General features: G+C 39.0%; 4 protein-coding genes and 1 long non-coding RNA gene across 13 annotated transcripts in view; 2 read left to right on the forward strand and 3 right to left on the reverse strand.

Annotated features, from left to right (window-relative positions):
• Window positions 1-18,779: 18,779 nt before the first annotated feature.
• Window positions 18,780-29,536, reverse strand: LOC121312822 (ATP-binding cassette sub-family F member 2-like). The gene is made up of 15 exons (XM_041244621.1): window positions 29,439-29,536; window positions 27,851-28,032; window positions 27,384-27,596; window positions 27,052-27,234; window positions 26,542-26,713; window positions 26,042-26,137; window positions 25,687-25,789; window positions 24,867-24,962; window positions 24,282-24,401; window positions 21,986-22,076; window positions 21,328-21,437; window positions 21,110-21,172; window positions 20,161-20,289; window positions 19,607-19,810; window positions 18,780-19,186 (listed from the first exon to the last, which is right to left on the reverse strand). The coding sequence occupies exons 2-15, from the start codon at window positions 27,987-27,989 to the stop codon at window positions 19,079-19,081; spliced, it is 1,827 nt and encodes a 608-aa protein (XP_041100555.1). The 5' UTR covers window positions 27,990-28,032; window positions 29,439-29,536; the 3' UTR covers window positions 18,780-19,078.
• A 5,442-nt stretch (window positions 29,537-34,978) lies between these two features.
• Window positions 34,979-43,269, forward strand: LOC121312823 (chondroitin sulfate glucuronyltransferase-like). The gene is made up of 4 exons (XM_041244622.1): window positions 34,979-36,873; window positions 37,675-38,239; window positions 39,649-39,831; window positions 41,209-43,269. Exons 1-4 carry the CDS (start codon window positions 36,596-36,598, stop codon window positions 42,478-42,480), a joined length of 2,298 nt encoding a protein of 765 aa, XP_041100556.1. The 5' UTR covers window positions 34,979-36,595; the 3' UTR covers window positions 42,481-43,269.
• Window positions 43,270-49,229: 5,960 nt separating this feature from the next.
• LOC121312824 (SWI/SNF-related matrix-associated actin-dependent regulator of chromatin subfamily D member 3-like) lies at window positions 49,230-116,860 on the reverse strand. 7 transcript variants are annotated; one of them, XM_041244623.1, is made up of 15 exons: window positions 114,383-114,696; window positions 72,412-72,602; window positions 71,641-71,683; window positions 71,356-71,394; window positions 69,407-69,470; window positions 69,053-69,175; window positions 66,294-66,416; window positions 65,149-65,244; window positions 57,403-57,504; window positions 56,385-56,546; window positions 55,815-55,912; window positions 55,101-55,236; window positions 54,441-54,563; window positions 54,164-54,265; window positions 49,230-51,528 (listed from the first exon to the last, which is right to left on the reverse strand). In XM_041244623.1, exons 1-15 carry the CDS (start codon window positions 114,463-114,465, stop codon window positions 51,475-51,477), a joined length of 1,539 nt encoding a protein of 512 aa, XP_041100557.1. In that variant the 5' UTR covers window positions 114,466-114,696; the 3' UTR covers window positions 49,230-51,474. The 7 variants fall into 7 exon arrangements, with proteins under 7 accessions (XP_041100557.1, XP_041100559.1, XP_041100562.1 ...); XM_041244625.1 differs by lacking the exon at window positions 114,383-114,696 and adding an exon at window positions 80,341-80,429; XM_041244628.1 differs by lacking the exon at window positions 69,407-69,470 and having other exon boundaries at window positions 49,231-51,528; window positions 114,383-114,450.
• Window positions 98,026-101,560, forward strand: LOC121312826. Its single transcript, XR_005949910.1, has 3 exons — window positions 98,026-98,107; window positions 99,868-99,946; window positions 101,521-101,560. It is a non-coding gene; the product is annotated as an uncharacterized LOC121312826 (long non-coding RNA).
• A 22,353-nt stretch (window positions 116,861-139,213) lies between the features above and the next one.
• LOC121312827 (transmembrane and ubiquitin-like domain-containing protein 1) overlaps window positions 139,214-144,179 on the reverse strand; it is an 11,911-nt gene continuing 6,945 nt past the window's right edge. For all 3 annotated transcript variants that reach the window (XM_041244632.1, XM_041244631.1, XM_041244633.1), the window contains 2 exons: window positions 142,647-143,166; window positions 139,214-139,993 (listed from right to left, as the gene is read on the reverse strand). In XM_041244632.1, the coding sequence (XP_041100566.1) occupies window positions 139,642-139,993; window positions 142,647-143,125 (831 nt within the window). In that variant the 5' untranslated portion in view covers window positions 143,126-143,166 and the 3' untranslated portion in view covers window positions 139,214-139,641. The remainder of the gene's footprint in view (window positions 139,994-142,646; window positions 143,167-144,179) is intronic.

Genomic DNA, 144,179 nt, shown 5'->3' on the forward strand with positions numbered 1-144,179 from the left:
GACTTTATGAAGCAAAATTTTTATAAGGTAATGCTAAACTTTTGGCAATAGCTGTACAATGCTGGATCTGAAAAGTGGGCTGAGTATTTTACAACACCGAAAAGTTGCAGTTTGACAGTTCGTTTACTGTCATGTTTGTGTTAGAGATCAGGGTTATCAGGAATGCAGCTCTCTGTATAATATTGACACAGTGGTTTTGTGACACCTGAACACTGAGTTAAGTAGGCTGGGAGTGCAAGGGACCTCTTCACAAATTAATTTTGGATCTGTAAAATGAGGGACTATATAGCAAAACAATCTATCTGAGAATATACAGTTAAAAATAGTTGACAGATTGAATTCTCGGTAAAGCAAAGTGCGTCTTTCATTCCTCCATTACAAAGTGATTTATAGTAGTCTGCAACACAGAAAAGTTTCAAAATATGTATTTATTTATTTATTTTTACTGCATATTTACTTTCTATAATATTCTATATACAAGTTAAAACTCTGTAGTTTTCTTCAGTGCACATTTACTCCATGTAATGCATCCTGTTTTGAAAAGAAAATGTACCACAGTGATTAAATAAAGGGTACAACTAACTGTATACAGGCACACCTTGCTGGCACAAAGGAGTTCACTAGTGGCTGGTTCTTGACACATTACAATGAATAGCCCTTGTGTTCTGCATAGACACTCCAATCCTGGGGGTGTTACTGCTTTGATATTACAGCATATTACTGGTTTCTAGTTAAAATCTTCCAGCCTGCATCACAGTGCTATCTAGTGCACTAGAGGAAGATTACACACTTAATGAGAATGTACTGCAGTCAATAAAACTTCATCCGTTTGGTTTTGTTTTATAGTTATTGTTGTTTTGGTTGGATTTTAGATAGCTTTAGATTTATTTTTAACATGTGAATAAAAAGGAATTGTAACCCTCACTCTGCTTTATATAAATAATGGCACTTCAGAAGAAACATCCCCAGTATATAAAAAGCTGGGTTTCCAGGAGATACTTTGGTCAATCTTAAAGTGTTCACTAGGGGAAAATCAATATCAGTGTTACAGAATTAGAATCCAACAACATTAAATGTACTTGTGTTCTTATCATCATGTTTTTACTGTTTCTGCTTGGTCACTATTTACCAGCTATCGCAGCAGAAATTTATTTTTTCAACCACTTCCTAAAGAATTAGAATTTCTCATTTTTCAAACTGCTTCACCGCTTCAGAAATTCGGCTTTTAGAAGTGATTGTAAAAGGGCATTTCTGATAAGGCAGTTTTTAAGTCTGGTAAATAATCATGCAAGCAGAAACAACAATGAAGAATCATAGAGGACTCAAATAGACAGACCTTGAATTATATTGTGTTTGGTTCCTGTTTTGCAAAATTAACATTTTTCTCCTCCCTTAATAATACAGAATGTAATCAATCTGCCTTACTCTACAGTAACAAGATATAGTGGAAGGATAAGAAAATATTAAATAAAAGATAAAATGGGTCACGAAAGGACTCCCTTTGCTCCAGAGTTTCAAACCTCTTTGAGAGCGGCAGGTTTGATTATGCACAGGGGCGATGGGAGAGGGGGGGCTGGTGTGTAACCATGACTGATTTTCACACGGGTGCTGGTGGGATGCAGAGAAGGAAGGGCTGGGGTTCACTCTCGACTCCCGAAGAGCTGCAACAGGAAGAAGAAGATGTAGATGATGTCCATGTAAAGACAGAGAGCTCCAAACACATGCTCCTCCGGGCTCAGGGAGTAGCGCTGGCTCCCCATCAGCAGCTGCACAGTCATATACAACTATGGTGCATTGATTATTACCATTATTATTATTAGTATACATTTATTTATATGAGATGTAACATACAGCAACATTATTAGCACTTTTTAGAAAAGGACTGCATTATCGATAATTTTCAAGTTCTCGCCTGAAAATACAAACACAATCTATGTTTTTCTATCACACCTTTTTCAAATATTACTCATTTGCAAGTATATTCTTATTATCACTTTTTATTATTGTTCATTACTGTTTTGGCACTCATGGATATTTGGCCTTTACCTTAGGGACAGTCCGGTCAAGCCTGAGCACAGAGAGATTCCTGTAATTAGGCCAGTATAAAACTGTTCTCAAAGGGTGCTTCTTGGGAAATTACTCAGGAGTTTGCTCAACATTGAAAATTAAATATAAGAACATCTCAAATGGTTTCAGATGAGATATTAGAACAACAACGTCTTTGTTGTCTTTTCCCCGCAGTCAGTCACGTTGCTATTTGTGTACTCTGGCAGTCACGTCTTTTGTTGGTGATTTTAATACACACATCACTATACTACACTCGAATTTAAGAAGCAGGCTATTTCTGAGAAGCAAAAAATTGTTCAAAAAGTGCCTCTTAAAGTCGAAGGAATACAGCAAGCTCTACTCATTGGTTCACTTAATGATTTACTACTTTTAAACTTAACATTTCTTGTTCAAATTATGTCATATGTTATATGCGTAGGGTGACATCAGAAATGTACTGGATTTTTAAAAGGTTGCTTTCTCATACAGGTGAATTGTATTTTTATTTGCATGACCCCTGTAGCTGCAGCAGTGGTGGTAAATAACGGCATAACACTATCTACAGTATTGGACGGATATTCCCAGTGGACAATAACGTTATATTGAATCTACGAAACACAGCCTTGTAACTCTGCATAAATATTGGATTTCTGGCCCCCTAGGGCAGCCAGGATAGTACTGATTCAATGTCTGCAAGGTGTTTCAATTGATATGGAGAGATGTGACGAAACTGCCTAATTTACATTCCAAATAAATCAATCATGTGTGGGACAAAAGTCTGTGTTTCTAATTGCATTGGGGGTGGGTCTATTTGCACATCCGCTTACCTTGGTTTGAAAGCAGAAAAGGGTGACAGCCAGGCACACCATGGCAGTAATTCCAATGCACAGCATCACCACTTTTGTGTTTCTGTAACTGCAAAATAAAAAGCCAGTTCAAGTCACTACTAGTCTGACCATCTTCCTCATGTTTCAGAAGCCAACATATTAGCACTGCAGTACAACACATCTAATTACTTACCTCGCAAGCAATCCTGCCATGGACGACATGGCCAGTGTCTGAATAAATAAAGCACAGAGATATGATACAGTCTAAGGCAGTGGTTTTCAAACTGTCTGCACCATAAATCCTGACACCACCATTTCCTTTGGCAAAGAAATAGAGCCACACTTTGCTGATTGTAAACACAAAAAGGGTCAAGCGGCTGCAATAGAACTGTTTCTCTGATGACTTACGATAGTGTTATATTATATTGATACATTTAAGCTATCTATAGATTGCTCCCCCACTGTTATGATTTACTGTATTATAGGATGTGGAACCAAGCAACACTGGTTAGTGCAGCTGTTAGGGAAGTATTTAATAGCCAGACTGTACTTGTGAAACTTTCTGGCACACTACTGCTTCAGCTACTACCCCTTAACATTTTGAGGCCGTACAATTACTAAATTTACTTATGAAAATACCCAGGAGAATAAGGTTGGTGGGATATCAGCATCTGAAAAGACAATAAAACAAGCCGATATTGTAAACCATCATTTCCATGGCAACAAACGTCTCCATCACAGATGTGACGGCAACACTTTTTTCAGGTCCCTGTCCAATTCTAAATCCATTAGGTTGCCACCGTTTCTACAAAACACTGTGTCCACTTCAAGGAAAGAAGAATAAGCTAAAAGAGTGGCAATTTGATCAAAATAAGCAGTTTATGGTATTAAGTGACGATTACAGGGATCATTAATTATTTTTTTGATTACAATAAGCTGATATTTATGTTAACCTCCAATTCTTGTAAACACCCTTACATTTGTTATATGTGATATGTGTAGGACTTCTGATTTTTGGTGTTTTCTGCCAACTTTTCTGCTCTAAAAATCCAACTGATACCTGTTAAGCTTTTCATGTATCTCAAATAACAACTGAGAATCATGTTACTAGTCAAATTGATTTAATGTATGGGGTTTTTCTATGAAACAACTAAATAGGCATTTAAATCATAAGTCTTTTAATTTCAAAGCAGAAGCGACTCCTCTTTATTAATGTAAATACAGTCACGCAGAACGATTGTAATAAAGTGTGTCCAGCATAAAATACTTTCTTTTTCATTACAGCTTTAATAAAGATTAGTGGCTTATTAACATGTTACAATCTTGTTTGTATGTTCTGCTTGTTAATCAAAAATTAAACCTTGGCCAATTTAAAACCAATTTAGTTGTTTCACAGAATAATTATAGATATATATATATATATATATATATATATATATATATATATATATATATATATATAATATTATATATATAGTAAATCAATATATAACAAGTTTCTCAGTTGTGATTGAGATACACGAATGGCTTAACAGGTATCAACTGAATTCTTAAAGGAGAGTCTGGGTAAAACCCAGGAAATCAGAAACCCTAGATATGTGTCACTAATATATACTGTTTAAGTTTAAAGGGATACTACATGTCACCTACATTTTCCAAATACAATACTAATTTCTTAAGTGTTAAATATCATATCATGTGAGTAGGGTATGATTTTCTTTTTTTCCAAGATCATTTTTGCCAAACAAAAAATGCTTCTGAAAAGAAGTAAAACATATTAGTGTTGCTCTAAAGTCTATAGGTGAAGCATTATGCCCTGAAGCAGGTGCAACAATGAAAACTTCACTGAATCACTGAACCAAAACCAGCCCTGAGGAGCCTTTTCAGAAGCAACGGAATAATAATAATAATAATAATAATAATAATAATAATAATAATAATAATAATAATGGCAAACTATGATGGAAGCAGAAACACCATTGTTTCTTGTTCAGTTTGTTTTTCTCTGAATCTGCTCTGGATACAGAGATCAAACACATGTTTTACTTACTAGGAGGTGAGGTACAGGATCCTGTTGTGCTGCACAAACAGCCTGGCCGGCTCACTGCAACATTAAAAAAGGACGAAAGACAGACACATGCAGTTCAGTATCTGCACTGAGGGTGGGGGGATTGTGAAGTAGCTGTGTAACATGTAATGAGAAATATTGAAAGATTTTTTTGTTATGTACAGCATGATTTTTATATATATATATATATATATATATATATATATATATATATATATATATATATATATATATATATATATATATATTTTGTAGATGGAATCAAAACTTTTGGTTTGCGAAAGGCTATCTGTCACATTGTGATGTATTTCAGCAATGTGGTTTCAGTGCACAAGCTGCCAGCCAGGCTAGATGGACAACTATCAACCCTGAGTAAAGTTCAAAAAAGAAAAAAAACACCTGTGTTGGTACCTGCTGTAGTAAATTGGCAAGCTTTCTGACTGTTTTCTAGAGCTATGTCACTATTAAATACTTGTACAGTAATCCATTTTAAATACAGTTATACACAGCTGTAACAATTGCTATATTCACAGAATTATTGTTGAGATTCAGCTTTTATTAGGGAGCTCCCCTAAATCCCTTGTTTAGAAAGATACAGGTTATTAATGGTTGTGACAGAGAGCCGTCTGCCGTGTGGGTGCTGCATTTGCTGCTGAGGGACAGGCAGGAGATCGAGACGGAGTTTGAAGATGATAGGCCCCGCAGGCAAACAGTATTTATTTATATATCAACACACTGAATAGCTCAAGTGACACTACCAGCAATGATGTGGCACAGAGCACATACAACACAGTGTACAAAAACTTTGGTAGGATCTACAATCTCTGAACTAATCTTCTCTGTTCAATAATAAACTAATGTTACTGAAGAGCTTGATCATGGCGGGTAAACTGTTAGGGCAGATATGTGATGAGCGGATACGCGACAGATTACTGTATGTTATACTGTATCATATTTGATTTATTACAGTATTTATTAATCAAACCAGCAGCAGATCTAAATAAATTGAATAGACCCTGCTCTTTTTTCTGTAAAAGTTGCTTGACCTTATTCCAACCCAGATGTAAACTCCCACAGTAATATCTAGAATGCAGCCACCCAATACATAATGCAGACCTCTGGTACAGTACTGTTAAGGTTCTTCAAATTCATAAAAATCAAATATTTGCATTTGTTTTGCACGCAGGTTATTCACAATATGAAAGCGATGGATTTGAATGGAAAACATATTTCAAACTTAACCTTTGCATATTTTTCTTATGTTATATAACACATGTAGAGTATATATATCGAAAAAAACCTTCAGTATTACGAATAAAATACTGTTTTAATTTCCTTCATTGTTCCTCTTGATTGGCACAATCTTCCAATAAGGACCTAGGGGGCTTCTTATATGTCTTTCTCATCTGTTCACCCGTAACTATTAAACACTCAACATAGCTCAATTTAGAAACACTAGAAAAAAATAGAATTCAACGTGTTATACATGATCGACATCCAGCTGGCCCACTTATCGCCTTAAACGTCTCTGCCACACTAATCAGAAACGAAAAGTAAATGTAACATTATTACATGCAGCAGCAAAGCCTCTGCAGTTACCTGAGAATACTGTGCACCTCATAGATCACACACATTGAGTATTATTGACTGAAAATTACAATACACAAGAACAGTAGGGAAAGAGAAAAGCACGCATCAGAATGGTAACAGAGCCACAATTCCAAAAGTCACCATCAGCTGGATCATCAAAATGGAGAAAACCTGAGGAAATAATAACGCTAACATCAAACTGATTGTGGCAAGGATTCTTCTGCTCCCTTTGATTCTCTAGTGTTGTTTCAGCTTGTTTACCATTCTTACTCACTGTCCCAGAACAAAGTTTCCATTTTGATGGTGTCTCAAAGGCAGAAATTACAGTTACACACCCCTAGTGGTAATTTCAACCCAACTCACTCCAGAAATTCAGCTTTTAGGAGACTTTATAAAAACAGATCCAGTGGTTGAAAAAGGACATATTAACTGTAATAATTAGTAAGCATGGAAAGTAGTGGTTTAATCAGAAACAACAACACAGGATAGGGAGCAAGCGTAACAGGATATGGAACAGGTACTAAATTAAAAGGAAAATGCAGATTTTATAAAGCATTCCCTTCAGTTAAATTAAAAAAAAAAAAACATTTTAGGCACATTTGTTTTCAACTGACAACCCAGCAGGGATGAAATACAAGGAACCTGTCAGTGACTTAGCTGAGGCTTGAAGCTGCCAGTCTTCCAACAAATGCATACCCGAGTTAATGCAGTCACTGTGCATGCTTCAATGTGCCACAACAAACCAAAGAGCTTCAACTATACGCACTCTACTTTGTTAACAGCGCAGTGCAGTGTGGGACAGTGAGTGTGTGACACCACTGGTGAAATCAGAAACACTCACAGCAATGCCTACTCTGTGCAGAATGGAGACGGGACAGGCAGGTAAGAGAAGGTGTGTTCAATTATTTTATTGTTTTAAATGTCATTTTAGTTTATCAGGATTATAACAAACGCCATCAAATGGTCACGGGAATGTATACTAACTAAAAAATTGTAATAAACTGTAAACATTTTAACCACCCCTAGATAAGGGTCGTGCTGTATGAAAACAAATGCATTTTAAGAGTGAAAGGTAACAGGGCCTTGCTTAGTTTACCTGGGGGGGAAAAAAGGGAAACTGACCACTTTACTCAAAACCTGACTGGATGAGACAAGCTCAGAGGTTTATTATAAAGGACATGCTAAAGGGCAGGTGGTTTGATTCAGATTTATTCCCAGTAGAAGGAATGAACTAAAATCACAGTGTAACTGGCAAAGTCAATTCAAGTGGTGGGGACCCACAGGGTCCAGCTTTGGGCTTTGCCTTCCTGTGGGGGTTTTGCAGGAAAACTGTCAGGGGATAGTTTGCTTCAGTGCGCTTCAGCAACCCGACTCGTGAAGAGCCGTTTGTACTGTGTGTTTTGTGCAGCTGACCCTGAAGCAAGCCGTGAAACTACAACTCGGCAAGATACCAGTCTGACCCCGGGCCAACCAGGGTCAACACATTCCATATAATCAACCAGGGTTCGGAACTAGAACGTTTTTGTATTGACTGTTTTCATTATTTATTACTTTTGAAATGTGTGCTGTTTTACTGGTATTGAACTAGAAAGAATAAGAAATATAAAGGCTACATACATGAAAATAGCTGTGGGAAAGATACATTCCTTTTTGCATATTTGTTTTTCTGTGTTTAGTTTTGCACGAAAAGTTTATGAATTGATATTATTTTTCTATTTTCTATTTTTTTTTATTATGTATTATTTAAGATCTGTGTCTGATTTGAAATGTATTTTGAGACTGATTTGTGTTTCATTTGATTTGTTTTAGAGAGACGGCAAACTCCCATCACCCTTTTTCTCTCACTTAAGTTCCATGAATTATGTACAACGCTGGAAGTGTCTTTTTCATGAGCGAGATTTGTGAACTGTGACTTAGCAACTACACTCACTTTCTTGGATACTTATGAAATAAACTGAGAATTATTTTCGATTATCGTCTTGGCCTTCTACATATGGCCCTTACACACCAATGTGGCAGGAGCGCTAGTTTACTGGTGTTAATCAGACAGGGTTTCAACAGCTTCTTTCTCATCTTCTGCTCCACATGAATTCGATTAATCATGCATTCCTTTAATATATAAAATCAGAAAGATGAAGCGCAACACCAACAATGACCAGTTTTTAAGACACTACATCTAAACAGTTTGACAGGATTATAATAGGTTCTATTAACAATTTTAAATGGAATTGATCTTAATTTAGCATTGGTAGATGAACTTTTAACGCTTTTGCCTATGCTTCCTGACACTAATATGTAATAAACAAGAGACTATTCATTAAAATTGTTATGTATTCTATGGAATTTATGCTATAACTTTTCAAAGAGGCTATCTTTTTTGGTATTATATGATGTTGCAATCTGTTCAGTACTCTATTTTAAGATATGTAATGTTTATGTTTTTAAAATAAAATAAAATCTTAATCAGAAAAGATGAAGAGCATACAAAACTGAATCAATTACAGAAAAGTTAGGACAGTGTTGTAACTTATTTTCTGTCAGGATATGTAGATGTGAAAGAATGGCATTCACAGTTGTCCTGAATATTGAGACAGCTCCTTTTTGTTTTCATTTAATAATAATAATTTAGACAGTCCACAAAAGCATAAACTAAGGAACGAGTGGATCAGTCATTCAGGACTAAAATAAAAGGTTAGTTAAGTACCGGTTTGATTTGTTCTGCTGATTTTGTAGCAAGACCAGCTCTAAGAAATACAGTACAGTTTAATGGAAGGTTTGGATGTGATTTCTGCCTGCATCCAGGAGAGCATCTTCCCAAGGGAAGAGGATTTGCTAGAGTGTATCCAACATTACAAAATGATCCCCCAACGAGAACACATGAGCAGCATAAATCAAATGCAATTTCTGCTGCTGAGAGTGGAACCCGGTATTGGAATGGTATTAATGGTATTAAAGGGATGTCCCTGTAGTTATATTTACCTGTGTTTAACATTTGAAGATCTTTCGTACCTGAATATATGCATTCTGTTCTTCTCTTTGTTGTAAGATTGTTTGTATCACTCTGGTTGGAAAGTGAACATTTTGGTTCTCCGTGGTATCTAGGTAGAAGGCTCCCTGAAATTGATACAAGACTTTTGCAAATTGTTAGAGTAATGTCTCCTGAAATAGGATAGGAAGAATCCTGTCGATAGGTCTTTATTTAAAAAAATAAAAAAATAAAAAGTTATAAAAAGATGAATCAGTGTTATTTTATGACTACATTTGCTCATCTTTTTGTATTTGTCTGTATAATCAGCATGCAATTAATTAAAATATAAATAATCAACTCTGTAGGCCTGTCCACTTTACTGTCTATATATTTAGCTTTCATATACAAACATAATGTAGCGTACACATAATCATAAAATAAAATAGCCTCCTATTCAATCCCTCAAACACACTTTTATTTTAGAATATGGATACAAATATGTCCCATATTAGTATACATCACAGTCCTATCATGTAGAGAAGAAAGTGTTAATAGGATAAGATATCACCCCCCCCCCCCCCCCCCCCCCCGTCCCAGAAGATGGTTCCCCTTTTATTTCAGTCATTATTGTAGATGACGATTTCTGTGGCCGAAGAGTCACTATCTGAGTCGACAGAGTCTTTCTGTGAGATTTTATGTAAAATGCAACCGGCTGCTATGATTTTGCAGCTCATTTGTGGATCATACTGAAGAGATCCATTCGACTTATCAAGACAGCGAAAGCGCATCTTCAGTAATCCAATTGTTCGCTCAATGAGAGTTCTTGATGCTACATGTGCTGCATTCAATCTCCTCTGCTGCTCCACTTGGATGGCTCACTGGAGTGATCTAATAGGATTTCAAGGGATAGCCGCTGTCTCCTATAAAATAATTACATTCATATTTAAAGTCCTGTTTCTTCTTATTATTATTACTTCCGTTTAGCAGATGATCGCAATGCCAGTTCCACACAACAGTGAACATTATAATGTGCAGATGAAATAGACAATAAATAATAATACATTACAATTACCCAGTAAGAAGCCATGAGGACAATTATCACCTTCAAAATAGGCACACAGTGCACTTTGATCCCAGATGAAGGCATCATGTGTAGATCCCGGAAAGCTGGTGAACACAATAGTAATTAAATAGTCGTGTCGACACACTATCTGCGTGTTAATAGAATGCCAACCCTTTCTATTAATGAATACATTACCATTATTGGATGGTGCCCTTATGGCTATATGCGAGCAATTGATTGTGCCTAAAACATCAGGCATGCAATATCGTAGAATCCCTGCTTTATAGAATTGTGTTCTCTTGCAATAAGTGGGAAGGAGATATAAGTAGATATTCTAGATAGTAATGCATTGGTAACTTGTTTCACAATCCTACTCATTGTGGGCTGACAGAATCCAAATGCATCACTGTTGTTTCTTTGGAATGAAATTTCTTTGGAATGGCCGTGACCAGTCATAATAGCGGTGATGTACTGTCCCTTTCATGAATGACACTCAACAAATTGACAATCGGAAAAAGACATGTTTAGTCTCTGTGGTGGATTTCATAGAAGTTATTTATCGGTCATATGACAGTAGTTAATTAGGGTAAGTTTAATTAATGAATCGCTCAGAACTGTCAGCAGTGGGCATGTCAATTAATTATAATAGGTAATTTTGCGGTTTTTTTGCGGTAATTAAAGATCCACGTTGGTACACTAACACGTTCCAAATTAGCCAACAATGAATCGTTTTCAATCGTTAAGGTTCTAATGCGTATTGTGACACTAGCGTTATCTGTGAAAATGCAGTAATGAATAGAGCCCTTAGTTTGGAAAATTGACTCCCTACTCTACTCATTATTTCATTACTTAAATTTGATTTATCAATCAATGTAAACAAACCACCACATTAAGATGTATTCTGAAACAATCCTGCTCACAACAGACTGTGAATACTTTGAATTATTCAAGCAACAAATCTGCTATTCAAATTGAAATTCCACAAAGGGGATCAATGCAAGTATGTACATGAATACTCAATTTGGATTCCAATTCCCCTCAATTCATATTTCCAAGTAGTTGGTTCTCCTGATATATATATATATATATATATATATATATATATATATATATATATATATATATAAGCATATGATATTACTTATTAATTTGATGGAGATTTTTCAGTCCCATGTAAATTTTTGTGTGTAGCATGCCATCTTCCCATTTATCTCCTTGTCCTATTCCATGGAACATTCAGAGGCTAGTATTGTTGGCTCAGGAGAAAACATTTGAATGCACTGTAAAACATGCCTTTTCTAGGAAGTGAAATAATTCACCTGAAGATAATATACTTTTGTAATGTGAATACACTATTTACATTTATTGCAAATGTAGAAACAAAAAAACTATTGCGAATCAGTGTAGCAAATTCAAACTATCAAACCAATTTTTCTCAAAATCTTAATTTAAATTAATTTTCTTAAGATATGTTTGAATCCTTTTATATTGTATACTGAGGTGTTTAGGGTAGTATAGGTAGTATACAAGTATGTGTATTATCATAGGCAATTGCTTTACAGGGGCTTCTCAGTCATGTGTGTTATGCATGCACAGTGCATGTAATTTTGCAAAAAAGAAAAGAATGTACATTATAGTGCAATACATGTATTGTTTGTATTATTTTTTTTCTAGCTGAGAACAACCTATAAATACTGAGAAATACAATTGACTATGTCTTGAGAACATCAGTTAAGTGGTGTTTATTCCAACAGGATGCCATGACAAGATAAAAAAAAAAAAAAACCTACATGTTTATATTTTTTTCAAGTAACTGGAATACAGCATTTAGCTAAATATTTAACTAAATCTTAAATCTTGTTAAGAAATTTAAGATTTATCTAAATATTTAGCTACATGTTAAATCTTTTTTTTTTTTAAGAGATTTAAGATTTAGTTACATATTAAAATTCTCAAAATCCAGATTTATTTTCAAACAGTGAAATCTTGATTCTCAGCATAAATATTTAATTAAAAAATATAGAATGCAAGATTTAAGTTAAATGGCACCCCATAGGGTTATGACACCGACAATGATCAATTAACGATACAATACAGACTTATGAATCTGACGAATAATATGCTAATGAGAACATTGGTCTCTAAGGGCACGTTATTCTAACGTTATGATGAGTGAAGTTTTTGACTGTAAACGGCGTTTATGCATCAGCCGATGAAATACTGTCATGTTAAACACTATTACTGTCACGATAAAGGACACGCAAAGTTTTATGAGTATGGGCCTACATCTTTAAATATGCACTACGCCCAGAATCTGGTATAGTCAATAGCTTGACATAGTCAATAACATATAAGGTTAACACCACGTTTCTTGACATGTAGGATTGCCCAGATATTAGAAAAAAGACATGACATACATATCTCTCATAAATTTGCCTGTTCAATTAATGCAGCTCCTGGTTTTGTGTTAACTTGAAGCAGGGTTGGAATTGTGACTTGGTGTGTTGCGATACACAGTACAGTAGTTTCATGTAACTGTAACTGCAATATCTGGTTTTATTTGCTTAATTTCATGTTAAACTGGTCATAGTATTAAATCAGCTCCCCCCCCCCCCCCCCCCCAAAAAAAAAAAACTTAACTGCCATAGGCTGGGAATAACATCTCCACCTGACAATGTTTCCATATTTACCCACATATTTGTCCTAGCCCAGTAGGTATTCACTTGAGCCATATATGACTGAATCAAGACAACACAAGGAGGAAGAAATGCTGTGTTATAAACCCATAACTAAATCACCTTATATCAGTAAGATTGAACTAAACACCTGTAAGTAGTCTTAACATTTTGACTGTAATATGAGCACCCCAGTTTGATGCAGGTTGAAGGTCAAGGTTTACTTAAAACCTCAGATGCAGCTTGGAACCAGTTTTTCCTAATGTAAATTTATTTTGCACATCCTTCAAATGAAAATGTAAAATTTTGTGTTTCTCATTATGTAATGCGCTATACTTGCTATATTTAGCCATAGGCTATATGGTTGAATTGCAATATTATAATTATTTGAAAGGTTTACATATTTCATATGCCCTAGCATACAAATAAATTTTAAAGATGCTTAAAAAGCAATTTAAAAGAAACTATTGAAACTTGGTGAACATTCCAAGGAACCTCTACATTCAGTCCCGCCTCAATGTTTTTTCCATATTGGCTTCCTCCCCCATTATAAAAATCTGCCACAGTAAACCTTCATGTGGTTATACTACAGATACCATAGTTTACCATACCTCTATGGGCTTTACATTTAAGAGTGTTAACAAATATAATAATAATGAAGACATACAAAAATGGTTCCTTTTAACACACATACTCCCTATATATAGTATTTTTTCATAACAACAAAAGTAGAACTCACCGTCTTCGACTAATAAATGCATGATATAATATTATCTATATATATATCTATATGGAATATAATATATATATATATTTCCTATATATATATTATATATATACTATATAAACTCGATCAGAAAGCGTCTTTCGTGAAAAGCAGCTCTCATGAGCTCACAGTCAAATCCCCTCCTCTTTAATTATCGTTAAATTACAATTAAACACTTCCACCATGTATTTACAATATTTGCCAGTAGATCCAGCATGTATGTGAGAAAGGCAATTATTTTAAGTTTTATGGTAATAATTGTTTTCAACAATGATAAGACTGTTGCCAAGTGCCTATATTTGTGCATCACTCTAAACACTCACATTTTAAATGCAAAGTTTGCATCTGAAAGGAAAAACAAAAACTATTTTACGTTATACAAATAGTTTCGCATATGAATGTTCAAACATTCTTACATTCTGATATATTCAACTGCCTGTAAAAATGATATGAAAAAACTTGGTGGATTAGATACATATGTATTTTTGGTGTACTATTGTACATTAATTGTGCTTGATACTACTGGCAAACATGAACATTATATAATTCCAGAAAGTACAGTAAGTATTTATAAAAGAGAAATGTATGTAGCACAAAGAACCCATATCAATTCCACCTACTTCCATAGATTGTTGAATGATATGCAGGAAACATAACAAGTACACTTTGTATATGCAGAGACGGGAATTGCTTTAAATCCTGTCACTGCTCCAGGGTGTCCTCTCTTGTGAATACAGGGGTTGCTATTTCTGAAGTTAATAACATATAATTATTCTATTTGAGGTAAGTGCTCTACGTCAGTTCCTTGGGTATCTCTGACAATACTACTGCTGTAGTTACGCTAAACTATAAGAAATAAGACAAACTTCTGAGTTGCCTTCATTATCCTCTGCTCTGCAGCTTTCTTAACAATCACCCTTGGCAGCTACAAAAGCCTCTTTAAGTGCTATAGCCATTTTTGGGTCCCAGTGTCCCTTTATTGGAACAGTGACAGCTCCTCTTAAGGACCCTAAAAACATCACACAATAAAAACAACAAAAAGCAGAGGCGGTATAACTAAGGGCAATCAAGGTAAAAAAAAAAAAAAAAAACAGTTTCTACTCCTAAAATTCCTGTTTTTGGTGTGAATTTGGTTAGGCTTATTAAAACAGGAGGATGGTGACAAAGATCAAAAGACATGCGTCACAATAAAGGGACCAGATATGCATGTTAGCAACACTTATTTAAAATGGAGGATGGACTGACCTTATAGTCATACCAGGAATGTATAATAGGGAGGGATCCAATATTGATATTAATGTTATGTTCATTATTTTACACAGAATACATACTTTTTTTTTGTAAATACACATTTTCCTTTTATAAATACACAGTAATTGCTAGCATTACTAGTGACAGAAAAAAATAACATTAGTTTAGTTGAATTACTTTGTGCCTGCAGTGTCAACACAGGTACAAAGAGAGACCTAAGTAGACCATACTCTGGACAATACAACAATAAAATAATTCCAAACAATTTCTATACATCACCAAATTACATATACACTGACAAAATTATTTTGGCAGTTAAAAAAAATTTGAAAAAAACACTGTGATTTCTTGCAACTTGCAAACTTATTTTTGCCCATTGTTCAACTCATACAGCTTTGACTTCTGCAATCAACTTTGGATTCATTTTTTTTTTTCAAATTCCTTTGTAGATTTCGTAGAACGCTTAGGGTCATTATCCTGCTGGAATACAAACTTCTGTCCAATAAGCCTGACAGCGCTGGGTAACAAATAAGCGTGCAAAATGTCTTTACTCATTGATCCTTCTACAATACAAAAGTCGCCAGTACCTGAGGAAGAAAAACAAGCCCATACCATCACAAAACCTCCACCATATTTAACACTGGGCATGATGAACTCTTCTTGAGATTATTCTTCTTTCTTCCTCCAGACATACTTTTGCTTTCTTGGTGAAAATTTGGTCAAAGAAGTTATCAGGCATCTTCAAATATTGAATGGAAAACTCCAATCGTTTTCTTTTGTGCATTGTTTTTAACAAAGGTTTGCATCTTGGTTTTCGCTTGGTTTTTCACTGGTGAATTTGACCATCTTCTGTCAATTCTTTTTTTTTTTTAATTTAATTTAGTTGTTGCCAATTATTTGTGTTATTTTCTCTCCGTTTGAAATGCCCAATTATTATTTAGGCTCAGCTCACCGCTACCACCCCTGCGCTGACTCAGGAGTGGTGAAGACGAACACACGCTGTCCTCTGAAGCGTGTACCATCAGCCGATCACTTCTTTACACACTGCGGATTCACCATGCAGCCACCCAGGAGCTACAGCGTCGGAGGACAACGCAGCTACCGGCCAGCTAACAGGCAAGCCCACAGGCGTCCGGCCAGACTACAGGGGTCGCTGGTGTATGGTGTGCCAAGGACACCCTGGCCGACTTAGGCCCTCCCAGCGACTCTCGGCCAATTGGGTGCCGCCCCCTGGGAACTCCCGTCGACGGTCGGCTTTGGAATAACCCAAACTTGAATCGGCGACATCTAGGCTATAGGGTGCATCCTGCACTCACAGAGCGCCTTTACTGAACGAGTCACTCGGGAGCCCCCTTCTCTCAATTCTTGAGTCAATGTTTTGCAGTAATCCAAGGATTTATACTATAATTATCAGGTGTTGGTTTTCAATCATAATTGTCAATAATTAGCAACAAATTGGTTTCCTACAAAATAATTTAATACTTTTGTCTGTCTGAAATTAGTTTCTACATGTTATGTAATAACTTGTTTTATTTCAAAGCTGAATCTGTACTTTGATTTATAGCTTTGAACAGAACAATTAGAAATCACAGTTTTTTCTGCCAAAATATATTTTTATCTGCAACTGTACATACAGAAGGTATCCAATCATAAATACTCCTGAATTTTACTAATTTAAAAAAAAGTCCTTTCTGAAAAACGTAGGACATTTAGTCCATCCAGAACACATGAAAAATGTAAGTTAGTTCTACTATATTAATTGTTGCATGTAATAACTGCAATTTCAGTCTCCAAAGTTTTTGTTTTGCAAGTGTATTTATTTCAACTTCCTTTGTTCACTGCATGTTTTAGTACACATGGCTTTTTCGATTGCAGTTGTCATTATAGCTCTCAGAACAGGATTTGTCCTGAAATCAAGAGCTGGAATATGTGGTAAATGCTTGTGGACATTCTTTATTTTGTCATCTACAGCTACCCTGAAAGAATGTGGTTAGACACCAAACCTTTTACGATTTCACCCTTGCGATCGGACTGAGGTAGTGTTTTGTTTTATATTATAGCGCCACCTATGGTGCAAAAAAAAAAAAAAAAGTGCTTGGCATTGTGAAACAGTTCCATGCATCCCAGGATACTCTACACTGGAATAGCTTTGATCTGTTTTCATGAATTTGGTGGTTGGAGAATTTAATTTCCTAACAGTTTAAAAACAAAACTGATTTAAACTAACGCATTGTAATGCTTGTAACCAATCTGAACTTACTGCAACAATGTGTTTTCAAACTGAAATGTGTATTACATTTAAATAAGCATTTGGAATTTAAAAAAGAAAAAGAAAGGGGGGGGGGGGGGGGGGGAATAATAGTGAACAAGAACACAGAATCCCCAGGCGTATAACCTAAAGGGTTTGGCATATCAGATTCAGTAAGATGCAACATGGAAATGTTAAAGGTATTTGCATCACTGATGAGGTTAAAAACAATGTAGAAATGCAAAGGTAACATCTATTGAACACTGATAATAAAATGCAACTTTATAAACTAGGAAGACCCTAAGCATGTGTCCGTACCAGTGACAGGGCCATAGGTTACATCAATTCAGCAGTAAAGGGCTTTTTTTCTTAATATAAATCACTGGAAATAGAACTGAAAAGGAGGAAACCAAAGAATACAGGTATATAACGCAAAGTGTTGGGTCTCTGCAGCTGTAACAATGTCACATGGCCTCAATATGACTGCCATCTTACATCACAGGTCAATATAACCAGTAACACACAAGCATACAGGCTTTATATATCCTGACAATAGGAAGCTACTAGTGCATCTTGGATGGTTTGTGAGACATTCACGATCAATTTGGAAACAGTACAGAAATGTCACAAACCCAATATTGCAGCCAAGTAAAAGATACTGTTAATTTTCCTGAGAATTCCATGACGAAATTGCTCGCCTAAATGGTTTGAAGCATTAGCACGTAGGCCTGCAGACTCAACCCTTCAGGAATGCTTCATTGTTTTGCAGTGTACAATAACATCTGTAAATACTGAGGGTTTGTTTCCACCAATTTGCACTAATCTTAAACTATCCAAAGCTAAACTGGGTAAAGTAGTCCACAATTAGTGCCAAGTAAGGTCCATGAAAACAATATGCATATTTGACAGCAGTTAAAGTTAGGTAAAAATCTAAATAAGCCATTACCTTACTTGCACTACATAAACCATGCACAATGTGTTAAGAACATGTCATTTAATTTCACATTACAACAGTAATGTGCATAGTGTACAAGTTGCTTTGAAGCACAGAATCCCTCCCTTTAGTAAACCACTGCCATTTACTACAGACGTTGCATGCCAATTTGTGTACAAAGGGAGGCAATAGATTCCAGGACATTGTCACCCCATTCCCAACACAAATTACTAGTTAAACAGTTGTACATCTGTACTTAATTCTTGTTTCAGATAAACCTTTATTGCAGATACATTGTTAAATAATAAATTGACCAAACAGTTCATGGAGGCTGTTTTTAAAAAAAAAAAAAAAAATGAAGTGCACATATATCACTAGCCTGAGGCTGTCCAAATGTTCGAAGGCTGTTTATTCCGACAGAACGAAGTTATATAGATGACAGGTTTTGATGTTTCAGGTTACCACTTTGAATGCAGTGCTAAGTTGGGCTGTTTCAACATGCTTTTTAAAATTTTTTTTAAAAAAATTTAAAAAAAAAAAAAAAAAAGGGGGGGGGGGGGGGGGGGGGGGGGGCATCCTGAAACAGAGAGATGTCTTTTCCACTACGAATTACGAATCTGGGCAGTCAAGTCAGGAAGATGTTCAGGGATCACGTATCATTTTGGATTTCAAGTGCTCCTTGTACGCCAAGATGTCTCTGTTCCATTTGGTGATGGTCTGTTTCTCACAAACCCAGATCTCCTGTGCCACCTAATGGAAATAAGCACACAAGTCAAATCAAATTAATGTAACTTGACCCTGCAGAATCAAGTCTGGGTGCCGATTTGAAGTATTACGTAAAATTTCAAGTGGAGAAAGGGTACGACTTGGATGCAACTTAATAACTGAAATTCAAGTCACAACAACTGGACCAGAAGGTACCACAAAAACAAAGATTCACATAAAGATGACAAATTATACATTTAAAGTTTGCACTTACTCATGGGTGGCAACAATTTTAGAAGGATTATGTAGAGGGTGCCAGGAGAAATGGATACAGCAACAGCAGAAGTCTTAGTTCACACAAGTTCAATAACTAGGTATACTTGTCCTGAACCTCCAAAAGCACAAGGCCAGTCAGTGTCAGCCTTCAACCCTAACATCCACCTCTACCAGCTGTGTCTCCCTTACCTGCTGAATAAGCCTGAAGTCATGGCTGACCAGCATCATTCCTCCTTCAAACTCATTGATGGCATCAGCCAGTGCATCAATGGTCTCAATATCCAGGTGATTTGTAGGTTCGTCCAAGAACAGCATGTGAGGGTTCTGCCAGGCCAGCCAAGCAAAGCACACCCGGCATTTCTGACCGTCAGACAGGTTTCGGATAGGGCTCACCTGGGAGGAAATATGACAACTCAATTTTGGTATTGCTATTTGTACATAGACCTTTACACTTCAATGTCTGTAGGTAACATCATTTTTAAAACACATTCATTTTAATGTGCATTATCTTAACTCAATATTTTGTCCTACATTTCTGTAACATTTATTGTTAAGCCAAACTTTCTGAACCAGGTTTTAGCTACAGCCCTCCTCGCACAGGAAAAAAGGGGGGGGATAGGTAGATCCATTTTGCTATATTTGCCAATAGAACTGTGGCTCATCCAAGGCTTAATACAATCGCAGAAATGGACACATACACAGATGGCTGGAAGAAGCATAACTGAAGGTAACTGTGCCGATACCTGCTGTTTACCAGTGAGTCCGTATCGACCAACGATTTTCCTCATGTCCTCCCTCTCTTTGATCTCTGGGTAGCATTTCATCATGTAGTCTAGAGGAGACAGATCCAACTCCAATTGCTCTGTTAAATGCTAAGAACAAGATGGTTCAATTAAACAACACTTAAACTTAAACACACATCCCAAATCACAAGGTTACAATATTGCTAGAACAGTTAGACTAGGGGAGAGTGCCAAGTACCCGATAAATTAGCGATGGGACAAATTGTATTTATGTTTATATATTCGTTCAAAATTGACAAGTATTTGTATATTTGTTAATTTGCTAAATATAAATCAAAGCCATTATATGCAACACTGTACAGCAGTACGAAAATATCCCATAAGAATGGGTTGTGAAGGCCTTGCATAACCAAATACAGTACATGTAGACATTGCGTTTTTTTACACCCCCATCATGGTTTCTTTGCATGAAACAAAGTGGCAAAGGACACATTCATAGCATTACTGAGGTTTACTTATGCCTTTTTAGATGAACAAGCAAGAGAAAACTCAAATATAACCACTTAAATGTGGAAAAATGGGTGCTGTACATTTAAAATACCATTTTGGTTCTTGTTTTTCATTCTACATAGGATCACAACATAAAACTAAATGCTGATCACTACACATAGCCTTTGTTTTGCAAGTGGGGTCAGATTTGGAAAGTGCGAGGCATTTGAGTGACGTACCTGCACCAGTATCCCCTAAAGCATCTGGAAGAGAGCACTGTTTGGCAGCTTGAGCTGTGTGTGCACTCCAATTTGGCTGCTGTCAAACATCTACATAATCATACACACAGCTGTTCCCCCACCCCACTACTTGCCATTTTAGAAACTGTCATGCAAATTCTGTGCAGGTGGTAAAAATTGGTGCAAGGAACATGTTGCAATAAAATTTTCTACAAAGTTACCTGATGGTATCTGCCAATCTTAACATGAGAATGTTTCCTGATCATGCCATCTGATGGCAGCACCTAGCAAAAGAAAAAAAAAATGCAGCTTTAGTTTGGTGTGCACAGGAACCCCTAAAATTATTAAAATATGTAAAACTTTAATAAAATATTTAGGATGCACTGATGTTTCATTGTTTATAAAGTTTCATATTTCTTGCAAATATATAAATCCTTACCTCTCCTGCAAGCAGCTTGAGCAATGTAGACTTTCCAGCTCCATTGGGACCAACCAGAGCCACCCTTGTGTCTAAATCAATACCAAACTCAAGGTATATATATATATATATATATATATATATATATATATATATATATATATAAAAATATATATATATATATATATATATATATATATATATATATACACACACACACACAATAAAACACAGCTTCTATTTTCAGCAGGTCTATCACAGGACAAAGCTTTTACAATAGTTAGTCCTAATCTTTGGGAATGCTTAGGGACACTAACAGTGGATCAGAAAAACGCTTCGGTCCATTTTTGTCACTGCACCACAGCACTGAGAACATACTGCATGGCGGTGGCACTATCATTCGGCCTTTTGTTACATCATACTCCAGCAGTGCCCAACACATAGCTGAATCCCAGGAACTAGTTTCTGAACTATAAAATGAATACCATAAATATTTAAGAAATGAATTGCACTCATCAGCGAACTTAAACCTATTCGCACTACCTCAATAGTGTGTTGAAATGTGACTTAAGAGAATTAATGCATTTATTTTAAGATATGTTGATTGTGCATTTAGGTTTGTGACTAACTGAACCAAAAAAAAAAAAAAAGTTAGTTTTAAAATATTTTAGGAAACTTACCCCGTCATCTGAATATCTAAAGCTGACATTCTGAACCATGATAACTGGAGGAGGAATCTTCCCACAGGGATGAAAATGAAATGACAGAGTCTGCAAGGTAAAAATGCAACAGATTAGCAGGCATTGAATGGAACCCTAGCACCCACTTTAATGGTTCCCTTTAGGACTAACAATTATGATCGAATTGGGCTTCAGTCACGGGTAATAAATAAATGTTCCATCAGCAGCATCTCTCATGCACAATTTCATTTGTTTAGGGATGTGATTTTGGTACATTTTTCTGAATGTTTAAATGCTATGCAATTGTCAGTGTTTAAACCATATCTTGTATATAAACACTTTTTATATTACATTCTGATGTATACCAACAACCCTGGTTAGTATTTTCCACGCAAAGACTGAACTACAGTAAAATAAAAAAAAACACACAAAGTATATTGAAATTAGTGCAGTCACTCGATTCAAATTTTTGATCATTAGTTGGCATTAGTTGATTAACTTGTAGGGTAAAAATCGGTAGATTCATCTGTGCACGTTTTTAATAAAGGTAATGATCTTATAACAGCTGTGCTGCATGCAATTCTAAAAAAATAGAATAAAATAAATGGGAATTTGGTCTTTTTTTAAAAACAATTAAATAAAACACACTTAGCAAAACTGAGACAATTAAGCTAAATCGATTCAAATGTCTGACTTCACGCACCAGGCCAAGATACTGAAATACTGCACAGCTAATAAAAGGTATCTTAGGTTTCGATTTCCGTATGTGCGATGATTTTAAAACTCAGCATTACGAAAGAGCAGACTAAATTGCTTTCCATAACCAAGAATACTTCCAGAAGAAGATGTCGAGTTGACAGACCTATCTAATGGTGAACTACTTCAAATTGTTTGACGGGTGCGTGATGTGATGTGAAATGAAAACCAGACAGGGTATTTATACAATTCTTTCTGATCCTACTTCCTGACTGTTGTGGCTACCACTGATACTTTTACAGTTTTTAGGTAGGAAAGCACTAACATTACACTTATGGAGACATTTCTGAAGAAATGAATTTGAGTACATTAACCATTCAGACTAGGAAATCGTAGGGTATATTTCAGTGCAAAAACGTTGTTCTCTTAATCTTCATAGTCAACTGTTTAGTACGGTATAACATGGTATACCTTCGTGGATATTTGACCTGATACACAAGCCGAAAGACACATTATGTCAGTCAGACCTCAAACAGGTAGAATGTTCAGAGCAGAAGCATTACAGGATTGGTTTCTGAGAAACATTACCCAGAAGAATGGAGACGACGCTTGTTTTATACGTTCTGGTTTCCTATATGGCCATTAGATAAACAAATTATTTTGTTTTGTGGGCGTTGCGCTGTCGGTCTCACAGCACAAATCTGCATTAAAAATAATGAAGTCAATCTACAGCTTTACAAACCTCCTGCTAACCACTCGATTAAGTAGCTTTTTAAATAAATTGCTGAAATGTTACACAAAATAGTTAAGGTTTTTGTAATTTATTACGTTAAATATTCTTCCAAGAGCTGGTGGACAAACTTTATGGGCTCCTACTGTAGACAAAGGCAATGTAATAACAATGTGTTACTGTGTGTGACCGAGGGTTTGTGAATTAAAAGGATGTGTCTTGCCCTCTGTATATATTTTTTCTTTGAGGTTTAGTTATGCTTTTATTTGAATTTGTATGCGCGAGACTTTTCTGCAGTTTAGAGTTTAAGACCTTGTGACACCCTATGAATCTACGGGAGTTTTTCTAGCAATAAGAAAATAAAAAAAGTATTTGTCCCGGGTGTCGGGTGATATGAATTGTGTACCCCTTGGCATAGTTAATATTTTTGCTTAGTTTCATTCTGCTTAATCAGGAATCCATAAAATTATTATGCATTATTAAGCATTTGTACTAGTCAGTTATTCCCCAATTAACACCTCGGGTCTGGGGATATTGGCCCTTTTTTATATGGTAGACACCGCGAGGAAGATCAGAAAAAAAAAAAAAAAACTTCAGTCCATTGGTCACTGTACCATTGCACTTAACATAATGCACAGAGTTGCTACAATTCTGCCTTTTGTTATATCGCATCACAACAGTTCCCCATACTGAACACAAAACCAAAGAATAATGATTTCCTTATTGAGTATATAATTACTACAACCAATGACTTTTCTTGAAGAAAAAAAATGTAAAGAGTAATAGTTTGAAGTTCAAACAAATGACATCATGAAAAACTGAGCCACCTTGTGGTATCTGAGGGCTCTACAGTCACACCAACACCTTACCTTGTCATTTACCACTCGCTCAGTCAGACCTGATGCCACCATTTTCTGTAAGGTTTTCTCTTTACTTTGGGCCTGTCTGGCTAGCTTAGCAGAGCCATGACCAAACCGTGCAATATAGTTCTGGGGGGGGAAAAAAAATACAATTATCTATCCGGTTCTACAAAGATCGGTATCTATATTGCTTTTCACATTTAGAAAGACAGCTCAAAAAGTTGGTTATATTAAAACACAGTGAAGGGTTAGGGTGATTTGAGTACATTTACCAGCTTATTGGCGTATAAACGTATTTAATTTTAAATCAATGTCCTGTTTTGACCCTTGAATAATTATGAGCAATTAGCAAATCACTTTCATATCCAAACTGTTTTATGCAAGTTAACAAGCTTTGCAAATACACCCCCTCCCACCAATCCAACTTACAGTATTTTAACAACTAAACAATCACTTCATTGTTATGAATTATACAAATATCCTATCAGGATGACATCCTTAGTGTATTGTTACTCTCTTGTAGGTTCAACTACCCTATGTGTGTAGGTGCAGCAAGAGTAATTCTGTTAAGATCCACAAGGTGGCAGGTTTTACCTTCATGTGTGAAATCTGGTCCTGCTCCCAGTTGTAACGTTTCATCTGATTCTCTTCCAGTTCCTCCCTGGTCTTAATGTACTGATCATAGTTACCCTTGTTTTTGAAAAAAAAAAAAAAAAAAAAAAACATCTGTTAATACCTTTTAGCAGGAGAGGGGTGAATATTGGCTTTCTTCAATTACATGTTTTTAAAAATGATTGGTAGTAATCATCCACCACAGCTGTAAATTAGAACTATTATAATGGAAAATTAGTACTACCAAGATTATGGCACTAGATAAATTAAAAATAATAATAAACACTCAAAAGAGGGACAGCACTGATGGTTCAGAAAAACGCTTCGGTCCATTTTTGTCACAGCACCACTGCATTGAGAACATACTGCACAGCAGCAGTGCTACAATTCGGCCTTTTGTTTGCATCATAACACAGCACTGCCGTCCCGTCCCCCTCCACAATCTTACGGAATGGAACATTAATTTTGTAACACTGATGAGGGGGGAAATAAGATTCCTATTGCATAGCAGTTTCACCCATTCCAGGTTTAAATATGTGCTTGATTATGTGTAGGTAGAAAGCCCTGGTGTGTTTAATTAAACCAGGAATGGATCAAACTGCTATGCAATGGGACTTATTTCCATCCCTGCCAATGTACCTAAAGCCATTTCCACTATCTCCAAGCACGCATGTCAAAGTCAACATACTCTCATGCCTTCAAAAAGAAATGAGGAACCTACAATAAGGCTTTGAACTTCAACAAAACCCATCAGCTCTAAATAAAGGTTGGTTTCCAAACTTAAAAAAAACAATTAACTTACTGTATAATACTTGAGTTTTCTATTCTGCAGGTGCATAATGTTGGTACAAACACCATTAAGGAAGTCCTGCGAATGGGAGATCAGTACTAGAATTCTCTTAAAACTAAACAGAAGAAAAAAAAAAGAAGTTTAGATTGAGATATATAGATACACACTCACACACTGAACTTTACCTGTGTGGATAGTTGTACACCAAGCAGAATGTAAACCACCAAACATTTTGTTTACAGTTTCACCGACATTAAAACATATTGCTACTTTAGAAGCACCTTTTAACTTTAGCTGGGAAGCTAAGCAGGGACAATCTAGGCTGCATGTAAAAATGGTATGGCAAGACATGCAATTTAACACTTACGAACGCAACTCCTCCTCTAGCCACACACAGGCATCCAGATCCAGATGGTTTGTGGGTTCATCTAGCAACAGCATGAAAGGCTTTATGAACAGAGCCCTAGAAAGAACAGTTTTAGAAACATTAGCACAGTAAACCTCTCATGAACTCCACGCCTTTTATTATGTCACAGCTATGCCTTGCCCCACACTGAATACAAAACCAGAAATAGGGGGGGAAGATTGCTTCTAAACCCAAACACACAAGGGGCTTATTTTTCTGCATCTTTACATATGCAACAGGAAATCACCATGAAAATTAAATCAAATAAAGGCAGTAAGACCAAAAGTTATTCAGATCATAGCCAAGCCTCAGTATATACTGCATCATACAATTAAAATAAACTACACTGTATACAGCCACACATTTCAGGGGCATTGGTCAGCAACACAACTTAAGGATTTATAATGTATAATATACTGCAAGTGCATCTTAAGTGTACATCTATGGAAACCCTTCCTCACCTGGCAAGGGCAACTCTCATTCTCCAGCCACCACTGAAGTCTTTCATTTTCTTTCTCTGCATTGCTGCAGTAAAGCCCAGACCGTGAAGGATGCGCGAGGCTCTCACTTCTGCCTTGTCTGCATCCAGCTCCTCCAGACGCTCATACAATTCCATCAGCTTTTCACACTCCGCTACAAAGCAGCCACGGATTAACACACCAGAAAAGTATTCTCCTTAATTATGCATCTCCAGTACCGATGTCTAGCAATTTCAGAGTACTGTTTAGCCAGTTGTTAGTTTGAATGGAGACCTTACATAGTAGGCCATTTTGCAGTATGGGGTCCCATCCACTATGCTTTAGTGTAGCCTCACACAAATCACCCCCTAGTTTGCTAAGTCCCTAGTACAGTATTGCACAAAACCAGGTCTGAGCTATGGTTGAGTACAAGGACTTGCCCAAGGTCAAAGTCATTGAATGTAGAATCTGAAGCCTACCCTTCCAAGTCTTCAGCTGTACTATTTTACTCACCATCTTCATGTGCAAGCCTTTCTGCTTCTTTCTCCAGTACAATTCTCTCCTGGTCCACCTCCATCACACACTCAAGGGCAGTCTTTTCACTGGGAGGCATCTCACGAGTGAGATGGTAGATATCAATGTGATCAGGGATTGGTACTTCGCGGTGACCAATGGCAGACAGTAACATGGATTTACCTGTCAGGTTTATAAGAGTTATTATTATGCAAGACATGTATCTACTACACACAGGTTTAAGTTTAAGCTTGATTTCAAATAGTTGCTAAAACACAAAACAGTCTGCATCTCATTCTGATATGGTTTTACTGCACATATGAATCCAATACCTGTGCCGTTAAGCCCTATGAGTCCGTAGCGTCTTCCAGAGTTCAACTCCAGACTGGTGTCAGTGAGCAGCTCCTGTCCATGGAAAGTTAGAGAGAGATTGATGATATGCACATCTGTGCTGTTGGGATGCGAGGCCAAAACGCCAGTAACAGCTCGTGCTTCAGTCTTCTTAAGTTCAAATTCATCTATTTCCTTGGTCAGACTTGCCATGTCTGTAATTGTATAATGAAAGTAAAGTCAAACAGTTTGTTTCATAACCAGCTATTTAGATCCCAAATTAAGGTAAGTGGCTTGTTAAATTGTTATTAACACTTACATTACTGTAATAGTCTTGATAAATCAAGACCTAAATATCTATTTAAAAATAAAGCTGCAGTAAGGACCCCCATGTGCATCTGTGCAAAATAAACAAATCACTTGTAAAAACACACCACTCCATGTTATTTAATATTGTTCAGTTTCTCACCATCGTCTTTAACCCCGTTCTCCTGGCTTTCTTGCTGCTCCACCTCGCCATTCTCTTCCTCACCCTTCTTCTGCCGCTGGCGAGCCTTGGCTGCTTCCTTCTTCTTGGCTGCCTTCTTCTTTGCCAAATCAGAGGGCATGTTTGCTGATCAAGATGATGATATTCCAATTGAAGAAAGCAACCTAGGTGCACAACACTCCAGTTTTAAAATGAACAAATACTTATGAAGCAGCATTGTGGTGGCTCAAGCAAGACCATCTACACATTCTCATGCTTGGGGGGAAGAGGCAGTGGGTATTGTGGTTAAATAAAATAAAAAAATAAAATTTAAAAAGCTGAATTATACACATTTCAAGGACACATGCAGTCGTCACCCTAGTTGTGATTTCATGTGCTTGAACTGAACTTGCAATTCCACATAATGTACATGTTTCATGATAAAATAACTGGAATATGTTTCACGGGATTAATCCTTAAATCATAAGCCAAGATAAAGCTTTCCTGATAAATTGTGTAAAATGTACAAGCCTTGCTTTAATGGCTGAGCTCTTACGCAACAGCCTTGATTTGTAAATGAGCCTCTGACTCGGTACTGTATCGCCAGCATCCCCCGCACAAAGACGATGGCCTAGCATTGGTGTTTGTACCACGAGAATGGGGCTGAAGTTTGAGGATGCGACAGTAGCACAAAAGGTGTAAAACGGCATAAACAGTTATTTCATCAAGATGCTACGTATTTTCTTTCCTTATTATTAGAAAATGAGTGATTTTATTACAAATGTATGACGGAAGTAGTTCCCCGGTCGGGTTTCTCCCCGACCGCATTTGCCATACATTACTAACTTTAGGCCTTCCTTAGTTGCCCCACTCTTACATTGTGCCCTTGTTTATTAAACCATAACCCCGTACAGGCAGCACGCTCGCTCAACGCTTGTGTTAACTGTGTTTTTATAAAAACAAATGGCATCACTGCCAAAACTCGCCATGCTGCTCAAAAGGAACCGGATTTTGCGCGCACCACAGTCTCTACTATTTCTAGTAGTAGTGTCCGAGATTAGAAGCCGGTAGGCCCGAATGGCATTTAATTGAAAACGACGTACGCAGAACTTCTTGAGGATATAACTAAAGACGAGATAAATTAATAATATTATAATTTATATATATTATATATATATATATATATATATATATATATATATATATATCGGGTATGGCCCATACCAAAAACGACATGTATTTTAATGTACTTAATTCATAATTGGACGTAACCTGCACTGCAAAAGGAAGTAAGCCTCTCATTCGGTGACCAACTGCATTGTGCGCCATGACACCTCGTTTCCCGCAAAATGCTTGTTTTACAACAAATGTTCACAAGTGGGGGGGAAATTTTATATATATATATATATATATATATATATATATATATATATATATATATAGCTCCTATATAACGTAATGGCTCTTAGCATACAAACACATGTTCTCACCCTTCCAACTGCTCCCTAATATTCGGCTACTTTATTTTATTTAATTTTTTAAAGGTAACATTATCTCCCAAATACATAAACTGCACATTTGACAATCTTACCTTTACTCCCTAACGCCACGCCGCTGTGACAGAAACACACAATCTCGCGTGTACCAAAACCGGCACACCGACCAATGAGACACCAGACCTTATTTGGACAAAGGCATTGAGCGGCAGGGCCATGCCTTTGACACAGCAGGCTGGGAGTTGTAGTTTGTTATCCTATTGGGCAAGTCCCACATCGGCTCCTCCCTTCAACCTTGTGCGCAATCTGTTACAAAAAAACGAGAATGCTGCCTAACCTGCTGATAATGCTGTGCAGTATACTTTGTTGTATGTAGTTCTAGGTAGCAGTGGTAATTATGACATCACAAGCAACCATAACCTAAAATGTTTTTGTCAGTTTCACCACAGGTAGAGTGCGTGGTTGATTAGTTTTCATCGGCAGGTATGTAGCCCATATAAAAGTTCACATGCCTATATACTGACTTTTCCAATCCAATCGAGAAAATAAATAAATAAATAAATAAACAGTGTGACGTCTTTCTAAATTGTGTCTATAACGCTAATCACTTCACACAGATTATCTAAAATCGAAATGCATGAAGTTGTTGTGTTTTGCCTTGTCTTCAAAACAGGTATCAATATAATGGAATGGTTTTTCTCAGTAGGTGTCGCGCTACCTATGCCTACCTACCGTTACTATGGCATTAAACCGTATTAGTTGCCTTTAGACAGGTGTTGTAAAGTGCTAAATACGATTCTCTTTCAATTCCAAAATAGGGCTCGGTTGAATTTTACGACCGCCTTTACCTCTCATGCCCCTTAAGAACTCGGCTGAGTCGCTTGTTCGCGTGTTCTCGCTCTTTTCGGCTTGCTGAATCTTTGAGTCTGTCAGGCTTACTATTAATATTTATAACTGAGAGCTTATTATTATTACCTGTATATTTTATTATTTGTACTAACATTTGTTTTTCTTTCTTTCAGAGAGAAACACGAGGTGTGTGTGTGTTGGCCGTGGGCCAGAGGGAACACTACAGCAGCGATCTTTTTAGATCACAGCCTGCTAGACACTCAGCAGCGGTCTTTATTAGACCATAGCCTGCTCCAGACACTAGCTGCACACAGAGTTTTTTTCCCTGTGTGTCAGTTTAGATCAACCAATCTAAATTTTAATCAGGTTTTCTGAGGGATTATTCCCCAAGTGCGTCTCACCACACCCTCACAGTGACACGCCCTCCCGTGCACACCCGTATATATATGGCACATCCGTGCTCCGCGCACACCCGTGCCCGTGCACACTTACCCTTGCACATCCGTGCCTGTGCACCCTGTGCATATAAGGCACATCCGTGCCATGCACACCCATGCATACAGTGCACATCTGTGCCCGTGCATACCCGTGCATCTCCATGTAGCCGCGCACTTCCGTACCCGTGCACCCCCTGCACACCTGTGCCCCGTGCTCAACCGTACCCGTACACATCCGTGCCAGTACATCTATCCGTGCACCTGTGGCTTGTGCGCTTTCCGTGCACATCGGTGCCGGTTTGCACACGGATTCAAGCACCCTGTGCACTCATCAGTGTACATCTGTTCTGTGCCCGTGCACTTATCGTGCACCCCGAGCGCATACCCGCTCCTGTGCCCTGTGCACACTTGTACCCACCGTGCAATCTGGGCAAGTGGTGTGCGCTATGTCGGGTTTCCATGAATGCGGGTCTTGCAGCCGAAAAATGCCCCCAGAGGACCCGCATGAATTGTTTCATGCCTGGGTCCAGAACATGCTGCTTTGGCTCTGTCCGACACAGCATTCTGTGCTATCTGCGGGAAGTTCCAGAGGCGGGTCCTAAAGGCTAGAGTCAACAGTGGGGCTGGGCTGTCCTTCTAGCAGGGGATCTCATTGTGAGTGTTCCCCCATCAGGTGGTACAGCATCATCTCCTGCCCGCCTGCAACTACACAGGTCACCCTCCCCGTCTCTCAGGCGACACTCTTACTCACTTAACAGGAGCGTGGGGCAGCTTCGGTGCTCCCCTCCTAAGGAGCGTTCACCTCCCGCACGGAAGCGTGCGCGCCCCAGGTCCCCTAGGGACAAACAGCCTAGCGGGATCTCGACCCTCACGGACCAGATTGGTCATATGCGGGGAGTGATAGTAACTGCAGTGAAGGACCCACTCCAACATGCGGCTCTCAACACAGAAATCCTGGCGCTTCTCTTAAAGCGTGCCATTCGTGAAGTAGATCCCTCCTCTTGCAGGGAGGGATTCTATTTAAAGTACTTCCTAGTGCCCAAGAAGGACGGCGGGTTCTGCCCTATCTTGGATCTAAACAAACACCTTTGGGTGTTACGTTTCAAGATGCTCACGCACCGCTATGTTGTCCAGGCCATTCGGCTTGGCGATTGGTTTACCACCGTGGACCTGAATGATGCATACTTTCACATACCCATCAGACCCATGCATTGGAAATACCTTTGCTTCGCGTTTCAGGGCAGGTTCTACGAGTACTGCATACTCCACTTCGGCCTGTCCCTTGTTCCTCGCACCTTTTCCAAGTGTATGGACGCCATTCTAGCCCCCCTGCGGGTTCAGGGCGCTCAACTGATGAATTATCTAGACGACTGGCTCGTCTGCGCTCAGTCACAGGAGCAAGCCCTGGCACATACAATGTTGATTACTGCAATACAGTCTTGCCTCTCCCTGTTCAGGTTGAGAGAGACAGTAAGCACGGTGCTGTGTCAGCGCATGCTGGGGTTGGTGGCTGCTGCCTCGCAGGCCCTTCCTTTGGGCCTTCTCCAACAAAGGCCTTTCCAGGCCTGGTTCAACTCGTTTGCGCTTCACCCGCAACGAGACAGACATCGCAGGCTGGTGATATCCAAGTCATGCTGGAGAACCCTGCGCTGGTGGAGGATCCCCTCCAACCACTGCTGGAGCGCAGTCTGGAACAGTGTGGGGACTCAGGCCTCAGCCCACATCAACGTCCTGGAACTCAGGGCAGTAGATTTCATGCTACAGCACTTTCTTCCAGTGGTCCGGAACAAACACGTGCTGGTATGGTCAGACAACACCACGGTCGTGGCACATATCAACCGCCAAGGCGGCAGTTCAGCTGTTACTGTGGTCGCAGCCCCGGCTGGCTTCTCTTTGAGCAGTCCACTTACTGGGCCGACTCAACCATGCCGTGGATCTCCTGTCCAGAGGAGGTCCTCTAGCCTCGGAATGGTGTCTCCACCCCAGGGTGGTGGAACACATCTGGGAGTGGTTCGGCAGAGCAGACGTAGATCTCTTCACCTCGCGGGAGTCTATGCACTACCCTTTTTGGTTCTCGATGAGACCTCGACAGTCCCTTAGGAGTCGACGTCTGCCTGTTAGCTCTAGGGCTGTCATCGGTAGTTATTGCCACTATTCAGAGCACGAGAGCTCCCTCTACCAGGTCACAATACGCGTATAAGTGGTGGATGTGGTGCTGGAAGCCCTTACAAAAGGCCCATTTGAGCCACTCCACACTGTGGATCTGAAGCTCATGTCCTTAAAGACTGTGTTTTTGCTGGCTATTGCTTCAGCAAAACGGGTGAGTGAGCTGCATGCACTTTCAGTGCACCCTTCTTTCATTTGCTTCGCTGGAGATGGGTCTAGAGTCTCCAGGTGACCAAACTCAGCATTTTTGCCAAAAGTAATATCCCCATTCCACGTGAACCAATCTGTGGAGTTGATGGCATTGATGGCTGGAGGACCAACGGGTTGCACATGCTCTGCCTGGTGCGGGCATTCAGGTGCTATATTGACCATACAAGGAGTGTCAGACACACTGAACAGTTGTTTGTGTGCTATGGTTCTAGGACGCTGGGTCAGGCATTGTCTAAACAGCGCCTGTCCCACAGGATAGTGGATGCCATTGCTCTAGCTTATGAATCTGCTGCTTACTTTAGCGTCCACACTACGCAGCGTTTAATACCGTACTCGAGACCACCTAAACGTAGTGTCAATCCGGTTCTAAATTTGATCGAATCAGGTAGTGCGGTTTATCACATGTGTGGACGCTGTAATAACAAACTACATTTTGTGGGTATCCTCCAATATCACAACATGTTTTGTGATATATTCGACTAAATACGCAGAACAAGCGCCTGATGGACTTGCTATATCAGTGGGTAACAAAAATCTGTCGGGACATCTCTGCTAAACTAGTTTAAAAAATGGCAAAAGCACAACGTTAAAGTAGGCGACTGTAAAAATGAAATGCAAGGTAAGAGTGGGATCGTGATTAACAATTCACGTAATTTATCAACTCTGTTTGAAATAAAATTATGGGGACAACAGTTCGGCTCAAGCAAGATATGAAGGCAAAAGCAAATATTGTTTTGTAATTAACAGCTTTTCTGAGGTTAATTATGAAACAGAATCAGCTCAATTTGGTTAAAGGGACGTCATCTGATTAAAAATAAAACCTGAAAACTTCAAGCCCTACTTGTGTGTGTGTGTATTCGCATTTAGTTTTTTTTCCCAAAATACTTATTTGTATTTCTTTTTAGCAATATGGACCTATGTTAATATGTGACATAACACATTATTTTAAAATAAAATACAGTGCATGGTCTGATACTATCGTATTAATTTCCACTGTTCATTGCGTTGCTAGGTACGTAACGATTGTTTGTATGCATTAAGCCCGACCAAACATGCAACGGCTGTTCAGTGTGGACGCTTTGTTGAGCAGTTCTAATTATATAATGGTTTTGATTACTGTTCTCGAGGTCGGTTATGTTAACATTGTTGTTGGAAAGATTCTGTGCTAGGCACCTGACGAGGAAAAACCCTTGCTTAAATATTTATCAATTCAAATAAACATTATGAAGTTGTGGTTGGTTTGAGGTAGAGGATGAGCGGCACAATCGGATTCTCATGAAGCTGTTTTATGTCACTACCCATTTCTCTGATGATGTTGCATATACCAGATACCAGGCTTCGTAAAATCAGCCAAATGTTCCGTTTTACCCGTCCCGCTAACCACCTGCTTTTAAACTTACATAGCCTACTGAACAGTAGCCTATTCCCAAATGTGCTGGGTGCATAAAAAGCAATTATCCTAAAGACTAAAGTAAATCACAGTCAGTATAATAAGAACCTTATCTTATGAGTGTTGGTCTGATTTGTAAATTCAAATACACATATACAAATTTAAATTTCCTATTGTGTCCAAGTTACGCAGGCAGCAATCTGTTCACTGCCTGTCGCACTTATAAGACCTGTCCGTTATCCCCACTGATTTACAACCGTAACCTACACATAAAAGTATAGGTAGATTTAAATATAACAGTGTCATCTTACAGTATGCTTAAAAAAAAAAGTCTGATGATTACCATAGAAAGAGACGTGCCAGCTATACTGTTAGTATTCTTCAGCTATGGTGTTAAACCGATGGTTACTGTCATTTAGCTGTGTTTTTAGTAGTATTTAAAATTTCCAGTAACATATTCAGTTAATGTACAAATGTAGAGTAACGGATTTTGAATAAGTGATGATTTACATCCTGGAACCGTGTTCGCTTCTTTTGTTTCCTCCCGGGGGTTTCATTACATCAACAGGAACATGTAGAGGAAGCAGAAAGGGGACTATTTTATTAAACTGTCATCTGTTGAAAAAGGGAGGGCGCAAAAAGAAAAAAAAAAATACAGGCAGGTTCTGTCTGTGAGCTGGCAGACGGAGTAACTGTCAGAAAATCACTCTGGCTCGGTGATTCTACAGTTGGAGAAAGAAGTACACAAGTCTGACTGGAATACATTAACCTACACTGAGTAAGGAAGCCGGACGTGGAGGTATAAGAGACTGGCTGTGTTCTGGGGCAATTTCCATTAAAAAAGGGAACAACAACAACAACAAAAGTTTTTTTTTCTTAGAATGATTTTTCAACACTGTGAACGTCATCGCCGTGCTTCCCGTTAGCTACAGAGGACCATTTCCTTATTGATCGGTGTAGTCGAATTGATGGTGTATGTCCAAGTTAAATAAACTGGCTAAATAAATTAACGCGTTATTTTGGCATAAAAAGACACAGCACAACGTTGCGTCTAATTGCCGTTTTAAAAGTGTTCTGTGGATTTAGGCCACCACTGGATACTGAACGAAGAAGTGACATTTGCAGCAGTAGCGGAGTTGTTTAGAGTGGTTTTTTTTGTGTGTGTGTGTGGTAAATTGAGGTAGTTGGGTTAGGAGACGACTGACTGAATGTTTTTTTTTTTTTTTTTTTTTGTCGTTGTGGAAACAAACGCTTCATTATATTGCTTAAACTGATATTTGAAACGGGTATCTACTAAGAGTAACGGGAGTAGATTTTTGTTTACAAAGGATTGATACTACTGGTTAAGTATAAATAGATATTTAATGTGTGTCACATTTTGTGAATTACGTTTGGCTGTTATAAATGTGTTGTGTGCTGCCTTTTAATTGATCGGCATTTGTGAAAAAAACAAAACAAAACAAACAAACGACAAATGTGATTTAAGCTGTCAGGAGGTCTTGCAATCAGAAGACCATTTACAATTACAGGTTAAGAGAAAGCTTTCAACAGCTGTTTCTTATAGTCCTCTTGGGTGTTAAAAACGTCTAACTATTGTTTATGCACAGTATGATGATTATATCAGTAGTGCAAGGATTCCAACAATTCACGTTCATCTGCAGCATATAGTTATTCACAGTAAGAATATAGAGAGTATGTTTACTGGCATGCCTAAAAACTTTCTAATGAAAGTCTGAAAGTCAGATTTGCTTGCTTTAAAACTAGCCATAGTTCCAGACGTATGCCTTAAGTTGTTTTTATAATTATTAGGTGGTTATCCTATTTAACAGATTCGTGGTTACGGTTTTTCCTGGTGTCAAGATATTCCTCCAAAAAAAAAAAAAAGGTGTGAAGGCATTTTCTAAAGAAGTGGTTCTAAACAGTGTCCAGCTTTTTTTTTCTTTATCGCACAAAGTGTTGTATTTACTACAGTGACTACACCTGTCAAGTCTAAAAATAAATGCCTTGCATTGCCAGTCATTTCCAAATTAAATCAATGTATCCTTAAATGAAATGACATTTGTAAAACTTTAAAAATTCTTAGGAAAAAAGTAGTCCATGTATAAATACCTATTCTCTTTCTCTCTATATATTTCGTAAAGTACACTATATACTTTATATAGTAAGAAATTCTGCTGTCATAGCAAGCACAGTGTATGCCATGCGTCTGTCCTCCCTCCTGGCCTTATTCAGGCCTGCACTTCCTTTAATCCTGGGGCTTTCCTTGGGGTGCAGCCTCAGTCTGCTGACCGTGTCTTGGACACAGGGGGACACAGATGAACCCTGTGGGGATGGACTGGTAAACGGAGGGCTGTTTGCTGGAAACCAGGGACACAACACTAAAGGTGGCAATGGAGCAGGCGGAGAGAATGAAGATTTCCAGCCACACATTGTTCCTTACTACAGGGACCCCAACAAACTGCACAAAAAGGTCTTTAGGTGAGTAAACACCACCAACAAGGCTGGAAATAAGATTCCCATTGAATAGCAGATTGAGACATGCCTGGTTTTACTGTGACCTAGCCGGGGGGAGGTTAACTACGAGCTTGATTAGGCACGGTCTGTATGTAACAAGCTCTGGTGTGTCTTATTAAACTCATAGTAAAACCAGGAATGGATCAAACGTCTATGCAATGGGATTCTTATTTCCATCCCTGGCTGTAAAACTCTGTGTCTGTATTCAATTAAATCATGCCTATGCTAACACAATAAGGTTGTATTGAGTTGTTAATGCAGAAAGGTGTGCTTTCTCCTGTCTGGAAGTTTGATTCAACAGTCATAGAATTTGAGTCACAAGTAGCCTTATGTGTTTTTTTTTATTGAAACAATTCACAGTGTGATATATTAATTGTAGGTACTGGAGGAGTGTGAAAGGCTTGTTTTAATGACAGTTTGCCTGGCCAGAAAGTGCAGTGGGATTTTTAATGTCCACCATTTAAACAGGAGGCCACTGGGTACTTAACCTTCAACAACGAAGAGTATGATTCTTTATGAAAGTATAAAACACTGGAGAAAGTTGTGATAATGTAAGCATTGCAGAAAGTTTTGGTAAGATTCTGTAACAATTGGTTCCAGGATAATATTTGCACCATTTAAAAAAAAAAAAAAAAAAAAAAAAAAAAAAAAGGTAATCTTCCAAACAAAATCCCTCATATACAGAGTATACACAATGGTGTACAAGAAACTGCTGCAAGCTTTGTACTGGACTAAATGCTTTTTTGTTTGGTCCCCCTTTCACAGGACGCGGTACATCCACACAGAGCTGGGTATACGAGAGCGCCTTCTAGTGGGCATCCTGACATCACGGGCCTCGCTGACCACGCTGGCAGTGGCGGTAAACCGCACGGTGGCGCACTACTTCCACAAGACCTTCTTTTTTACAGGAGTTCGTAGCCCCAAGCTACCCCATGGCATGCAGGTGGTGGCTCACGGGGACGATCGGCCTGTCTGGCTGATGTACGAGACGGTGCGCTACCTCCACCAGCACTTTGGGGGAGACTATGACTGGTTCTACCTGGCACAAGATGACACTTACACGCAGGCAGAGCGGCTGAGCCAGCTGGTGAGCCACCTGAGCGCCGGGCAGGACCTGTACCTGGGACGCGCTGAGGAGTTCATTGGTGGAGACGAGCATGCCCGTTACTGCCACGGAGGCTACGGCTACCTGCTGTCCCGCAGCCTACTGGCCCGCCTGCAGCCGCACCTGGACACCTGCCGTAACGACATCCTGAGCGTGCGGCCCGATGAGTGGCTCGGCCGCTGCATCATCGACTCCCTGGGGCTGAGCTGTGTGGAGGTGCACCAGGTGAGAAGCAGAATGTGTTCTGTAGCAGTAATCCGTGCTTGTTTGGAATAACAGTGCTTCATATTGGTAATGCTGTTATACATCTGACTGTGAGTCTGCTGCACCACGTGGGGTTGGAGGCGCTGAAGAACTACATGTGTTTTTGTACGTAAGAATAGCACAAGAAGTGCAGCACAAAGGGTGCTGAAGCAAATTAAGAGTAGGAGCAATAGATGCATCACACTGCAATAAAGAGACTACAGCTGATGACATGCAGGCAGGACCAAATATAATGCAGCATTGTTTTGTTTTGTTGTGAGTGATGTTAAATTAAGTCACAATAAAGTTAGCTATACTGTTTAAATATTCTTAACTATATTATAAAAAAAAATATTGTACAGGGCGCTATGCAAGATGCCAGCTGATTTTCAACCATTCAATGTCAAAGTGGCTAGAAGCTCTTGTGGATATTAGCTTGTATCATACTCTATACTATATTCAGTATATAACGTTGTATAATCTATTCCCTAATTGATTTTTAAAATATATATATTTTTTAATTAACTTGCCAAAACATTTATGGAAATAAAAAAACTTAACATGGAAATAATAATAATAATAATCTTTATTTTTATATAGCGCCTTTTTATAGTGGACCACTATCACAAAGCGCTTTACAGGATATGAGACTAGGGTGTGTGAACTATGCATCAGCTGCAGAGTCACTTAAAAGAACGTTTCACCCGAAAGACGGAGCACAAGGAGGTTATGTGACTTGCTTGGGGTCACACATTGAGTCAGTGGCTGGGCTGGGCTGGAATTTGAATCGGGTACCTCCTGGTTACAAGCCTGTTTCTTTAACCACTGGACCACACAGCCTCCTACAGCTTCATACATGCATTGTCCGACTGGGATAAAAATATATAGTTATGCAATTATGACCATGGTTCATAGCAAGGACCAATCTAGGATCCCAGATATTTGTTACAGTCATACTCTTAATTGCATAATTGAACCAATTAAACCACTGTTCAGTTATTAATATGTTAATTATTTACTTTATAACCTCTAAAACCTGTGGAATGGCCCTCGAAGATCAGAGTTGTGCACCCATGCTGTTGCATTTTTAAAAAAAAATTGTCGTGGCTAATTATAACAAGACCCAGAGCTTGATATAAATGAATGCAAACCACAGATATGACCTCAACCTCCAACTGGTTATTAGCACTGAAAAAATCTTGGATTGTAAAAATAAATACTTGCCACTGCATGTTTTAGACAAAGAATAAAATAAATAAATAAATTGAAGTGGTGCTAGCTTTTAGTAAAATGAGGAAGCTCAGAAGTCCTGCCCAGGAACTACTCCTGCTGGATTAGCAGGGCAGGTGCAACATTTTCTGCTGTTTAATTGCTCTGGTTTTCCTCAATAGGAGATGCAGTATCTGTATTTTGAGCTTGGGAAGAACGCTGACCCTGAACGTGAGGACAGTGCTGCATTTAAAAATGCCTTCACAGTCCATCCCGTCTCCGACCCCACGCTGATGTATCGGCTGCACAAGCGCTTCAGTCAGATCGAGCTTGAGAGGACCAACCTTCAGATCCAGCAACTACAGGCAAGTCCTAAGCTTTCCCATGACAAGACAAAAAAAACTTTATGTGAAATATATATAGTTAATAGTTGTATGATTATACGTACAAATTAGTGCCATCAGTATGATTTTATTTATCGTCAAATCTAGGCAATAAAAAGAAAAGTATATAGAGATGTCTTACTTTTCCAAATTACTATGACTCCAATTGCAAATGGTCTGGATAAAGATGCAAGCTGTGTATTATTATTATTATTTTTTTTTTTTAGCATCCAGGAAAAGCCATAATCATGCAAACATTGCTTTGCAATGGGAGCCCTCATTTAGGCCATATAGAAACTATGTTCAGTAACTTTTAAAGAAAACAAATAAATGTGTGTTTCCTACCCTCCGTACTGTTCATATTTCTGAGGTTATGGTGAGATTATATTCTGTGCTAAACGAGGTTGGGCTTTGGCAGTAAAGTAGATGTGGAAAGTTTTAGTCTTGAGTTACTTAATAAGATTTAAGAAAATGAATGGAGCACAATGCTTTTTTTTCTCATCTTTTTATTTCTCATATGCACACTGTATGTTTCAGTCTATATTAATAAATAATATACAAAGTTTACAGTAAATCAGTGGTTAGTGTAAAAGGAACTTGCTTTTCAAAGTCTAATATTAAGATTGAGTCCATATAGGAGGCTATGTGGTCCAGTGGTTAAAGAAAAGGGCTTGTAAACAGGAGGTCCCCCGTTCAAATCCCGTCTCAATCACTGGCTCACTCTGTGATCTTGAGCAAGTCGCTTGACCTCCGTGTGCTCTGTCTTCCAGGTGAGATGTTGTTGTACGTGACTGTGCAGCTGATGCATAGTTCACACACCCTTGTCTCTAAGTCGCTTTGGATAAAGGCGTCTGCTAATAATAATAATAATAATAATAATAATAAAGATGTGGTTTAATGGGAGGGAATGTGGTTTGTGGTGGAAGCAAAGAACTGTAAGGCAGATCCTGGGTTTAAATGTCAGCTTAGCTCTTGGCACAGTCACAGACAGCTTTAAAACTGAGCTGGGCAGTCCTGTGAAATAAAAATGTCATCTGTTGGTAGGGAATTAAGTGTTGCACAGAATACTTTCATTTTATAATAAATACGTAATAATAATTTTAATCATTGCAAATGACATTTGTATACCGGTATACGTTAAACATCTTTAGCTGATCCTAACTTGATTCCAAATTCCCTTTTTATACACATTTAGCTTTTGTTAATCAAACCATGAAATAGATCAAATAGAACAGAATAATATAGTCCATGTCAATTGCATGAATTAATGTGAATTCAGACTTAATACATTTTATAAAAAAAGGACATTTTTTTTATTTTTTATATTAATGTTATGAATCCTTCTTTACTGTTTTATAGGTCCAGATCAGTAACCTCAGCTCACTGACACCAGAGGGGAAGGGAGGGGCCACCTGGCCCATTGGCATCAACTCTCCCTTCCAGCCCAAAACCCGCTTTGAGGTGATTAACTGGGAGTACTTCACAGAGGAGCACATCTACTCCTGCATCGACGGGGCCCCCAAGTGCGAACTGCGGGGGGCAGACCGGGCAGATGTAAGCAATGTGGTGGAGATTGCTGTGGAGAGGCTGAACGAGCGCTACCAGCCCGTCCTGCGCTTTCGCAAGCAGCGTCTGCTGAATGGCTACCGGCGCTTCGACCCCACACGGGGCATGGAGTACACCCTGGACTTGGCCCTGGAGGCCTTCACGCAGAAGGGACACAGCCAGGTGATAGCCAAACGGGTGGGCCTCTTGCGGCCACTTAGCTCCATCGAGATCATTCCCATGCCCTACGTGACAGAGGCCACCAGGGTGCAGGTCATCCTTCCCGTCACGGCCCAAGAGCAAGACTACGTGGGTAACTTCCTGGACATGTACGTGATGAATGCTCTGGACACCCATGACAACGTGCTCCTGACCTTCCTCTTCATCTACGAACCCTTCGATGCCCAGAGGGTCAGCCAGAATGATGTCTTTGCTGGGATCAAGTCCATGATTGGCGAGGTGGAGAAACGATATGCCGATGTCAAGATCCTCTGGATCAGCGTCAAGACTGAGGTCCCCTCCCAGGTCAAACTGATGGACATCATCTCCAAGAAGCATCCCGTTGACACTCTGTTCTTTCTGGCCAGCGTCTGGACAGAAGTTAACACCGACTTCCTCAACAGGTGCCGGATGAATGCAATCAGCAACTGGCAGGTCTTCTTCCCTATCCACTTCCAGGAGTACAGCCCAGCCATCGTGTACCGTGACCAACAGCCCTCTGTTGCTTCCTCCTCGGCTGCCGAGTCGCTAAAGGATGGCCATTTTGACCGCCACGTCTTTGAAGAGGCCTGCTTCTACAATGCAGACTACATGGCTGCACGCACCAAGATGGCGGCCGATATCCTGGACAACGATGAGATGCTGGAGAGCATGGATGTCTATGAGATCTTCGTTCGCTACTCCAGTCTGCACGTCTTCCGCGCTGTCGAGCCTGCTCTGGTGCAGAAGTATGTCCGCAGAACGTGCAATCCTCGCTTCAGTGAGGACATCTACCACCGTTGTGTGCTGAGTAACCTGGAGGGGCTGGCCTCCCGATCACACTTGGCTATGGCCCTGTTTGAACAGGAGCAGGCCAACAGCACTTAAAGCGACTGCGTATGGGCACTACGCCACACATTTGCAACTCCAGCATACTAAATTCAATAACTGAACATTTTTGAAACTGGATGGATATTTTACTAATAAGATCAGGAAAACCTGGTCTTATTGCTCAATCTTGGTCTAAACTGGAAAGCAAAAGAAAAATACACTCCACTTTCCTTATCCTTCTTGTATCTGGCTGTGTTGTTTATTTAAGTGGGCTTCCATCAAAAGGCTACTATAAAACAATATTAAAGACAATGTTGTTGTCTTCATAACATTGTTTAGGCATGGGTGCCCAGTGTTTATTAAGAATGCAAGCGCATGAACTATGTCTACAGGCACCTTTAACAGTTGTTAGTAAGCTGCATTAGATCAGTTAAGTCCTGTTCATTGTCATTTCAATGCTAGCAAAGTCTCCCAATTTTACATCATTGGCTGATTGCCCATGGCTATTGGCAAACAAGGAATTCCCTGCAGCTGTCTTGTTTTTTTCATTCCAATTCTAAACCATTTTGCTTGTTACTCAGCCATTTTCAGATGCCAGATGTCCAGTCCGGTGCCTGTTGCTTGTGACTCTCTGTTTTAAAATATTTGCCTTTTTTGTTATTGTTAATAAATTATGTAAATGAATGATCAAGCCTGGAATGCTCAGTGTACATTTTGATTAGTATTTTAAGGTCCAGAGACTCATTTCAAACTGCTGGCATACACCCATGTACATGGGTTGTGTAAGTTAACAAAAACAGCCTGTCAGTACTCTTGTATTACATTCTGAAAATAAACCAACAAATGTGAATATTGATCACTTTTTTCGGTTTCTGTCTCTGCAGAACAATGAATATGGGCCTGTACCCCCCCCCCCCCATATTACCTTGGCAAAACTTCTGTGTTGGAATATCACTTCACCGATACTAGCTGAAATGACCCCTAACAGTATAAAAACACTTCTTAACCCCATAGTCCTCATGAGAACCACTTTACAGAAAAAATAATGTAATCAATATTTGTTTTAAAAAGCGGCACTCGCATTGTCTAATGAGACTTTAAATAATCTGCAGGGATAACCATGCATCTGTGTGTAAAGTACCAGCTTACAATTAACATGCAGTAGAGGGAGGAGAGGTTGCAGCAGCAGCTATCAGCAATCTATAAAATATATCATGCCAAGGAAAGCAATGCATAAGCAAGGGCGGCAGTACTGTGCAGAAGAGTGATTCTTTAATAGGCCATTTGATTACCTGGTTTATTTTACTCCCCAGAGATGTATCTTTCACTGTACTATGTTACAAATATACTTTTGTCAGCCTTTACTCTAACATGGCTTGACTGCCAACTAATATATGTTTGCTCTCACAATCATAAATAACAGACTTGGTAAAAATGCATGCTTTTTTATGGATCTTGAGAAAGAGAAATGTTTATTTTCCTCCACCAGGCCTGAACAGTTAACATGCTATGTAAGAGATTCCATTGAGGCGCATTGTGAGGTATGTATGAGGATATATTGCAGTTAGCCATTGCCTCTTTATCCTGGATGAAATAACTTATTCTGAGGGAGATATATTTATACCATAAGTGTTTTTTATTTTATTTTTTTTGTCTGCTTCAATGGAAAGTCTTGCCACCCACTTCCCAGAAGAGTCTTAAGTAAAATGCTGGTCTCCAATGAGATGAGTCTGCAGTTGAATTGCCTTCAATGCTGAGTATGAAAAAGGCACACAGCACACAGAGTTTTGTGTGACAAGCTCTGTTGAAAGTTTTTTTTTTTTGGGGGGGGGGACGTCCAAATGATTTTCAGGCAACATTCTTAATGTCTAATGTTTTGTTTAATTCTGTTACATTTTTGACTGTAGATTGTGCAATAAGTTGGCTACTGTCCCTGGTTGTGTGGTGGGGTCAGAAACGAATGTTTGTGGCATATCATGGAACTTTCTGTCCAGACTCACTGTCTGATTCACATGCATGCCTACTTGCTATGAAGACATGCTCTGTCTGCATGCTGGGGGTGGCATGAAAAATCATACCACGCAGCAGAAGAACAACACACATGCTGGAGCGCTTATAGTACACCCACTTGACACACTATGAAGACACTCCTCCTTCCATTTGCGTATTTTTCATATGTGAAAGAATTGGCTATGCCATGCCTGTAGTGGTGTCTCTGTTACCTGCAGCATAATTTCCATATCTGCAGTGTATAAGTAACTGAGTATTGAAAATGGTTTTAATCCTGTTCAGCTAAACTGTTCCTTACCCGTATCTTGCTATATATGGAGTGAATCAGAAGGGACACACCATTGGGACATATAATACAATTCATCATTCTTTAGTGTGCCTGTAAAAACATAGGACCTACCAGTGGAGTTACTGGAAAAACTAAACCGTAATGAATCTGGCTGATAACCTAATATCAAGAAAAGTGCAAATACACAAAAACAATCTATTTGGTTACGTCCTTGCGATGCGTCAGTTATGATACACTTCTCATGACCCGATGTAGAACAAATATCACTTGCAACTTATGCAATATTGACACAGCCCATTACACTGAAATGGCTGTCTAAGCGTGATGTTGAGACTTTTAAGGCCATTCTGTAGTTGTATACCTAGTCAGAATACTCTCTTGACTCACTGGGCAATATTGTGTAAGCGTTTACTTCAGTCTTAAATTAACTCCTACTTTTTGAAAGGGGTCAAATGTCTGTTAATTTTACAAAACTAGAACCAAACAACTAAGTAATATAATCCAAGCTCTCTTCAGTACTCTCCAGGTGTTTGTTTCTTAGTTTGTAACATTGGCATGATTTTTTCACCTGTCAAAAAATAGGAGTTAATTACAGACTGGAGGTAACGCTTTGAAAGCATGGCCCACTTAGGCATGAAATCTCTCAAGAGCATTGTTTTGTCTACTATTAAAAAGCAGAAACTGCAGAGCAGGATTTTTTGTGTTTGCTACAGCTGTCCTGAATACGCCCGTCCACATTATATTATATTATAGAAAATATAACTAGTAGTAGTCGACTGGGCAGGACGTGAATCTATCGTGTTGTGGCAGGATACATTAATTTTAAAAAGACTGAATGTGAAAATAAAATCTGTAAAACTGAATGATTTACAGAAAAATATTTATATGTATGTACATTTTCATAAGCAATCGATCACAGCACACGGAGAAATGTATGTCTAGAAACTTTTTAGTTTTGCAGTCAGCAGCAAGTGATTTGTTGTGGACCACCAATACATTTCATATAGAAGAGGAAACTCTTCTGAACCTCAGAGGAAATCTGTTTAGTAGTAGTTGTAGTAGTTTTTTTTTAAATTTGATTTTATTTTGTTATTAGTAATCGCGAACCTTAATAACAGGACATTTGTAGGGCTGAGTAGCCTAGAGCTCAGAGGTTCCAGTTTGAGATCCCAATTCAACCACTGGTCTGCTGACTGAACCACCTTGTACCTCAGATACAAGCGGCACAAGATGATACGCTCAAAAGGAGGTTCACTTAGCTGCACTGTTCAAAAGGGAATTAGAAATCTGGCACTCAACATCAGGACCACCAAGCTCCGAATGAACTTCATATGGCCAAGGCCCTCCCTCCATCCCTTGGAGAGGAGAAAGGTCACAACTTCCAGGACCATTGCATGCACCTCTTTTTACCCAGGCTTTCTTTTTTATTATCTATAATTACATAGTCTCTTAATTATGTCTTTCTTCATGGGATCCTGCTTGGGAGGAACATGGTGTCTTGAGGCTGATCAGTACAAAACTAGACTGATTTCATGATTAGTGACCCAAGGCACTGAACAGAAGTAGTCTCAGTACATCAAGTGATTAGAAATGGACCAGTGCCCATCTATTGTGAAACACCCCCATTTCTTTGTAGCGAGTCCCATCTTGCAGTCCAGGGAGCCTTGAACACACCTGTAATGTAGGCCCTAATACACAGCAGAACGGTTTACAAAGCACTGTTTACCATCTTGTGGTTTGCAAAGCAATAAGATGGCTAAGAATAAAGTCTAACCTTTTAACTTGTGTTAAAACATTTTTAACATATATGCGATGGGCTAGATTCTCAAAGCTGTTTACTTCACATACCCAAAATAAGTCACCAACCCAGAAATAAAAAACATAAACATCAGGCATTTTCTTTAAAGTTATAATTGGCATTTTTTTAATCTTTTCAAATTGCCCAAATGACAATTTGGAGTAAATAACTTTAAGAATCTACTCTTTTAAGTACAGGACATTTAAAGAACAATTTCCCAAAATAAATCTGGCCCATTCCTCTGAACTGCTTGTGTTGCCTGAGGCCGACATATTACTCCTTTTCTAAAAAAAAAAATGTTGAAAAAACATGTAGATGCGGCATGCTTAATCTCAATTTACCAGCTTTGGGTTTGTCTTTAGAAGTTTAGTTTCATAGACAATCTAAGTTTCAAACACAATTTCACATTCTACTGTACATGGATACCTTTTATATGAAAGCAATGTAAACACATGCGCACAAGAAACAGACTACAGTTAGATCAGGCACCAGCAGCAATCTAGGCACCTCCCTCTTACACATTAGCGCGGTAAGGCTAGCCTCAATAAAAAGGGCAAAGATTTAGTTAATTATATGTAGTAGAATTCCAATTAGCAGTTTCACTACACTGACTTGTCGATTCAGTATGTAACAACATGAAGTCTATATTCTATAGATAAGACCAAAAAGCCCTACTCACACTCATCCGTTCTTATGTTAGAATTACTCCCAGCTTTCTTTCTTTAACAAGTACTTTAATACAGTAAACTAAAGTTTTTTTGTTTAGTTTTTGTTTTCATTTTGACACTGAACAATGTCTCTGCTCAAATACTGAAAAATGGTAAGCTCTCTAGTAGCCTGCCATGTCCCATGAGTGATGGCTCCAGGTGGGTGGAGAATTCTCATGTAAATGATAAAATCCCATCAGGGGCACATCATGGAGAAGCAGACTTTTCTACGTGGCAGTGCTGCTATGCATTGACTGACCCACCCCACCACTGACTGCGGCTCCTGCAGAGTTGCAGTGTGGTTAGTCCTGTGAGTAGAACAACAGCCTGAAAACCAGGAGACTCTACATTCCAGTCTCAACTCAGCCACCGGACCTCTTTCCAGACCTGCCCCAAATAGGTGTTTCATTTTGGTTAAATGTGTATGAATCACCAGGACTTTAAAGGATTTTCCTGCCTCCCAGTAACAAAACCTTTGCTTTCATGCTAATCTGTTTTTCACATCTATTTTTCATGTATCCTCTCAGATTAAGCCCATATACTTTAAGCAAACCCAACTAGTTTTCCTTTACACAGCATAGAATACCTGGGGTCCTGTTACCTGTAACACAGACTCAGGCTTCACCAGTCAAAGTGAAACTAAAGTCTGCAAATCAAAAAGATAACAAGGAAGGTAAAGGGAAGTCAAAGGAACTAACAATGCCTCAGTAAATGAGGGGTTTATTTCCTTTGTCATCCATAACTATAATAACTGTAAAACACTCAATAGTGGTACATTTAGAAATAGTAAAAGAAACATTTGAACTTCAAGACTCTATGTCTTCAATGTTTTGGGGTGGGGGGGGGGGTGCAGACCACATCACCAAGTGATATGAGAATGTAAACTAAAACTAATTTAAACATTGAAGATATTGAGAAAGATGTTGAAAAATGTGTAATTAAATTTGCTAAGTTTCTTTTTATATTTCTAAATGTAATTCCTGTGTGTAGGGCTATTCATGTCTATAAAGCAGGGTACACCCAGGCTAATTCTGCAACAATACAGGGCCATCGTTGCCGATCACATCAGCTTCTGCAGCTGTGCCCCTCTCCATATTCATAATACAACATTCTACCAAACTACATTGGAATGACTGTTTTTTGGTTTGCATAGATGTACATGTGAACCAAGCCATCTTTTCTGGAATGACTGGCTTCAGGAAAAGCTTTCATTAACCCTCAACATAAAATCTCTGTCCCTTTCCAAGAAGCATAACTGATATCAAGCTTTCTTTACATCACCCAGCATTGAGACTAACATTAAAAATACATAAACAAGTGACTCACAACAATAATGCAACAATAATCACCCCCCCCAAAAAAAAAATAAAAAAAATAAAGCCTAAAGCATATTAGTAACAAACTAATAGTTTCTTTAAATGTCGAATTACTTTGGAAATCTAGTGACAGCAGCCAGGTTATTGCCATCACTCTTCTGTGTCCCTCATATACAGGGATTCATGTTGTATATGTTTACAGTGCAAAACAATAGCCTGTCGCGCTAATGTAATCAATGTTATTTTCTCCTCAGTTCAAGCATACGAACCCCTTATACAATCAACAGTCTTTTAGTAACGTTAACTGAAAATCACAGGTGTCCCAAGTACATTTCAAATGAGAGCTGTAAATCCGGTTTCATTACTATACTCCAGGAGCGTGCACCTGGAATAAAGTGGTTAGAAGGATGTCTTATGAAATCATCTACATTTTCCTAATATTTAATTTCTTACCTGTGGTTTCTGCTCAGATCTAGGCATATTAACTATTTCCCGCTTATATATATATATATATATATATATATATATATATATATATATATATATATATATATATATAATTTATTTTTTTTTTTATTTGGGGAAGCGAGATCAGTGCTGCACAGGATTCAGTGCACAATGCTTCACCTGTGGGCTTTACTGCACAACCCCAACCCTCCCTCCCAACAACCAATAATTAAGCAGAAACTGTGATGCTCAAATGGCCCATTGAGTCCTCACTTTGGCAGCCATCCACCACACAATAGTGTTTTGTCTGTAGTGATTCTTTGTGGCTTTGTGAATTAGCCTTGAGACAGCACTGTTATCTTGTTGCCCTTGTAATACTGTGAAGTGATTTTATTAAGAAGTTTTTTTATGACAGGAAGATACTGCTGTAACATGTTTCTACCCTTATACAAGTTTGCAGTGGTAAATTGAACAACACAATTTTGCCTGAAAAATCTGTTTAGCACTCATCTCTAGTTTTTTAGTCCCTGTTAGTCTATAAAACTCACTTAATAATCATACATTTTACTTGTCACTTTATTAATGCTTAGTAACCCTGGACTCTTATTCAGAACTTCACTATTAAAGTATCCTGTTCAGGAAAAAACACCAGCTTGTAAGATGATCTGCCCTTTAAAGATACAGTATCTGGGAAAACAGACAAAGCCTCTCATCAAGGATATCATCTGGCCCTATTCCCTAAAATATGCACCCTCATGACGTTTTAAAATACTTTTACAGACAGAAATAAACTAAAAAGAATAAGATACAGTTGGATGTTTGATTTTCATAACATTGGGGTCAATGATGGTATTAAGATGCACTGCCATTAAGAACCATTGAATAGACTATACAGTCTTTAATAAACAATGAGCTAATGCATTTGGAAAAGGCCCCAGCACATCTTCAGTTATGTAAAATGGAGGCTCATGAACCAGCATGTAGGTAGCTCCACCCTGTGGCCAAGAAGTGCTACACAAGCAGGATTTCTGCAAAACTATTGGAATTCACATTACCTGTATAAGGTTGTGTATATAACTTTGTTTCTATTGTATCTTGGAATTCCTCAGTAAACAGTGTCTAAAGGCCACTACACACCAGACGCGATGTAACAAGCGAATATGTGCAGTGATGTGACAAAATGAATAGAACCTACCTATACTTTTGAGAAGTATCCTTCACACCCCAGGCGACCTGTCAGGTGACGTGGGGGCAGCACTGGAGCGATGTGAACTAAACAGGATTGAACCCTCATTTCTGTGATTTATTTGTGCGACAACTGGGGAATGGAGCAATCACAGAACTGCTTCAATGCACGGTGTCTATCAGGGTGAAGCAGTATTCATAAAGAGTAATAAATAGTATTTGCCCTGGAAAAATGCCCAGAGCTTTATGACAAAGGTCATCGCAATTATTAAGATACAGAGATGAAAGACATGTTGAAATATTCCTGTCAATAGTAATTTCTAATAGTAATATTTGTTTTGGAGTGAAACTGAGCCCATATAAAAATATGTATTTAAAAATATATATATATACATAGGCTATGAATCTGTGGCATCACGTCTGTGTCGCTCAGATGTGCATGGGCATGGTCATGCAAAAGTATCCTGTCACCCGATGAATAATCACATCGCGTCTGGTGTTTGTAGTGACCTTCGGTGAGTCTGAAATTGTCAGATGGGGCAATAATTTTAATTAAGCCATGAATCACAAGACAAGGAAACAGTGCAAATTACACTGTGGACAAATCCAAAGTGGATCAAAGTGATACCTATGTTGTGTGTGTGTGTGTGTGTATATATATATAATTCAGTACAAATATATCCACACACTCACTCCGCTAATGTGAGGCATTAGCAGGACCTAACCACACAGGCTTCACAGGTCCCTCAAGTTGGCTCTAGCTGCACTTGACAGGTGAAAAAAACGGACTTGCAACAATTTGGTGAGATCTACAGCTATACATGATGCCTGATTTCTGCAAGAACTAAACACATGCTCCATCATGCAGTAATGGAGTGGCTTGGTCAACTACAGGACCTTTTGAGTCAGTATCTGTGGGATGTGGGATTATTTATTGAGAAGTCACTGCAGGCATTCCAGGAGGAGTTGGGAATGGGGCCAGTATTAAGGGGTCCTTTTCTTAGACCTGCACACATGGTTCCATGCGTTAAAATCAGTGAGTGTATCATACAGTATGTATTCTTTTTCTCCATACGACTAGCTGTTTTTAAAAAGGAAAGTACATGCTAACTGTGTGGTCAAGCAATGACACTGAAGAAGATCCCAGTGATATCCAGAACAGCAGTGCCCACTCCAAGGACACAGAACATAGGGTTACCATGACGACAAACAAGAAAAGTCACAACACTGTGAGAAGACGATGGCAAGCGGGGGGTGCTGCTGCAACACTGGAGTTCTGCTGTTTCCGTGTGGAAGGGTTTAGGTGTTGCGCACGGCCAGTGCTTGTTCCAACTCCTGTCTGCGCTGCTGAATCTGGAGGAGAACGGAGGAGGGTGGGGGGGTATAAAGATGCTAGAAATCCCATTTTGAAAAGTTTTGAAGACTATAGCACTGAGGCGGTTAGTGTCCGAGATCAGAGTCCCTCTAGCAACAATGCTGTGGCGCTAATTGAAATGAATGGATTTTTGCGGGAAAACAAGCATTGTTGCTGCAGGGAGTGTGCAATCAGAGCTAATTGGCCTCTAGTACGTAACTTACATTATATATCACATATCAGAAATCAACCAATCACAATGGAATGTTTACCAACATTCCAGTACAGCTTACCCTGTGTACAGATGTCATCCCGTGCATAGAATACCACACCTAATTACAAAGTTCAAAAATAAAAACAAGACAAACAAAACACACATACTTGGTACCTTTCTTAAAATGTTTATGAACTTGACACTAGCTTCGCCAAAGAATATATTAACAAAACTGCAAATAAAAAAAAATAAAAAAAAATTTTATTTTTAATAAATAGTCTCACCCACGACACTACACACATTATTCAGGGACTGTTAAGTCTGTTAGAAAAATAAACATACTTTTTATTTTAACGCTATTCTTGAGTGCAATCATTATGTGTACTGTATCTCTTATTGCAGAAGATACGTCGTTTTTGCAGCTTCGCAGTCCAAACTGCACAAGACGACATCTCTTACACAAGACGAGACCCCCTATACATGACTTGGAGTAGTATGGATGCTGAAAGGGGAAGGGGAGGTGGTTTCCCCTTCTGTAGAAGTACAGTCACAGACAAAAGTATTGGCACCTTACACTTACTGTAAGGGAATTCAAGAGAACATGTTAAATACAAGCATTTAGTGAACAGTAGCCACTAATTTATCTGACAAAGACCAAAATACACAATGTCTGGTAGTTTAACAAACAATCTTTATAAAAAAAGCAAAAGCATTTAAGCAATTTCAAATATTTGTTCAAGACAAAGGTATTGGAACCTTTACATTAGAAGTCTGTACAAATGTAAAATAACTAATTAAAAATAAATAGTAATTGATTGAAATCCATCATTACACAGTAATTAAAGAGTAAGTAGCTGGGTTCCAAAAAATATAGCGTTATTTGTCCCCACGTGTTGCTATAACTGTTTAAATAATCTACCTGTAATATCTTGTTTTATTGTTAACATCCTGATAACTTCTTACACTTCTAACTTTAAAGTCTGTCTCAAAGCTATTTTTTAAAATGGCCGCTCTACTGCACTGGAGTTTGAGACCTATCCTCTGTTTTCAACTCCGGTCCTGAGGATCGTTAACAATAACATTTTATATGTAACCTGAACTCTGCAACTGTTTAAGAGCTGAACACCATTAAAAAGGTCTAATTATTACAATATCTTACAAAAGTGAAATTCGACTGCAGTAGCAATTAAACACTCTGAACAAATTCACTAATTTATGACAGCATTACAAGAAAACCTTCCAAAAACCCAAGCGAAACTGAACCACCAAGGAAAATAATTTGATCAAACAATGCTGATGTAGCGAGGAAGCATGTAACATTTTGATTCTGCAGGCAGAAGAACGCTTCGACAAAGTAATTCACTTGATGTAATTTGACCTTACTGATTCAGAATGCTTCCATCAGTTTAATGTGGATTTTCCCAATGAACATCTGCACATGGCATTGAAGTGTTACCCAATGCTATGCAAAGAAAAACTTCAAAGTGAGCTAACGGTTTTGTAAAGCAATACAGAATTCAAAAGTGTAAAAAGAGTGTCAGCATTGCTTAAAGTGCTGGAGGAGAACAACCTTCAGGACACTTTTTCAGAAACCTTTCAACTGATGCAGATCGCCCTTACTTCCCCAGTAACAACAGCGGAATCAGAGAGATGTTTAAAGTACACTGAAATGTATAAAGACTTTCCTGCGCCATACAATCACCCAACACAGACTTAACGCACTTGGTGTACTGTCGATCAAAAAGGAGCTTATCTGCAGTATTCCTGACTTTAACCATCAGGTCATAGAATGCTTCTCAAAAGACCAGTTCCTCTACAAATAAGGCAGGCTTTCATTTAACATGCTTATGATGTTATTATGTACAACATGTCTTCTAACCAAGCACAATATTAGTAACTTCTGAAAAGAAATGTTGGTTTTAATAGCCCAACCCCTCTAGTTTCTTAGGCTAACAGCCACCACTGCTTTGGACTGATCTGAAAAACGATGTAGCCAAGCACTGTGTATCCAATCTGTTTGAGCTGAAGGAAATATGCAAGACAGAATAGGCCCACGTTTCACCAACAAGATGTAACATACTGGCCATAAACGTCTGAAAGCCATAATAAAAGTAAAAGGAGGACATATACGGAATATTATACTATACAATACTAAAGCGGGGGGGGGGGGTACTTTTATACTTTTGTCATGAACGAACACATTAAATGAAATAAGTTGGTTTGTTTTTTGATGAAGAATATTTGTTACATTAATAGAAATTGTGTATTTTGCTTTTTTGTTTTATTAAAAAGGGTTACATTTTTACAAAAGTCTTGCTTTAATCTGTTACCCTGAATTATGGTATTATAAGCATAGGGTGCCAATACTTTTGTCTGAGACTGTGGTGTGTTAGGGGAGAGATGCAGGGGAGAAGGGTCACCTTGCAGTAGAAGTATCGGTTGACTGCCTCCTGGGACCAGGGCTGCTGGTAGAACTCTGCCCTCCTCTCCTCTTCTGGGTTCCCCACTACATCTGTCATCACCTGTCGTCAACCAGAGAACAGCAGACAGATCAACACAGAGTTAACCCTGTGACACTGACAGTCTCTCTTTCTATACATGTGAATGTACAGTATAGCTCAATGTGTATGCTGCAGTTTGTCCCCCCCTTGCCCCCTGTAATCATAGCTCCTGGTTTGACTGGATGCACATGCTCACCTTGAGGTCCCGGCTCTGGGATTTGAGCCAGTCCTGGATGTAACCCTTGGGGTCCTTGGAGAAACTCAGCATGAAGTCTCTCTGAATCTTCAGCTGGTTGATGGACTCGATTGTCTCGTGAATCTGACAGACGTGCAACAGGGGAGGGTAATATTAAAGAGTAGTTTCAAATGACATTGTGTTTTTTTTTGCTTTTTTTATTGCCCTTAATCCTTTTTGGATGTTTGTAAGCAATCATCCTGGGGTTTCTTATTATGATTACTCAAATACGATGTTAAAAATATACGCACAAGCACTTTACTAAGTAGCATCATTTTATATTTGTTTCTATTGGGGTTTGCTATGATTCTAAGTGGTTCTATGCAATCACTTCAGTATTGTGTTTTTTATACACTGATAAGTCTAGGGTGCTTTGCCTATGAGTTTCAGAGCTGTTTTCGTACAGTATATCACAATTATTAATCTAATAAACAAGATCAAATCTTCAAATCTATTATCACTATTACCTTGATTACCCTCTTTCAACATACCTTACACGGAATGCATCGCTTGTCTGGATTAACATTCTAAGGTCTTACTCTATGTGAAAAATAGAATCTGATGGTAATAAATGATTATTAGTAGGGCCATTTCAGGAGTGAAGGTTCCCCAGTTGGTTACCTTGTTGTCCAGTGATGCAATCTCCTGCTGATTGGCTGTGGAGAGCAGGAAGCTGTTCATCTGGCCTTTCAGAGGGTCCTCCACCTCCACATCGATGTCATAGCAAGCCGTCTTTTTCTGGTCGTTCGGGTCCACGCTGCCAGGTTTGTAACAAATTGTTATTTTCTTATTTGCTGCATTTGAGAAAAAGAAGCTTCTTCCAGGGCCGGGTATGTTGTCATTAATATTTTAGATGCAGCAAATGTATGAGGCCATTGACTGGGGCTGGATGATAAATTGTCAATTATAGATTATCACGATGATCTAAAATCAAGTTTTAACTCCCATAAATTGCAACTTTCTCCCTAGTAGTTCTTTCTCTCTCACACTCTTTGTTGTTTTTAATCAGCTTCCTTTTCGCCTGTTGGCTTTTTAAAATAAAGACATACCACTGTACTCTCCCACAGAAGGACGGGGCCTGGATTCAAGTAGTTTTATTATGTCCAGTTTACTAACATGACACTGCCTCCTCCACAGCATCTTTCTATGGAGAAATCTGTTGTCTACTGGAACAGAAAGGAACAGAACAACTCGCTAGCAGCGACGCTGATCCTTTTTCAGAAACACCATTAAATAGGTAATCATTTTTCAGTATAATAAATAATGAAGCTAAACTGATCAGCTTGTCTCCCTGGAAAGAAGATCTTTCCACCGCCCCCCTCCATTCTATCTTACCTGATGACATGATTGATGACGATGGGGTCAGGGGGCAGCAGCAGGTTAGTGAGCCGCTGGGGGATCTCAGAGAACTTCAGCCTTGGGCAATCGAAGATCTATATGGAGGAGAAACAGGAAACAGTAGCATACATATCAAAGACAACATGGTTCAAACTTCTCACCTCAGTTATTTTCTTGTTGCTATTAGAGCAGCAGTAACTCTGTGTTTCATTCTTCCAACTTAGTAAGGAAGTGACCACCTGATAATTCTGCTAGTGCTTCTTCAGCACTTCCCTTGATTTTACTGGTTGACAAAAATCGACAAATTAATAAATAAATAAATAAATAAGCAGGTCAGCATATTCCCTCGACCAACAACCACCGTATGCACATGTAAAAATGTATGGCAGATGGACAGGTGCATCTGTCTCAGTAACTTGTGCTAAAGCATGTCCTGTCAGAATTTCATCAGAATATGTGGTTCTTCAAGTATATGTAAAAAAGAAAGTGTGGTGTACAACAGACAGACAGCCTCTATATCGGAGATAGTAACTGCAGAGGTGGAGTTAAGGCGGCAAGGGGCTATACCTGCTGGAAGTACTTGTCACAGTTGATGTACTCCTTTTCGTGGGAGTCCTGCAGCTTGTTGGTCTTGACGTACTGCCACAGTGCCTGGATGATGGCGGAGCGTGTCTGGGTGTGGATCCCCAGTAACCGGGCCAGCCTTGGGTCAAGCTTGAACTGGGGGGGCTGGCAATGATACACAGGGACAAAGGAGTTAGGACCAACCCCAATGATGCCAGGGTTCATTTCATTACCACTTTTTTTAAAGAGATACTTGGACATTAAGACTCGCAGAGCTTAGGTTAAGTATACTATGAAGAACCACTCTTCATATTTTTCAGAAATTGGTTACAACCAAGTTAAGAGAGAACACTTCTAAATTAATAGAGTATGCACACAGGCAGAACTATTGTGATTTAATTTTTAAACCAAAAGGATCATTTTGTAAGAAGTTGCATTTAACAAACTACGATTTGATTCAAAATTGATTATTTTTGCAATTGTTTTTAAAAATGGATTAATTTGTATTATAGTTGCCTTATTTTGTATCCATGGGACAATGCGACAGCAAATGTTAAAGAGCCAGCATCAAATCCAAGTTATAACAATACCTGTAAGATGCATGGGAGGGACCATGCTGTACTGTTTCCTACATTCCTGGATCCCTTAAACTTACTTACAGTACTTTATTAACAACACTATCATAGCTGTTGCTTTGTAGACTAGGGGTTGTCTTTTATATTTTTTTCTCAACTGTGGTTAGGACCACAGGTCTTAAAAATGAATCTTTTAATAAATAATTTGCACATGTTTAGAACAGACACGATTCTAAGAACGTATCACTATGGAACTTATAGAACAGGATGATGATCAAACTATGATTTGCAGAATTTATTTTCTGGTTAGAATGCTTAAAGAATGTAAAAAAAAAAAAAAAAATCCCTTTGACATCTATTGGGAATACTGCTTCAGTACAGCAAAATAACCTGCAACAAATGCTTTTCAAATGCTTTCCAAGGTATTGGCGTTTCTCTCCCCTCACCTGGTAGTCCAGCATCAGCAGCAGAGTGCAGCGCACGCTGACATCACCGGGCCGCTTCACCTGGAAGCCGTCAGTCTCCTGGGTGGTTGGGGTTCTGTGCCACTGCAGGAACAAAACACAAACACTAGAACTTATACCCTGCTGTTCCCCTGCCGGCCTATGGGTGGAGCTGTGGCTCAGCCAAGCGCTCAATCTAGGTTCGCTGTGGGACTGCATGTATTTTATGCATGTAAATACACAGAAAATCAGAATGTAACAACTGTCATGCAGTGTATAAAGTATAATTGTGTAATTCAATATTGGGGATCTGAAGGGGTAATGAAAAAATGAATTTTAATTAACATAAAGTCTGAATGAGCAGGTCACTATAAACTATTTTTCCCTGTGTTGCTGTTCTCAGAAGCATTCTTGTTGAGCACAGTGCTTGAGATCCTATCATGAAAAGTAATGGTTCTGAACAATTGTGTCTGCTTACGATCAATGGCAGCTCATTCATGGCGTTTGTACAGCTGGTAAGAGCAAGTGACCTCTTACTAAAGACCCTTTTCCTTATGGTTACTTTTGGATATGCATGACATTTATGACTGTACTTTAGAAGTGGGCATGATGTTCGTTTTGCACATTTTGTTTTGACTGATTTTGTAAGTTTTCTTGGCTAGATCAGTGTCTTTACAGAAGAGACACTACCACCAAGTGAACAGGTATTATAAGGATCATGTTTCATATGTCAATAGCAGGCAACAAAAAAACCAGAGTAGCTCCTGAATTCAGGTCACCTTAAAAAGTAAAAATAAAATCCAAAACAACATTTAAGTAATTTTAATAAGAACTTCTCAAAATGACTGCAAAAACCACATAAACAGGGACAGTAAAACATCTTTGAAACTTTATTTGAACAGAACCAACAGTAATTTAAAATAGATTTTGTGAATTTTAAACTTTCTTATACCCACTAAAACAGACTTTTAAAAAATGTATTAAATAATAAGTCAAAACTTTGTGATTACAGTCAGCTATCTAATCAGATATTCAGAATATCTACAGCAGAAAATCCTTTCTATGAAACTAGTTATAGTAGCTAGTTAACAGATACAACTACAGTGGTGTATGTTTAATCAAATCTAATTATCACACACAATGACACTCACCTACAAACTAAAAAGACATTCGACAACAAAAAAAAAAAAAATATATATATATATATATATATATATATATATATATATATATATATATATATATATATATATATATATATATATAACAACAAATAATTAAAAACAAAATGAGGTCCTTAATAAGCTTTAATGAAGGGAACATCTTTTTAAACAGGTTTGGCAATGGCAGGGGCTCTCAAAACAGCAGACAGTTCATTCAGAGTGCGTGAGGGGCTTGAGAGGCAAAAGTTTTGTGGCCAGAGTTCGTTGGCAGCCAAAAGAAAGTTAGATAAATGAAAGCCCCTGCAATCCAATGGGACAGTCTAACATTCACTTTGTGGTTAGATGATGATGCTGATGATTACATATATGCAGTGTCTATAGAAAGTTTACACCCCCTTGAACTTTTTTCACATTTTGTTGTGTCAGTGCCTCAGAGTTTCATGCATTTAAATGAGGATTTTTTTTCCCACTTATCTACACATCATACTCCACACTGTTAAGGGGAAAAAAGTTTTTATTGAAAAAAAAGATTATATATTAAAAATACAAAACTGAAGGATCATAATTGGATAAGTCTCCACCCACCTGAGTTAATACTTGGTGGAAGCATCTTTTGCAGCAATTACAGCTGTGTCTGTTGGGATAGGTCTCTACCAACTTTGCACACCTTTACACTTTGCACACTCGGACATCCAGTTTGAAGGGACAGCCTGATCTCGACAAGGTCTTGGTAGTGCCATACACCTTCCACTTCTTAATAATCGTCTGGACCGTGCTCCAAGGGATATTCAAGGCCCTTAATATTTTTTTATACCCATCCCCTGATCTGCGCCTTTCAACAACTTTGTCCCAGAATTCTTTTGAAAGCGCATTGATGCTCATGGTTGAGTCTTTATTTCGAAATGTACTATCCAGCAGAGGGAACCTACAGGAACTGCTGAATTTATCCTAAAATCATGTGAATCACTACAATTTAACACAGCTGGAGGCCACCTAACTTGGTGTGTGATTTTGAAGGTGATTGGTTACACCTGAGCCAATTTGGGATTGTTATTACAAGGGGGTGGACACTTATCCAACCAAGCTATTTCAGTTTTTATTTTTAATTAATTTTCTACAAATTTCTAGAATATTTTTTTCACTTTGTGGTTGTGGATGTGTATGTAAAGATAAAAAAAAAAAAACTATTTTATTGCATTTTAATTCCAGGCTATAAGGCAACAAAAGGCGAAAATTTTGAAAGGTGGTGTAGACTTTATATAGGCACTGTAGGCATATATATATATATATATATATATATATATATATATATATATATATTATATAGATATATATATAATCCAAAGCCTCATGCAGTCTATTATTCAAATGTTTCCTTACTTTAAATCCATGTCCATTAGCTTTAGTCACATAGTCACTGCTCTTGCTGTCCTTTTCATTTTAAAGAGTGCTAACCAGGGTTTTAAAATCAAATTTCTTTCCTGTATCTCGCACGAGCAGTACGATCACTGTTGTATCTAACACGAGCAGTACGATCACTGTTGTATCTAACACGAGCAGCAGGATCACTGGCAGTGTCATTTGTGTCTGTTTACTACAATACAGTCTTCTTTAATTTAACCTTCTGTGTGTTTTACTTTCCAGAAGGCAGACCAGTTAGTTTACATATTTATTTATTTACTAATTTTTTTATTCCACTAAATGTAGTTGTTGGGATAGAACTTACACACTTAGGGTGGAAAAATGAGAAAAAAACTCCCAACTAAAAAATACATGTCAAACTCTTTCAATTCGGTTTCTTGCTGTTGTGGGTGGGTCTCTGGCCCTGAGATTGAACCAATCAAGGCACGTGTGACAATGATGGTTATGGAGATCACAATTTAAAACAAACCTTGCCATACTGTTACAAAGAACATCCAACATGACCAGCAGGAAATCAGCAACAGTCCGGTATAAACCGTCAACGCAATCAAGAGTGAGAGAAAGGGAAAGTGTGATTAGGGTCAATCTAGTCTGGTAGTTAAAACATTTTAAGTTTCTATACAGGTTTTCCTTATATTGCTTTAGCTGCAATGGCACAGACAAAGGGGACAAGTGGTCTGCCACTTTGGATCAAGTGCTTTTGTTTTACTGGTAATACACTGCTGTGCAAATGGCGCTTACTAACATAAAGACAGTTTGTCTGGTTAAACCTACAATACATATGTCTATTGCATTCAACTAGATTGGAGGTCATAGTCAAAGTACCGACAAAGAATAAAAAAAAAAAACACAATTGGAGTCGTTGCAATAAGAACCACGCAGAATGATTGGAAAGATCTTAAAAAGGTAAGAGGCGGTCAAACAATCAAGGGAAAAAAAAATAGCCATTTATTATTCTGAGTTTAATATCTAATTAATAACAACAACAGCAGATAAACTATTCAATCATAGCTGTTCGAAAAATTCCATTATAGCTTGCAAAAAGCTTGTCCTTTGATTGGCTGTTCACTACACGCTCAAAAGCGGTCGAGTAGAGCTTGATACGAAGTACACCCTCTCAACACAAACCAAACAGTCAATGGGCAAACTTGAACAATTTCCTCTTCCTTCAAGTATTTGTCATTTTTGAATGAATAACTTTACCCTGTTTTAATATTAACTTGATAACTTTGACTGACTGTTGAAGGAGGCAATGACAGCAGGGTAATGCTGTCTACTAATTCATAGTCTGAAGCCGCAGAGTTCAAAGTTCCCCACAGGTACTGTACAGTCCTGTGTCTGACCAGAAGCTGAAGGCAGTTAAATAGAATAATTTTAATTTCCACACTGGATATAAAAACACCAAAAACTTAACTTATGTTACAAAGTAAAGGGGTAATATAACCACACAACACTACCCCTTCGATAGTCCATCTACTCTTTTTGTCATGAGTATTACGGTTCAGGAATAGGTTCTAATGTGATATTAAACTCTAATATGTTTGTAATTCATTCTTGTAAAAAGTGGATTATTAAAAATAATATTACAGCAATCTTTTTAGCTAATTCTTAGCTGTAACCTGCTTTTTATATACTGAAAATGGCCAGTCAAATATACATTTTATTTTAGCTACCTATGACCTACAACACCGATCCTAACTTGTTCTTGAAAAGACAAAAAGCAACATCCCAAATCAAAATTCACATTTGACAAATACCTGTTTTGACGATATTAAAGTGTAAGTAGCAGGGTACCGAAAAATATAGCGGTAAACGTCTCCATGTGTTGATACGACTGTTCAGGGGAAAGCTCTCCAACCCCAGTGCATTAGAGCAGCCATAGCGTTGACAGACTTTAAAGTTAGAAGTGTAAAAAGTTGTCAGGATGTTAACAATGAAAAGAAAAATTGCAGGTATGTTATTTATTTATTTATCTATACCCTGTTTTTCTCCCAATTTCAAATCCCAATTGTTTTTAGGCTCAGCCCACCACTACCACCCCTGCGCTGACTTGGGAGCGGTGAAGATGAACACACGCTGTCCTCTGAAGCGTGTGCTGTCAGCCGACCGCTTCTTTTCACTCAGCAGGCCCACCATTCAGCCAACCCAGAGCTACAGCGTCGGAGGACAAAGCAGCTCTGGGCAGCTTACAGGCAAGCCCGCAGATGGCTGGCAAGTCTACACGGGTCACTGGTGCGTGGTGAGCCGAGGACACTCCTGCCGACCTAAGCCCTCCCCCCTGGGCGGCACTTGGCCTATCGTACGCTGCGCCCTGGGAGCTCCCGTCCACGGTCGGCAGTAGAATAGCCTGGACACGAACCAGCGACATCCAGGCTATAGGGCGCATCCTGCACTCCACACGGAGTGCCTTTACTAGATGCACCACTCGGGAGTCCTTACAGGTACGTAATTCAAACAGTTGTAGCAACACGTGGGGACGTGTAGTGCTACATTTTCCTGGAACCCTGCTACTTACTCTTTAAGAGAGGCATGCAAGACCAAAAAAGTATTTATGAGAACAGGCTGCAGTTATGAATTATGAACTAAAACAACTGACCCCTGCTTTCCTTTTAAGTACAGTAAGTCAAAAAATTACTTTGTCAGCATAATCTTTTTTATTTGTGACATACAATGTAATGGATTAAAATGGTTTGATACAATTGTTTTTTTTAGCCAGTCAAAATCTTTTCTTTTTTAAACTAACTGTACTTCACCTCCACATGCATATAATCAAATGTCAGTGGTGACTGCAGATGCAGACACCGTCGTGCAGGTACCATATATGCGATACCAGAAGCAAATGGAAGAGGGCTGTGCAGGAACGATTCCGTACCACTGGGAAAGAACAGCTCAGTGCCACACTACGATGCGCATAGAGGCCGTTACCAATGGAAACGATAATCAGTATGTTTCTGCTGGATGAGAATCTCTGGATTGGTACTTCCAGCTAATCCCTTATAAAAGTGTACCACAGTAAAAGCATAGTAAAGTGTAATAAAGCACTGAAAGTAGTGTAAAGCATAGGCAAGCATTGTAAAGAACAGCGAGGTATGGTAAAGCATACTAATAAACATGGCAAACCAGAGCAAATTACGGTAAATGCATATTATGACCATGGGGAAAGCATGGGAAAAAAGTGTGGTAAACTTTTATAAGGGCTATTTACTGTCTTGTTTCAGCTCAAGATTCAGACAAAATGTGCCCACTTTTCTTTGTTTCAATATCAGTGAATGACATAGACCATGAATATGCAGATACCTGTTTTAATCAGCGTCTTAAGCAGAAACTGCTAGATAATTCAGGTTTCACTGGGAAAAAAAAACAACTGATCTGCAGTAGATTTCACAAATAAGCCAGCGTGAACGTATCTAGTTTTAGCATCCTGAATGTTCCTGGGTAGGAAGTTCTAGTTTGAAAGTGTGTAACTAAAAAAGAAGCAGGACATACTGCATATGACACACAGTAGACAGATGCACTGTGTATACACATGGCAACAAAGGAGAGAAATTCAGGATGATTAAGAAATATATTTTCTTGTACTAATAATAATAATAATAATAATAATAATAATAATAATAATGATGTATTGATTTTATAAAGTGTCTTTCGGGGATCACAAGAACAGACACAGAACTAAAAACAACTTAAAAAGCCATAGTAAAAAGATTTTAAAAGAGATTTCAAACTATCAGCAACATTTCTGTTTCATAGTATGTTTATTTGTTTCTACAAAAGATTGCACCTCTATTACTTGTGATTGGCTGGTTGGATTGATTTGATTTTAATTTGTATATGCCTTCCTATTGTTGAATTGCACATTGTTATAACAAAGCATTACACCAAAAGCATAAGTCCAGCAGGATTTCTCATAATAGGCAAGACTCCCTTCTAGTTTTAAATAGGATTCTGTGGCAGATTTTATATTCTTCTTTGCCTTTTCTTAGTTGATGCTGTGCAAGGATAGAATATATTCATTTTCTGCCTTCTGCCTTAAGCTTAGGTATTATGAGCATTGGTTTCAAAAATTGTATAGAAAAAGGCCACCAAACTCATAAGCACTCAACAGTTGTTATCTGTGCGAGAGCATATATTAATTAGGGTTAAAGACACAGTATATTATCATCTTAACATGTTTAATTCGTTCTTTTGTAAACCCAGACCATATAATATAAAAGACATAAAGGGGATACACCAGTTTGAAAATGTATATTGACCTATTTTGCTGATTAATAATTCTGCTTCCAGGATCTTTTTTTTATCAAACACACCCATATTGTGCCAGGCTATAGCCTATGCTTGTGAGTGTCTGCATCCAATACACAAGCAATCATTTTGCCTACTAGCATAATAAAATAAAGCAACATCTTTTTAGGAGTTTGATATTTCTAAAGCTGCATTGCAGTTGGTGATTTCAAAATAAATAAATACTAATATACAGATTTCAGTAATTCAGCCGGTACCTTTAATACCCAGGGATGACTTTCTGATAAATACAGTGCTTTAGTAGAAACGATCACGCTGCTTAACTGTGTTTTGCTCCCATAATATACACAGACGATTTAAAGTATTTAAGTTATGGACTCTTACTGTAACATATGTAAATGGAGACTGAAACTTTTTATAACTGGCTGACTGGTCTTTGGTGCTATGTGCTACTTATCTGTGTACCCTCGGGTATTGACTTACATGATAAAAATTGCTCCTGAACTAAATAAAACTGCAAGTGACGAGGATAGCTAAGATCTTAACACAGCAAGGTCTATTTTAATGGTCGAGAATGCAATAGCAAGTACAGCCACTCGCATTAGCATCACTGAATACAAAACAGATACCGTGGAGAGAGGCCAGCAGCAGAGAGCTAACGGTGTCCGGGTGGTGGTATTAAGATGTGCATCTTTTTAGATTATTAAAATAGACTCAAATCCAGTGTAAAATACATAATAACTACCTGCTCCCTTTCTTCACACTTACAACAATAAAATATCTGAATCTTTAAAGTAGTCTTCAAAAAAACTATTCTTGATGCATAAACAAATGAAACCATGTTTGTTCCACAGGGTAGTGGATGTACCTGTTAAGAGGAAGACAGACAGACAGACAGACTGTGTCCCAGATCTTGTCTCACCTCCACCAGGTGGTTGTCAGGCCCGTACAAGTCCTTGTCCAATTCAATCACCAGGCTCTTGAAGAATGAGGAGAACTTCCTCTTCAGTTTGCTAGGCTGCAGGGTCACAGGCACAAACAAAGCCCGGTTAACAGAGCATACCACACTGTATTATGGCAGCTGGGTACTGTGAATTCCAGCTGAATTCTGCACTTTGTCAATGTGTTGTGTCACTGAGAAATTTTCATTTCATAAGAAATTTTGAGAGATCAATGAAGAGCAGCCAATGCAAGTGCACAATACAAAACTGCTTCATTTTTGCTGTCCCAAATTGTAATTATGTATTAATACTAAAAATAAACTTCTTTGACAAACGTTTGGACTAGACCTTTAACTTAATGTCTTTAATGAATACTTCTTGCCAAAACGTGCACTTCTTATCACTGAGTTTTTGATAGTTATGGATGAACTACCTAACTTATAATTGTTGGCGATATCTGCCCATGGTACACTGAGACCAGCCAAACTCATATTATATGACAATTCATATCACATGATGTCACTGAACAGGTGTGTGTTCTAACACCATTCTCCACCCTCTCAGTGACAGGTAGTGAACTAACTGACAGTTAGCTAACTGGCTGCCAACAGTAATGTGGTTGCATCAAAACTGACTGAAGGCATTTCCTTTCTCATAGAAACAAAAGTTTGTGGTCTACACTGTACACTGTGAAGCACTCAAGCCTAAACTGTGAGTGGTGAGAGCCCCAGGTGCATGTACGCTGCACAGGGAGCTGCCTGGTGTGCCCAGCTGAGCTGGTGGACGGAGATAAAGACATTAGTAGCAAAAACATTGCTACTAACAACCAAACGAGCAAGATGGGCCGAATGGCCTCCTCTCGTTTGTAAACATTCTTATGTTCTTATTATCAAAAGAGTTGTGTATTTCGGTTTAGCCCAGGAACACATCAATTGAAGCCAAAAATGCTAATATGAGTGTTTTGGGTTTTTCAAAGTCTTGTAAGTGAGCGAGCAACAATAAACAGCAGGGATAGGACTGAAGTGGGACTTATCAAGTACATGGACTGGTGGCTTAGATTGATAGACAGTTAGACAGATAGATAGATAGACAGATAGATAGATAGATAGATAGATAGCAAACTCACATCATCCAGTAGTTTCCCCTCCACTCGCAGTTCCCAGGAAGCAATGCTGCCATCAGAGTCGTCAGCGTCTGGTTTTGCAGGGTTAAAAGTATTGGAGATGTACAGCCTCAGCTTACGCTTTTGCTGAAACATTAAACAACATGGTAATTATTTAGTCAGTCCGATAAAGAGAGATTTTTTTATATATTTTTTTCTACAGTATTTTTGAACTACAGGAATGTGAGTGACCAGCTGCTTTATTATTATATCAGGGTCGGACAGTGGCTGGGATTATGCTTTATTTACTGTCTATAAACGTTTGGGTGGTTATCCTTATTTCTGAAGTATATCGTGGCCGACGTGCATTTTGCGCTTGACTGATCAGTTTAATTTCACATACTTGTGTAACGTGCACCCCTTGTAAAACACACACCCCTCGCGTAATGTGCATTCCTTGTAAAACACACACCCCTTGTGTAATGTGTATTCCTTGTAAAACACACACCCCTTGTGTAATGTGCATTCCTTGCCGGCTAAGAGGTAAAGCAAAGAATAATACTTAGCAGTATCAAAACTGTGTTCATTGAGAGGAACCCAAAAAAATCCCAGGGAATTCCCAGGGAGTTTTATCCATGCAATGTATATTGCAGGACAGACGATTTTTAATGACAATTAACTTGTTTTGTCAACATGGAAATACACAAGGGAAACGCTGATTGTTAACACTATGCCTCAATTAGTATAAATATATATTATTTCTGTGAATAAAACTGAACATTTGACGTTGTAAACGTCGTGCAAATATATATATATATTATATATATAGATATATATATATATATATATATATATATATTTATTTTTTTTTTTTATAAATATAAAAAAAAAGGTCTTTTTCCAGACTGCACGCAACCCTAAAAACTACTTTGATATTGCAAGTCAAACGTTCACACAACACATTGACTGTCACGGTGTCGTAATCAACTCCGTTTCGTCATAAAACATACTATTTCAGTCGGTTGACTCTTAAGAGACCTGAAGTAGTCAGTAGGAGTAGTAGTAGTAGGTAGTAGTCTAGACTCTAAGAGTTTCCTGTCAGTGTAACGCTCACTGTGGTCCCTACTGGCGCAATTAAGTATGGTTCCTCTCAATACTGGGTGATGAGAGTAACGCTATTTGTGGTCTCCACAAATACGAAAAACGAAAAGGAACGTACGTTTTTCTGAGAATTAGCTATCTGAAGGCTAGCCTATATATTTGGTTAAATTAATAAATATTGAAATAAATGAATACATAAATCAATAACTAGACATTTATTTTTTTCTTTATCTATCCTGATATTTATTTATTTTTCACTGTCATATAAACACTGTCATTTAATACGCATGAAATGAAAATAAATACTCAATAATTATTGTTCAACTGTATACCTGTGAAGATTTTTGTACATAAAGGTCATCAAAAAATATACTGTAATGACCCGGACAATTGCTTTGTTGCAGGACTTGTTGTCTGTTCAGTTTGTTGTCTGTCTTTTATATGTTACATGTATTGTAAGGGGACGTGTCACTCTGGGAAGGGGGAGTGAGTGAATGAGTGGGGAGAATGTGTGTTGTTGTTTTCGGGGGTTGTAGAGCATGGATGTGACTGGCTGATGAGCTGTACAGCGGTAGGAAACAATAAGAGGTTATATACGGGGGTGCATTGGTGCTTGGGGACTGGAGACAGTCCAGCGCTGAACTTGAATGAGAAACTGTGGGTGTGACTGAGCGAGCGTGTGAGCTGTGACCGAAGAGAATATGCAGTGAAAGTGCCAAGACTAAAACGCAGGGTTATTATTTTGGTGCCATGAATTCTGGCCCGACAGGAATTCTCTGTAGTTTCAAATAAAATAAACATTTTCAGAATTCAACACCATCTCCCTGAGTACTACTTCCTAAACATGAAAATATACTAAATGAACGGATTAAGCTTATTAAGATAGTTTGCAAAATCAGATGAAGGCTTTCAATACAATCGGGATAATACATAACCGTTATTCACAAAATCTTGTTTGCCTTATCACTTGTTAAAAACTGTAACTTTACTGCTATATGCTATACTACCTGCAAATATTGTAAAATGGAAGGACAATCTTTGTGTTGTGAAAACTAGGGCATCTGTATTGCAAGCTGCATTGGAAGCATGTCTGGGTTTGATTCCCACACAGGGTTTATATTGCAAACTTAAAAAAAAAAAAGAATGTATTTTATTTATGTGTAACAAACAAGCAAATAGGCATGACTGTAAAAGTGGTAGGGGTCAAGGTTGCCCCAATTGTTTCTTGAAACTATTTCCACTTTAAATGGCTGGGCACTTTTTCAGTGGTCTTTTTTTTTATACCGTTTAAAAAGTGAATTTACTGTTTCTTTCAGTTACAGCATTTTCACAATGTACTCTTCTGGAATGCTGAGGCATTGAGACAGGGAATTTTTAACAGTAAAAAAATAAAAAAACGCAAAACCAGAACCCCTATTTATAACAAACAAGCTCGAAAAAGGCTAGGGGAATCTGTTCAGAAAACAAACCACGTCTGTTTTCTGATATGTATCGTGCACAGAAGGACATAGACTATCATATTGAACCTGTGGCTGATCATTGTATCAACGTAATACAAACAAAAGGTCCATTTTTAATTCAGACCATATCTCCCAGAATATTCTACATGTTTGCTCCTTGCAAATAGGAAATAAACCACAGCATGGTGCATGAAAACAGGTGCAAAATACTCTGCCACTCGCCTTCATTGGTCTCTTCAGGGCTTCCTGGATATCCACGCGTTTCCTCATAATAGTTTGGTCCAGTTTTCGCTCGAAAGCCAGGAGATCCATGTAGGCCTGGGACTCTGGAACCAACTCACGGATCTGTTGGATGGTTGGAATGGGAAGTGACAGACATTATAATGGACACCCTTCTTTAGTTATTTTCTTAAGCTATTAATCCCGACTCCTACAATCTGGTTTCCAAAACGCTGCTCTGCAGAAGTTCAGACCCCCAAAAGGATGCACAATGAGCAGAGAAGGTATTTGCTCTGCAAACATCTCGTTCACGGAAAACCATTTTCAGATCACAAAATTCAGTTCCCAAGGACTCACATGATATCCTAAACTGCAGTGCTTACTGGGGTGCATGTCTGTGAAAGTCACCCACGAGCCTGATCTGCAAAGAAACAACGGAATTCAAGGACCAGTATCACAATGCTCTGCCCTAGCAGGTCCTACATTCAGAATGAAGAAATACAAGCTGATGCATGGTGATGCATAGGCAAAATAGAGAATAGAACCACAATGCCTGTGCTGCCTCGGGTAAATGATATCATGAATAAACGAGGCAGAGGGCTCTATTCCAATTGCATATTGTTGATATGGATTAAGAAAGACTACAACAGCTGTTAGTAGGCAATATCAGTAAGACTTTTCACGATTGAAAAAGTGGTCACTTTTTACTGAAATCATTCTAAACAGACCTTGCAGTACATTTAGGGATTTAGCCCATCTGTGTTAATGGATTTCAGATTAAGTAATTCACTTGACAACTGCAGTTGCACAAAATCTGAGGTCTGTTATCAGCCAGTGTTAAACATGGAGCTGGCAATGGTCAGTACACAAAAACTGTCACCTTGCTTCAGCCGTGAAAATGTTTCTAGATACTAATGCTTGTTCTAGTCTTTCTGTAACTAGTATAAACTCGAGCTGCCTGATTCTTCATTCTTCTTTCAGTGAATGGTCTCATGATGCAATGCTGGGCACCTGCCTTTACTGCACATCAGTATCAAGAAAAATGTGTTTGCACTTCCCTTTATATTGGTCACAGGGGTATGATACATATAAAAACCTCAGAAAGCTTATTAAAATACATTTAAAAGACTTTCGTATTCCTATGACACATTATTGCATCAAAAGCCTAAATTGTAACATCTTACTGCATTTGATGTACAATGCACTTTTAAATTAAGTGACATTATGCAGTGACTGCAGTATGGATTTACTGCATCTATGTATTTGTTAATGATAGCAGATTGGGGTTTGGGGGTAAGAGTGGGTTAAGGGAACCAGAACTCTGTGAATATGGTCCTGTGGTCAGATGCAGCTCAAAGTCATTACTGTTCTTTAGAATAGATTTTTTCATAAATGCAAGATTCCACACAATCAAGCAGCCATTGCCTCTCGACTGCTTATTGTTTATGAAGATGAATCGATCGAGCAAACTATTATAATTCTCTATTTTACTACTTAGTCTGATTCAATTTAATCCTTATTTCCCTGTTCTATGGCGCTGCTCAATCAAACTTCCTAAGGTAATAGGACACGCCCTGAATATGCCACTCTGTAAACAAAAATACTCTACTTGCATTACCATTAATAAAGTCTTTCATTTAAAACACACACAGATTCAACATATCTGTAAAGTTTCAATACATGTCTCTGTAGAACACAGTAATAACACAGGTGCTGTATCTCTTTTTTGATTGAATTTAAGGATATAAAATATGTTTTAAAGCAAAAGCGCATTCAATATTAATACTCATAGTCTCCTGTTATATCAGGAAGTTTGACAAAATAGCACCAAAGAACAAAGTATAACAAAGTGCCTGTATTGTTTAGCTGAATCAGTCAGCCCCATTTTAAAATGTCCATACTTTGCTGATGATGGGTATTTCCCAAATCCTTTGCAGCACCAAGGTATAATAAAGGTGTTTAGTGAACTGGGCTGAGACCAAACCTAACTCGTTTTACAGAGGACTCTGCCAGTAGAGAGTAAGAAATTACTTGTTTTGCACACAGGCATAAAGACAGTAAGTCGGGAAGGCTATCTGCTCGTTATGTGCTTGTCCTTGCATCTCTAGAGCATGTTTTTAAAAAATCGAGATGTGAATGTTCATGAACCCCACAGTGCTGTAAAGAAATCAGTCAATAAACAGAAAAATAAAAACCTTTAAAAAACTGGAAGGAAAACTCTACAGTGCAGCACAACTTTTAAATTCGGAATCATGTCCTATTAATAATACTTTGCTACGGCTATGACAAATTAGGTATTTCTATACCTTGCAAAACACCCTGTTCCTTCTGTGATCCCCTGGAATCTGAAACGACAGCCTCTTAAGAATCTCAAAACCAGTAAGCAATCTACTACCAAAACATTTAGCAACCCTGCCCCTCCCCCAAACACACACACGCACACGCACATGCACACACACTCACACTCACACACACACACTACTTACCATACTTCTCCCAGTAACATCCTTTAAATAGTCGGCCCTACGGACCCCTACCCTAACAGTTTAAAATAAAACCCCATAATTATTTTATTTTTTCAGGGAGCTCACCCTCTGAGGGAGAATCTTGTCTGCCATTTTCCTCCTCTTGGCGCTACAGGAAAAAAAAAAAAGAAATAAAAAAGAGAATGTTACTATGGTGACAGATAGCAGAGTACACAGGCCATCTGCTAAATTACTGGGACACATCCAGACATTGTTCCCCAGCTGTGTGTACTGTAACTCTCCACTGAAGGCAGCAGAAGCTTTTCGATTTTTAAAAAACTGAGAATGGGAGGTCAAGAGCCCATGCTGTCACACTGCAGACTGTGTGTGTCTGTGTGAGACTGCAACACAACCAATTTATTTTCAGTTCAACATAGCTTTTTAAAATGTATAGATTTTTCAATCCTGTAGAAAATTCAAACACCAAAACTGTCATTCTATTACTGAGGCTACTTTTTGAATATCCATCCTTATATGTTTATATTGAATAATATATTTATTATTCAAAAGCTACAAATACAATGCACAGACTCTAAGCAACTTCTCCAAACTGTAGTGAATTATGGTTTATGTCACATGTTCAGTAATACGAAGGTCTCTTTATAAATTACGGGTTGAGATTTAATTTTCTTACTTTATTTTTTTTTTTTTTACTTGTGTCTAATCTTACTTCACCTGCAGGGATCAGAGTCTGTAATGCAACACAGCATGCACTCATTCTGCGTTTATTTTTACCGAGAAAGGGGATCAAAAAAGGAGAGCCGAGAAGGTATTGTGTCCTTTGCTCTTCTGAGCATGGTGCTTTTCAGTGCTTGTTAGCTGACTGCAGTTACTCACTTTCTGGCTCGGTTCTGTGCTGCCTGCTGTTGTTGAGCCTGCTGGGAGGTGGCCGGGCGCTTTCTTGTGGGCTCCATGACTGTGTTTGGCATCCCAGGGCGAACAGAGGGACTCCCTCCATATGGTGGTCCTGGAGGGCCCATGGGGGCCCCTTGATGGGGCATTCGAGCTCCAGAGGGCATCCCCGGACGCTGCAAGGAGGAGACAACATGAACAAAGGTTAGCAGGGTGAGAGGAACAGAACAATAGTAAGGAAGGACATCTAAACCAAAAATATATATGCACTTTAACGACAGAATCATGCTGTTTTCATTCTCCATGCTTTCAATGTAGGTCCCACTAACCATTCCTTTACTTCCCTTGCCCATTACAGATTCTGTTCTGACAGAACTTTTCATGGCGGCAGTTGAAATACTGTCATTTTTTTTTTATATACACCTTTGATTTCCATGTAACTTCTCAAGCTTTTGTGTCTGCCCATGAATTGTTTTGTTGGTGTTTCTTTGTAAACAACCAATTCCAAAGCTTTTTACAGGAAAAATCTAACAGTTACGTTATGTGACCTCGAGCTAAGAGAGTGGGACCACTTCGCGAAAAACCCCCCCCCCCCCCCCCTCCCCCCTCCCCCCCCCCCCCCCCCCGGACCTGACTTGTTAGTGAAACAGCTGGGAGAGTCTCACTGCCACCTGCCAGCCGCCACTCAAACATCTGCAACTGTGAAAGCCAAGATGAGAGGGGGCGGGGCCTGCTTTCACTTATATGCGTATTTATACAGGATTATTCGGAAGCTGCTTAAAGTAAAGAACTACTAAGCAATTCAGCACCAATAATAGTGGCATTTTATGAGTGGAAGGCACTGAACTATGCATTTTTGGCTGTTTGGAACACGGAAAGGGTAAATGGAAGAAATGAGATGTGATATATTTGCTAACTATAAACGAACACAGGTTAACACGTTGGGTGTCTCTTATGTTTGTGCAATCAGAATTGCTCAACGCATGACAACATATTTTATACAACACCTTCCACACAACGCATTACCTAATGTTAATTATGTGTTATCTAATATTAATTATCATGGCAAAGAATTAATATTAAAGTATGTTAAAGCACAACAAACTGTGGTAAACCGCAGTAAATGCATCAAGCATAGGGGAACCGCAACATTACAGTGCAGATCTACCACTGTGAACTTTTATATGGGGAGTGTTTCAGGGGCATTCTTATTTGCTGAAATACTTTCAAGCAGGGGAAAGGACAGAAAGCATCGAAGGGCTTAAAAAAATATTATGAAACTACTGGTTTGTTTTTTAATCTGCTTTACCATATTTTTCTGGGCTTTCCAGTGATTACACCGTGTAACAATTTTATTTATTTTTTTGTTCCTGGGTAGTAAGTGTTATTTCCTAATTGCTTATGCCTCAAAAGCATAGAAAATGGTTATTATTCCCCGCAAACTTTGCTTTTGTGACCAGGACAGTGATATTTCAAAATATCACTATTTCCAATGAGAAAACAGGCAAATGTGTGTCTTTTCGTTCACATAAAGTCAGAAAAAAACAATATATGAATCCAAATTAACATGTATTTATACTAAAGTAATATAAAAATGACTTTAGAGATTTAGAAGTGAGTAGTTTTTCGAGATTTACGATTATACTGTATTTACACATTTGCCTGTTTTCCCATTGGAAATAGTGATATTTTGAAATATCACTGTCCTGGTCATAAAAGCAAAGTTTGTGGGGAATAATAGCCATTTTCTATGCTTTTGAGGCATAAGCAATTAGGAAATAACACTTACTACCCAGGAACAAAAATGGTGTTACATAGTGTTATCTATGCTTTACCATACTTTCACAGTGCCTATAGAAAGTCTACACCCCACTTAACTTTTTTTTCACATTTTGTGTGTCAGTGACTCAGAGTTTCATGCATTTAAATGAATATTTTTTTTCAACTTATGAGTTAATACTTGATGAAAGCACCTTTGGCAGCAATTACAGCTGTGAGTCTGTGGGGATAGGTCTCTACCAACTTTGCACACCTAGATTTGGCAATATTTAACCATTCTTCTTTACAAAACTATTCAAGCTCTGTCAAGTTACTTGGGGAGCGTTGATGTACAGCAATCTTCAAGTCATGCCACAAATTTTCAATTGGATTTAGGTTGGGGCTCTGACTGGGCCACTCAAGGACATTTACTTTTTTGTTCCTTAGCCACTCCAGTGTAGCTTTGGATGTGTGCTTTGGGTTGTTGTCATTCTGAAAGTTGAACTTCCGCCCCAGTTTCAGCTTCCTTGCAGAGGGCAGCAGGTTTTTCTCAAGGACTTCTCTGTACTTTGCTCCATTCATTTTCCCTTCTATCCTGACACGTGCCCCAGTCCCTGCAGATGTGAAACATCCCCATAACATGATGCCACCAGCATGCTTCACAGTAGGGATAGTGTTCTTTGGGTGATGCGCTGTGTTGGGTTTGCACCAAACAAATGCTTTGCATTTAGGCCTAAAAGTTCCCTTTTAGTTTTGTCAGACCACAAAACTTTTTGCCACATGGCTTTTTTTGCATACTTCAAACGGGATTCAAGGTGGGCTTTCTTGAGTAATGGCTTCCTTCTTGCCATACAGGCCAGATTTGTGGAGTGCTTGGGATATTGTTGTGACATGCACCCTTTCACATGTCTTGGCCATAAAAGCATGTAGCAAAGTTGCAAAGTTGCCATTGGCCTCTTGGTAGCCTCTCTGATCAGTCTCCTTCTTGCTCGGTCATCCAGTTTGGAGGGATGGCCTGATCTAGGCAGGGTCTTGGTGGTGCCATACACCTTCCACTTCTTAATAATCGTCTTGACCGTGCTCCAAGGGAAATTCAAGGCATTAGATTTTTTTTTATACTCATCCCCTGATCTGTGCCTTTCAACAACTTTGTCCTAGAGTTCTTTTGAAAGCGCCTTGGTGCTCATGAGTCTTTGCTTTGAAATGCACTGCCCAACAGAGGGAAAATCATATGAACCACTACAATTTAACACAGGTGGAGGCCACTTAACATGGTGTGTGATTTTGAAGGCAATTGGTTACACCTGAGCAAATTTGGGATTGCTATTAAAAGGGGGGTCGACCAAGCAATTTCAGTTTTTATTTTTAATTAATTTTCTACAAATTAGATGTGTAGATAATTAAAAAAAAAAAACAATAAAAAAAACAATTTTAATGCATTTTAATTTCAGGCTATTAGGCAACAAAAGGTGAACATTTTGAAAGGGGGTGTAGACTTTTTATATGCATATATATATATATATATATTGCAGTGGTTCCAGCACAAGAAATTCCAGGAATAAATAACCTGCGTATCAGCAGAATGACTGCAGCTTGCTGTCTGCATGAAAATGATTTGCATGCTCGAAGGCTGTTCACGGGTAACACGTTGACAGCTGACAGACGAAATCGCTGTCTTCTGTGGGCTAGAGAACATCTGAGGTGGCGGCAGAGAGTGTGTGGAGTGTTTTATTCACTGATGAATGCCGTTTTGCCCTTGACAGACCTGAAAGAAGACAACGTGTGTGAGGAGAAGTCGTGGTGGGCGTTATGCTGACTGTTGTGTTGTTCAAGCCAACCAGTGGACCAGTGGAAGTGTAATGATGTAGGGAGGAATCTCCTTTAACACAAGATTGCCTTTGGTGCAGATTGAGGGCAACCTTACTGCTCAGCGATACATTGACAAAGTCCTTGAGGCAATGTTTTTCCATTCCTGCAAGCCAATATGGAGGTGTCCATTTTCCAGCAGGATGCTAGGATTACAATTGCGCGACTTCTAGAAAACAATGTCATGGTCTTGCCGTGGCCAGGTTTTTCGCCTGACCTGAGTCCAATAGAACATCTGTGGGACCAAATCGCCAGTGCCATCCACAGGAGACAACCACGACCAGCCAACCTTCACCAGCTGGCTGCAGCTGCACAGGAAGAGTGGCGGAACATCTGAGTGTTGCGTTTCTTTTCTGCATCAGTATATGTTTAATACTGGTAAACGGCTTAGCCATCCAGTTTATTACTTTAAAACTTCACAAGTTAGCACTCCTTCAAGGGAGTTAGGTTTTGCTTTTGTTTATTCTGTTTGTGTTCGACTGTTTTATTTTAAACCTTTTATTTTTGCTCGGTGAGCAGTGTTATTGTTTAAATATTTATTTAGTTTCTGAATAAAAAAGGCGCACCAGCACTTTCAACCCCACAAATACCTGTGTCTGTCACTTTTCTGGTCTGGGCCGTTGTCACTTTTAGCCATCCTGTTACATACACTTTAAAAAAGGAAACCCACACAACAATGTCACACCAACGGCACAGCCTAATTCAAACATTTTGTGCAATACAAAAAAATATGACATACTATTTATGAATAGCCCTGGAAACTAAAATATGTGCTGCATGTTCAGTGTTCAGTAGTTCAGTTTCCTATGTGCTTGGCACTGTCAATGTACCTGTACTATGATGTATTAGTAGAACGCTGTCTATTCAGACAAAGCATAGCATGCAGAGCAGCATGTTAACAGCTGAGTTGCAACCTTAAAAGCTGAAAAGGCTTTGATAAAGCCACAATGGAATCAGGGTGGAGTGTTACCTTGAAGCAATTCTGGCTTTTCACCCAGTTATGTCTGTTGTCAAGCGAGGCTGAGATTCTTATTGCATTGAAACCTGTTCAAGGCTAATCTGTTGTACAACGTACTGAGAATTCCTCTGAGTAACACATGTGATGCCAGTGTACTGCACGGTGAAAACATGTCACTCAAGATGTGATTGAGGGGGGTTGTGAAACTAGCAGCAGGTTTACAAAACCTCTGTAGTTGCCTGTGCAGTTTAATTTATGTCTCTTCAGCTAGATAGCAACATGCTGGTGGTGCAACTGCGGCAGTTACATGAAAGTAAGTGTACTTCTGTACAGGGCCCTATTCACAAAACTCAAAGTAAATGTGTGTTCTGTTCTTGTTTGAAACATGTTTTTTAGGTGGCTATTATTAGTCTAGTCTCATTTTTCAAAGCACTGATTAACTTAAGAGAATGTTTATAAACACTGTTAAACAAAAAAAACAGCTTTAGAAGTAGATTTAAAATTAAACTGTCCCTGTCAATAAATTATGATGGAACTGACAGTTGAGGTGTATGACTGCTGTGGCTTTCTCAATACAAATTTCGACCTAATATAACTTAACTGAGGGTAGTTCTAAAACCCAGAACCAGGTGCAGAGTTTCAAGTAATAGAATTGTAGGCAAGCACTAGAATTGTAGGCAAGCACAATTCTAAAATGGTTGCTTATTTTACTATTCTAATCCGAACAGACCCTCACTAAAACACACTCGTGCTGCTTTACCATTAGGAGCAAAAGCTATTCAGTTACTTCACACCACCTAAGCATCAATTTTTGACTGCTGAGTGAGCATAAAGAGAGAATGTGTGTTGACGTGTAAGTGTCAAAATACTTTGTTATGACACCCTACTTTGTAGCACCTGATTTGCTAACGGGGGGGGGGGGGGGGGGGGGGGGGGAGTGGTGTCACGGGTTAGCTTCTGGTTTTCTTTTTCTTTTTAGAACTTGCATGTAGACAATATCAGTTTGCCTTTGCTCTTCTTATTAAGACCCATTTAAAGTCCCAGAGTAAAGTGTCCCTCAAGAAACAAAACCCTCACTACACAGATTTGAATTCCTCTTACCGTTTTTATACAAATGTGAAAGATATGGTGGCAAACTGGTCCTCAATATTACCTTTTCACTGCATTTCTAGAATTTCTATACTGTGAATAAAGTTAGTGCCATGTTACTTATGTGCCAGAAAGGTCCATGAAAAAATGGTGTAACCATTACCATTCCCCCGTACCAACTGCTGTTAAAGGATCTTTCTACAATATAGCCCAGGGGTTAGAGCTGAGTGCTGGGGGATAATGGGATACCCCCCATCCTGTTTCCAATAGAAACAAGATACAGTACTTCAGTTGTATGCTTTTCCTTAAACAAAACACACAAAGACACATCTGGAATTACCACTTACAGTAACAACCCCCTCATCAAAAACACTGATGTAGTATACATGTATAGGACAGAACACAAAGCAAGCTGCTAGCACTGTTAGATGATACATGATTTTCAGAACCTTGATATAAGGAACTTCTTGACTTCAACACATGCTTTAGGATCATTAACATCTGTAAGTGGTGATAGAGTAGGGTTTACCACCAATATCCTGTTGCACCCCCTCATAAGACCCACACACAAGCACATGTTCCTTGATACCAGTTATACCATGTCACTATTTTAAAGATTATAAAAAACAAACCATGAAATACACAAATCCCAAAAAACAACCAAATAAAAAACAAAAGACTTTGTTCATTATTCTGGGATCAAAAACAGTTTCACTGACAACTGATTAAAAATATATACATTTAGTACATTTATGTCTACATTTAGCTGAGCAGCATCTGGATTATTTATCTGTTGCACTATATCATGTCCTGGATACTCTGAACAAGACCATTCCACAACACAGAGACAGTGTAATGGAATGCAAAGGGGCCCATAGTGGCCAATGAAGTTGCGTCTAAAACTATATTTAAAAAAGTGCAATAGAAAACAAAACTTAATACATCATTGTGGCAGAATGGACAAGGCTTCAAATATCTGTATATTGCAGAGAATATCTGTAAATTTGGTACCACATCAAATTAAAGTAGGAACACTGTCGTTGTTTAATTGCCATTCTGGGATTACAACTATGGCCAAAGATTTTGTATCACCCTGCAGAATTAACTAACTTTCCTTCATAATCGAATGAAACCAGCTAAATAATGTTACGTTAACATATGGAATTATATATGCTTTGTAGTTTTCCGTTTATTTAACAAAAAAAAATGACAAATTGAAAAACTGAAATACTGTACTACCATTATAGCTTCCAATAGACTTTTGCCATATCATTTTGTAGTTTCTTTGATTACATGATGTTAAATAAAAGATCTAAATTATATTAATGCAGTTATTTTTAAATAATCAATAATAAAATTCTTGGTGTTGCAAAAATGTTGGCCATACCTGTACAACCTACCCTTGACGATGTTTTTTTCGAACAATTTAATATTATAAAATATTTATTAATTATAAAATAAACAAGACACTCATCGGCAGCATGCACTGACACCCAGCATTGCATATAGACCCTCCAGGGTACCTGGCCCTGAAGCACGGGGTGCCGCAGTGCCTTCAGAGCCACCCCCTGCTCGGATCACTGATCACTGGGGGATATTCTATACAGTGGAGAGGTGTTCAGTAGCACTTATATAGTATGTTCCTGGGACACTCCAACCAGTAGCAGCTGTGTGTTAGTCCTGGGAACTTCCCATACAATGCAAGAGGAGCTCATTTACCCTGACTAAAAAAGAAACAACTAGACTTTACCTACCAGAAAAGTAGGGTGACTAATTAAAAAAAAAAAGTTATTTAAATGTAATGCTGTTACTTAATTATTTATGCTGTTTATCTGAAGTCAACATCAGTGCCTAATTCCACAATTAGTTTAAATAATAAGCTGAGCAAAAATTCATTATGAAAAATACTTTTAAAAGGGTCACAAACTAAAATATTATTTTTCAACACAATAAGAACAGGCCTTGCAATCCAAACACAATTCCAAAGCAAAGTTTGTGGCATTTCAAACTAAGCAGCCCACATGGCTCTTCTGAATGAAAGCTGCAGTAGAAAATCTTTTTTTGTGACTACTAAGCCCACCTCCACAGCTCCCTCCCTCCTCTATAAAAAGAAACGGTACAAGAAATAACCTTCAGACTGCCTTCCCAGTGACCCCTCATGCTTTCAACCTCTCAGAGTTCACTTTAAAAAAAAAAACTCTCCCTCTCCTCTAGCAGCTGCTGTATCAGAGAGCACCACTCACCACACCATGGACTAGGAACTCAAAGAGTTTGCTTTTGGTAGCTTTTCGGGCTCCTCCTGCAGTCTCCTCTGTAGCCATTAATACGTCCTTATTCTCTTCCTTTCCTTTCTTCTTCTTCTTCCCCCCTTTCCCCCTACTCTCCTTTCTATTCCTCTGTTTGATTCTTTCAGTGGACTCTCTCTCTCTCTCTCTCTCTCTCTCTCTCTCTCTCTCTCTCTCTCTCTCTCTCTCTCTCTCTCTCTCTGTTTCCTAAGCAGTCCGTTTCCCAAGCAGTCCCTCTCTGGCTCTCACACTTTCTAGACTAGCTGTCTTTCAGAAACTGTGGTGGGAGGGTGGGGGGCTACAAGGGGTTTTCCGACCGGCCCACCCTCATGGCCCCCCACGCAGCTGTTGCATTCCATTGGTTGATAAGCCCAAGCTGTCTGACTGGCTGCTGGTGGTTCTGGTGTTTATGCACTGGCTGGAAGAAAAGTTTGCTTTAAAGTTATCAATTCTCCCCGGCTGAAGATAAATGTGAGAGCCATACTGTATATAGTTCATTCTCAAAAAGAAGCAATGTTTTCTTAAAGGGGCACTAGGACTGATTAATCAGAATATATTCTGAAAACTATTAGGTAAATACAGCCAGATCTGTGACTTAACTGAGGAAAACAGAACATAGAACTAGTTTTGGCTGCAGTAATCAAGAGCAGGACAACCAAGCACTGGTTCTGACCTCAGCTCACAACCACAGCAGTCTTGGTATTTAATTTACTGGATACCAGTACTGTTGCAGAAGGCATCTTATGGAAATTTAGAAGTAACGTTTAATGCAGAATTGCAACATGCCTAAAACCAATACACCATTGGGTTCATTCACCCCCTGATGACGCTAGGCACACTGTATCCTAGCAACCTGAGTGCTGTTGTCTGTAACTTAGGGGGAAGCTAGAGTGAGAACAGTAGGTGCATCTACTGTCGTTTATCATGGTGCAAATGTTACTCCTGACGAGAAAGAATAAAGACACTAGGAATCAGTACAGCAATCCAACACATCGTACAGGTATTGCTGTAAATTATATGGACGTTCAAAAATTGCAATCATTTAGAACATATGCTTAACTAGAATACTGTATACAGTACAGTGCACACAGATGTGGACAAAACATTTGCATCACCTGTAAAACTACAACACTGTGTGCAATTCAATATGCTGACGTAACTTTATTCAGCAAGTTTCACTCAACTTTATGAAGTTAAATTATTTAATTCTACAGGGGGATGCAAAACATATCCGCCCTAACCATTTGTCCTCCTTGGTCAGCAACGTTAGTTTATTATTGAACAGAGATTAGTTCAGATATTGTAGATCCTACCAAAGTTTTCATACACGGTGTTGTATGTGCTCCTTGCGCTATCATTGCTGGTACTGAGTTGTTCAGTGTGTTGACTTGATATGTAAAGCAAATAATTTTTTTTTTAAAAAAACCATCAGACTACTTACAAGCTCCGGAATGAAATGTCTGAGTCGATTATTTCTGGTATGGTAACTATATGGGGTGTGTTTTTTTCTTTTGTGCTGCTGACAATTTGAAGTAAATTGCTTTGATAAGCTGGCCCAAAATAACCAAATGTGAATATTTCTAACAGTGTTCTTCAGTCTAACCGCAAGCACTACAGTCCAAACCATCAAGTACAATTTCAGTTTACTACTGCATGTGGAGAATGGTCAGTGTTGTGTCTGCGCCAAGGGAAAGTTTTAAATGTTCTGTCATGGGATAATTATAAATGGAACGTTTCCAACTGTAATTCAGAAAAAGCTAGTTCCTGCACCCTTCCCCTCTGGATTAAGACACGAAGTCTGGAAGCCTGTGAGCATTACCCAAACTGATATCTTTATTTTATAATTGTTGTTGGTACAATGGAACATGTAAAGAGCTCTGCTCCAATATTACAATTAAGAGTACTGCAGCAGGGGGGTGTGGGCTGTGTGGTTCACTGCTTCAGCAACAGACTACCAGTCAAGGAGGCCGACAGTTATGCTAGTCAAGGTGGGTTGGAGATCATGGGCCCTATTCCCACTAATTTAGGGGCTGCTTTAAGAAATGGGTTGTTAAGGTATGTTTCCTTTTTTTTTTAAAGTCTGTTTTGTTAAATGAAATTAAGTTTGCGGCTTTAGAAACCTTTTTCAACTGTTTTAGAGAGGGTTTATTACTTTATTAGTATTCATCAAATTTAAGGTTTAACCTAAGAGAATGTTTATAAACTCTCTTCCAAAAACAGACCTTAAAAAGCACCCTTGTGAATACAAGTCATTTCCATTCAGCAGCTGTTGAAAACCTGTTGCAAAGTGAGTTTTGTTGGGTCTCATACCATTTCCTGGTAAACAACCGTCCCTGTCAAAAAACACTGAGACACAGAATGTCCCTTCATTCACAGCTTTCTCCTGTGTCCACACTAGCCATCTAGAGGTCATCAGTTCACACTGACAAACTGAATTATTATTTCATGATTACTTCACTAAATTATTTGTTTGTTTATCAACCAAACCATGTTTTATACAATACGATCACGTAAATGTAATTATTTTTTAATAAAAACTCTAGCTGTCTTATGTTAAAATATTTCTTTATGGTTTTGCTGCATGTATTTGGGTCCTGTGTCAAACATAAATAACTTGATAAAGATGGCGGATTTGCATGGGGTGCCGGAGGATTTAGAGGTTCAGTAAGGAGACCAACATGACTGTCCAGAGAGAGGAGGGGGATCAGTAATCTGTAGTACACCCTTCAAGCCCCTAGAGGGTAGTCACATGTCCATTCTTAAACCGATTCTCATACATGTAGATGGAGAATAAATTAGATTAGGTGAAAAAATAAAAATAAATAAATAAATAAATAAACAGATTCCTTTCACTTAGCAGAAAATGAAAGACTATAGTTTAGAACAATTTGTTTTCAAAAGTATTCAAAACATTTTTCTGAGTTTTTTAACATTCATATATTGCTTTATAATTTCAAATTCAGATATTTTATACCATAATTGTTAGCATAACTGAAAACTGAAGGTACAATAGCAGCGTGAATTAAAGCATTTTGTCCTGAAAAGATAGAAGGATGTGCAAACTTACATAGGACCAGACTGACATATCTAGACTAAAGAGAACACGTAAAAAACAATACACAAATAAAATGTTACTTTATGCTTTCATTTCAATGAACATCACAAGGCACAGTCAATCAGAATCATGGATTAAAATGAACTAAACAAATCCTCCCCACCAGGAGGAAAGAAAGGATTGAATAGGCCTATCTGTGACTTGCTTGTTAAAAAGCATGTCTCATTCGATTGGCTGTTCCTTTCAAAGGGCGTAGTCTAGAGGCGCATTAGAGGCACACTCTCACTCTTGTTAGTCACGGTCACATTCTAGCTGCCCTTTTACTGACAGTCAAATTGACAGACGGCTTCAGTCTCTGCCCGTCAACTAGCTTTTGAAACCGTCTCTGGCAGGTATTTCCCAGTTAACGGAGAAGCTGAAGTTATCCCTCTCACACGCACCACGTAGAAACACATTTCATCTCTACGCTGCCTCAGAGGAGAAAATGTTAAAAAAAAAAAAAAAAAAAAAAAACACAAAACAAATGATGAACAAATATTTTGGATGATTGTGCAGTGATCTGGGATTCCTCTAGCTGTTATTTCATGGAGTTTTAAGAGGAGCTAGGACTCTAACAAAAGGACCACTTATTAAACAGATGAAGCTCTTAAACTACACTTTCCTCCTAGAAAAAATGTTATTCAGAGGCTAAAAGGAGCGGTTAGTTAGCATGCCTGCTGTCGCTGTGTTGCCATGAGAACTTAAAATAAAAGGGCCTTTATTTGAAAACCAAAAATAAATGATGTGTTTTCCCAGGCAAATTCCACACAAGACAACTCCCTTTAAATTCTGAATCCTTTAACCTCCTTGGGTACTTCAGTTTCACAGAAGTGGCCTGAATATAGGAATGGAACTTGACCCAGGGATCAAAATAAATTGTGTTCCATTTCTAGTAATTACGGGCCTACCTAATGTACCTAATGTGACCCAGGTAAGGTAGGGTCCAAGATTAACCGGGGTCTGTGAAACCAGCCGTGAAATCGTCACAGAAAATCGAACTCCCCTCTAGTAAGTGATAATCTTATGATGCGCCACTTGGTAATATCTTATAAAGTGTGTAACACTTCCAAAACAAGCTTTGCAAACTTTGCACTGTTGTACTTGCTCAGTGAATCTGGCCCTTTGGGAGGCACAAGATCAAGGGATAGGGGTAGTTGTCAAGAAAACAAACATCCCAAGGTTTTCTTGAATGAAAGCTTTTACATACTTCCCCAGCTACGCTGCACTTTTAACCCCCAAAGCCGCCATATTTGGTAAAAGCACTGACTTTAAACAAAGAAAGGCATTTTTTTTGCTGCTGCTTGTGTTTTGCATGTTTTTTACTTTGTAAAGCATAACAAATTCCATGTTACTGTCCATTACCTCATGTTGCTGTCCCTTACCTCATGCTGCTGTCCATTACCTCATGTTACTGTCCCTTACCTCATGCTGCTGTCCATTACCTCATGTTACTGTCCCTAACCTAATGTTACTGTCCATTACCTCATGTTGCTGTCCCTTACCTCATGCTGCTGTCCATTACCTCATGTTACTGTCCCTTACCTAATGTTACTGTCCCTTACCTCATGTTGCTGTCCCTAACCTCATGTTACTGTCCCTTACCTCATGTTACTGCCCCTTACCTCATGTTGCTGTACCTTGCCTCATGTTACTGTCCCTTATCTTGCTATGATGTTTGCAGTCATTCTGGGTTGTTCTTATTACAATCAGGTGTTTGTGTTAAGACACTTTGACTACGAATTCAGGAACGGTTCTTCAGGTCTAGTTGTCTGTTATAGACATATGTTATGTGTTTATATTAGTAACCATCTAGTGGACTGCAGTAAAATTCTGTAAAAGGATGCAAGACTACTTTAAGTAATTGCATTATATTGAATGACAGAACCCCCCTTAGATACCCCCCCCCCCCCCCCCCCCTTCTCAAACACCAAATGTCCCACTCAGTAGAAATAAAGAGAATCAAAGAGACTAGCGGTCAAAGGCAGCTGCAATCAGCAAGTTGGCAGTTCCTAGGCCTGTGTGGGGGAGAGGAGCCTGGACCTTGTGTGTGCATTCCTTCTCAGCGGGACACAGCTTGAGCCCAGTGTTAGCCTGCACGGAAGTCCATGGGGCCACAGATACTGTTCAGCCCCTGATCTCTGTGCAGAGAAGAACATGCATGCATGCATGCATGCAAAAAAAAAAAAAGTGAATTCTGCTTCCTTGTGAAGGTCAGCAATTGGCCTAACCGTAGGGCTTTTCTTAGGTGGGGAGGGGGTTAAGGAGGAGGAGCTGGAAACTTAACTCCTTCACTGCAATGCCTCCTCCTCTAACTGTGTACAATAATACAGCACTACTTCCCTCACTCACATACTTTAATTGGTGGTGTGTTGTTATTTTCTGTGTAGGTGGGAGATACTGTAATACTGAAACGGATTATAAACCCAAGCATACTTTATGTGGATTTATGAAATAAACATGCAGTGTGAAACCTAAATGTGCTCGAACACATTGTTTGTTTCGAAATATGTTAAGATCTTGGTTTAGACAAATAAACAGTGGCGGCAATTTGTTTATTCAAAGACATGGCAGTTTATAGAGTCAAAGAAAGAGGGCAGGTTTTCTGCCGAACATGTCTTACAAACAAAGAGTCTGGGTTCATGTTTAGTGTTTATGCAATTGTGTTGCATGCCTGTGTTTTCTTTTTCTTTAAGAGCTTGCAGTTTGCTTTAAAACTGATATGCATACAGAGTGCCAGCTTGTGAGGTCCAAGCATTGTTATTGAGTTTAATTGAAAGATTCTAGACAATACAATGACTGGTCTGCTTTATACATAAGTAAGCTATGACCTTTGACAGGGTGTATGGCTATTGTGTTCTATACCCAAGAAAATGTGTATCACACAAATGGCTGTACTGCTTGCAGACATGTATTGTGCTTATATGTTAGCTAAACAATATAGATGAGGAACAGTCGTGGTGGGCCTTTCATGCGGGCTTTGAGTCAATCAGAGTGCTTGGTTTGTCCATGTCATTTTAGAATTTGTATAATGTATACAAGGATTCCAACACATGCATTTATCCCAGTAGACCGCATGGCCCTGGACATCATTAACCTCATCACTCTAATAAATATATTACTTTAATCCTGACATTTCCTATTGACTGATTAATCATCCGATCTATTGATGGATTAATCTCACCTGTTTGCTAGTGATATGACGTTGTATTGAAAAACAATTACAAGTAATAGAAAGCATTAACATAATACTATTGTAGGCGGCCGATCAGTGAAAGAAAACCACTTCAAGACAGATGCTTGTGAAACATGTCCGGGCAAATGGTAGAATATTTAGTTTTTTTATATCCACCTTTTAAAGACATTCTAGTTTTACCATCAGCGAATTATCAAACTAAATAAAAACAAATACATATACAAATTACAACAGATATGTGAAATGCCCCCTTCTTCTACTGGACAGAGCGGCCTTTAGCAGAAATATTTCAGATATTTGATGCAGCTGGTGTCTTTCTCATTAAAGAAATTGTACAGCTCTATGCAGCATGTTCAATCGTTTACCAGAGGCAAACTAAAGCAGCTGGCCAGTTCCTCAATACAGTACAACAGGTAGTGCGTCAATAAGGCAAACGCTTGCTGTATTTATTTTAAGTGATAAAAAATATGTTTATTTACACTATTCTTTCAAAAATGGGAATTTTCACGGGGAACTACCTATTACACAACAATGGGTTAATTTCCCAGAAATCGTGAAATCTGTAAAAGAAATGCAGCCTTATTCATAGTACCTGATACAAAGACATTTCAGATGACTGAATCAGGTCGATACCAGGGACTACCACATACAGTCAACTCTCGTTAATATGAATTTCAAGAGACTGACAAAAAAAAAAAAAGTCTTATCACTTATTATCAGGAGTCTAAGCCAAATCCATACTGTGACTTCTAATTGAACTTACAGTAACACTGAAATCAAGTTTAAATTACAGTACAATGAAAAGTATTATAAATGTAAAAGTACTGTGTATTTTTTGAAAATAAAGTTGTAAGTAAATGTTTAAAAAGTATATATTGCAACTTGAAATATGCATGTCCCATTCTGATCACGGACATTTTTAAAACACAAAATGTATTTATTTATTGCACTGATATAGCCCTTTGCATGCAAAAGTACCGCAAAGCAATGTATAGTACATTGCAAAAACCATTTGTATAAAGGTCCCCAGGCATGTCAAACACACAAAATATATTAAATAGTATTTTTAAATAACAGTATATAAAAAAATTATGTTAAAAAGCAGAAATGTAAAAGTTACATTAAAACCCACTAAGATAAGAAAGCCGTTTTATATATGTATGTTTTCAGTCTTGACTTAAAAACTTTAACAGTCCCAGCTTCCCTGATGAAAGAAGGGGTTCTGCATGAAAAAGCCCCTCCTCCCGTGTTAATTTTGTTAACCCTGGGAATAACCAGCAGCTCCTGTGATCTCAGAGTGCGATTTGGATTATTTGGGGTCAGTAACTCCTGCAAACAACTTGGTGCTAATCCATTTAGGACTTTATAGGTTAACAGCAAAATCTTAAAATCTATTCTATATTGCACAGGGAGCCAGTGTAAGGAGCCTAAGACAGGGGTAATATGCTCACTTTTCCTGGTTTTAGTCAGAATTCTAGAGCAGTATTCTGAACGCTGCTTCCTTTAAATTGTTTTCTTTATGTTAAGTTTTAGGGCATTTTGTTAATGCACACCTATTTTAGTTTTTTGCTGTTCTACATTTTTTTAATGCAACTGTTCATTTTAACCATTTATTTACACAACAGTACTCACACATGTTTGGTCACCAATCCAGCACCTCTGCACTTAAGCATTTGTATGTCAGCAGACAAGTGTTCAGCTGATATCCCATCATGCCTTTCTTCTTAAAGGTGTACAGCCTCTATATATGAACCCCCAATATCTCTCACAAGCACCTGGGTACATATTGTTACGATATCACCACAAAAGGAATATGGACTGAATGATAATACCCGAAAATAATCTTAATATTTTTTTAACAAAGTAACCGGCGCAAATCTAGTATTAGGCGGTGCACCGGCTTATTTTGAAAACCCTGCATTCACTGTCACTATTTTTGCTTTGAAAATAATTGGTTATTTTTTTAGCAGTCATTTTTAACACGTTAGCCTCTTGAAGTATTTAACACAGCAAACCCGCCCCTTCAACTCTCTGACTGGTTAAATGTTGTGACAAGGCGTAACACAGCTGTCATGTGGTTCCAAGATTTTTTTTTTCACCCAGCAACGTGTAAGTGATCTAGTCTGCTAGAAGCGCAATCAATCCTTACTGTTAAAGGCACAGTGGCATCTGCAAGACAGGCAGATCGGGTTTTTTCAGCCAGGTGAGGTCTTTTTAACTCACCTCTCTATCAACAAATGATTTTATTGAGCATGTGACGTGAGTGTATACTGCATGAGCTGTTGCTAAAGGAATGGAATTGCTTTGCTAACTATTACTAAAAGCACACAGCTGTCGGGGCAGGAATTAATTCCTGTGAGGATCGTTTCCACCAATCAGAACTATACAGCTTGCTGATTGGCTGTATTTGTCTGATTGGGGCGGGACTGTGCGAAGCAGAAATAAGTATTACATTAATAGAAACGTAACCCCAAGGTTAAACGAGAAAGAGTGCGGGCGAGTGCATAACTTTACATAACGACGGAATTGCATTATTTTGATACATATTGTTTACCATAAACATTTCAAACAATATGATTTTAATACATGTTATGATGCTCTCTGGATAGAACTGTCACTGCAATTAAACAATTGAACACATTCACTGAAGCCACTCACACAATTCACACCCACTTTATTTGTTGATTTAACATCAATTCATTAGTAGTTTAGTGGCGAGTTAAAAAACCTGACCTGGCTTAAAGTGTCCGTAAATTCTGGATCCATTTACAACCCTGCCCACCCAGATAAAAAGGCCTGGGGAGAACCCTGAGATCAGGATCAAAGATGACCCCAAAATTTGTAATTTCAAATTTAAGATTTAATGAGAGATTACTAGGGTTAAGACCATGTAATCCCACATTTGTGTTGGTTCTGAGAGCTCACTAGCATAACCACTGTTTTATCTGAATTTAGCATTAAATCATTCTGAGACATCCAACACTTGATGTCTACACGACAAGCAGCAAGTAAATCCCCAGCAGAAGTATTTCCTGGCTTTAGGGACAGACATAGCTGGGTATCATCCACATAGCAATGGAAGATCCCTCCGTATTTGCAGATAATATCACCTAACAGTAGCATATATAATGAAAACAACAAAGGACCTACAATAGAGCCCTGTGGAACACCGCAAACAACTTTAGACCTTTCAGATTTTGCCTCCCCAATAGAAACAAAAGCCCAAGCCAGAGTTTATCAGCAGATCATTTCCAACTCTGACAAGGGCTGTACCGGTGTTATGTGCAGCACGGATTGGAGACTGAAACAAAAGCAAGATATTGAGCGAATTGGAAATGCTGATGATTTGCATCCACAGTTTTACTGTTCATAAGCCTGTATTATTGTATCCCAGTTTTTCAGAATAGTTGAGAAAGTGTTCGTGGGAAAATTGAAATTTGCAGCAACACCTTTTTTTTTTCTACAGAGGTGCATTATCCACTGCTTTCAACGCCTCCGCTTTTGTCTGCAAGGATAATGCATGTTTTATTTTTATGCTTCATGAAAATGGAATTGATGCATGAGCACTACAGCAACTTGAAATAAATCACAGGATCAGTATTCCCAAAACAGCACTAAAATACAGACCAGAGGCACAAAGTTAATGCATTTCCCAATAGCCTTTACAATCAGCTGTTTGAACTAAGGCAGTTTGTGTTATTTAAATCGTTTCTCCAAAATAATTCACACAAACAGGAAATTTGTAAAGTAATTTTCTATTGAAAGAAGTAATTTACAATAAGTGACTGTTTGTAGTATCAGGAATGTGTTTAATCCGAGCTCGTCTGAATGAGAATTGACTGTATTTTACTATGACAGCGCATGGTTTGTATTATTGGTCACTTAAGACAAACAAGGTTCAGATTAGATCTAATGTACTAAATAATACACTTACTGAAAATGTGATTGTGGAGGAAGTGAATGGAAGCCACTTGGTTTTAGGAACTGATTGTGCATTGAGGTTACTTTTGGAACAAAACCCTTTGTTTTCAAACTGACGTTACTGAACATTGTCGGTTGATTAATGTCTTTTGGGGGCATGAATGGTCATTTAGATGGAAATTAGGCTTTTATTATAGGAATGTACTGACAACTATAGAAATACCATATTTGATATTCATATTACAGTGCTCCCCGTTTATAACGCTGTAGTCAGGAACCATAGTTAAGAGACCGTGCTATTTGTGGTCCACCTTATAACGAGAATACTAGTGTTAGTTTCATTATGGGACAAATGGGAGCCATGATTGTACCACCTTATAACCTGTTCCTCAGTATAAAGGGCAGCCTTATAAAGGGGGAGCACTGTAATATGTTGTTGTTCAAAGCAGATTTCAAGTTTCTTAAGTTCTGATAGCTTTTAGAGTACATATATATTGTGGGATAGTGATAGATCTATTTGGGGTCTGATTGGTTGAGATGATCCTTAAGGTAATACAAATGCAAAATAAAAAAAACGTTTCCACCTGCGGCTTAATCCATGTAAAAGTCCGCAGCACACAAGCTTTAATTACAGATCCAACTTAAAATACAAGTATGGGGATGGCTGGCCTTTAGAGGTAATATATAAGTACATATCTATATTTTAGTTGCCCTGTTTAATTTCCATACGCCTTAAATCCTTGTCATTGCAGTCCTCCTACTCACCAATCACTTTCCTCTCTTACCCAAATTACCCTTACTCTGAATCCTTTTAAACTCTGTCCACTGTCCCTCATGGTTTTTGTTCCAACTGTACCCTAAATTAATTCACTGGACCAATTAAGAGCTTATTAGAAGCTTAATTCACCCAAATAATTAATTCAGGGTACAGTTGGAAAAAAACCCAGGCGGGACACCAGCCCGTCAGGACCAGGATTGGAGACCCCTGCTCTACAGGTTTTGAAATATCACCAGTTTCAGTCATCCAAATGGACCACAAGAGGGTGCTAAGGACATTAAATACAAGCTGTCAACTGATGACTATGGGCACACAATGTCCCGCACTTTGAGACAAAAACATTTGTATTATACAGTGATTGTAGGTTTCTTACAGGGCCACAGAAGGCACACCGATTTTCTGTAATTTGCTGCCACATTCTACCTGCACATTGACTGAATTCAAGCTCTACTCAGACGTGATTACAACTGACCACGGAGACAAGGGGGGGTACCAGCAAAATAATAAATAAAAAAGTTCAATGCCTCTTAATACTTTCTTTCTTTCTTTCTTTCTACATTTTGTCTTATTGTATAACACATTGGTACATCAATGCATTACCACTGTATTGAGCTTATTTGTCACAGTTAAAAAACAAACAGTATATCTAATAATGGTATATCCCTTGGCTGCACAAATGCAGTTTGTTTGTTTTTCTGTTTAAAACTTTCATTTCAAATTGTCCAAAAAAATGACTGACCGTCAAAAACAGCTGAAAGCTGAAAACAAATCGATCATAAGCGACTTGCTCCCTAGTTTGAACTCAAACAGTGCTGCAACTGGGTAGGGGGAAGGTTGTAACAACATGTACTGTACCAGGCAAATGCAATTAATTTCTCATGAAGTTATAAGCCATACCTGCCAGTCTCACTCAAAACAAAACAGCAGTTATTCACTACAGGGTTCAATCTGACTCATCAGAAACACAAACGCTAAAGAAAGTGCAGCACAGTGTAAACCAGGCCTGGGATGGTCTGGTCCTACAAACAGCTTTCTATACACAACAGGTATTTAGTACTGAACCCTGAAGTATAATATATTGTAAAATTACACCACTGTGTTTTTGCTGCTGCTACACATAAATAATATTTTTATGCAGCTGATCCATTTAGCCACACTTATATTAACATTTCTTATTGCATTTTCAACCCTTCAGCTTACAGTGTATTTATCAGCACTACTAATTAATTTACACCAGATTTATCCTGCATTAGGCATGGGTGAACAAATGAGTTTTGCATCCCTTTTTCCTCTAGAGGGCAGCAATGAGGTCCAAATGAGATGATCCCCTGCAAGACTGAGAACACCTCAGTTCTAATGTTTCTTTGTCCTCAGCGTGGTTTACTGTGAAGCTCTACAATGCATATTCTTAGTGTGTAAATGACGTGAAGTGTTAAATGGGAAAATGAAGTCATCTCATTAACAAGGAAACCTGTGCACCACTTCCACTTTACGCTGAACCATCTAGTAATAAATAACCTGCAAAAACAGCTGTGGTAAAATAAATCACAAACATGTCAATGCAACAAGAGGGTCTTCCTGGCACAGGCAGTGGCTGATAACAACACTGAAACAGCAGAGTGGTCAAGCAGTAACTGCAAAGAACCAGGTGTGAGACATTAAGGGCATTTCATCGGACTTCCTTCAAGCTATTTTACATCTACTTCTGTTAGAGTAGAAGTCACCTCTGCCTGATTTCACCAGCAGCAGACTGACCCAAATCAAGCTAGTCAGAGCCTCTGTCAGCCACAATTCAGACTGTGGGCAATCTACAGGTCACACTAACTCTCCAGGGTAAATCATTTGAAACATTCATATATTTAAAAAAAACAAAAACAAAAGCACATGTGTCAATGCAATCAGAACAATGCATACAAATGTATATAATTAATTCTATGTAATAAAAGTGTAATGAATTTAAAATAGAATGTAATCTTCTTGTAGCTTCTTGAAAAATGTGCAGAGTCCCCCAGCTATCCTTCTGAATTCTCACTCCTGCTGCAGGGCCCCTCAAGTTTATTTACCTAGCACTGTTGCTTACAAACCACACCAGGAATGTGAAAAATTAGCTGGTTTGTTTCTGGGAAGCAGAAACTACAGCCACCCAAACAAACCCTGTACTCTCACATCCTGCTACAAGAACATGTACACACACTGGGCAGGATGAGAACAATCCCTTAACCTCTAGATGTTTACTGTGGTAGACCAGCCATCATGATGAAAGAACAGCAACGCGCAACCAAGCATGGAAAATCACACCCGAGCTTGCTAAATCCCAGGTACGTTTGGTACATTAAGTATAAGCATGGAAATGAAAATTTCATGTGAGGTAGTTGCAAAACTGTTAACAACACAATTTAGGTCACTAAATCCCAGCTTTTAAAAAAAGGTCAATCTGTGACTTAGCTCTTGTTTAGCCTCTTAATTATGGTGTACAATTTCTAGGTTGCTTTTTAAATGTTAAGCATGAGAAAATATTTGTAGATTAAAAGGCTTGCATGCGACTCCTTGACTTTTGTTTGTTTGGGAGCGTGGTTCTGTACGGCTGAGAAGTAAAAACAGGAAGACTTTATTAAAAAACTAGAAAGAATGCATCTCTCTGTCTCAACACAACAAAGTGCAATCACTCACAGCACAAGCTTGTAGAATATTCAACACACCAGCTTGTAACATAATCACTTCAGATGATAAAAAAATGCTTTATATCCTTAACCACTTCAGCTCAATGACATATGTAGGCACTTCAACTGTATACATTAAGGTTTGCCATCTATTCTATGGGGTTTCTCAATCTCAGAGTGCTTTGTGGTGTCTTTGAAAACTCAGAGGAGATGAATTTGGGAGTGCTCGGAGCACACTCTGGCCGCTCCAGCTTCAGAGCTGGATTCTCAGAGCACTCACTTTCAAAATGGCTAACGGCTCGCTGGGGTGGATTCGGGTATACTCTAAACCTATTTTTACTATTTATTTGTATATTTGTCATTTTAATGCTTTTTGAGAAAAAAAGAAGATATTCCACATATTTTAAGTTTGGGTTTTACATTCTGAAGTGGTTGAAGGGGAGAAAGGGGAAGAGTCATCTACACGCTAGCCTTGCGCAACACCAATTAGCAATAACCAGTTTTTTTTGTTTTTGTTTTTAAGACAGTACCACTGCACAAACCCCCCCCCAAAAAAAACCCAACTGAAGAGCAGCAGTAATAATTACAGAAGTATTAGACTTAACAGTTGAAAACTCACGTAAAAAAAATACGTAAATTTAAAAAACGGTTATATCGTCTAACAAAAAGCCATTAGATGGCACAACGGCATGATGATCATAGCTAATAATAGTACTATCAGTATTAAACAGGTGTAGGTTGTGCGAAAACTAAAGAGAAAATTCACCAACTGAAGCACTCCGAAAAGATTTCTCAGACGCTCAGATTGAGTTTATGGCAGGTTCACAAGGTACAACATGTTGTAACAACATGCAGAATATATGCTGTGTCATGTGACCCCCCTTGTTGTATACAACAGCGTGTTGAATACTGCGTGTTGAAAGCTTGTTATAAGACTAGAACATGCTCTAGTCTTTCAGCAAGTTGCTGGAATCTCAACCAATCACAGTGAAGGAGTGACATCAGACAATTAAAAAATGTCGACAAATACATTTGTAAAGCGTTTAGAGTAAAAAGAAACCTAGACATTTATTAATTTATATCAAAGTCATTGTTGTTTATGGAAAATAAATATTCCAAGTTATTCTAAATGGGACCAACGCAATACAGTGCAACCACAGACAGCCATCATCAGCTAAGATGAACAACATACAACTCTCTGCAGATAACACAAGAGACATCCATCATCGTGACCCACCAGGTGTATGAGGTCTCCAGCCATGCCAGTGTGTTGGGGGTCATGTACAGTGCATATAGTAAGTATTCACCCCCCTTGGATGTTTTCAGTTTGTTGTGTTACAGCCTGAAATCTTGAAGCATTTAAATGGGATTTTTTTTTCTTTTGACACACACAACCTACTCAACACTTTGAAGAGGCAAGATAATTTCTTACTGTGAAACAACAGTTAATGAAAAAAAAAAAAATGAAAAAAAAGTCTTGGTGAGATAAGTATTCACCCCCCCGAGTCAATGCTTGGTAGAACCACCTCTGGCAGCAATTACAGCTGTGAGACTTTTGGGGTAAGTCTTGCCACAGATTCTCAATTGGATTAAACTCTGGGCTTTGACTGGGCCACTCTAGGACATTCACTTTCTTGTTTTTAAGCCACTCCAGTGTCGCTTTGGCTGTGTGCTTGGGGTCATTGTCCTGCTGAAATGTGAATCTCTGTCCCAGTTTTAGGTCTTTTGCAGAATGAAGCAGGTTTTCCTCAAGGATTTGCCTGTATTTAGCTCCATACATTTTTCCCTCTACCCTGACAAGCTTCTCAGTCCCTGCCGATGAAAAGCATCCCAATAGTATGATGCTGCCACCACCATGCTTCACAGAAGGGATGGTGTTACTTGGGTGATGTGCTGTGTTGGGTTTGCACCAGACATAACGCTTTGCATTTAGGCCAAATAGTTCCATTTTTGTTTCATCAGACCACAGAATTTTTTGCCACATCTTTTCAGTCTCCCACATGCCTTTTTGCAAATTCCAAGCAGGATTTTACAAGGGCTTTTTTTCAGAAATGGCTTCCTATTTAAGAACATAAGAACATAAGAACATAAGCCATTCTTCCATACAGGCCAGATTTGTGGAGTACCTCAGCTGTTGTTGCCACATATACAGTTTCTCCCATCTCAGCCATGGAACGCTGTAGGTCTTTCAGAGTTGTGCTGTGTTGGGTTTGCGCCAGACATAACGCTTTGCATTTAGGCCAAATAGTTCAGTTTTTGCTTCATTGTGCCGTATGCCTTATACTTCTTAAAGATCAACTTGACTGTGCTCCAAGAGATATTCAATGCCTTTGAAATCTTTTTATACCCCTCCCATGATCTGTGCCTTTCCACAACTTTATCCCAGAGTTGTTTAGAAAGCTCCTTGATCTTCATGGCAGTATCTTTGCTTTGACTGCACTACCCAACTGTGGCACCTTACAGAGACAGGTGTATTTAATCTGAAATCATGTGAACCACTTTTATTGCACACAGATGGACTCCAGCTTATTTACTGAAAATGCTGAGTAGGTTGTGTAAATCAAAGGGAAAAAAATCCCATTTAAATGCATCAAGATTTCAGGTTGTGAAAACGTCCAAGGGGGTGAATACTTCCTATAGGCACTATATATCTGGGCACTGCTTATGCAGGTCTAGTAGCAGTCTAAGCTAATAGTGGCACCGAGACCACACTGCACCTCTGTGAATTCCACTGCCATGATTAATGTCTGTGTGGCTTCCACATGTTTCATGTGCCTCAATTTGCTGGGTGGGGGGTGGGGAACTGCATGCAGGGCAACATGAGGGGAAGTATACATGTATGGTAAATCAGGAGACACAGGTGCATGACAGAAGGACTAATAATAGTGCTGTAATATGAATTTATGTCCTAGCACAACTTTCTGTTGTATGGAATTGCAGATATTCAATGGCATAACACAGTCTTTTTCAAGGGAGGAAGGGGTGATGGGCCAGCATTAGCATTCATAATAACATGGATAGGGGAAATGGAGCACTTTAAGAACAGGACACCCATGTGACAGATGTGTGACACAATGATATTGTGACCTGCTAAAATGAAAGTGCATGAGGTACACTGTTATGAAACTGTGCTTAAATGGGCGATTGGAATGTGCTGTATCATATCACTTTGAGAGGGTAGCACATACTGGATGAGCAACATACATCTAGTGGACCATGACGATGGATGTCTCTTGTGTTATCTGCAGACAGCTGTATGTTGTTCATCTTAATTGATGATGGCTGTCTGTGGTTGCTTGTGTTGCCTTACCCCTTCCACTGCTTGTAAGGGGGTGGGAAGGAATGCAGAGTTAGGGTTAAAAACCCCAACATCTCATTTTCCTACTTTTGTTGTTTTAATATCAACCCTAACTGATGCATTAACAAAGTTTTTTGCAAAGAATTTCCTTCCTTTTTAAGAATTTATTTATAGCTAGAAAGCCTGTTTATTCGATTGTAGAGCACAAAGGGTAGAACTGGCTATATTTGTAAACTTGATTAAACACGTCACAGGTGTATTTATGTTAAACTCTACACACAGATTGTTTTAAATTCACTGGGTGACTCATCAGCCATTGGCCCATTTGGATCCGTTCCATTGGTGACGTCACACGCATTCTCACACACACATATGGAAGGCTATCCGAGTCTCATTTAACTTTAGTATGTGTCGTAATTCTAAATTACTAAGCCAGGAACAACAGAAATATAAAAAGGGCTAACCCTGTTAATGTACTCACTTCAAGTGAAAGAAAACATTGTCAATTAGGCCTCCATACAAGTTGCCCGCAATGGGTTAAGTGTTTAACAAACTCAAGCTAAAAAGAACGAGAGAGAGAGAGAGAGAGAGAGAGAGAGAGAGAGGAATGTTTCTACAGACAACCTAGAAGGCATTTCCTGATTGCTGTATCTATGGCAACCAGTTATTTTCATTTCCCATTCCTGGGGGTCTGAATAGCAAAGGCCGGACTGGGTGGAGTGGTTAGTCTTTTACAAAATTGTACCCAGTACCCTGCCTTCAGCAAGCCAAACTATAAACAGTAAGTATCTTCAAAATGCATTTTGAATATATGTTTAATGTTTAAAATAAATATTTACTCACACAAGAACATATTCTCTGGCATAATCATTTTGAAACAGCGCTGTGAAGTGGGCAGCAAATGAGAGACTGAGAATAGGCAGTTATTTTATTATTATTATTTCTTTGCTGTGATCTGCGGCTGACAGCGGTCCTTTTCTTTTTATTTCATTTAACTGTGTTCACAAAAAACAGTTTGGACAAATACAGCCTGTGTGGGCCTGTTTATTTTCATGGAGCACAACAATATACATTATACTGTGCTACTGATGCAGTCCGTGGGAAATTTATGCTTGCTTGGTATTGCAAAAAACACTGATCGAGCCTCAGTGTGAGACATGTCCTGAATTTTTGGCAGAAGTGATAGGGGCATCAGAATTAGGTTTTGCAAACTGGCAGCTGCAGACTCGGGTTTCAGTAGTAGGCTACTGTCGGCGGATTCCATTTTTCGATTTGCAACAGCTACCAACGCCCACCCAGGGAACATTAATAATGCTGATGATGTTGTCAAAAAGAGGAGGATTTTCGTTCTTGAACGACTGTATACCCATTCATAAAGTGCTCAGATCATTTTATGAATAGCAATATGGACAACTTTCATTAGTTTTAAACAAAAGTCGTTTTATTACTGCAGACGGCAAGTACTTTTATCAATAGGGTGCTTTAACCCTCCACCCAGCTTACTTTCCTTCCAGCCTCTAAATAGTCAAAGGTCCCTTTCACTTTCCATATGAACAGATGCTGTAACTGCACAGATCTGACTGTGAAAATGCAGTTCTTATAGTAACAAATAACAATATCTATATTTAGGGGTTCTGAGTTTTGGATTATTATTTATTTTGTCAGGTTTGCTTTCACATGTTTCAGTGGCAGGCAGACTGAGTGCTTCTGAACTCAAGTGAAAGAACCAAAGCATTAGGAATGACCCTAATGACAGTTTCTTTGTTATTTTTTTAATTGTCATAAAGATGTAATTCATTAACATTTAATTCTAGCCTATGCCTTCGTTAGGATTTTAGATAAATCCTGGTTAATATACCAATTCTGAAAGCCTGACATATTAACCATGAATAAAAAGTTCCACGTATGTGTGTGAAAACATTCTATTTAAACTAAACCCTGAAAAAGTTGATTAAAAAATAGCACAATTTCAAAAGCTGACACCAGTAATCACAGTGTCACAAGAGGATTAGAGAGTTAGCACAGGATGGGACACCGCAAAGTGAAGGGTAACAAATCAAAAGGGGTCAAAAAACAGGAAACAGACAGTTCCTTACAAGACAACATTCCTCATATTAGCTCATTCTTTTTAACAATGTCATTCTGCACTGCACTTTCCCATTTTTCTGTCACAAAATGTATTTAACTCTAATCACAACTGGATCGAGGGTTCTTTTGTTAATTGTAAACATACACCACTGCTATACAGTTTGCACAAATAAACGAGTCATTCTATCACACTGTTTGACATCAAATCAGAACATATTTTGTTGGATTTTGCAATAATCAAACCAACTACCCAGAAATGTAATCATCTGACCCTGCGCTGTGACGACGTGCCTGTTCCCTAATTCCATCCTTTGTCTATGCCATGCATACACATTAACCTGCTTTCAAATAGTCTTGCACCTTCATGGTTATTTCACTTGGTGAATGAAACTGCCCCCTCCCTTCTCAGTAACCAACTAGCTATTTCACCTACTAACTGACATGCTTTTGTAGTCAGAAAGACGTTTGACCACAGAGGCACTGCTGATGTGAAATGACCGAGGAGATGCAAGTTTAACAGACTTCCTGGAAGGTAAGGGAAACAAACTGGAAACTTTAGTTTACCTGGAGTGGTAACAGAGATATAGTGCATGGAAGTGCATGACAGGTATGATTTTTTTTTAATTATTTTGTTAGCTGCAACCAATTCAAGGAGTTGTTTTTTTTAAAGCCCATTTTGATCAATTAAATCAAGTTTATAGCACCCCTTTCATCTGTTTTTGAGATTTTAAAGTTTATTCTCATTTTCAAAAAACAGTTCTTAATGTTATACGAATCAGGCCCAGTAACCCCTATATCAGCAGTGCTGCCTGTCCCTGAGCCCAGCTCTCCCTTCTGAGGCCTCCCTGTGAAAGCAGCTGACCGTGTCAGTGAAGCTCTGTGCAGCAGAGTGTGATATTCTGTCTGGAAGCGTTAATGAGGAAGCGTTAAATTTCCATCCAGCTGGAATGGAGATGACCTCTCTTTGATCTGAGGGCGCCAGGGGGCAATAGGACACTTCTTACAGGGCTTTCACATAAAGTAGCAACAAGAAAATCTTGTGAAATCTTAAGTTCTGAATTGTAACGCAGAAAAGTGCAAGTGATAGGAAATTTATTGTTACCCAATCTTATGGTCACTGAAATGAGACTGCCTGAGAAATAACGTTAAATGCCCTAAGGTAAAATTTGGTTTTTAAGACCATAACATTCTAGATTTTTTAAGAGCTGTCAAGGGAAAAATGGTAATGGCCTCATATTTGAGACAATTTCTTGTCCTGGATGATGGTGTAGTAGACTATAATAAGCATGTTTTTTGGAGTCATGTCATCCACTAAACCTATCTGTGTGAGACTTTTGTGTAACAGTATTCAGCAAATATAATGGAAGAGTAGAAGACTCTCAGTGTCTTCACAAGCTTGTCCCTGAACACAATAACTGCAATGACCTTCCATGTAAAGGGCAGTGTATGAAGAAAACTATGGAAAGAAAACTCCAGTTGCAAGACAGTCATGTCTGATCAAGCAACAGACATTCTACAGTGGGCCAAATCACAGGCACTCTCAGCACTGTACAAAACTGTGGCAATGTTGCCGGCCCCTGTGTGTATTTCAGTGTTATGTTGCGTGTTGTGTGTTAATGTTGGTGTATAGTCATTGGTACCTGGGATATAAATGGGTCTGTGGAACAAGAGTTGTTTAAATGTATATTTGTATTTAGGCATGAGGATTGCACAGCACTTCACGTGCAGGTAAAATGTAATAATATGCGAGCACGGGGAATTGCACTTTATTAATTCACATGCAGTTGTACCGCGACTCCAACTGAACAATTGATTAGCAAATGAGACTTGGTACAGCTGCATAAAAGCAGCATGTTTTCACTCACTCGGGGTTGTGTGTTCGGTGAGTGGAAAACGGGTGTGGAGAGGAGAAAGTAAAAACAAAAGTAAATAATTGTTTTGACTCACTGTGTTGTTTGTCTGTTAGTCCACTGTTTGTTTAAGTGTTAGTCCGTTTTGTTTCACCTCTTTATTTTGGCTAAAGTGCCGTGTCCTGTGTTTTGTTTGCTGGGCGGTAACAATCGCTTCACCAATCGCTTCAACACCTCTCTGTTTATTTTGTGTTAGCTCCTGTTTCTGGTCTGACGTCACCCACTGCAGCCATCTTTGTGACATGTGGTGTCATCATGGGATTACCAGCGCCTCCTAGACGCAGACCAGAGCAAGAACCACAGTTTTGTAGGGGAAAAAAAAGGCCGGTTTTTATGTGTGTTGGAAACGAAAAAAAAAGTTTTTGGATTGCAAAAAAATAAATAAATAAATAAATAAATAAATAAAATGGGATGGAAGGAGGATAAAGAGCTGAAGGACAGGGAGGAGGAGTGTCGTCTATTGGCCAAACATCCACGGTGATCTAACAAGCCATCGCCGGGGTGCACCCTTTGCGACCAGGACCATCTGTTCGCCAACTGTCCCTTCCGCCACTATGAGGAGGAGGAGGAGGAACTGGCCCAGGAGAGGAAGGGGAGGAGAAGGAGTGGTAGAAGAAACCTGCAGCAGCAACCGCAGCAACAGCAGGAGGAGGTCGGGGATGACAGCTGGGAGGTTTTTTTAAAGAACCTCGCGGCGGAGTTGTGCCCCGGGTGTGGGGCATATGGGCACATGTTGGCCATCTGCCATACGCAATATGCAGAGGCAGAAGTAATGCCTGAGTGGGAGGAGCCTGTGCATCCAGCGCCCAGACGGGGGCACCGTGAGCGTCCAGCGCCCAGAAGGGGCGACCGTGAGCGTCCAGCGCCCAGACAGGGGGACCGTGAACGTCCAGTGCCTAGACAGGGGGACCGTGGGAATCCAAAACCCAAGGGACTGTTTTTTCCACCTCCACCAGCACACGAAGAGTGCCTGCTGTTTCCACCTCCACCAGCAGAGGAAGAATGCCTGCTGTCCCCATCTCCACCAGCACGGGAAGAGTGCCTGCTGGTTTGGCTCCCAGAGCGTGAGGGAGAGCTGCACCAATCCCCTGTAACAAGGGTAGACTACATGCCGCTCCCATCTCCGTCGTCAGGAGACTACACGCCGCTCCCACCGTGTTTGTTTGTCTGTTAGTCCACTGTTTGTTTAAGTCTGTTTTGTTTCATCTCTTTATTTTGGCTAAAGTGCAGTGTCCTGTGTTTTGTTTGTCTTGCAACTTTTTATTTTCTGCTTGTTTAATTATTAAATGCTGAGCGGTAACAATCGCTCAACTTCACCAAACTCCACCTCTCTGTTTATTTTGTGTTGGTTCCTATTTCTGGTCTCACGTCACCCACTGCAGCCGTCTTTGTGACAAAAACACATTTGCTTCCAATCAAAAATGCACTGGGAGCAATGCATTAGGGGCTTCAGGAGCATTTTTTTTGTCCAGTCAGTTTAGCATTCACAGAAAATGTTTAGCATTCACCACCAGCTAAGCTGCAGATCTCTTTAACACAGACCCGCAATATATGTTTCATCCAGTACATGTTACATCCAGACATGTCTGATCACAGAGCTGCTTGGCTGCTCCATGATACCCAGGATAAATCATTGATATCTGACAAGTAGCAAACTTCAGTCTTAGGAGCAGGACAGGCTCATTACCACAAAAACATTCAGCTTGCTAGCAGTCTCAGACACAGTCCCTAGTGTACTGAAAGAGTATGACTTGAAAGCTTCATTCTCAACGATCTCCTGACTTCTCACAGAGACCAGATAGTAAAACAGGCTACGACCAGTACAGTACTTCTTTTTCTTTTTCAAATGATTTTGTAGACGTGTAGCCATTGAGACTGTCTACAAACGGATACTGACAAAACAAACATAAACCAGACAGAAGCCATCACAAATGAAACACTGAATAAATGAATGCAGCTATTACACAAAAACAGTATTCCTGAAAACAATAGCTATCAGTGAGAATTATACAAGTTTACTGCAGTATATTATGGGCTGTTGAAGTGTACCACTGTCTTTTTGCACATTTATACTGTATGTAGACCCAGACATTTTTTTAAACTAACTGCATGAAGGGTTTTTTGTACTGCCTGTTGCTTCCTGAACAGCCTTCCAGTAAATTCCTAGTCTACCAAATTAGGAAGTCCTCCATTATCAATCGCTCCCTATTAGGAATCCCAAATAGAAAAGTTACAGCTTCAGAGTGGAACTGGATTGTATATTTCAAAAGCAGGATATAAGCACAGCACAGGACTGGACTGGACTGCAGGGAACACCCTGGTTTTCAGCACTCCCACAGTGCCTGTCTAAATTCACTAAATGTGAAATTAGTGTTTTTGTGAACAACAACAAAGCATGCAAAAGAAAAGCCACATTGATCAATAATCAATAATAACAATAATAATAATAATAACAATAATAATACATGCTATTTATAACGCTTCCGCGTCTCACTCTGCATCTTCAATTCCTCCAATCTACTTTTTTTTAAAAAATCCCCAAATCTTATTTTGTTTTACAACCCAACTGCAGTTTTTTTTTTTTTTCTGAAGACTGAAATGAATTTAGAGCTCATGCAGATTAACTTAATTGGTTATAGTCAGGATTGGTGCACGACAGGCACCATGAAAGCCTTCCGAAACAGATTCTGTCGGTGCATTCTGTCATCTTCAACAAAGGACACCCCTGCTGCTCAGTCCTGAGCTGAAGACTGCACTGGATTGTGAGGACCCAAAGTCCCTACTGCTTACAGTTATGCTTAAAGAGTAAGTTGCTACAAATGTAAGTATAATGGCTTCAATATTGAGTTATTATCATTGTATTTACAAAATCTGGCTTTGATGCAGAATCCTATGTGACAGCAACACTAAAACTATGTGAAAATGTGAGCTTTCAAATCACCAGCCTAGTTGGAAGGTGCATATAAATAAATAAATGGAAGTGTTTGACAGGCATTAACTAATATACCCAATAACCCAGGAGACATAACTAAGGTTTTTAAATCTATTGTCTTCTGGGATCAATAAGCTATTAACCACCAAACGAGCAAGATGGACCGAATGGCCTCCTCTCATTTGTAAACTTTCTTATTTCTTATGTTTTTATGTAATAACAATAATATCAGTACTGTACTGCCCCTTTTTAATTTTTTTTTTTTATACTTGAGTTTGAGATATACAGATAGGACTGAAATATTCTGGGAGCTGGTTGGCAGTTGTTTTGATACACTGTGACTGGTATTGTGGCAGATGAATATGTGCAGAACGATTGGTGCTGCTGGGACCATTTTACCACACTCAAATGTCTTGCTTACTAAATATACTCTGAATAGAGCTTTTCCCCCACCTTTAAATACAGGCAAAATTGCAGTGGTGATCAAATACTATCATTTATCTACAATCAAAATGGCTAGATGAAACATTTGTTCCTCATTTTACAGGCCAATGGTACTGTAAATGATTGCCAGGACATCATTGAGCTGGGACTCAAAACTCACAATCTACCAAAGCCGGAAGGGTCAATAGTGCAATGCGCCCCATGACTCACAGCATTTTCCAGACAGCTTTCCTCAGTGCTTATCTGGGACGTGTAGAAATCAGGATCTTGGCAGCTAGCAGATTAAACAATGCCATGTGTACCAGCTTTGACTCCTGATCTCGTCTGAGCTCCAGCAACTTCTGACTCTCTCTAAGTTAGGATATGTTATTAAATACATACAGTGGCTCTCAAAAGTATTCACCCCCCTTGGGCTTTTCCACATTTTATTGTGTTACAACATGGAATCAAAATGGATTTAATTAGGAGTTTTTGCCACTAATCAACGCAAAAAAAGTCCATAATGTCAAGTGAAAAATAAAATCTACAAATTGTTCTAAATTAATTACAAATACAAAACAGAAATTAATTGATTGCATAAGTATTCACCCCCTTGAGTCAACATTTGGTAGAGGCACCTTTGGCAGCAATTACAGCCATGAATCTATTTGGATAAGTCTTTATAAGCTTTGCACATCTGGACACTACAATTTTTGCCCATTCTTCTTTGCAAAATTACTCAAGCTCCAACAAGTTGGATGGGGACCTTTGGTGAACAGCAATTTTCAACTCTTTCCACTTATTCTCAATTGGATTGAGGTCTAGGCTTTGACTGGGCCACTCCAGGACATTGACCTTTTTGTTTTTAAGCCACTACAGTGCGGCTTTGGCTGTATGTTTGGGGTCATTGTCCTGCTGGAAGATGAATCTTCTCCAAAGTCCCAGGTCTCTTGCAGACTTCAGCAGGTTTTCCTCCAGGATTTCTCTGTACTTTGCTGCATCCATTTTGCCCTCTATCTTCACAAACTTTCTAGACCCTGACTCGGAGAAGCATTCCCATAGTATGATGCTGCCACCACCACCATGCTTCACTGTAGGGATGGTGTTCTCAGGATGATGTGCGGTGTTAGGCTTGCGCCAAACATAGCGCTTAGCATTGAGGCCAAAAAGCTCTATTTTGGTCTCATCAGACCATAGAATCTTCTTCCACTTGGTCTAGAGTTTCCCACAAGTCTTCTGGCAATCTCTAGCCAGAGATTTGATGTGAGTTTTTTTCAACAATGGCTTTCTTTTTGCCACGCTTCCATAAAGGCCAGTTTTGTGAAGCACCCGGGCTATTGTTGCCGTATGCACAGTGTCTCCCAGCTCAGCCGTGGAAGACCGTAACTCCTTTAGAGTTACCATAGGCCTCAAGTTGGCCTCCCTGACTAGTGCCCTTCTCGCCCGGATACTCTGTTTTTGAGGGCGGCCTGTTCTAGACAGATTCACAGTTGTGCCATATTCTCTCCATTTCTTAATATTGGACTTTACTGTGCTCCAGGGGATATTCAATGCCTTGGAAATGTTCTTATATCCTACTCCTGATTGGTGCTTTTGGAGAACCTTATTCCGGATTTGCTTTGAATGTTCCTTCATCTTCATGATGTAGTTTTTGTTAGGAAATGTACTAACCAACTGTGGGACCTCCCAGAGACAGGAATATTTAACCTGAAATCATGTGAAACACCTTAATTGCACACAGGCAGACTCCATTCAACTAATTATGCGACTTCGAAAGACAATTGGTTGCACCAGAGCTTATTTAGTTGTGTCATAGCAAAGGGGGTGAATACTTATGCAATCAATTATTTTCTGTTTTATATTTGTAATTAATTTAGAACAATTTGTAGATTTTATTTTTCACTTTGACATTATGGACTTTTTTTGTGTTGACCAGTGGGAAAAACTCCTAAGTAAATCCATTTTGATTCCATGTTGTAACACAATAAAATGTGGAAAAGTCCAAGGAAGGTGAATACTTTTGAGAGCCACTGTAATGGGACTGGACAGCCAGACAGGTTAGGGTGTCTTCTTCTGCTGCTGTAAATGGTCAAGTGCAGACATCAATGGACGATTAATTAATTACAGGAGCTGCAAAACCAGAAATGTTCACATGACACTTGCTTAGCAACCTATTTTAATGATTCTTTCTTTCTTTCTTTTTTCTTTTTTTCTTTCTTTCGATAGACAATATAACAATTGCCCCCCTGAGTAGATGAGCACTCTTTTGGCAGAATGTCAATTTTGTCCAGTGTTCTTTCTGACACTTGCAAACATGAGTTTAGAGGTTCTTGCTCTGACTAGTTACCGGCACAAAGATATTTGATACCTTCGCATATGGTGTAAGGCATTACTTGCAAGACTTTGATAACTCGAAATACATATGTATTTGCATATTCAATTGTCAATCACAGATCAGCTAGGGAAATTAAACTAGTAACATCCAGTGCTGACACGGTCGAAGAACAAAAATATTTTGTCTGCAATAATGAATCACTAGTAAAATAAACACATGGATTTGCAGTTACAGTGCAGCATCACAAAGGTTGCTGCAGTTTTAAAGGCCATAGTTTCTGTATGAATCTACCTTGCTAGATAGTTTGTAGTATGAAGATTCCAAGGTGGTCCTCATCATGGAAAAGTTAAAGAACCACTGAGTTACAGCATGCTCATGTTGCTTGGTTGCTTTTCTGATAGATAATATACAGTACATACAGCACTGGATTGTTAAATCCACAAGTTCCTGCCATATGTATGTGCCACAAATCCTGTCTTCAGAATCAGTAGCAGCCATATAAGCACAAAAGATCAGTAGGTCAGTCATTTCATGCTCCCAAGCAGAAAACACACTGGAGTACAAGGCATGCTTCCAAGGTTTACAGACAACCAGTACACAGATCTGACCTATTGTAATATAACAAATTGCTCCTCCAGCTCAGTGCTTAGAAAGACACGATCTGAAAGAATTAACCTTAATCTTTTACTTAACCTGATCTATTTACAATAACAGGCTTAAACCTGGCATCGTCATTTGACACAAATATCCATTTCAGGTAGCGACATGTTCCAAGAGACATACATTCAGTCATGTAATTCATGTAAAAGTCAGATTAATGTTATAAAAAAAATTTACAAAGATTTATAAGGGTCATTGGCAGGGCATATCCCAGTTCACAGTAATAGCTCTTCAAGGGGGACGATGGTTTAGTTTTGTATTTTGTTTAAGTGTTTATTTGATTTCATTTAATTATAAAAGTGCCTACCAAGCACTCACCTGCACTCTCTGTCTGCAACCTTTGCTATTCTTGTCCCTCTAGGCTTGGCTGCAACACTATCCATGCACTGAGTCTTTCCTAAAAGTAGGACTCGGACTAAGGTGAGTGCACCTGAGATTAGTATGGGATGTTTGGAGTTTTTATGGATGCTTTGATTTGTTTGTTTCTTTATTTCTTTTCATTTTTATTCTTTTTTTTAAAGAAACGTGCAAAGTCCTCTAAAGTATCTATCTTCTTTGTGAAAATGACTTCTTCCTTTTACAGTGCCACAATAAATCAGCTGCCAGACTGATAAACACTCACTCGCGCGCTCACAATCAAACACCACAGTACAGAAAAGTTCAATGCAAAACAGCGGTCACTTAAAAATGTTCTAGTTTTGTTTGGTGTGAAGTTTCCTGAACTCCCCTTTCTATAACCTTGAGTTTACCAAGGCATGGGCTGCCTTTTTACCACATAAATTACAACATAGCCCCATTCCTCCACAGAAATCTGAAGCAGCGAATTTCGCAGAAGTACCAGTCAGCCACTTTATTTTGTTTACGTACAGTAAATGTCCTGAAAAGATGTAAACTGTACATTTTCAATATACTAACCATGATTACATCACCACAACTTATGTAATTAACTTAGGTCCTGCACTACAGGTGTCTATTGTGTCTGAGTTCTGTAAATATAAAAAGAAATAAAAAAGAAAAAACAATTCCCTGCTAAATCCAGAATACTACCATTAAACCACAGACAAGACCACACTTTGGAACTGTTTTCATAAAAATGTGCGTGCTGGTAAATTCATAAGGCCTACATTGCATTGAATAGTATGTTTTATAAATACAGCCTTACTTACAATCAAATCATCCTTATTTTCATTACGTCTCTGCAATCATTTTCATAGTCACTTTCTACAGCTACGGCCAAAAGTTTTGCATCACCTAGAATTTTAGGTTTGAGACAAAATAAAAAAACTAAAAAACTATATGAACATAATTTAGATCACTTATTTGATATTGTGTAATCAAAAACTAGAAAATGATATTGCAAAAGTCTACCAGAAGCCATAATAGTAGTACAGTATTTCATATTAGATTTCAAAATGTCATGTTTCAATTTTTGTCAGTTTTTTGTTAACTATATGGAACACTACAAAGTGGTATGTAATTCAATATGTTAACATAACAATATTCAGCAGGTTTCATTTGACTGTATGAAGCAAAATGAGTTAATTCTACAGAGAGGGTGATGCAAAACTTTTGGCCGTGTTGTACATTGTAGAAGATTTTAGTTATAACGCTGGTTAAGCACACATCTATTGCGTTTTCTCTTAAACATACATTAACCAACATTAAATCCCACTCCGTCAACATGAAGTGAATTTAGGTAATCAGGTGTGTGTAATCCAGTTTGCTTACCATGACTACACAGGATCCTAAAGAAGGATGTTAATCAGACCAGAACTAAAAAACAGCACTCTGCATTCCAGGCCCACAGCAAGACACTATGAATGGCCTGTGCACACTGTGCAACCAGGAAATGAAATATTTTTTTCTGAATGGAAACACAGAACAATGCAACTGTTAATCTTTTTCTCGAGTTTTGGCCTGGCAAAGGTCAACATAAAGTGAAAAAGTGACCCTGCCTCAACTTAGACGCTACCATCATGTTATTCTGGCATTATTCTTCAATATTGCATTGTCTTGGGTTAGATCTAGAGTAAAAAGTGACAGGATGTGCTTCCAGTGGCACTAGCTTGGAGCCTAGGGGATATGAACATGCGTGTGGAACTTCGATTTCTTTGTTACAGTGACGCACTTGAAACTACCAAAACCTCAATTAGATGTGTTTCAAAAACTATAAACTGATAGAAAACACAAAAAATAGATTATAATGGTAAACTTAAGGAACTTGAGGGGTTAACAACTCCCGGCGTCACTAGAATTTCACGTTTACTCCTACTGGAATCGAACTAAAAATCTCAGTTCTTATGACAAGTATATAACTACTCAAAAAGTTAAGGAGTGTAAACATTTTAAAAGTTACATGCAGAATGTGGTTGGTTAACAACTGATAGAAACCACACATCACAAAGTTCAGTAGTCATCAAAAAAAATTTGGTGATACACAAGTCTTCCTGATGAAAGCTAAGTTTGGCCAAGTTTTTGCAGTTCTTGTACTGCCTACCTCCTTCTGAAATACACTGTCGATGTGGAGTGTTGCATTTCATTACGCATCACTCCAACACTCATGTGCTTAAGTGTACAATCCCGACAGAAGTATAACACAAACGGATGGACTGCTGCCTGAGAATTGTCCCAATGAAATCCTTGGGCAGCATCTTGGATCACAAAACTATAATTTTCTGCAAAATCGAGCAGACAGACGGCATAGTCCTCTTTCCGATCTTCTTTCAGGCACCTCAGGAAGTTGCTTTGTCTCATGGTGACGAAGTGATGCTTCCGCAGGCTCAGAAGTTTGTGAAACAGGATTCTTTTGAAATCCTTGAGCTTCTCCGTCAAAGTCAGCAGGTTGAAGTGATCAACGTACACCCACTGATAGAATACAAAATTGTCAACTGTATCCAGACCATCAAAGTATTCCTCTTGGGGTTGACGACCAGGGCATGCTTCACAAGTGCCTGTCATACAAGCTTCTTCCTCGAGGGAGCGCACAGTCTTACCAATCAAGCTTTTGTACTCCTCCTGAGCGCCACACGCCTTTAACATCAACTTTTATGCTATGATGATATGCACAGTCGCACACAGAGTGAGTCCCAGAAGCTCCAGGCAGGATGTAACACTTGGGCTGCTTAGGATGAATAACGCCAGTTCACTTAGGACTATGTGGTACTTTAGCCTCACCAAAGTGGCCATAAGCAATGCTCAAATGCTTCACAAATGCAACTTAAAAAATCTGCCAAAATTCCAAAATCCGCGCATTCCAAAATGTTTTGCTTGATTCTTGCAGATCTCATCAACATCTATCCAAAAATATCTTTGGGTGATTTTTTGGAGTCCCCTGTGAGTTATGTCAGCCTAAGCTTGGTAGAAATACCAAGAATTCAAATTTCACAGGGGATTAATGATCAGTGGGGGGTTGTTGAAACCAAAATTTGGAAGAGTGGTCCCTAAGGTTCTTAAAGCAATACTAACATTTTAGGACCCGTTTCCCCTGCAGGGAAAAGAGATGGGCTGAAGTTCGAATAAAACTCGACACTTACCCCTCGTCTGGCAACTTGCCAAAATTGGGTTAGGTGCTTCTGGTATTTATTTCTCGAAAGCCCTATTCATTACGAACGAGGTGCTACACATGATGATAGCGTCTAAGTTGAGCCCAGGGTTGACCTTTGCCAGGTCACAGCTCGAATGGGAAACAAAAACAAAACAAAAAAAAGATTAGCATTTCTGAACTCAGCGGGCCCGAAACCCCCCAGGTGAATTTTTTTTTTAGCAAAATCTGATATGGTCAGGCAATGGCTCTGGTTGAGTTGGTATGGAATGACCCAGATATATGGATAAGAACACCCTTGTTTTTTTTGTAGCACAGGAATGGGCTGCAATTCTAAAAAAGATTATTTTGAACTGTGGACATAACAAGATTTAAGATGTGTTTCTTGGAATAAGGATACTTGATTGCGATGCAAAAAGTAAAGGCATTTTGTAAGTTTGATGTGAGAATTCAATGCACATTCTGAGACACAATGTTAATAACCGTCATTATAGTGATTGAAATGAGATAGCAAGAGACCTCTTCTTTTAGGAATATTGTAGCAAGGCATCTGGGTCTGACTTATAAAACACTTTCCATTCTGAATATCACAAAAGTTGAGAGATCTGCAACACAAAACATTAAAACAAAAGAAAATACAAATACAAAACACAAACTGCAAAAGGATTTCAAAACTGAAAGTCCCCTGGTTTAGAAAAACTGAAAAGTCTTCAGAGCAGTGATGACTCTCTTAACAGCAATGTAGACCCAAGCTCAGACTCTGCTTATGCATTACACACAAAGAAAAAGTGTATTGTTAAAAAAAAAAATGGTAATGTTCTTTGTTTCTTCAAACAAAGTACCATCAAAGCACAAATAAACTGAACAGTACGAGTTTCAGAACCAGGTTTAACAACTGCAGCCTCGACATGGAATGCATCATGTTTTCGCTCATTGTTGATAGCATTTTAAAGTAGAACATAATATAAGTAGCTATATACTTATTAACCTTTGTGACAGAAAAGACATTTTAATTACAGTGACAACAATAAGGATAAACAAGCAAGGGGGAGAGGAGAAGGTGTTCAAAGGTAAAGGGTGGAAGGGGGGTTACCAATATGTACTCTGTTCTTCAAGGATTTTTAGGAATCCAATAAACCCAGTCCAGTGGGCTACTCCCTCGTAAGGATTGTTCAGAAAGCCGGAGCCGCTGTCTCCATATCCTCCGTAGCAAGGTCAACAGGAGCCACAGGAGGGTTTGACTGAGGTTCAGCCGTCACAGTAGCAGATGGGTCGGTAGAGATGCTTTGTTTTGGTTCTAACATCAATGCACCTTCGGCTGCATGGGTGGGGTTCTGGGTACCAGTTCCCCCCTAGGACACTAAAGAAGCCTCAGCCTCTTTTGATGATTTAAAGAGATAATGCTGGTCGTTTTGAACAACTTTAAGAGAAGTGGGATGGATAAGAAACCGTTTCAGTCCCATTGCCACCACCTGCTTCCTAATTTTCATGTTCAAAAACCATCCTGTTACATGAGTTAGCTCCTTCAATGACTTTAATGAACGCATCCAGCTCTGCACACCACTCTTATTTGTATTTAATAAATGAAATTTTAACAAAAGCTAGTTTACAACTGTGCTCAGTCATACAGTATTTCAGCAAATGTAATAAAACCTGGTCGCCACTAATGATGCACATGTTCTAGGCATCATTATTCTGATAATGATATCGCACAAATGTACGTACTTTTTAAAAGTTATTTATCTCCAATATAATATGCATTTTTTTAACTTTTCCAGTAAACAAACAAACAGTACCTGATATAGTGTGTACTGAATAGAAATGTACATTCAGAGTGTGTTCAACAACTCTGTAAACCAACCCATCACTCAATGATGCATTAAAGGACCAAAACTGCAGAGGGAATGCACTGAAAACTTTACAAACTTGGGCTGGTTGCACAAAACGTCTTAAATACTTTTAAGACCACTTATTGGACTTATACTTAAAATTTATCCCAAAATAATTAATACCCGTTGCACAAAACGTCTTAATTTTGAGACCGGTCATTTTTTTAAGCCTCCCTCTAACCAGGCTTAAATGAGAAACAAGTATCTTTTGCTATAGAAGCCAACATGGCAGCAGCACCGACAGCTTTTGCTGAATTTTATAATTAAAGGGCATTTGGTAGGGAAAGACTATTTCAGGGCAGACACAGTCCCTTAGAGAATTTAAATAACTCTGCAGTTTTTGAAAGACTGCGTTTCCACTGCGAGGACGTACTAACTTTAGTGGAAATGTTAAAAGATGACTTGGAGCCTGCAGCTAACAGAAACCACTGCCTCGCCGCAGTCAATCAAGTTTGTGTGGCAATTCGTTTCTATGCCACTGGAAGCTTTTTAAATGTTGTTGGAGACTTCAGGGCAATTCACAAATCGTCAGCCAACAGGACTAAAAAGCTGCAATGGTACTGTCAGATTCATTTAACTCTATTAATTAATGTTGTCCGCACAAACAACCATCCTAGTCCAACAGCCATACACTATTGTAAACAAGTCAAACTTTGATATATGTATAACGACTTCGTTTTAATCATTAAACTAATCTGTATGTTTTTAACCAGTTTTGTTGCCCATCTGAGGTCAGCAACACATACATTATAAAAAAGCTCATGCAGCTTTTCGCAAAATATAAACAAACTAAACATTTCAGTAAAAAACGGGTCTGTGAAAGTTATCTAGTTACTTTTTAATGAACTTCATTCCCGACTTGTCTGTACTCCTATAACAGCCACACACGTTGCTGTTACACAAAATCATGCTAAAAACATTATCTGATTTAAGAATATAATATTTTCAAGCATAACTCAAGATGACAAATAGAGATCATTGCACTATCAGAGGTGTTCGACTGGCTTTACGCTCACTTGGTAATTCCAGTTTCACCTAGAAGTTTTAAGAATAACAAGACGAAACAATTTCACTGCACGGTTCTATAAAATTATTAAATATTTATTGTTTACCTAAACAAGATTAATACTGTCGTGAAATTGAGTGATTACTAGATTATTTTTTTCACAAGACCTATACTAGAACAGTAAGATTTTGAATATAAGAATACTACCAATTGAATACATTTTTAATTAAACGCGATTTGAAAATATATAGATACTAACATTTTTAATTTACCTGCTGCTTCTACCACCGTGGCATCCTCTATTCCCGTCTTTGCACCCGTTCAATTCCACTGAAAATGGGACACGTTTCCCCATAAATATAAATTATAAAAGAAGTTAACTGGGAAAGTTTTTCAAAAGGGCCGCCTCCAGTTTTTGTTTTCTTTTTTTAATATGCATTTTTAGCCTCAGCCAGCAGGTTTCCCCATTGTTTTTAATGTCAAGTAGTACGACTTACTGCCGGGTTGATGGCATTTACCTGTTCGGCAATTTCTTGCCAGGATTTATTTTTGTCTGAATTTTTTAATGACACCCTAACCTCCCAAATAGTACTTTTTTTTTAAAAAAAGAATTAATTATAGTACAATTTCCCATTTTTCTTCTTAGCTAAAATTAATTTTCTTCACTTTGCGTGTAGCCATTTTGTTTTTTTGTTTTTATTTTCAAACAGACTCGAAAAAATAAGGCCGGTCTTCGTTGCTTAGCAACAGTAGCTTATGACCAGTCTTATGTAAGACCTACTAAGTTTTGCTTTGTGCAAAAGACTTAAGCAGGTGCTTTAGAGGACCATAATTTACTGGTAGCCATTAAAACAATACATACATCTGCAAGTGCTGTGTCAAACTGACGTCCGCATGCCTCGCTCTTCCCGATGGGTGTTTGATTTAAATTTATGTGATACGGACGCTGCATACAAACAGAAAAAAACAACCCCGGCCTGACCCTTCTATATCTGAAAAATTAAAAAAGATATAACAAAAAAAAAAAAAAAAAAACTTTGGCGAACCTGATAAAAAAAACTGTCCTGGAATCATGCTGTTTTTGTTAGGTTTCTGTACAATTCTAAACATTTAATACTGGTCAAACCCCCTGGCCCCCAGTATAAACATGCTATACATAAAATATGACTGCACTGCCCTGCTGTTATCCTGCATGGTACATATTGATGTATATACCCGACACGCAAGACCCCAATAATGGATGCATAATTAATCAATACATTTCCAGAGCAGAGCAAAGGTTTTTGTCTAGGATCAACTTTTATTGTGCCTCTCATTTTCCAGTGGTCTGGATCAAAATCTTCCTGTCTGCAGTTTAACACATATGACCGATATGAATACGTTAAATACATGCTATATTTAACAATCAAACAGTAACATGTACATATCAGTAACATACTTCCTCTGCTATGGTTGTAAATTAAAAAAAATGAAGTACCTAATATAACAAACATTATATCATCAAAAACCTACATCCCCGTAACTTGGTAAAGAATAATCAAGTTTTGTCACAACTGGGTAAGCAGTTTTGTGTGGAGTTCACCTGTACATATATATAGACAGACAAATTCATACATCCCCAGTCTAGTTCTTATAAGAAGAAAGGCCCTCTTTGTCGTGTGACGTGGTTAACATTTTTACTGTTTCCAGTGGAGTGCATCCGACCACATCAGTAAAGTGGGGCCATTCTTTTTTTCAAACACACCAATGTCCGTTTATCTAACGGGAAATATCCCATGTCATACTCTCTAGAACTTGTCTTGATGAATGTACCAAGTTTCATCACATTTGGATGCACGGGTACCTCCACTTAAAAACCTCTCCCTGAGGTCTACATCCTCTCTAGTTAGATAATACATAAGGACATGCCTTTCTTATACTTTTACAGATTTTTACCAAGTTTGAACGTTCATTCACAGCATAGAGAAAAAAAAAACTGTACTGGAGCAAACACGATGACAAGACAGGATCTGTGTCCTTGCACAGGTAGCAGTGCAAGTGTCTATTCCTCAAATAGTCAAGGTTAACAAGCCCCTCATATCTGCAATGGGGTGGGGTGGGGTGGGGGGGGGGTACTCTTTACGGAGATTTTTGTTTTTAAAACAGATTTTTTTTTTCTTGTATCAAATATTAATAGCACCGTTAATGAAAATAAATACAATATTTAAAATAAAATGTCTACACTGGAATAACTAGCTTGAATATCTTCTCTTGTTGTTTTCTGCTGTTTTTTTTATTTATTTATTTATTTTTCTGTGCTGGACTGAATAGACTGATTCAGCTGAAAAACTAAACTCTAGGATTCTTGCTGGCACATTGCCAAGCCTTAGCAAGGTGGGCTGGGCTGCTCGGCGTGATCTAATGCAATGGTGGACAAAAACGTATTTGCATTTCACTAAAGAGAGGCAAATATGAAGAGAAAGAAGAATATTACCAATGGAATAATGTGTAGCTACAAATTACCTACCTTTCTTTCCATAGCTCCTTCAGTGCAGGTTGCGGTCTTGAGGCGGCTGTTGCAAAAGAGTCTCTGTCCGGCTGTCTAGTTCTGAACTTCCCCTCGGTAAGCAGTCTGCGATTCTCCCACACTCCCCCCGGTTGTCTGTACAGATGGAAGGTTGGTGCCTCGGAAGGGGCTGAGTCTGGAGGATGGAGCCGGGTCGGGAAACGCTCTGTGTGACTGGAGCAGTGGCGCAGGCGCGGGCGCTGCAGTAAACAGAATCGATACAAAAGAGGCGAAGAAGGGGGCGTCTGTATATTACACGAGAACACTGACACTCTCAAACTGACAAAATATGGTACATGGGGACCTAAAGTGGACTAGAAGAGTGGGGATTTGGGACACAAATAAAGTGAAATCAAACGAAATGTACCAGATTTCTACCGAGTTTTGCAATGAAGTAGTACAAGAGTACATTGCTCACCAAATACAGTAAGGGATCATACAAACGCAAGGTCTCATGCATATTTAATCAGAAATGAAAAGGCACCATACTAAGGATGTGACCACTTAATTAGGAACTGTCAAGAAATACAGTAGCAGGTGTGTGTGGTTCAAGTGTATTTGTATCCCATACAAATGCATTAAAGTGTACATTAATATTTGTGAACTATTTATATATAGATAATATATATATATATATATATTATATATAAATATATATATATATATATATATATTTGCTGATTCCCAAGAATTGTGCTTAACCTATGCAACTACAGCCTGCATGCTATTATTTTTCATATTTATAAAATACATATATATTCAATTGGGAAAACGTTACTTTTTCAGTTCTTTTTTTTTTAAATACAGATTTGTGTAATTATTGAATAAAGAGGGATGTTTGGGTTTTTAAATCAATTTCAACCTCTTTTTTTTGTTGTTGTCATAGTTTGCTCTCTTTATCCTTTGTTTCAGGGCTAGCGGCTGACCGACAATAGGTAAAATAAATGATATGTACATATATTTGCCGACAGACCCTGCATACACAGACGATACTGGAATGCTGTATTTCTGAATTAGAATGATATGTCCTTCATTTATGGTCTTGTATCTGGCCAGCGACCCCATCATGTAATTGCAAAAGGTGGGAGAAATTAAACTGAGCATCATCATCATCACTCAACTGAATATCCATGTGGCGTATCTCTTTCCTTGATTATATTAGGGAAGTACCTGGCTGCATAGAATGGCACAGAAAATGGGTATGTTTGCAACAGTTTATACCGTTTTTTTTTTTTTTTTTTTTTTTTTTTTTGTTTTGTTTTGTTTTGTTTTCCTTGTGTTTATTTAACTAAGGTTTATGGCTTGATTCTGCTCTGCGTTGTCTGTTGGAATGCAGTGAAACAGGCTATAGTGCCATCTGTATATGAAATAGCAGTACTGCAGTGGAAAAGTGATCTGGTTCTCGAACTACAGCTACCCAAAAGTTTGCATCTGATTTACTGACATGATCGGTACAACATTCAACTAATACCAGGGTAAAAATACGAACACATATCCCGCCCAGTCGTTATGCAGTGGCAGTAAACATATATCATTTTGGGCTACTGCTGCAAGCCCATTTAAACCATTGAAATGTATTTGAAGACATATTCTTGATAGACATGCTCTATTCAGGCATAACCCTCCTTAACACCACAGCAACCACAGTAGAACATGTATGGGATCAACCTGAAAGACAGCACTGCAGTAAGTGAAGGACGCTCTGGGCCAAGGTGTGATACTCACTCTTGTTTAGCCATGTGTTCTTTAGACACATAGTGATAATACAGGTTCTTGGGACCCTTCTCTTCAATATCTACATACTTCCCTTGGGTCACCTCATCTGCCAACACAGCCTCATGTTTCACTTCTATGCTGACGACACCCAGCTATACTTAAAACTCGACCCTGGTAGCCCCTCTGCCATGGTCCGGCTCTCGGCTTGCATTCAAGACATCAAGGCCTGGATGTCTGCCAATTTGCTTCAGCTGAACACTAACAAATCTGAGCTCCTTCTAGTAGGATCTAAAATTCAACTTAAAAATCTAAATGTAGCTGCCCTTAACCTCAGAAACTGTCTGCTGCTGCCTTCCCCCACAGTACGAAACCTTGGTGTACATCTTGACAGCAACTTCTCCTTTGATGCCCACATCTCCTCCATGGTCAAATCTTCCTTCTACCATTTTAGAAACATCTCAGGAGTCCGTCCCTATATTTCCTTCCCAGATGCAGAGATACTTTGTCATGCATTTGTTTCCTCTCGACTCGACTGCTGCAACTCTCTATATGGTGGTCTCCCGAAACACACCATAAACCATCTGCAGCTAGTTCAGAATGCTGCTGCCAGGATCCTTACCAGATGTAAAAAATGTGATCACATCACCCCCCCTGCCCAACAGCACTGGCTACCTGTAAAGTTCAGGATTATGTTCAAAACTCTCCTACTCACTTACAGTGCCCTTCATCACACAGGTCCTGAGTACCTCCTCAACCTGCTGACCAGCTATGTCCCTGCTCACAAGCTGCGGTCCTCCAACTCTGGCCTGCTTGTTATCCCCAAGCAAAAGTGCACCACACTTGGACAACATTCTTTTAGCTTCATGGCTCAGACTCTTTGGAACTCTCTCCCAGCTTTGGTGCATGATGCTCCCACCGTCGCTCTCTTTAAATCAACTCTCAAGACCCACCTGTTCTTTCTTGCTTTCCATGCTCTTTAAGCCTGATATCTGATATTATCTGCTGCTACTATTTAACCTATTATGTTACTATCATGTATTATGCACTTTCTACTGTATTTAATGTACTATTTCATGCATTATGTTACTATCATGTATTATGCACTTTCCACTGTATTTAATGTATTATGCATTGTTTTTTTATTTTTTTACTGTATATCATGTATTATGCCTTTCTCTGTATTTGAAGTATTATGGATTTTCTTGTTGTTACCGCATCTTGTAAAGCCCTTTGTGATGGTGGTCCAGTATGAAAGGCGCTATATAAAATAAAGATTGATTGATTGATTGACTAGTAAGCACTGATTCTTTAGACACATAGTGATAATACAGGTTACTAGAAAGCACTGTTTGTTTAGACTCTTAGGGGTAGGTTTACCAAAGCGTTGCACCTGTCGCAAGAGACGCAAACCAGGTGCAAACAAGTCGGAAGTCTTGGATAAAATTTACTAGACAAGCGCAACGCTATTTGTGACTTTTTAGGGAATGCTTTATAGCAGGTTTTTCTTTGTGGTTATACCTCAGGTGAATATCTAGTTATGGATGTTCCTGCATAAATTATGATAAATAATGAAATGTACAAAAGCTGCCGACAGTTGCAACACTTACAATTGAATCAAATCTTTAACACATCATAAATACAACAGAAAAAAATGTTTACAACATTGATTTAAGTCTCAGAAACATGAATCTGACCAGATATTTTTTTATGTTTCTTTATTATCAAAATATGAACATGTTTTTTTAAACATATCTTGTACATTTACGACATGTGTGTCTGCATATGTTTGCAAGGGCACAGATCTGTTCACTTGCCATTTCACACACTTCAAATCAACATCATCTACAGCTGATTGTTTTTGTCTTGCTGTAAGACCTGCAGATGTGAAAGGTTGTTCGTTGTCATTTCGAGGAGACTGAGTACATGTTGTGTCTGCTGGGTCATGTGCCTGTGAGGAAGGGCTGATGTTTTCATTCTCACTGCCATCACATATATTAGAATCTGTAATTCAATAAATAAACTGGACGTTACTTTTAATCCTGCTGAAAATACACATATGATAAGAAGTACATTATTATTATTATTATTATTATTATTATTATTATTATTAATAATCATCAGTAATCATCATCATTAATATTATTATTATACTATAATAATAATAATAATAATAATAATAATAATAATAATAATAATAATAATAATAATAATAATAATAATAATAATATTTTTAAATAATAAAAACAAAAATGTATTGCACAGGCAGAGATTGAAGCCGGCACCTCCAGTGGCCGGTTTTTTAAAACTTTTATTATGGATAACAGTGATCCGGATTTTTAAAAAAATATATTTTGTGTTCCAGATTTCTTTTATCTGGGTCGTTTTGATCTGTTTTTTTCTTCAGAAAATGTCATTGCTGGATTACCTGTATCCACATTACAAATAATTATGCTTAAGAAATTCGTTTTGTTTTTAAAGGAATCTCGATCACAAAATCTACAATTACAAAATCCGCATCACTTGATCCAGATTGCGTTATGAAAAACCAGCCCTAGCACAGCGGTTACAGCGCCGATCCGCTGTAGAGCCGCATACCCTTCGTTACGAGCGTATCAATATTCTTGTGTTGCATCACCTACCAGTCCTGACCCCTACCCCATGCATGCTACAGCCTACTAATATGCAGCATTGGCTACTAAAAGCATACTAAGTATACATATAGCCTGTTATATAGAATTTGAAATATATGTTACTCATATATTAAATATTGCAATTCTGTTCCATGTGGGTAATACATAATTACTGTACGGCTTTAAATATATTCTCAATTACTTCACGATATGTGTAATAAATCATTGTAATATTTTGCCACTAGATCATTTTTCTGCTGTGGAAAGCAATTTAGGGGTAGGAGTTTCATTTTCTGTATTGTTATAATGTCACGACACTCATTCCAGCGCCACATCAGACATATTAAGTTGCATATTTCTTTTGAACAAGTTTAGTATTGAATATTAACATTAGAATGTAACATTCACAATTATAACACGTTACAGCAGGTATATAAAATATTAAAAAATACATCGCATCAGAACATCTGTTTATTATCAACAGACAAACTGTTTGGTGGAGCGATTTAACCTGACCTTGAAGCAGATGCTTGAAGTCGGTGGCCATGGAGTCAGACGGGGTCAGACCCTGGGCCGGAGTCTGGCGGGTCTAGTGGTAGCTCACATATCGCCAGACCACACCTTTGGCCTGGCAGTGGAGAAGATCTTGCAGCGGTGTCTTCGGGAACGCGAGGCATCAAGACAGGTAGCCGCGTTGCTCCCTCCCCCCACTCTGACGCAGGGCAGGTTGAGCTGCTGGCACTCTACCCCGACGCGAACAGTCACCCAGATGGTGCCAGTTCACACAGCCCCGCAAGGTGACCTTAGGTATCACCTACAGGCCTCATCTCAGGCGAGAGGCAGGGCCCTCCCTCAGCGTGGTGGATGTGGCCGTAGCCAACAACAACCTAGAAGGCAGTTCCAGGGATTCCGCCCTAGACAACCGCCACTGCTAGCCCCGCCTCAGCTGCCCCAGCAGGGCCCCTAAAGGCATGGTGGCCTCAGACCCAATTCACTACTGGTGCACTTGCACCTCCGATGTGTGGGTGCTCGCAACCGTACAATATGGTTACGGGCTTCAGTTTCACTTGGGATCCCCTCCTTTTCGCGTAGTCACGATTACGTACGTGACAGATCCGCTTCAGACCTCAGTGCTTCAGACCGAAGTGGCAGCCTTGCTGGACAAGCGCGCCATTTGTCTCGTAGATCCCACCTCTCTCGAGGAGGGGTTCTACTCGAGATACTTTCTGGTACCGAAGAGGGACCGTGGCTTCCCATCCTGGACCTGGGGTTTCTCATCCAGTTTCTGAAACAGAAAGGATTCCACATGCTGATTCATCGTCATATACTGCAGTCTGTCTGGCCGGGTGACTGGTTCACCACGGTGGACTTACAGGACGCGTATTTTCACGTTCCCATTTGTCCACAGCACAGGAAATATCTCTGCTTTGCCTTTCCCTAGCTCCCCCTACGTTTTCAAAGTGCGTAGACGCTATCCTCGCCCCCTTGCGGCTGCAAGGAGTCAGAGTGATGAATTACCTCGATGACTGGTTGATCTGTCCCAGTTGCGGGAGGGAGCAGTGGCTCACACGGTGCTAGTGACAGGGCATCTAGTGAGGCTGGGCCTCATCATCCATGATGCCAAGAGTGGTATACAACCGCAAGATGGTGACGACGGACACCTCCAACTCGGGTTAGGGCGTGGTCTACAAAGGCAGAGGAGTCAATGGACCCTGGTTTGGCCATTGGACGACCCTGCATATCAATATGCTGGAGCTTTCAAAACAGCGACTTCTGCAACGGATTGCGGACACAGTCTCGACTGCGTATGATGGTGCTGGCTTACCCCCACCTGGGCAGATAGTCGCACATTTCACGGGACCGGTGTGGCTACGTCATGGGCCCTATTTCGAGGTGCCTCCATGGCTGAGATTTGTGATGCGGCTACCTTGGCTACCCCGCATACTTTTTCCAGGTTCTATCGCCTGAATGTGGTAGATCCCTCATTGCCCTCTGTGGGCACTAGGGTCCTCGAGGTGGCACACTCACGCCCCTGACCTTAGTCAGGCAGGACTTAGCGTCCCTCATATGTTGCCGTTCTTTTCTCCTTTGCGACGGCTCTGGTACATGTTTCCCATAACAATGTTTTGGTGGCCATCTTCGAATTGAAAGAGAACGTTAGTTTACTGTGGTAACTTGAGAAGGAAGCAAGGGGTGAATCTTTCAAGTATTTTATTAGAACAAACAACTATCAACTACGATTGTACAGACATCGCGTATCAGCGCCATTTTCTAATCTACTCCGGTCTATGCTGTTGTGGTATTATAACAAAAGCTAGGGGGTTGTGCTACTCAAAGTACGGATCGTTTACAGGGACCAAATAAACAGTTACAACATTTACCTACCGTAAACCGTTTTCTGTCGCGAATCTGCTCTTTCTGGGAACCAGGGTTACGGTAGGTAAACTGACGTGCTGTTGTGCTGTTGGCTCCTCCCCTCACCCCATGTCTCAGTACGGCGCTGCATTTGAATCTGAGTTTTAGCTTGTTATAATTACACTGTGTAACAATTATTATTATTTTTTTTTTGTTCCTGGGTAGTAAGTGTTATTTCCTAATTGCTTATGCATCAAAAGTATAGAAAATGGCTATTATGCCCCACAAACTTTGCTTTTGTGACCAGGACAGTGATATTTTGAAATGTACCTATTTCCAATGAGAAAACGGTCTTTTCGTTCACACAAAGTCAGAAAAAAAAAACAATAGTGTTATCAGAAAAACACACGCAGCTGTTAGACTTTAAGCTACAGTGTTTTCCCAATTTCCTGTGTTTTCTGATTAAAGCAATTAAAGATGTAATTTCTCCTTACTGCTTCTAACTGCTCTGTACTTTTCCACGCCTGTACTTCGCTTCTCCCACGCTGTCACTTCCACTTCCAAGTTATATATATATATATATATGTATGTATCGTACTACTTCAATTTGGTGCTGGAGCGTTTATTTTAAATTGATCAAAATGACCGTGGCGCTTAAAAAAGGGCGACCTTTATTAATAATACTACGATTTTCAAAAGCTGCAATATTTTATTACATGGTTTATGTTGTAGCCGGTGAGAACATTTTTATAACTGCTACCAATAATCCAGTTATTGCCGGGCGTTCCTATCAATGTGTGTACCTCTATATAATACACAGCAGTTGCATTCAGTGAATCAAGACTGCTGTCGTCTCCCTGCTGGTACTGTGGACGGTAAGTAACGGTGTATGTCTCGCTCTCGCGCTGTTTCTTTCTGTGCTGATCTGCCCTGTTTTGAAATGCTTTTATTCTTTCTTTTGTTTTATTTGGAATTCAGTAGGGTGAATGAGTCGGTTTGTTTTGGTTCACCCGAGGTAATGTATAGTTTGTTTTCTTGTTTTAAATTATTTTGACGGTTTACTTGATTTAATATTGTAGCGTGCATGGGGGAAGGCAGCAGCAGGGCTGATAGGTGACATAATCACATACAAAGACGTAAGGCCGATATAGGCTCCTTTTGTACAGCTGTATCGGCACTATGCTTTAGTGCGAGAGGTCCCAGGTTCGTGCCCGCCCTCCGCCTGCCTGCGTTAACCGAGATCACTGTCAGCATTGGGATGCAAGTACCCTGGCACGCACTCGTCGGACTGTAGCCTGGTGATCAAGTCCCAGGCAGACTTGAGGCTGGCCGGGGAGAGTAGCATGCACGGCGAGCAGGCGGGCTGGTAGGTGACGTAATCACATACAAAGACATTAGCCCGATATACCCTCTTTGCAAGGGAGCTGGTTCTTCTGTACAGCAAATTTGGCGCTATGCTTTAGTGCGAGAGGTCCCAGGTTCGCGCCCGACCTCTGCCTGTGTGTGGATTGCCTCTCCCTGTGTTATGCACCTGCCTGTGTTAAACGAGATCGCTACAGTATGTATAATAAAACAAGAAGTAGATTTTATTTGGTAAGCTGTTGACTTGTATGCTTTTGTTTGTGGTAACGCATATGTTTGTTTCTCTCTTGTTGGAGACGAGTTGGCTGCTGTTTTTGTTTCCTATTTTATTTTGGTTATTTTTTGTTGTGTTTTGATTTCAGTATTTGCCCCTTGCTTTAGTGTTTGCTTTGTGTTGAATGTGTTTAGTCGCTGTAGCCTACCGTATCTGTTTAGTGCTTGCTTCTAAAAAGAAACTGCTCGACTATATTACACTACTTGTGTTTTAATATACTGTATGCTAACAAATCTGAGTGCAACCCTTTGCGGTAAAAATAAAGGCTTTAACTATCTAACGTTACAAAAGAAAATTTGAACGAAAGCTTTGAAGTCTGCATTCAGCCACCCTCAGATCACACTGCCCCTGGTGTTTGCATAGTGTTAGTTATTCACGATTTGGTTTTTGAGCCCAATTCAGATTCGTTGGCACTTATATTGTTTTGTTTAGTTGTAGTTTCTGTATTTATTTGAAACACTGTCACAAAGACGGCTGTAGTGGGCGACGTCATACCAGAACCTGGAACCAACAAATAAACAGAGGTGGAGTTTGGTGAAGCTGAGCGATTGCTTTCTCTCAGCATTTAATAAATGAACAGACAGAAAATAAAAGGTTGTGTTGTAAGACAAACAAAACACAGGACACGGCATTTTAGCCAAAATAGAGACAAACAAAACCGACTACACAGACAAACACAGAGAACTGATATTATTTACTATCACTATCTCAGTCTCCAATCTGGTTCTCCACTCACCGAACACACAACCCTGAGTGAGTGAAAACATGCTGCTTTTATGCAGCTGTACCGAGACTCGATTGCTAATCAATCATTCAATTGGAGTCGCGGTACAACTGCACGTGAATTAATAAAAGTGCAATTTCCTGTGCTCTCATATTACATTTGCACTGCACGTGAAGTGCTGTGCAATCTTTGTGCCTTAATACAAATACACATTTTAAACACTTGTGCTCGTAACCCATATTGCATCCCCTGTACCAATGACTAAACACCAACATTAACACGCAACATACAACATAGAAATACACAGGGGCAGGGCAACATTGCCAAAAAACACATTTTGTCATTTTTGTCTTGTTTTTTGAGCACACTTCTCTCCAGGCGCTATAGTATTTGAGAGGAGCTGCCCTGATGTTCTTGTGCTTTACCAAACTTACTCTTGCTTTCTATTTTCTCTAGGCTTGCAATGCGCAGAAATGTTTCCTTTTAGCTTAGTGCCCTATCTTCAACATTTGGCAAAGAGCAGCAGTGCCCAAGGGCTCTTTCCATAAAATATCCCTGTAGTTGCAGTCTCCAAAAGCTTCCTTTCCTTCTCATGCCACAAACCCGGCTCTTCCATTCCATCATTGATATCAGAAGCATACTTTGACACCCACGATCTGCATTCCATGCTATTGACTGCCATACGGGTGTGGTAGGAGCAGGGTGCGTGGTGAGTGAGGGGGCAGTTGGAAGGGGCTTTCAGTAGGAGTATGAGTAAGGGATACACATGTGCAGGCTGCATCCACAGGCAGTGTCCTTGGCCTGCTCCATGCTGAGATTCCCATCTTCCAAATAGAGTAGTATTTTCAGTATGGTGGGTTTGTTTCACAGTCCACACTTCTGTAAAAGTTTGTTAGTAAAGTGGCTTGCGAAAGTATTGACCCCCCCCCCCCCCCCTCCCCCTTGGCATTTTTCCTATTTTGTTGCCTTACAACCAGGAATTAAAATTGATTTTTATTTGGATTTCATGTTATGGACATACACAAAATAGTCCAAATTGGTGAAGTGAAATGAAAAAAATAACTTGTTTCAAAAAATTCTAAAAAATAAATAACGGAAAACTGGTGCGTGCATATGTATTCACCCCTTTGCTATTAAGCCTCTAAATAAAATCTGGTGCAACCAGTTACCTTCAGAAGACACATAATTAGTTAAATAAAGTCCACCTGTGTGCAATCTAAGTGTCACATGATCTGTCACATGATCTATATATACACCTGTTCTGAAAGGCCCCAGAGTCTGCAACACCACTAAGCAAGGGGCACCACCAAGCAAGCGGCACCATGAAGACCAAGGAGCTCTCCAAACAGGTCAGGGACAAAGTTGTGGAGAAGTACAGATCAGGGTTGGGTTATAAAAAAATATCCAAAACTTTGAACATCCCACGGAGCACCATTAAAGCCATTATTAAAAAATGGAAAGAATATGGCACCACAACAAACCTGGCAAGAGAGGGCCACCCACCAAAACTCACGGACCAGGCAAGGAGTGCATTAATCAGAGAGGCAACAAAGAGACCAAAGATAACCCTGAAGGAGCTGCAAAGCTCCACAGCGGAGATTGGAGTATCTGTCCATAGGACCACTTTAAGCCGTACACTCCACAGAGCTGGGCTTTACGGAAGAGTGGCCAGAAAAAAGCCATTGCTTAAAGAAAAAAAAATAAGCAAACACGTTTGGTGTTCGCCAAAAGGCATGTGGGAGACTCCCCAAACATATGGAAGAAGGTACTCTGGTCAGATGAGACTAAAATTGAGCTTTTTGGCCATCAAGGAAAAAAATGCTATGTCTGGCGCAAACCCAACACCTCTCATCACCCCGAGAACACCATCCCCACAGTGAAGCATGGTGGTGGCAGCATCATGCTGTGGGGATGTTTTTCATCAGCAGGGACTGGGAAACTGGTCAGAATTGAAGGAATGATGGATGGCACTAAATACAGGGAAATTCTTGAGGGAAACCTGTTTCAGTCTTCCAGAGATTTGAGACTGGGACAGAGGTTCACCTTCCAGTAGGACAATGACCCTAAGCATACTGCTAAAGCAACACTCGAGTGGTTTAAGGGGAAACATTTAAATGTCTTGGAATGGCCTAGTCAAAGCCCAGACCTCAATCCAATTGAGAATCTGTGGTATGACTTAAAGATTGCTGTACACCGGCTGAACCCATCCAACTTGAAGGAGCTGGAGCAGTTTTGCCTTGAATAATGGGCAAAAATCCCAGTGGCTAGTTGTGCCAAGCTTATAGATACATACCCCAAGAGACTTGCAGCTGTAATAGCTGCAAAAGGTGGCTCTACAAAGTATTGACTTTGGGGGGGTGAATAGTTATGCACGCTCAAGTTTTCTGTTTTTTTTTTGTCTTATTTCTTGTTTGTTTCACAATAAATATTTTGCATCTTCAAAATGGTAGGCATGTTGTGTAAATCAAATGATACAAACCCCCAAAAAATCCATTTTAATTCCAGGTTGTAAGGCAACAAAATAGGAAAAATGCCAAGGGGGGTGAATACTTTCGCAAGCCACTGTATAAGGGACACAGGTTGGAGCTACTCAGAACACCGACTGACAGGCGTGTTTCTGTAAAATAGTGGAGTTTAATGCTACAGAGGTTTTGTCAGTCTCCATGTTGACACTTACCCAGTTAACAAGTTGCTATAATATATTTAAGTTATATGTTGAATAGCCTACACTATCCTGTGGTCCATGGTTTCATTTCTCCATTTAGTAGCTTATTTATATATTTGTGGGAGTGGGCATGCAACCAATGTGTGTTGAGCTTTGATTCTGCATTCCATGTGCAGGTTACATTTGAGTGTAGACTCTTCTGAGGAATATTATACTGTACACCTGTGATTGCTGCTTGGCAGGGTACTGTTAACAGTCCATTGTCATGTTGTATTCAAATTCTGCGCATTCACTTGTAGCTCTTGTGCATTTCTGCTATATTGGTAATGAATGTGCAGGTGGTTTTGTGAGGCACAAACACAATTTGCTAACTAAGCAAAAATCAATTTTCCATCTTCAACTCTTTTATGCTGGGATTGCGCACCACTTTGAATTATCTGGGCTTGTATTTCTGCTTTTGGGCCATTTAATGAATCTATTGTAATGTAATTTTGTAACAAGATAAATGTTGTCATGCCCCCAAGAAGTCATATGTGCCCCAAAATCACTGTTTTAGAGCATGCTATTGAGTGTCTCACAATCTGGGGTTATGTAAATATCCAGGTATCTTTAACACGTGTGTGCATGAAATATACAGTGGATGTAGCTTATGGTGATCACATTAGAGGCTGCAACAGTAAGTATCTTTTAACAGTGTGTTATTGTTTTATATCTGCTCTCTAAACATCTAGCACTAAGTTACACCCTCAGTATAATTCTCCTATGGTGGTGAAACAGGAGTGTCCTGTTACTGTGTGGGTATCCACTGAGATGTGAGACACCGAGGGTTTGAATCTGAAAGGCAGTTGCAGTGGTTAGTGGCCACCACCAGGGTACCAGCAACGGTAGCCCTAGTGTGGAAGGATATATACAAATATATATGGTAATAATATTGTACATACACAGTGGGTAAAAACAGCTAATAAAGAAAAGGTGGCCAAGTTTGGGTCATGCGCTGCTCCCACTAAATGTATTGTTTTAATAAATGTTTTATTCAAAAGCATATTCTAGTGTATAATTATATTCTTTCTTTTCGACCATACTAAAGACACCAATGACAATAATCTTAAGTTTCTTTTAGGTTAATTTGCATGTATGGGTTTTCATTTTCCCTGCATGGAATTAACATAATCGTCTCCAGAAAGAATAACCTTTGCATGCATTCACATTTAAAGCATGGTGAAGCGAGTTCACAAAAGCAAAAGTTTACAAAACGTATTTTTGGTCAGCTGTGCCATTCTAACAAATTATTAAATTAGTAACCAGGCAGTTTTGTTTAAAAACAAAACTCTTTTAAACAAAGAGGACACTGCTTTGCTACCTACCTGACTGCACTGTTCCTTTTCAGCTTGTCAGGTAATTACCATTTTATTTATTTTTTTATTTTTTTACAGGACTTGTTGTTGAGGTAATATTATATAATACCCTTTTGCTCTGTGCTGTGTCAAGAGGTAGGGGATTGTATTTTTTCATCCAAAATTATCTGTAGCAATATTAAAGCATAATTATTATTGCAAACTTATCTTGGAAAAGAAAAGACTTCTAGCTGAAATGTTTATCATTGAACTTGAAGTTTCTTTTAGTATTTCTACATTTATACCATTCAGCGTTTTAATAGCTGGATGATAGAAATTAGCCTTTTAAGTATAATGTAGTGCAAACCACACAAGGTTTATTGATACTGTCTTTTTTCTAAACCTAAAAACTTGCTAACTTAATAATTAATAATAAAACCAAAAACTTGTATTTTTTGTTATGAAGGCAGCAACAGTGTTAACTTTAGAAATATTAAAAGAAACTTTAATAATTTTAAATAACAAACGTGTCTACTTCCAGATACATGTACAGAAACATGTGCCATTCAACATATGAAGTTTATTTTAGTATTTCTAAATTTAGGACTAAAGTGTTTAATAGCTGGGATGATAGAAATTAGCCTCTTTTGTTTTTCCTTTTTTCATTCAGAAAAAAATGCAAAAAGTTTAGTAATTGGTTAACTTCAGTAAAACTGCATGTTCCCTTTCAATTCGAAGATGACCACCAACGAACATTATGTATGTGATATGCCTGCCCATTGGGTAGGTATCGCTGAGCTCTCTATGCCAGAGCTGCCGGTAGGCCCTTTCCTGGAATGATGCATTCAGTCCCGCCCACCGAGGGAATAAAACTGTCCTCCTGAGGAAGCCTTGTCTCTTTTTTTCCTTCAAGACGGTACGGTAAGACCTCTGTGAGCTGAGCGTGTTGACAGAAGAAAGCTTCTCGAGTCGATTTGTATTTCCCTTGCATTTGTGCTGAAAAGTGGCTTGTCGCTTTTCCGGAATCAATGACTTTGAAAAGACCTTGCCTTTCGCCTTTCCGCCTTTCACTGGCCTCCTCGCTTGCGTGGTAAGCCGCTCTGTCATGTGTGTGAGCGACTGCCTGTACAGTCACCTGTGAGTGATTGTCTGTTTCTTGAGAGTGCACAGTTCCTCCACAGGTCTAGGCCTTGATGTATCCCCACTGAGTGACTCTTCCAGCCATGCTTTCAACCACGGGGCTAGGCCTTGCCACATCCATCCTTGCTGTCGTAGACCTCAGTGAGTCAGGCCTTGTAAACAAACAGTGTGCTCTCCCCTATCTATTCTACCGTGTGTTTTTGCTGTCTGATTCAACTCTCCCACCACGGCTTCGGCCCTTGTGTCCCCCTGGTGCACGCTACACACTGACCAGGTGTGTGTGACTGCGCAATTAGGGTAGGTCGGTACCGCAGCGCACGCATAGCCCTTTGTACTTTGGTGTCTCGGTGCGCAAGGTGCTTATAGCATATGCACAGTGCTTGGTGCCCACTGCTACAGTACTGGTGGACAGTGGTGCACCGTGCGCACAGTACTTGATGCACGTTGTGCTACAGTAATCAGTGCTCACGGTGCTCAGTATGCATGGTTCACACAGTGCATGCGGTGCATGGTGCTTTGTGCTACACTATTGTGCTGGCATAGGGTGCTGCATGGTGTTTGGTACCCTCTGCCACAGCGTTGCACTATTAAGCAGTGCTTGAGCACAATCTAAGTGGGTTTTCGGTGCACACCCCATGCAGAACACCAGGCCAATGTCAGGCAAGTCTGGGTTCCACCCCTGCACGGCCTGCAATGCAAATATCCCGCAGGAGGATAAACATACCCTCTGTGTGCAGTGCTTGGGCGTCCAGCATGCCTCCTTGGCCCTCGAGAGATGTTGCCTGCAGCATCTGTGTGACTTTTCAGCCCTGGGTAAGGGAGAATAAGCGCCCCTCCTCCATGACCTGTCCCAGGACCCCCTGCTGGACATCTCTGATGCACAGGCATCCCGTAGTCGCTCCCCTTATCCGCAGGCAGTGAAGGGTGATATGTTCCAGGCAGACGAGGGACATTATGGACCTCAAAGCCCAGATGGCCCAGGTCCAAGAGCTCTTGGCCAAACAGGCACCTGCGACCCTGGTCGCAGTCCCATCTCTGTTACAGCCCCAATTACCATACAGCCCCTCCCCCAGGGGAGATCGGGGTGGATGGGACGAAGTGTCCAAGCTGGTGCAAGAGGACATGCTTTCTATAGCGGCCTCTGGGGAGGGGGCCTCCTTCTCCTCTGACATGCCGGTATGAGGGGAGCTCGAACCTCCTGAGGAAAAACCTGGCTTCAAGGTAAACAGGCATATGCAGCAGAGGCTCAGGCAAATCACCTGCCAAACACGGCGAGTGTTTCTCATGGTCCATAGGGCCTCGTGCAGCACGCCGTCCGTGATTTCTTAAAGGCGCTCAGCAATTTCTGAAAAGTTGGCAACAGTGTGTCGATGTTTGACAGCCATTACATTTAAACATGAGTTTAAAATATACATTTACCTAAGCATTTCTTAATTTTTCCCTCCCTTATGTAAATAGTTGTGCCGTCAAGCTAACATTCTTCACTAAAGTGAAGTTATTTGTTTTTGAATCCACAGGGCTGGAATTTGGTGCTAGGCTATTGAAATAAACAGAGCATGTGTGATTTGTTGAACATTGTAATAACCAGCAATCCGGACTCCTGCTTAAACATTCATAAACTACAACACTGCAGTGCTGATTATGAGCGTGGGTTTCCACATGTCAACCTTAAGAAACAAATAACGGTCCCGTCTACCAGCCCAACACCTTTCTACCCCGATACATATTCATAAGTGTAAGATGACCACTGAAACCTCTGATCCCCTTGACAGGGGTGCAAATTAAAGATTGGTGCTACACTTTTAAACTTTAGCATCAGACAAAAAAAAAAGCTTGCGCTATGAGGTACCCTGGTGCTCTCCAAACCCTTGACATTCTAGTTGTTTGAACTGTCGGAGGAGGAGGTGGAGCTAAAACGGCGATTTAAGTAATTAACGCTAATTGAGTACCACACCATTTCTACTGATACTGAACCCCTGATTTATAATCTCTTATTATAAACCACAAGAAATATGCAATAAACAATCTAAAAAGTTGATGTTTTAAAAATGAATGTAATCATTGTTAACAAAACGACTCTTAATCCACTCTTAATTAACCTTTAATCAGTCAAACAGTGTAATAGAATGCCAATAACAGTCATTTCATAAAATTACTGCAAACATTTAATCAGTCAAATAGTGTAATACTGGGGTTCCCAAAAGCGCCCCGCGAGAACATTTGCTGCGCCCCCGTCCCCGCCTTCTGACCATTTACTTTATTACATTTTCTGATAATTCAGAAACTTGTGCATGTAATTTGGTGAAAGTAATAATACACAGCAATCAAGTTCATACAAATTCTTTAACATGTTTTGGATCAAATCTGGACCCTCAAGCCAATTATTAAGTTAAGGTCATTGTATGTACACTGTCCCTTTTTAAAAAAATAATGATGCCTATTGTGCACAGTAGATTTGTCGTGCTAAAGGAAAATAACATGGAACCTCCTAAGAAAAAGGGCTTATCTTAAATTATGTTGTCGTCTCCTATATCTTTCAAAGCTTGATATCAAGACGTGAAGGTACCATCCAAATAACGTTAGATTACTTTACGCAGCTGATACAGGATGCAGGCACCTTTTCTGTTGTAGATTATTTTAAGAGCAAAACTGTATTCAGCTTCAACTACACCGGGAAAATGCGCTTTGTACAGTATTTTAGTTTTGGTGTTCAACTTGGATCTTTGTTAGGGAAAGTACTAGTGTAGTAACAGTACCCGGATACAAGTTAATTGTTACTCTGACATTTCTTTTTGTGACAAGACAGTGTTTCTGAATAAGATTAGTTAGGCTACAGTAGCAAGTAGGATGTTATGTAGCAATCGTATGTAATTGCATAAAACGCGCCAATGTAATGGCAGATAATTTATGAATAATTAATGCTGCACTTTAAATAGAAATGCATGATTATTTCATTGTATTCAGAAAGAATAAATAAAAACATAAAGGTAAAATACAGTAACGTCTGTTTTATTTACGTACATTTACTATGGAAATGGATCAATGTCCACACCATGGGGCAATTTTATATAATTTGTTTTAATTCGAATTTTGCAAGTCTCAAACTGTATTGTCCCCATAGATTTGAATTAAGCGGAGTTCACTGTACATATTCAGCTATTAGTGAAGTGGTTAGTTGTACAAGTCAAGATGCATTCTGCCTCGCTACTGAAGAATAACCCACAAAAGCTTCATTGGTATAGTTTAAAGAGTACATATTTGGGTATTCTCTTTAATTGTTGTGACCAGGACAACCTAAGATGTGACAGCATGATATTGGTGCTCAAAACTAAGCCTGTTGTTGCACCAAGACACAGGATAAAATACAAATACATTTCAAAGCTGCTGGTGTTACAGTGGTAGTAATAAATTCCTAATTTTAAAAACAAATGTGTAGGTAATACAGGTATGATTTGGGACATTTCGGTTTCTTGCGTTTTTGAATGAATTGACAGAGCACTGTTTCTATCAGTAGGATGAAGATCTTGTATCTGCTCTGGTTGGTGAGTCACTGACTTGCACAAGACTGTCAATGACATCCTGATGGTAACTTGTTTTTTCTCCTCATCCCTAAAGGATGAGAGTCAATAAATTAAATTCCTGGTAAACTCTAAATACGTAGGTAATTAATAGATGGAGGATACAAAAATATTCACTTTAATGAAAACAAGTTATTTGACATTAAAACTTTCAACCCTCACTGTATAACCTGGGGGGGGTAGGGTTTAGGTTGGACAGGGTTTCTTCGCCTGACCATGCACCAGCGACCCCTATTGTCTGGCCGGGCGCCTGTGGGCTTGCCTGTAAGCTGCCCAGAGCTGCATTGTCCTCCAATGCTGTAGCTCCTGGGTGACTGTTTGGTGAGTCCGCAGTGTGAAAAAAAGCGGTCGGCTGACGGTACACGCTTCGGAGGACAGCATTTGGTTATCTTCGCGGCTCCCAAGTCGGCGCACAGGTGGTAGCGCTGAGCTGACCTAAAAAAAAAAAAACTGGACATATCAAATTGACAGGAAATAATAAATAATTGGCAAAATGATACCTTCCAAAGCTTACTGCATGTGGTTCTCATGCTCTGAGCCTTTTTATCTCTATGTTTAAACTTCAACAATTGATGTCAGACCTTTTGGATGCTGAAGTGTTTCATCTTGGCAATGACTGTCCGCTGTTCTGATTGGAGATCAATGTGGTAAGATATGGCGTTGCAGACCAGTCATCTCAAGGTAACTATTTTGGCGGACCCAACAACGCCATTGATGGGAACAGAAATAGTAACAATGAGAAGGGGAGCTGCTCTCTCACCAACCCCTCCTGGTGGAGAGCGCAACTGAAGTTTGCCTATGTGATCTCCACTGTGACCGTCGCCAATAAACAAGATTGCTGCCATGAGCGTCTTCAAGGGGCTGAAATTCTTGTTGGGAACTCGACTGTTTCTGCAAATGTTAGGCAAGTGTCTGGTTCAGCAATTAAAGGTGTTTTAAACTTTCATTCAGGGGAAATATTAGTTTTTACATTTTTTTTTTTTTTTTTATTGTATGCATGTCAATGCTGGCTGGGCTTGCTGCACTTTTTTTTTATTTGTATTTTGTTGGATCAGTTTTCTACCCTGGAGAAGGAAATTAGCGAAATGCATGTCGTTATAAAAATATAAAATAACTGGGAACAATTTACATTCAAATGCTGAAATCTTGGGAATGAAAACCAAAATTTAAAAATCCATACTGGCATAGCCATAGGAGTTATATCCACACATGCTGTAGCCTGTCTTGGTGAAGTAACTTAAAAAATAGATGGTGAGTAAGTAGATTCAAGAAAATGCACATTGTGAAAGTGCAGAAGAAAAAGTCCTTTTCTTCAATCAGTTATTGAAATATGCAGGGAGTCTGGTCCCAGGTACAGGACAAACACTACTCAACATTACAATGTTTGCATGACATTAAATACCCTTCTGTATAGATGGTCCACCTCCCCTTTCTCTGACATTAACCAATGGTCAAGGTAATTTAATTTATTGTGTGAGTGTTAATGTGTGTGTGTCTGTGTGTGTAGTCTAGTGTGACAACCTCTGAACTCAGTGCATTCTTCACACTCCTGGAGACAAAAGGTCCATACATCTGCCTTTTGTTATCTCCTTGCGACCCCCTTTGATGCCAGTGGGATTATCTCTTTTGATCTCTCTGAAGTCTAGAGCCTGTTCCCTTCTAGTCCACAGCATTGTTATCTCATTAGCTTGCAGTCATTGTTGGGCAGTTTGTAGACGCATCGTCTCTATCAGTGGTTAGCAGTACATGCAATTTGAACCAAACAGTCTGCTATCTGCAATATTAGTCTCTTTTCAGAAAAGAACACCAGTATAGCTCTGCTAGTCCACATGCGTAGCAAACCCCTAATCAATTCTCAATCCATGTTTTCCAACACTTGGTATTGCAGAGTGCTGCATGCTGGTACTACTAAGAACACATGGTTCCCCATGGCTTGATTGTGGCAGTACCAAAAATGCAGCACTCTACATCAGTTAGAAAAGACATATGTAGAGTGAAGCATCAGTGTTATGACCTATTGTAAGTGCCTCTTGTTCAAAAACCTGTACTGGCTCCTACTATAAACATCTAAAGCACATCTATAGGTTCTGCATAATTCAGTATTTTTTTAATCGGTGTCTAAATAATGCTTGGGTGATAGTGCTGATAGATTTGGCCTCTGGTCCCACAAGAGAAGGGAGAAGGAAGCCAAGCCCCCTGGAAGAGGAACTGAATTCCCACAAGGCAAACTATCTATGCTGAGAAACCATTAAGCTTTAAAACCTTACTTGCATTTAGTTATTGAAACAATTCCTAATAGTAGGTCATGTTTTTTTCACATTTTGTTTTATTTATTGAAGGTGTCTCTCTTCTTCCAGGTGTGGAACATCACTTCAGTGTATCCAGGATCGGTCTGTATTGTCTGCTGCAACGGGATGATCTGTCGCTATGTGAATGTTGTTCTCCCTCCAGTGCTGCAGTATCTGACCTTGTGTGAAGTGGAGGTCTGTGGTGTTCCATGGGTTACGGACCTCCTCCCTCTGTGCAACTGAGATCCAAATGGTGCTGCTACTTTCCGATACTTAACTACAAGAGAACAGTAGCCACAGTAAAAACCTTTTGAAGGCATACGTGTACCTGTGTTTAAAGAAATCAATTTTTTTTAAATTGAAAAACTTAACTTTGCCTGTGATGTACAGTTTCATGATTAATGGTTGCATTACAATTTTTTTTTGTTTCAACATGCAGTGGATTTGACACTTACAGTACAAAATATGTAAACTTTGTAGACTTATGATTGTTATGACATTTTTGTTCATAATGAGTCCCTTGAGAACCCATTTCTAATAAAATGTGTTGCGCACAAATACCTGTGGGGAAAACCTACCATATGTCTCATACAGAATAACAACTTTCTACAGTATATTGCTGCTGTAATATCAATCTATAGTACTTGGTATGCATTAAACTGTTCTACAAGGACAATTATTTTTTAAAATACTTAATACAAAATGTCAATTTTTTTTTTTTTGTTTCTTTCATTTTCTAATAAACTGGCTTGATTTCTTAAGTACCTGAAATAGATCTGGCAGAGTTCAGTATATTAACGTTCGCCTCATGCAAAGATATTTGAAACTTTACATTTTGATCAGTAAAGTAGCAGATTTTGCAATTGTTTCAGGTGTGGGACAGATTGCTACACTGGTTGGAACTTATTTGGAATTTTTATTACTTTTTTTACTGTAAACCCTGCTACACCCTCCAGTGTCTAGGACCTGTTTTTCTATTAGGTACCATTGTCCATTCTGTTGTAATACAATGTTACCTACCTGGAGGAGGTCTGTTACACTCTGGCCATATTATAATTTCACACTAGGCATTACTAGTACTTGGGGATAAGCATTATCTTGGAAATCTAACCCTGTAATACTTCAAGTGGTAAAATATTGATCTAACACTGAGGTCCATCCTGGAACAGATGCTGATGTGTACCTTTCTTTGCACACTGTGTTTGCTGGATCTGTTTATGTGAAGGTGTGGGTTTGAGTTCATATTAAAATCAGTGCAGAACCGCTTCAGTCAGTTAACCTGACTGCATTGCTACTTGCTGTTTCCTTTCATCTCACAAGCTATTAGCCTTAATAGGGCACATGCTTTTTTACTTTCAAATGTTTTTATACAGGGCTTGTTGGAGTCAAGCTTTTTATCATGCTTAAAACAAACAGTAAAGTTTGCTCTGCAGCAAATGTTTTGTAAAATTGATATACATCTGTTTCAATACCTGGGCTGATTTGCTTAATTTAAAAACCAAAAATGTTTTGGTTTTGCAAAGTTCAGATTAGTGTTAGAATCGTGCATATTGTTGCAATTGGGCCTGTAGATCATTTTCAGCAGTGAGCAACTACAACCACAGCTTCTGCACTTTCACAATGTTAAATATCACACAATAAATGTTACTTTACTTTTCATTCTCTACAATAGGCTTAAATTTTGGTTATCTGATTGATTTTCCTTGTTATGTCATAATACTGCTGTTGGGATGCCCTTATGCATGAAGTGCTTGCATTTCCATGAACAAATCCCAAATAAATATTTTCTAATAAATTAATTAGGGGAATGCAGGTAATATATTACCATATTTATCCAGGTTCTGCATTGGGAATAACAAATGGCAGAGACAGAAATTGCAAGCAGGCTCTAATAAACCATGTTAATTAGTTGTGCCTCATTAAACAAAGGTGTGTACTCTCAACTGGTAACATCACTGGGTTACTGTTCCTGTATGAATAAAAACAAAAGGATATTATACCTGAACGCTAAAGGAGCAAACTTTTAAAATAAACTTCCTTACCTCTTATTTGCATCAGCATTATTATTGACACCCCCAGTGTGCTGTGCTGAAAGTGTATTGGTTACAAATATGGTGTGTATATATTTTATTTATTTATTTATTTATTTTTTAAAAAAAGCTGCTTTGTGTTCCTGAACAACTTCTTGCAGTATTGAACACAAGGTGCTGCTGCAAGGTCATTGGAATGAACCCAATGAGCAGGAAGTGATCAACTCCCAGAGTGTAACACCAACAAGGACATGTTTGTGTTGCACTTTAAAAAAAAAAAAAAAAAAAAAAAAAAAAAAAAAAAAAGTAAAATAAACAAGCAATGCCTCCACTGTATGTATGACAAATGTGAAACATTGTTTAAGTTTGAAATCTGTTTATATAAATACTTCTCTACACAAGTGATTGTGTGTTTAATAGTTTGGTCTACACAGCATGTGATAATAATACAAACAAGTCAAATAAATAAAGAATTATTTAATATATTCTCTTTTGCTTTAAAACCCCTATGTTATGTCAGTTATGCTTCCAGTCCAGATAGATCTTAAGAGGTATCATCTCTTCGTTTGGGGAGAAAATAAAAAGCAATGTTGCTACTTGGGGGCACGTAGCCTCGGCAGAGCCCAACACTACAACGCATCAACGTCAACTTCATGACAGCTGAGCTCATAAAACATCATATTGGCTTGGTACAGGTAAGAAATTGATTGATTTCATTTAATCAAGACAGTACAGTGTCTCCTAATGTATTTCTAGTATGCAATGTATTGTATATGAGTAAGGACACGCCCCATCCCCCACCCCAGTCCACCCTGGGAAAGGCTGGAATGCACACAGGTGATCAACAGCAGTAGAAGCTGGGCTGGGGATGCGAGAGTGTGGCAGCGGATTTATCGGCGGTAGACTCCAAACGCCATGAAGCTGAAGAAGACGGTGATGCCCACGAGTGAAGCAGTGGCGGGGGCCGTGAAGAACTGGCGGTACTGGATCTGGAAGTACCAGAGCACAGACAGCATGAGCATGAAGAGGGGCACCATGAGGCTGCCCACGTTGAGGACGGCGTGGACTTGGTCGGCCGCCCGCACCCCCACTGGAGCCTGCGCCATGGCGTGCTGGGAGATGTGGCAGTGCAGGACGCTGTTGTCTGCCAGGTTCAAGGAGGACAGCGTCTGGGCATCATCTTGTAAAAGTTGTCCCTGGTATATCAACCGCACCTGGTGCTCCTGACCATGGAAATAAGCCCTGGAGAAATAAATTATATAAAAAAAGAAAAACAAAGAAATTGTCGGTCAGTAGTATTCTGTTTGACATTTAAAAATAGATTTGAAAATAAAAAAGAAACTTGTAAGAAACTTATTCTTGGTTATTACCCCACCAAGTATCACTGTATAGTACCAAGAAACAACAATAAAGCCTTCAGCAGCATCTACCTGATCTAATTGTCCGAGGTTCGGAGTGCCGTTTCCCCAATATCAAGTTGCATTCATCTTTCTGTACTGTAGGGTATCGCTTTGAGCTTTCTGGGAGAATACTAGACATTTGTCCAAATTACGTTACAATGTGATTTTTGTTGGCCCAATGTGTTCACTGCAGTTATCTTTTTATTTATTTTTTATTAGATCCATCAGAATAGACACAGGGAAGACTTGTAACCTCAAAAGTGAGCTGAAGAGAACAATTTATATAACTAGGGAACAAGAGATATCAGAACGATTGCAAACAAAAAAAAAGCACAGTAAATAAATGATATATAAAGAAGAAGCATTATTATTTAAATGTTTCTAGTTCCAGTACCAGTGGCAGGACCCTAGATGGTGGTCAAAACATTATCTTACTCTTATTAAATGAAAAAAAAACAAACACCAACAAGGGGCATGAGATAAGAAATTTGTACACTCCTTGATAAACTCACCTAGTCCACTAGAGGGAGCCAGAGTGCTTGGTACTGTAAGGAGAGTGCAGTACATAACTTTGAGAACAATATTAAGTGGGTTGATGGAAAGCATATAACATATACTGTAATTAATGACATGAAAATATGACACCTGTGATTATCCTGCAACACCAAGAGAATCTTGTTTATTTTTAGTTCACTTTCCCTTTGTGATCTGTGGTGCAACTTAAGTGTATTTTGTTTCAATAAAAGTACCGTCCTGCTGTCACTGTGATTCCCATCTGTGCTGTTATTTAACTTGAACATTTCTCAGGATGCAGCAACACATCAAAACAGTATTTTTGTGAAATACTACAATAAAAACAGATGAACTATCCTTTCAGATGGGATAAAAAAATAAATAAAACTGTTAAATACTTATTTTTGGCCTAATATGAAGACATAACAAAGGGAAAACAAACAATGAAAACCAAACCATAATATACATAAAGCAAATTCAACTGAAATACTTTATTTGGTATTTGTGTGTGGCAGAGCAGAGGACCTGGACATGCATGTGTGGGCGTGTTTAATTGTTTAATGAGTTAATTGGAAAGTGTGCAATGTGGCCTGGTAGTGATTGAATGATTGATTGTTAATTACCCCTGGCCACACCCTATAAAAGACAAAAGGAAATGTTTGTTTGGGGCATCACATGTTGATATAAGAATATTAGAGGTGCTGGGTGTGGTGCGATACAATAGAATAAAGCGGAAACGACAGAGTGCAGAACTGAGTGCGTGCTTCAGGCAGAAAGTGGTTGTAACCAGTTATGTGGGTTTTTCATTGATGCATGTTTTACTAGTTAAATAGAATAAGGAAGACATGTATAATCAATGTGTGCTTATTGGTTAAGGGCGGGGTGGTGGCTGCCTGTGATTGGTCAATGAAGTATGACTATGTATAAAGTAGTGTTACTATGTGTGTATTAATACTGTGGTTCTGGAGAAGTCCCTTGTGATCATCAGCGCTGTTGAGGGTCACCCAGTACTGTGAGTTTCACTGTACTGTGATGCCATTAGATTTCTGCTTTCTGTGTAATAAATTACTTTTGGTGAGAAACATTACTTAGAAGATCTTATTGACTTATTTGATCACGGTTGCATCACTCACAGGAGAGGATGGTTCAGTGAGGTGTTCAGTGTTTTTCATTGTGTGTTGGACAGAGAAAGCAAGAGAGAAATAATATACCACAATAGCTGAAGCGCTGTTTATTTGTTCCACTGTTTTGATTGTCTTTGTTAAATAATTCTGCTGCTGGCTAACCTTGACCATTTGCCACTTTACCACAATAAACGTATCTTTTTATCTTTTTTTTTCCTTCTATGAAAATATTTTTCTAATTGTATAATGTAAAGAAAATTAGAGCCATTGTACAGAGAAAATTCCTTAACGGCAAGGTTAGACAGTGAAAAAGACACCAGTGTGACTGACTGTGAATCACTTTCTATTTTTTACTGGGGGTTAGTTATTTCCTGTGACTTAATAAGCACAACAAAGGTTTTGTTTGCCAATGCCTTTCAAATCAGGATCACGAATATGTATTAAAAACACACACCAGCTTCTGAGACCACGAACTATTCTCTTCCGGGGAGAAATAAAAACAGGCAAAAAGTGCCTCTTCCAGGTCAATTCGGCCTCAGAAAAAAAATAAAATAAAACAGGTATCTGGGCAGAAAAATTATGTTGTTATAAAGGTGTTTTCTTGTAATGGTGACCACTGAATTCTAATTGTGGTGTAAATATTGTATTACATTTTTAAATGAATGCATTTATAAATGACAATGTAAGGGTGATCTATAAATGAAAGCAAGAGTCTCCAGGGTGTGTGTCAATATTGAGTCCATGGGGGGTGATACAACTTGATGGGTGGAGATTGAACAAGATTAAGAAAGAGTTAAAGAAAACAGCTGAATCAAGTTAGGCTGCTATAGGCTCTGAATATAATACAAAAAAAGGTACCTTTTGACGTAACCGATAGTGTCCTCCGGTTTTACTTGGGCCACTCTTTCAGTGTCGTTTAGGAATTTAAGCCGGAGCACCATGTTCCTATCATGAGTGGGGTCAGCCTCGGATGGCTGGTTGTTGGCACTTGAAGTGAGAGGCTGTGGTATGTCAGAGAGGGGGCTGGTCTGGCTGCTAGCTGCAGCAGGGGCCGCTGTCTCTCTGTGTCGTATCCCGTCATTTCCTGAGCCGACCTCCCCCCGGCTGCTCCTCTCCTCCTCCTGGTCACTGCTCTTCTTCTCCTCCGACGTTTCATTGAGGTCCGTGTCGGATGCTGCTGTCTCTCCGAGCATGCTCTGGGGTCCAGCAGACTGGAAGAGCTGCTCGCTGCGGTCGCTGGTGTGAGTGGATACCCATGCCAGCACCAGCACCAGCAGTACCAGCAGAAGTGCAAACAGGATGGTCACCTCGTCCCCCACTCCTTCAATGAGAGCCATCCGGGCTGTATCCTGGAGCAAGGCACCGTTCAACTAAGCACCTGGGAAAGGAAGAGCAAACATATGTGACACACACCCTCAAAAAACTGCTCTTAACCTGATAAAGCAACATATTGTATTATTAATCTGCCATCAGTATATGAACATCTTTTTGAACATCCTACAGTGTTTAGTGGGGCGTTCTGGAAAGCACACAGGCAATTCATTTCCATTTTTATTTGTTTACTATGAACACTACGATATTGTGCTTTTTGTAAGGTGATATGATACATACAAATACAAATAATGCTTAGAAGTCACACATGAACTACAACTGCAATGGTATCCACACAGCCAAGACATAAACCCTGTGGGGCTTACTGGAATGAGCTATGAAAAAATGTTGGTGGTTACTGAATCTAAAGGGTGATTAGAAAGTAAGTTGAGCATATGAGATATGGCACGTTGATGTGGTAAGCTTATTTTTTAATTACCTTGTATTTAGAACAAAGAACAATCGGGGGGGGGGGGGGGGGGGGCTTGACTGATGTTGATCCTAAAATTTATTGATTAACCCTGCTGTATACCAGGGATGGGAACCCTTGGCACTTCCAATCCATTTCACTGCATGACTTTGTTCCAGCCAGGTCCTTCATTATTTCATTGACCTTGTTGGAGCAAAACCACACAATGGAACGGGTTTGACGTGACAAGGCTGCTTATCCCTCCCCTACAGTAGACAAGCGCAGAACAGAAAAGAGACCAGGGGACAGCGTTGGAAATGAAACTGACCTACAGCAATAGGTATGGCCAGACTGACAGATACGTTTTTTTGCAAAGAATTCTCTTCCTATTGAAATTGTATATATGTTAGAAAGAAGAGGCCCTGTATATTGTAATATAAATCAATATAAAAGGTTAAAGTGGCTATATTTATAAACTTTCGTAACAAGTGTTTTGTAGTATTTATATTGCAAGCAATGTTTTTATATTGCAACCTGCCTTCATATAACCAAGCCAGAACACCGTTACAGTTTTCCCAGACACTATAAGATGTTTCTTTCTGAATAGTGTA

Source organism: Polyodon spathula, chromosome 3 (assembly GCF_017654505.1).
Source record: "Polyodon spathula isolate WHYD16114869_AA chromosome 3, ASM1765450v1, whole genome shotgun sequence".
Taxonomy (NCBI): domain Eukaryota; kingdom Metazoa; phylum Chordata; class Actinopteri; order Acipenseriformes; family Polyodontidae; genus Polyodon; species Polyodon spathula.

What these genes read in the sequence shown, in the direction of transcription:
- LOC121312822 (XM_041244621.1), bottom strand. Translation starts at nt 27,989, where the DNA reads ATGCCCTCTGATTTGGCAAAGAAGAAGGCAGCCAAGAAGAAGGAAGCA. An exon ending in GAAAACTCAAGTATTATACA is followed by an intron (nt 24,963 to 25,686) that starts GTAAGTTAATTG and finishes TTCAAAAACAAG; the next exon opens with GGTAACTATGATCAGTACAT. An exon ending in AGATTGGCAGATACCATCAG is followed by an intron (nt 20,290 to 21,109) that starts GTAACTTTGTAG and finishes TCTTGTTCTTAG; the next exon opens with CATTTAACAGAGCAATTGGA.
- LOC121312823 (XM_041244622.1), top strand. Translation starts at nt 36,596, where the DNA reads ATGCGTCTGTCCTCCCTCCTGGCCTTATTCAGGCCTGCACTTCCTTTA. An exon ending in CTGCACAAAAAGGTCTTTAG is followed by an intron (nt 36,874 to 37,674) that starts GTGAGTAAACAC and finishes CCCCTTTCACAG; the next exon opens with GACGCGGTACATCCACACAG. An exon ending in GCTGTGTGGAGGTGCACCAG is followed by an intron (nt 38,240 to 39,648) that starts GTGAGAAGCAGA and finishes TTTCCTCAATAG; the next exon opens with GAGATGCAGTATCTGTATTT.
- LOC121312824 (XM_041244623.1), bottom strand. Translation starts at nt 114,465, where the DNA reads ATGGGGAAACGTGTCCCATTTTCAGTGGAATTGAACGGGTGCAAAGAC. An exon ending in CCCTGAAGAGACCAATGAAG is followed by an intron (nt 66,417 to 69,052) that starts GCGAGTGGCAGA and finishes TTAATGTTTCAG; the next exon opens with CAAAAGCGTAAGCTGAGGCT. An exon ending in TGCTGATGCTGGACTACCAG is followed by an intron (nt 56,547 to 57,402) that starts GTGAGGGGAGAG and finishes TATCATTGCCAG; the next exon opens with CCCCCCCAGTTCAAGCTTGA.